The 119,342-nt window shown below is 38.2% G+C and overlaps 1 protein-coding gene across 1 annotated transcript; it reads right to left on the bottom strand.

Moving 5' to 3' along the window:
• Positions 1–3,872: 3,872 nt before the first annotated feature.
• MEGF9 (multiple EGF like domains 9) lies at positions 3,873–118,884 on the bottom strand. The gene is made up of 6 exons (XM_024252791.3): positions 118,097–118,884; positions 63,467–63,668; positions 27,656–27,795; positions 16,915–17,058; positions 12,387–12,656; positions 3,873–10,293 (listed from the first exon to the last, which is right to left on the bottom strand). Exons 1-6 carry the CDS (start codon positions 118,704–118,706, stop codon positions 9,842–9,844), a joined length of 1,818 nt encoding a protein of 605 aa, XP_024108559.3. The 5' UTR covers positions 118,707–118,884; the 3' UTR covers positions 3,873–9,841.
• Between the last annotated feature and the right edge of the window lie 458 nt (positions 118,885–119,342).

Genomic DNA, 119,342 nt, shown 5'->3' on the forward strand with positions numbered 1-119,342 from the left:
GCTTCTTTAGCTTTTCTGGAAGAGTTTGTGTAGAATTGGTAATATTTCTTTAAATATTTCTCGAGTTCACCAGTGAAGCTATCCGGACCTGGAGTTTTCTTTGTGAAAGGTTTATTTTTTGTTTATTCAGAGACAGGGTCTCACTCTGTTGCCCAGGATAGAGTGCAGTGGTGCAGTCACGGCTCACTGCAGCCTCAAAATGCTGGGCTCAAGTGATCCTCCCACCTCAGCTTCCCAAATAGCTGGGACTACAGGCATATACCAGCACACATGGCTAATTTTTCTTTTTTCTTTTTTTTCTTTTTCTTTTTTTTTTTTTGTAGAGACGGGGTCTCATTTTGTTGCCCAGGCTGGCCTCAAACTCTTGGGCTCAAGCAGTCCTCTTGCCTTGGCCTCTCAATGTGCTGGTATTACAGTGTGAGCCATCATATATGGCCTGTGAAAGGTTTTTAACTACAGGCCAGGCACGGTGTGGCTCATGACTGTAATCCCAACACTTCGGTAGGCCAAGGCGGGCAGATTACAAGGTCAGGAGTTTGAGACCAATCTGGCAAGCATGGTGAAACCCCGTCTCTACTACAAAAAATACAAAAATTAGCCAGGCATTGTGGCGTGCACCTGTAATCCTACTACTTGGGAGGCTGAGGCAGGAGAATTGCTTGAACCCAGGAGGCAGAGGTTGCAGGGAGCTGAGATCACACCATTGCACTCCAGCCTGGGCGACAGAGCAAGACTCCATCTCAAAAATAAATAAATAAATAAACAAACAAATAGTTTTTAACTACAAATTAAATTAAATAAAGGTAACATGGCTACTTAGGTTATCTATTTCTTTTTGAGTGAGCATGGTTTGTGTCTTTGAAGGAATATGTACATTTCACGTAAGTCATCAAATTTGTTGGCATAAACTTCCTTTATTATCCTTTTTTTTAGACGGGGTCTTGCTCTGTTCTGTCACCCAGACTGGAGTGAAGTGGAGCAATCTCGGCTCACTGCAATCTCGGCCACCCAGGTTCAAGCGAATTCTCATTCCTCAGCCTCTCGTGTAGCTGGGACTACAGGTGCTACGCCTGGCTAATTTTTGTATTTTTTTAGGAGAGTCGGAGTTTCACCATGTTGGCCAGGCTGGTCTCTCAAACTGCTGACCTCAAGTGATCCCCCCACCTCGGTCACCCAAAGTGCTGGGATTACAGGCATGAGCCACCACGCCTGGCCCCTTTATTATCCTTTTAATATTTATGGGATGTATAGTGATTTCCCCTCTCTCATTCCTGGTACTGTTTTTGTGTGTGTGTTTTCTCCCTCTCTTAATTTTTCTGATCATCTATCTGTCTGGAAGTCTACAAACTGTATTGAATTTCTCAAAGATCTAGCTTTTTAGCTCCATTTTTTATGTTTTCTATTTTATTTTTGCTCTTGTCTTTGTTATTTCCTAACTGCATACTTCGGGTTTATTTTGCTCTTCGTTTTCTAGCTTTTTAAGATAGAAGCTTACGTCATTAATTTGAAGTCTTTTTTCTAATATAAACATTTAGTACTCTGAGCTTTTCTCTACTGCTTTAGCTGCATTCCACAACTTTGAAATGTTGTTTCATTTTCATTCAGTACAAAATGCTAATTTTTCTTTTTTTTTTTTTCAGACAGAGTCTCGCTCTGTCACCCAGGCTGGAGTGCAGTGGCATGATCTCGGCTCACTGCAACCTCCGCCTTCCAGGTTCAAGCGATTCTCCTGCCTCAGCCTCCTGAGTAGCCGGGATTACAGGTGCCTGCCACCACGCCTGGCTAATTTTGGTATTTTTAGTAGAGATGGGGTTTCACCATGTTGGCCAGGCTGGTCTTGAACTCCTTACCTCAAGTGATCTGCCCACCTCGGCCTCCCAAAGTGCTGGGATTACATACCTGGCCTCTATGACTTACTTTTTTTTGCTCAACATTGTTTTTGTGATTTATCCACATTGATGTATATAGCTGTAATTCATTCATTTTCCACGACTGCATACAATTCTGTTCAAAGTATATGGATAGGCCACAATTCTTCTACTGACAGACATTTGGACTGTTTCCAATTATTTTGCTATAATAAATAATGCTGCAATGGAGAATTTCAAATGCAGCTTCTGGTGCACATATATGAGTTTCTCTAAACTATATACCATGAGTGAAATTACATGCACATCTTCAAAACATATCATTTTTCTTCATTTAACTTTGATTCAGTTTTTAATAATTCTCCCTAATCCCTCTTAGTGACTGCATGTTATCTCATCAAGTATATGCACTAAACTACATCTCTATTCTTTTTTTTTTTTTTTTTTTTTTTGAGAAGGAGTCTCACTCTGTCTCCCAGGCTGGAGTACAATGGCACGATCTCGGCTCACTGCAACCTCCGCCTCTCAGGTTCAAGCCATTCTCCTGCCTCAGCCTCCCAAGTAGCTGAGATTATAAGCATGCACCACCAGACCCGACTAATTTTTGTATTTTTAGTAGAGACGGGGTTTCGCCATGTTGGTCAGGCTAGTCTCGAACTCCTGACCTCAAGTGATCCACCCGCCTCAGCCTCCTAAAGTACTGGGATTACAGGTGTGAGCCACCGTGCCAGCCTACATCTCTGTTCTTGAACATCTAGAATTTATTCCCAATTTTTGAAACTTTATACACCAGTCTGAAAAAAAATTTTGTGAAGTCTCTGCTTTTTAGGTCATTTCCTTATGAAGATTTCCTAGAAGTGGACTTCCTGAAATAAAGACCAATTTACCAGTTGTGCCAATTTACATTCAGTGGGAGGATTTTGATTGCTGAAAAACGAAGTAATAATCCTTCAATTAGTTGTTTATCCTTTGGGGATCATGTATCTTTTTTTTTTTTTTTTTTTTTTGAGACAGAGTCTCGCTCTGTCACCCAAGCTGGAGTGCACTGGCACAAACTCGGCTCACTGCAAACTCCGCCTCCCAGGTTCAAGCAATTCTCCTGCCTCAGCCCCCTGAGTAAGTGAGATCACAGGCGCCTGCCACCATGCCTGGCTTAATTTTGTATTTTAGTAGAGATGGGGTTTCCCCATGTTGGCCAGGCTGGTCTCTAACTCCTGACCGCAGGTGATCCACCCACCTCGGTCTCCCAAAATGCTGGGATTACAGGCGTGAGCCACTGCGCCGGGCCGATCATGGATCCTTTTGAGACAATGATTAAAGTATGGGTCTTCTCTCCAGAAAAAAAGAAACACAATTGCAACAATAAACAAAACAGCATGAAATTTCAAGGGTTTCTGAGAACCTCTGAAGCCTATGTAAAATTGACACCTCTCTTGAATAAGAAATATTATCCTATCCACTGAATAGAAGTTTTCTTGCCATACTTCAACAAATAAGTTCACATACCAACTCTTGTATTGTCAACTACCTTTTGTACATAAACCATCACTTACTGAGCACCCACAATGTACCAGCAACATGCCAGATGCCAGAGGCAGAAGAATAAACGCTCCTGATTTCAAGGAATACAGAGTTCACTGGGGAAGGCACAAACTAACAAGTATTTATAATAAAATATGTGCAGTAGTAGAAGTATTCATTAGGCAAAATGGAGGTACAAATTTAAGAATTGATCAACTTGCCTTTATCAAAGGTTTGCAAAGAATGAGCATTCTCAAGGATATTATAGGTAGGGGAAGCAGTCACCAGCAAAGGGAGGAAGACATCATATAACCTGGCATATGTAGGAAATTGTATGAGTTTAACATGGTTGAATTGGAATAGTAATTAACATGGGAAGAGCTGAGACTTTTCCTTCTTTGGGTCAAAGATTGAAAGAACCAATACTGACATATACAATTTCAGCAGTTTGTCTGACAACACAAAGGAAACCACAAAAGAAGATTTCCTCCCAAATACTTTTTTTATTACCCAAACCTACTCTTATTACATACAAAGAAAACATTTTGCCTGTTTTCTTTTGCAACTGTTTGAAGTGCAGTGTTCCATTCAACAGACAAGGTTTAAAATCTACTTATTGTTAATACAAACAAGCAGCACATTGTAAATTTAACATTGTCTGATGGCTTTCATTTTGTACAGAGAAGTACTAGAAAGCCTGTACAATTACTACAATAATTCCTCATAAAATTGCCTTGAAAGACTAACTTAATAGGTAAAACTACAATTTTAACATTGATTTAGATAGAATGTTGATTTTCAGCCTGTCAACACTCCTAATGCTATCATCTCATGAAAAACGTTTTTAATTCAGCTTAACTTTTAAAATATAAGTAAGCACACTGTTACTTTGAAGTTACTGACTTAATTATAATGGAGCATGTGGAATTTTTTTAAAACATAGATGTCTTATACTCCTATGGAAAATGAATACAACCAGTTTTGATAATGCAACCTCGCAAATGTCCTTACTTGTTTGTATATATATACTTTCTCTTGAAACTGTAATTTGTTTAGATTTCTGCCATGCTTATTCTTTTCCCTTAATACCCAATTCATATACATCACAGAACCACATGTATAAACATAAGGTGTTATTATAAAGTGATAAAACCTGTTTTCTTGTGTGGCTAGAAAAGAAAGAAAAAATAGAGTTTAAAAATTTAAATGTTAACCAACTGAAGTTGAATAAAACAGTTTAAGTTTATAAAGCTCTCAGCACAAAGAAATGCCTGACTTTTTCTTTTCTTTTTTTTCAAATAAAGGAATCTCTCAGATGGCATCCCATTAATACCATCTAGCTTTGTTAAAATACAGGTTCTTCAAGAGTAGCTTAAAATATTAAAAAGATGTACTCTCATTACAAGTTACCTAATAAACAGGTAGAATATGGTTTCTCTTCAGATTTCTACCAAAGAAAGGAAATTCTTTATATGTGTGACAAAGAAATCCAAAGCGAGCAAGTTTTCTCTATAAAATCCGATGGATGTCAGAGGGAATAGGCAAAAGCACAAACAAAAATATATGTTAATATATTTTCTTCTCAGGTTTTGTTTTCCTCTAAGAGAGGGAATCTTCTTCATGGATTTTTTCCCCCCAAGAAAGTAGAAAACATTCTTTAAATGAACTTAAACAAAATACATGGCCAATAAATGAAGAGTTCAAAGATTTTTATGAAGTGGGCTGAAAATAAATGATCCTTGGCATGTATTTGAAGACATCAAACAACTCTGACCACATAAAAAAGTAAACAACAAATCTACAATAGGTACAAATTATATACATTTATTTTTAATAATTTTAAATAACACTCTTGTATAAATTCTTTCATATATTCAAATCATACACAAATTTAGAAATGCATGATGAAGCCTAGTACAGCATATGTATGAGACACGTTTTTTAAAGTTTGTGTTAGAATTTTAGTGACATAAATACAAGTTTAATGTTTCAGAAACATTCCCTAATTGCTTGGGCTATAATTTAATGTATTATAGAGTGCTTATGCCTAGCATTACAACTTGACTTTAAATCATTTAGCTTTTGGACTAACTTAGATCTGAAGCCCTGGGCTTACTTTCTAGGGCTGCTGCTGCAGTTATTGCGTATGCATAAGTAACAAGAAAGATTCCCAAATTGCCTTTGAGCAAACATCATTCAACCACTGACATTTTAATGATCTATAACCTTTAGGCCGTTTGATATTATTTGACTTCTTCAGATGTATGCGTGTATTCTTCCTGCCTTTCCCTTTGGCATAGACACTGGCTCAGGGTTAAACAGAAAAATGCAATAACCTTCCCTTACTCCCCCGCACACGCCAAATTTATTTTAGCTCCCAAACTCCTCACTATCAAGAAGAGTGTAACAGACCAAAGGTTCTTTGTGGATGAAGCCAGAAATGCTTTTCTTGCTGTAGTAGGTTACACTGGGTTGCTTTTTACTTCTCTGAACTTTTTGTCAGAGAGCTTGCCTTGAGATGTGGAAATTCAATTCCTACCCACATAGCCCAAAATATAGGAACCAGGGATGTTCATTATAAGTGGTGTTATGTTCACCAAGCATCCTAAAAAGTGTAGGACCGAGGTCAATGATCTAATAACGCCGTTCCAATCAAAGCTGTCAAGAGGAAGTATTGTTGCTTTAGTTTTCTCCTCCCAAAACAGCACTTAAAGGGCTAAATATCCTGATGGCACTCAGCTGACCAAAATAAACTAGTAGGTCAGTAAATATTGCTTTAATGGTCAATTTACCTGGGAATATTGGCGCTAGAAAATAGTGATATAATTTGAGGTGTCTACAAATGTTGTCTAAAAAGCCTCTCTCCTCTCATCCCATGTTTCCTCTGTTCTCTACTCTTAAAATCTAGGTATCACTGGGAAGAGTAACGCACTAGGCCCACAGGACCTTAGTATTAATATAAATGAGCTTTAGTTTTCAAATGTCATTTTTTTCTCTATAACTGGAGAAATTCCATTAATAAAAGAACCCTAGGGGATAGAGGGCAGAGGGAGCGAGAGGGGAGTAAGGGAGGACACGGACATACTTAACACTACCTAGGGCACCTAACCATCAGAAATGCATAGGCGCTTACTAAAATAAATTAATGAAGATAAAAGCATCGCTTAATGGCAGTATCTGTAATTTCCAAATAAGATTCACATCAGTGCTATCTTATTCAAAAATAAACACATTTCCAATCCTTACACAAACATTCTCCCAATATTAGGCTTTTTTTTTCCTTTTTTTTGAGACAGAGTCTTGCTCTGTCGCCCAGGCTGCAGTGAAATGGCGCCATCTTGGCTCACTGTAACCTCTGCCTCCCGGGTTCAAGTGATTCTCCTGCCTCAGCCTCCCAAGTAGCTGAGACTACAGGCACGTACACTTAGCTAATTTTTGTGTTTTTAGTAGAGACGGGGTTTCGCCATGTTGACCAGGCTGGTCTCGAACACCTGACCTTGTGATCCACCCGCCTCGGCCTCCCAAAGTGCTGGGATTACAGGCGTGAGCCACCGCACCCGGCCCAAAATTAGGCTTTCTAAAGGACTGATGGCATCCTGCTGCCAGATGCCACAGTTTATGGGGCTCATGCCTTTAGAGGAAAGAACATTGTGCAGTGCATCCCATACTAGTTTCCTAGAATGATTTCAGTGGTAGATTACTTCCTGATTGATTTATATTTTAAAGCAAATTATTTCCAGAATCAAAAAGCTAGAGACATTAGAGGATATTATTTAAAACAAATTTTAAGACTTTTTTTCCCATTGAGAAAAATTATAACCATGATCTAGGAGCCATTAACAAGTATTTAAAGGTAAACTTTCTTTGTGATTCAATTTTTCAATACCTTTTAAGGTCTGTTTCAAGGAATTTCTACATGGTTAAAATCCTCTTAGACTCCAACAAACCTCCTTTCTCTATTGGTTTAACTTCTGTTTAATAAATGTTCACTTCTCACCACCTTTAATCCTGACCTTTTTTTGGGGGGTGGGGGGCGGTTATCTGGGAGAAAGACAGGTATGCCATTTTGCACAATTTCTTAGAATTGTGCAGTCTGTACACACATATGCAGCAACTGCTAGGGAAAGCAAATTTTCCCTCCCTGCTTGGAGAGATGAGTTCACCTTAATGAAGCACAAACTGGCAGTTTTGTTTTCTAATCACTAATACTAGCTTCAGATAGTAAATCTTCTTGTGTTCTTTTCACTAAGTGCTTCATAGCTGTATGGCCCTGTATTGCTCCTGATATTTAAAAAAAATTAAAAACATCCACAAGTAGAACTCTTCCTCCCAGCTTTCTTGTGTCCATGGCTAGGCAATTTCTGCATATAGTTGAAAAAACATGTGCTTTAGAGTTAGGAGCCCTGATTCCAAGCCTAATAATCACACACATTGTATAGCCTTGAACAAGATATTTAGCTCCTCTGTGCCTCAGTCTTTTCATCTATAAAATGGGGACAACAATTACTTCCTCAGGGGGCTATGGTGTGGAAGAGAGGACACACATATGGAAAAGTGCTTTGCAAACTACAAAGGGCTATAGAAAAACTAAGTAATTTTCATATAATGTAATATAATGTAACCTCTATTCTTCTGAGCAATGGCCAAATATGCAAAGCACCCTCAGATTACCAGAAGTAGATTATTTGCTTGTACTCCCTCCAGAACATCATCTCCAAACCCTGAGAACAACTTAGGGGTCTCCTATAAAGGGATGACCAAGTTCTAGGTTTTTCTCTAGGGAAGTTAGGCAAAGGGGTCAGCTTGGATTTCCTAGGTCTAATCTAATAAGAAGTTTTTATTTTTTTTCTAACCACTTCACAGTTCACTGTTCCTCCTAATAAGTTATATTTAACATCTGACCACCTTTCCCACCCACCTTGCTTAACCCAAAATGTCAATATCATAATAAACGAGAGCAACAGTAGTTGGCCTCTAGGAAAAAACTGCATCAAAAAGCAAGAACTAACTATACACACCCATCTACAAAGCTACTCATTAACCAGACAGGAAGACAATGGAAGAACTATAGCACTGCAGGGAGATGGCACATACCTCATGGCAAATGAGTGACAGGCTATGTTCACATGTAGGAGATTTTTTATTTGGGGGGAGGGAGGATTATAAATATTTCACAGGCATGAAAACTACAGATCCCAAGTAATATGATGGCTTTTCTCTTGGAACTAAAATATTTCTATCCTTTGGAAGACTATCTTTTACATTCAAGAAAAACATTTTTTAATGAGGATATGTTTTATATTAATCTATGTAAAATATATAGGGTGGCTAGTGTCTAATTAGATTAATGTTTTTTAAGAATGCATCCTATGTCCCAGCTTAACGATTATTGACTTCAAAATCTATTGCTTGAATCATAGTAAGTCAAAGAGCATATAACTCTACTTTTAGACTGAGAAAGGAAAGAAAGATTAGAAACATTCGACCTCTTATAAATTTCAGCAATGTCCTCAAGAAGGACTAAAAATGACTGATGCTCACCAGAGTCCCAGCTCTAGCAATATTGCCATCTATTTTACAGTATTTTAAGCAATCCCCATATTTTTCTTTTTACAACACCATTAACTGCTGTACAAATAAATTCCCGATGATAAAATATGACATGATTTTTTTTTTACAAATAGATACAAATACAATGTCGACCAGATATGCTACATTAACTATGTACACCTTATTTCTCTAGAGGCAGGAATATTCCTTATTTTTAGACAATTTATCATTTACACTGAGACCCTGAGGAGGACCATCAGCCTCCTGCTCCCCAATGCTGCCTTCCTCCCTTAGAAGCTTATCCTGTGCTTTCAACTCATCACTGAGCAAGAATCCTGGGAGGAAAAAACCAAGCCCTTCTGAAGATCTTGGGACTTTTCTACCCCTGTTCTAGAAACAATCAAGATTATTTATTGTGATACAGCCTAGAAACAAGCTTTTCCTCAATGATGTCCTTTTGTATAGTAAAATGAATATAATCCCTGACCCTGTTTTAAAAAAAATGTTTCAGGAATGGAGATGAAGTCTTCCAGCTGTCTTTTCCCCCTCCACATCCATCATCTTGTTACTACTGGCTTGGTGAACACTTCCCCAGGAGTCTATCTGGAGGTCAAAGTGGTTTTGGGCTGCACTATGGGGTTCAGCTTTTCCATACTCCCACGTGGTTTGGTACAAAAATATACTTTACTTCAAGTCCTAATGACAGTGAACGCTTCAGATCTTCATGGGAAAACTAAGAGCAATAGATAGGCTAAGCGCATTACAAATTTGTACCTGAAAATTTCAGATGCACTATTTGCCTTTGCTTTCTCAGCAAACTCTAGCCAGGCTTTGTCTGGCCCAGGGGCTGATGCTGTCTTAGTAAGCACTGTGGTTTAACAATTCAGAACAGTTCTAGCTCCTTAGGCTTTGTAGTTATGTATGGGTGTCGTCAGGGTCAGCTGCCCATTGGGAGCCACTTCATTGCCATCATCTTCCAACAATCCCGAAACATCTGCATTGGGAATGCTGTCATGGTAGCTGCTGAAACTGATATTGTCTTCTTTCAGCTCGATGGTCCAAAAGGGGGCATTGAGTTTCCGGTTTTGGTACTCGCGGTACATATATACAGCCCCCACAAATCCCATTAGCAGCACCACAACAATGATGATGACTGTCAAAATGATGATGTTAAATTGGGTCCATGATACATCAGCTAAAGCTGAAGTGCTGTTTTCAGAAGTGCTTACTGAAAAGATAGTCTGCAGGGTTGTAGGGGTAAAAGTACTATTTATAACAGGGGTGGGCACTGATGTGGTCAAAGAGGCATTGGAAACCAAAATGGTAGAACCTTCAGGTGTTGGAACAATAACTTCTGAAAATAAAAACAGAGAATGAAATGTAAAAGACAAAATTATCTAGTTTTGAGAAACAATAAAAGAAATACGCATGGGAGTGAATGTTGATGTAGGATGTTGACATGATATTCTGCTTTAAGGTAATGCAAGTTAAAAATAATGTTTAAAGAAATATAGTGATAAGGGTAAGAATCAGGGTCTAGAAAGCCAGATTATTACATCTATGGCTGTTTTCCAATACGTATAGTATCTACATTAAAATCTTTGTGCCGGGCCTGGTGGCTCACACCTGTAATCCCAGCACTTTGGGAGGCCGAGGGGGGTGGATCACGAAGTCAGGAGTTCAAGACCAGCCTGGCCAAGATGGTGAAACTCTGTCTCTACTGAAAATACAAAAATTTAGCTGGGCGTGGTGGCAGGTGCCTGTAATCCCAGCTACTCGAGAGGCTGAAGCAGAGAACTGTTTGAACCTGGGAGGCGGAGGTTGCAGTGAGCTGAGATCATGCTACTGCACTCCAGCCTGGGTGACACAGCAAGACTCTGTCTCAAAAAAAAAAAAATCTTTGGGAAAATACCAGTGTTGGAGTTTTCCATTCTTATTTACTCTTAGATAAAATCATACAAATTCCTGCAAAGGCAGTAAATTTGTCACTACTGAGCTCTAAATCACATAGTTAAAAGTAACAGGGATATATGGCAATCATTTGAACAAAAATAAGTCTAACAAGTCTGATGGCATTTCATAAAGGTAAAATAATTATCTGCAAAGGAGGTGTAGGGAAAACTATACCTCTAGTTATGTCTGAGAAACAAATTTTAAATGTCTGAGGCTGACGTCAGCCAAGAGAGAAAACAGCTTTCCTTAATTCCATGTGTAGGAATTCTTCCTTTGTGTAGATTACAGCTACTTTATAATTTAGGTATTATACTTTGTATTTCTAATGGCAGCATAGTTTGGTGGAAGGACTAAAGGCTTTGGAATCAAACAGAAGTGTGTGGCTATAGATAAGTAAATTTTTTTAAAGCTCAGTTTCCTTATCTGTAAAATGTGAATAATAACATCAACTTTGCAGAGTTCTTGGGAAGGATTAAATGAAATAATATACTACACAGCATTATCACATTTAATGCTTACAGTGCTTGGCATATAGTAGGTACTCAATAAAAGTATTACTATTATTATTATAATTCTTCACCATGAAAGCCATATCAATTTATTCTAAAAAGAGGCAAAGTTTATATATATTACCTAATAGCTAATAAGAAAAATCATCAGTTCTGTCAGCTAACTATGGACAAAGTGTGCCTCCCAAATAGGTAAGAGAACTGAGTAGCAGCATCTCTAGCTAGTAATAGGGTTCAATCTGAATCTTTCTGCCTTGATCACAACAGTATAAAGATATCAAGAAAATGGCAGAAAGATGACACTTGCCACAGACCAACTGTTTATCAGCCTCATGTTCAGCACGTTAGAATATCAAAGAGTGGTTTGTAGAACAGCATGGTCCAATCTCTCTGTGACCTAATAAACCCTCAATATCCGAACTCATCCTGAATTCATAATCATTAATTTTTAATTACTGAGCTTTCCTATAAGAAATATTTTGCCATGTGAATAACTTTTGCTTTTAAAAATCAAAAGGAATATTATTATTTCCTCCATTGTACGTGGGGAAACTTAGGCCCAAAGTTAGGACAGATGCTAGAATGAACTCCAGCTTCTCAGCTGGAACTTCTAACCAGATTAGATGTCCCTACTTCAAAAGACCTTTGATGATCCCTCAAAGTGATGAGAATAAAGGAAGCAAAGAATAAAAGAAATGATAGGATTCTTAAATTATTCACATAAAAATAAAAATAGATGAAGAGAAAAATGTGAGAACATTTTGTCTCACTGTCGCAATGACTTTGTCTTGGTCCTCAAATTTCTGGAGTTGACTGTGGAGTGTCAGAAGAGCAGCAGGAATGGAAGGAAACCTCTTTAGGCAAATATCTATCAAAATCTATTTCCAGAAACTCCTCTGGTAGGGTTGGAAGGTTTTACAAAGCCTTCCATTTTTCACTGCTAGGTTTAGATATTAAATTTACAATCACTTAGGTGAAGTTTTACCTTTCTTGATGCAATTTCCCTCGAGGTCTTGAACATAACCTTCTAGGCAGTTCTCACACCAAAACCCAGTGGTGTTATGGAGGCAGTTGATGCACTCACCACTCTCGGGCTTACAAATCTTTGGAGTTTTAACTGGGTCCACATGGCCGTGACATTGGCACTTTCTACAGATGCTGTCAAAATTGTAATAGCCATTTTCACATTTATTGCAGTTCGGGCCTATGTAACCATCTTTACACTGGTCACATTCAGGTTCCAATTCACTCGATTCTAAAAGAGAGAATGCCAAAAGTTTAGTACAGTCTGAAGCTACAATTAAAAATGCAAAACAACTACTAGTCCTTAAAAAGATTTATAATCCCAGAACTTTGGAGGCCAAGGTGGAAGGATCGCTTGAGCCCAGGAGTTTGAGACCAGCCTGGGCAACATGATGAGACTCTGTCTATAATTTGTTTTTTATAAACCTTCCCTACGGTCTCCTCTCTAGAGACATATAATAATCTCTATTAATTAATTAAACTAATAATCTATAATCTATTTACTAATTTTCCAGCTTATTGTAGGAATGATGGGGCCATCCAGAGAACCTATTCAGGTAGAGAGCAAAATAAGTGGCTTACATAAGGAGTCTGAATGATTATGATGGGTTGGCACTCTCATAATTGTGTTATTCCCTTCTTTTTATAGATGACAGATTGGATAAAATATTGTTTTAACAAAAACTTCCTCCATCCCTCCCATACTTAAATGTTGGTACTCCGCAGACTTCTATTCTTGGTTTCTTTCTCTTCTCTGCTCATTTTCCATGGGTGGCCTCATCCACTGACATCATCAACAATTCCAACATGTGTATCTCTAGTCTACATCTCTGTCCTAAATTCCAAACTATATACTAACTTCCTGTACACCTGGATCCACAAACATCTCAAACTTAACATGTACAACACTGTCCTCAGTATCTTCCCTTCCTGAGTCCTGTCTTCCTTCAATGTTCCCTAGATCTCAGTGAATGGTACCAACATCTACCCACTTGCATAAGCCAAAACACTGAGAATCATCTCTCAGTCCTCCTTCTCCCTGTCCCTTCTAAGCAGTTATCAATTCATATCAATTGTACCTGATTAAAGTCTTTCCAATCCACAGATGTCTCTTTCCATTCCCACTGGAGTGATCTCAGATTAAGCCTTCATCATTTCTCACCTAGATTATTGTAGCTACTTCCTCATGGTTCTTTTGATCACAATGCACCCCTACATTCACTTTGAACTTCAAAGTAAATAAGAATATGTTACTTCTCTAGAGAAATCTCTTCAATGGTTCCCTAACTCCTTCAGGATTAAGTGAAAATGTAATAGAATTTTTAGCACTTTTCATAATCTGACCTCTGCCTACTTCTCTCAACTTTTCTCTCTTCACTTCACACTCCACCACCTGCTAAGGTTCAGGCACATTAAATGGCTTAAAAGAACTCCCAAATACTGCCTGCTTTCTTCTCTCTGAGGTTTTGTACATACTACTTTCTCTGCATGTGACATCCTCTTGTCTCTCTCTTTCTAGTTCAGTTAGCAAATTCAATCTGTAGGAATTAACTCAGGTATCACTTCTTCTCAGAAGCACAAAAGTTTTCCTTGATTCCCTCAGTTTGGGATAGGGTTAGTCTATGCTTAACTGTAACACATGTCATTTGAAATTGTAATTACCTAGTTACTTGTGTGTTTCTCCCATTAAACTATGAGCTATTTGACATTTTTCTGTCTTTATCGCCAATGTTTAGCACAGTGCCTAAAACATAGCATGTATTCAATATATATCTACTGAGTAATTTCACTTTAGGCAGTAGGAACATAACAACTCATACGTATCTGTTTCTTTTTTTATTCTTCATAGAATTTCAATTCTGGATTCTTAATTATATTTAATAAATAATTTTTAATAATCAACAAATCATCTTTTAAATCTGCTAGATAGATTAGTTCTTTTCTTAGAATTTACTATTATAATTACACTAACAGGATCACTCTGTTATCTAAACACAGACTAATGTTATTATAGCAGGAATACTTTACAGTGGTCATGAAACTTGTGGCAATGAATCATATTTCTGATGCTCTTCAAGACAAATGAATTCCTTTCATCTTTCGCTTTTACTTTTTAAAGTGGCTTTGAGATATAATTTACATACCATAACATTCAACCATTAAAAGTATACAATTCAATGGTTTTAGTATATTCCCAGAGTGTGCAACTGATAAAGAATTCTAACTTACCACTTACAATCCTAGTGGGTAGTGTGATCTCAAGTAAGTTACTAAACTCTGGGCCTCAGCTTTCCATATTTCAAATAAGGGAATTAAACCAGAAATACTTAGGTTACTTTTAGCAATAAAGGTGGCAGCTGAATTATTCATAACCCATGCAAACAATAATATGCAGGAAAAAAATTCTTAGTGAAAAGGCATATATTCCTTGTTCTCAATGAAGTTACAGCTTACAACAGTACCATATTTTACAGCATTTTTGTACTTCAACAACTATAGCAACAATAATGTAAAGAATTCCTGATGAAATAGACTGAAGGACTGAAATTAAGGTTTGTGAAAGCCTTTCATGCCTGTCATGGGCAGACCAACTGGACCTCAAATATGACATTCAATGTGCCTGCCTGATGTTTCACTCCTTCTGCCTTATACTTTGTTTCTGCCATTCTTAAGTAGTTTCTTGATCAAATAAGCTGTTTTAAGATTTCTGCACCATTGTTCCTATTGATATTTTTATCTGAAATGTCTTTCCTTCTCCTGTCTACCTGCTAAATGCAGACTCCCCAAGACTCAGCTTTTAGGTCACATCCTCTCTGAAGCCATTGCTGATATTCCCCCACTCCAGGTAAAGTAATTATTCCCTCTTGGTGCATCCACTATACATAAATACATGATACTGCACTGCAGTACGAGAGCTTGAGGGACAGGATAATTTCCTACTGGGAGGTATAGAAAAGTCTTTATGAAGCAGGTAACACTTGAACTGGGCCTTGCTGAGAAGGTCACCAACAGGAAAGCAAAAAATTAAACCACAAAATAGAAAAAATATTTATAAATCATATATCTGTTAAGGGACTTGTATCTAGAATATATAAAGAATTATTTCAACTCAATGACAACAAGATAAATGATCCAAATTTTAAATGGGCAAAGGATCTGAATAGATACTTCTCTAAATATATGAATGACCAATAAGCACATAACTAGCCATCAGGAACATGCAACTTAAAACCACAGTGGAATACCACTTCATATCTACTAGGATGGCTATAATTATATAAAGGCAGATAGTAAGTGTTGGTGAAGCTGTGGAAAATTTGGAACCTACATACAGGGTTGGTGAGAATGAGAATGCAAAATGGTGTACTCATTTTGGAAAACAGTCTGACAGTTCCTCAAGAGGATAAACATAGTTACTACAGGACCCAGGAATCCCACTCCTAGGTATACACTGAAGATAAATGAAAACATATGTACATAAAAAAACATGTATACAAATGTTCACAGCAGCATTATTTGTAATAGCTAAAAAGTGGAAACAACACAAATGTCTATCAATTGATGAAGAGAGCAATGAAATGGGGTATAACACAATAATATATTATTTAGTAACAGAAAGGAATGAAGTATTGAGAAATGTTATAACATGAATGAACCGAAAATACTATGCTAAGTGAAAAAAGCCAGACACACAAGGCCAATATTGTATGACTTCATTTATATGAAATGTTCAGAATGGGCAAATCCACAGAGCAGAAAAAGTAGGTTAGTGGTTGCCTAAGGCCAGAGGAAAAGGGAGTAATTGCTAATGATTATAGGATTGTTTTTTAGGTCCTTTTGTTGGGGGAGGTGATGAAAATTTCTAAAATTGATTGTGGTCATGGTTGCAAAACTTTAAGACTATGTACTAAAAAAACTGAATTTTGCATCTTAAATAAATTGTATGAAATGTGAATTATAGCTCAACAAAGCTATTACTTAAACAGACAGGGAGAAAGAAAGAAAGGGAGGAAAAAATTCAAAACAGCACCACCCAGCTAAGCTGCTTCGAAAGTCCTGGTAGAAAATATGTGAAATAATGAATGCTTATTGTTTTAAGCCACTAAATTTTAGTTATTTAGCAATAGATAACTAATATTACATCAGGATTAAATGAGTCAACTACATGTATTAGATTGCAATTAGTCAACATTATTTGGTATCTAGGAGGAACTAATTAGTAAATGTTACCTTGAAATAGGTGAGCAAAAGTTGCTCAGTCTTGAAGTTCCTGTATTAACTCATTATGCAGGTTTTTAGACACTTTAAGTCTCATTCACATATATATATATTTGGATTAGATTATAAATTCCTGGAAAGGAAAACTTTTGCTGTTTTTATAACTCCCTTTCACCTATAGCATCCAGAACTTTATTCATCAATGCAACTTATATCTATTGATAACTGATTTTTTTTTTCCTCTAAAATGAAGAGTTAGAGAAAGGCCTTACTTATAGAGCAGCTGCCTGTAGATGTCACTGCTGAACAAGGGCAGCGAAGACATTCTTTAGTGGCATCAGGACTCTGATAAAATCCTTCTTTACATTCTTCACAGTGATTTCCTTTGCTATTTTCCTGGCAGTTTAAACAAGCACCTAAAAGAAGCAAATTATTTTTAAAAGTTAAAGATTTACCTTGAAAGCCAAGTAACTTTCAAAAATCATGCCTGCAACAAAAAGATCATAAGAAAAAGAAAAACTAATAAAGATTGGATAGAGTTAATTTCTACCCTACCTGATTTCTATACTGCCCATGTCTATGAATTGTGTCCCCTACCAGATTGTAAGCTCCTTAAGGAAAGGTGGGATACAGAATTAGTGGCTCAATAAACCCTTGCTGGTTGATCTGATTACATACCAAAAGTAGCAACTATATGCCAAGGAGAAAATAAAAACAATCCAAATACATATTAACAGAAGAATAGATAAATTGTAGCATTTTCATAAGTGAACTAATCATACATGCATGAACATGCATAAACCTTTTTTTTTTTTTTTTTTAAGAGATGGGGCCTCCCAAGTGGCTGGGACTACAGGAGCATGCCATTACACCCGGCTAATTTTTAAATTATTTTATGAGACAGGATTTCACTGTGTTGTCCAGGTTGATATTGAACTCTCAGCCTCCAGCGATTCTCCTGCGTCGGCCTCCCAAAGTTTTGGGATTACAGGGTGAGCCATTAGATTAGCCACCCAGCCTAAATCTTAAAAAGAATGTTGGTTGAAAAGCAAATTGGAGAATAACACATACAGAAAGAGAATACTTATTAAAATTTAAAAACCACATTAAGCGCGCTAAGCAAATGGATACAGAGTACACTAACCAGATGGATATAAATATGAGGTGAAAATTAAAATGTGGATTGCAAGGGTATAGGGGAATTTTACACTCTGCTTGTCTCTGTGGAGGGAGGGGGGTAAAACAGGACTAGGGAGGAAAAGAGGACCTCAACTTTATTGAAATTTTCTACTTCAAAGATGTAACTATATACATATATATATAAATATGAAGCAAAATGTCATAATAAATAATAAATAATAAAATAAATAATAAATAATAAAATAAATAATAAAAATCTTTATTATTAATAATTCTGGGTGTGAGTGCATGGGTATTTGCTATATTATTCTCCATAGCTTTATATATTTAAAAATTTAAAGTAAAAATAAAAACAATTAATAAAGAAAAGAAGAAAAAAGAAACAAAGTTAGGTTTTGTAATAACACTCCCTTGGCACTCTATTTGTAAGGATGTTCTACAGACATGGAAGCAGCATAACATCTGAAAATAGGAAATGAGAAAGTGTAGCATAATTTACATTCCTTCCTTATGGGGCCAGAAAGATTCAAAGGGACACTCAGAACTACTATTACGGAAATTAGTGAGTAAACTCTACATAGAAATCTAGGAAGATAATGACATTTTACAAAGTAAGCTAACTACAGTTCAATGCTAAAACTATTCATGAAAGTCTTGATTTCTTTTCCTTACTAGTAGAAATATTTTTAAAAGGAGAGAGAGAATAAGGCTGTGAAATAAAATGGTCTCACAACTGAAGCAAAACTTGAAAAAACAAAAGAATGAAAATGTCTTCAACCTACATGTTAAAAAGCTCAATTTATTTTTATTTTTATTTTATTTTGAGACGGAGATCGCTCTGTGGCTTAGGCTAGAGTGCAGTGGCATGATCTCTGCTCACCACTCACTGCAGCCTCTGTCTTCAGGTTCAAGTGATTCTCCTGCCTCAGCTTGCCGAGTACCTGGGATTACAGGCGCACGTCACCACTCACTGCAACCTCTGTCTTCAGGTTCAAGTGATTCTCCTGCCTCAGCTTCCCGAGTACCTGGGATTACAGGCGCATGTCACCACACCCGGCTAATTTTTGTATTTTAGTAGAGATAGGGTTTCACTATGTTGGCCAGGCCGGTCTCAAACTTCTGACCTCAAGTGATGCGCCCATGTAGGCCTCCCTAAGTGTAAATCTCAATTCTTAACTGACAACAGCAAAATTCCCCCAAACTTCATGAATTTATTGTGAAAGATATCTTCAAAAGTTTGTTATATGAACACTTAACATTAAATCAAACTTGTATGTAAATATCATCGTTTTCAATCATGTAATTGTAAAGGCCTGATAGTATTAATGATCTCTTTCCCACATATAACAAAGTAGTATATACTCATGCTGTGGTAGACACTAGGTACTGGCTTCTTTCAGATCTTCTTGTATCATGATCTCTCTTTAGCTATGTATCTTTGTGACAATAAAAAACAGCTGAAAAATACATACTAGGAAACTGGAGTTTTGCTCTAAAAATAAAACAATTTTAAAAGTTAAATTGTTCCTCAGGTTGGACACGTCAAAACCTGCGTTATGTGTGAAATCTGTCTACCTACTCTCCCTCTATTAAAAATGTTCAATACAAAGAATTTTTAAGAGAAAAAGTTCTGATAAAGTGCTAAGCTTTAATATAAAAAATACCTGAAACAAAAAAAAGCTAACAGTTCCACAATAAAATTTGGATGTTCAGGGTAAGATGCAGTCCAATAATAACTCCTTTGTGCATAACTGATGTGACAAGAAAAGGTCATGTTGCTACCCTTTACATACATATATATGCCGGGCACGGTGGCTCACGCCTGTAATCCCAGCACTTTGGGAGGCCAAGGCAGGCGGATCACCTGAGGTCAGGAGTTAGAGACCAGCCTGACCAACACGGTGAAACCCTATCTCTATTAAAAATACAAAATTAGTCAGGTGTGGTGGTGCATGCCTGTAATCCCAGCTACTCAGAAGGATGAGACAGGAGAATCACTTGAACCTGGAAAGCAGAGGTTGTGGTGAGCCAAGATCACACAATTGCACTCCAGGCTGGGCAACAAGAGTGAAACTCCTTTTCAAAAATAATAATAATAATAATAAATAAATAAATATATGTAAACACACACACACACACACACACACACACACACACGTAATCCTTTACTCCTACAGGGCTACTGGGCTTACCTGCTTATTATTTTGGGGCTTTTTACTATTCTAAATAAGACTCCACATGTTTGTCACTACCATAATATAATTCTACTCTCTTAAGCCATTTATACCAGAATATTTTTTCCAGAAGAATTTTTTATTTCTGTTTGTTTTTTGGCTATACCCTGCAATGAGAAATCAATGAGTAGAAAAAAATAACCTTACATGGTAAACAATGCTATCCCAAAAGTAAAAATGAAAGGAAGTTTAAGTATAAAATGTAGCCCAACACAGTGGCGCAAACCTGTAATCCCAGCACTTTGGGAGGTCAATGCAGGCGGATTGCTTGAGCCCCAGAGTTTGAGACCAGCCTGGGCAACAGGGCAAAACCCTGTCTCTACAAAAAACACAAAAATTAGCTGGGTGTGGTGGTGCATGCCTGAGTCCCAGCTATTCGGGGGGCTGAGGTGGGAGGATCGCTTGAGTCTGGAAGGTTGAGGCTGTAGTGAGCTATGATCATGCCACTGCACTCCAGCCGGGGAAACAGAGCGAGACCCTGTCTCAGAAGAAAAAAAAATAAATTAAAAAAAGAATAAAATTCATTGATTCTTAAATATTCATCACTGTTTACATTGCTTTAAGGTGCATATACCTAAAGTACAACTATAGAGAAAGAAAACAAATAAATTAAAGATAGGCCAGACATAAATAACCAAAGTGTTAACAACACTCGTGAGAGGCAACAGCCCTTTCAGAGTTTTTCTCCCTCTAGTCTTCAAATTATCTCTAGTATACATGCATCACTTTTATTTTTTATTATCTTGATTTTTTCTTATTGTAAAATAACACACTAAAATATATCACATACACATTGTAAAATATTTCAAGAACTCAAGCAATTTGAAACACTTCATATATAAATTTAATAATTATTTATTTTTACAATAAAAATAAAGACCGTAAGGTTTAAAACCTATATACGGTAGAAACTAATGATGTGAATTTGCTTTTTTAATAGCTTACAACTCCTCTGTGAGAGGCAACATAGCATTAAAAAAATGGTATGGGGCCGGGCGCGGTGGCTCACGCCTGTAATCCCAGCACTCTGGGAGGCCGAGGCGGTCGGATCACGAGGTCAAGAGATCAAGACCATCCTGGCTAACACGGTGAAACCCCGTCTCTACTAAAAATATAAAAAATTAGCCAGGCATGGTGGCGGGTGCCTGTAGTCCCAGCTACTCGGAAGGCTGAGGCAGGAGAATGGCGTGAACCCGGGAGGTGGAGCTTGCAGTGAGCCGAGATCATGCCACTGCACTCCAGCCTGGGCGACAGAGCGAGACTCCGTCTCAAAAAAAAAAGTAGTATGAGATTTAATGTCAAATTTGTGTTCCATTTCCAGCTGAACTTCTAATAGCTTCTCTGATTTTCACTTTTCTAATCTGTAAAATGGGACAATAATTCTTTGGCTAACTATTTAATATAATGTGAGCGTTTCAAAGGGTGAAAGACTATTCCATAGGACATAATGTTTTCTCTTTATATCTTAATTTCCTCATCTGTAAATTTTAAAAGCTGAACTAGATGAAATCTAAGGTTTCCTTTAAATCTAAAATCTAAGGATCTTTATTTTATGATAAATGATATATAAAAATAAGCTGAAGTTTAACATTGTTCATTATGCTCTGCCTGGAACCCCCCAAAATATAACAGTACTGCCCTAAAACTCACATTCTCATTGCTGAAAGATGGCCAAAGGGTGGATCAAAAGAAAAAGGAATGTTTCCTGAAGATGATTTTTTCATGCTCCTTGACTAAGCATCTCAAAAATCTTTGTAGAAATAACCAAGAAAATAACTAGTCAAAGAAAGGAATGTAGGGCTCCTTTCCAGCCGAATTCAGGGACAAAACATTGAAAACATACACTGTTACCTGCAAAAAGACCTTTCCTTATTCCTTTGTTTATTTTACCATTTCATCATTTATATATAAACCTATCTGAAATACAGTAATGTGCTTTGTTGTAGGAAGAAATGCCTTACCCTCTTTATAGAACAAAAGGCAAGCTTTAACCTGTCAAACTGAAAGAAGGCCAGTATGGAGCCCAGGTTAACAAGGGAGAGAGTAACAGGGCATAAGGTCAGAGAGAAAGGCAGGGCCCAGAAAATGTAAAACCAGATAGGCCACAGAGAGATGTTTGAATTTTATTTATTCCAAAAGGGATGAGAAGCCATTGGAGGACTTAAGCATGAAAATGACATGATCTGGTTTTACATTTTAAAAAGATTGCTCTCGTTGTTATGTGGAGACTAAATGTGGTAGGGTGGGGATGAGAGAATAGGGAGAGAAGAGAGGAGCCTGAAAGGCCAGATGAGACTGTGCCAAAGTAGTTCAAAGAGATGACAGTGGCTTGGGCAAGGGTGATGCAATAAAAGTCATGAGCAGTGGTCAGATTCAGGGTATGTTTTGAAGATAGGGCTGATGGAATATACTGATGAGCTGGATATTTGCAGTAAGAAAAAGGAGAAAAATCAAAAATGACTACTAGGCTTTGGGACTGAGTAACTTGGTGAAATGGATAAAGCAGGCTTAACTTACAAAGTTGAAAAAAAGTTGTTTGGGATGTGTTAGGTATATAACGCCAATTAAAACAAGTGGGTATTTGACTGTTGGATATTTGAGTGTGGAGATCAAGGGAGAAATGTAAATCTGATAATAAGCACATATATAGATGGCATTTAAATTAAATCCAGGGTGAAGGGGGAAAATGAGCTAAAACAAACAAACAAATACAAATTAAATCCAGGGGACTGAATGAGACCACTTAGGGAGAAAGTTTAAATGGCAAAGACAAACTTGACAAGCTCTGAGCCCTGAGGCACTCCAGTGCTTGTAGCTGAACTGAGGAAGATGTAGTAGAACTAATAAGAAGGAAAAGCTGGTTAGGAAGCACAAAAACCAGGAAAGCGTGATACTCTGAAGTAAGTATCATTGGGGAGTAGAGGACTGGTCAACTCAGTCAAGCTGCTCAGGTCAAGTTACTCATCATGGGACACTATGAATACATAAAGGTACATTGGATTTTCAAAGGAAGTATATTATATGAACATAAAGTTCCAGTTTTAAAAATAATATCCCCCCACTTCCATTTTAAGGGAAACGTGCTTAATAAAGAAAATCTAGAAAAATACAGGAGTAAAAAGAGGTAAAAAATCATCCTAGGAAATCTCTCCTTAAGATTTTTAGGCTGGGGTCCATGGCTCAAGCCTGTAATCCAAGGACTTTGGGAGGCCGAGACGAGTGGATCATCTAAGGTCAGGAGTTCAAGATCAGCCTGGCCACCATGGTGAAACCCTGTGTCTACTAAAAATACAAAAATTAGCTGGGCGGTGATGGTGGGCGCCTGTAATCCCAGCTACTTGGGAGGCTGAAGCAGGAGAATCGCTTGAACCCTCAAGGCAGAGGTTGCAGTGAGCCAAGATCGTGCCATGCACTCCAGCCTGGGTGACAGAGCAAGACTCGGTCTCAAAAAAAAAAAAAAAAAAAAAAAAAAAAAAAAAAAAAGATTTTTAGTACTTCTCTTTGTAATCTTTCCTCATTTACAGGGGTTTGGCTTTTGTTTTTTAACTAGTCTAATTATATGGCATATGTCATTTTATACCTTGCTTCTTTCACTTTCTCATATTGCTATATATCATTCTTTAAAACATTTTATCAGCCAGGCACAGTCGCTCACATCTGTAAGCCCACCACTTTAGGAGGCCGAGGCAGGCGGATCACCTGAGGTTAGGAGTTTGAGACCAGCCTGCCCAACATGGCAAAACCCCGTCTCTACTAAAAATACAAAAAATTAGCCGGGCGTGGTGGTGGGCACCTGTAATCCCAGCTACTTGGGAGGCTGAGGCAGGAGAATCGCTTGAACCCAGGAGGCGGAGGTTGCAGTGAGCCGAGATCGCTTCATCATACTCCAGCCTGGGCAACAAGAGTGAAACTCCGTCTCAGAAAAAACAAAACAAAACAAAACATTTTATCGAGAACGTAATAACAGTTACCATTTACTGATTACTTGTGATGGACCAAGCACTATATGAAGGCTGTACAAATGTATTGCATTTAATCTTCATGACAACCCATTAGGCAGTTACTGCTATTATACCAAATTTATAGATGAAGAAACAGATTAAGCAACTTGCTCAAGGTAAGGTCAACATTTGGTTTTCTGTGTTTTTAATAATATACTGCCTAGATAACAGTATTTACTTAATACCCTATTGTGAGAAATTGGGTTGCCTAACTTTTTAAAATTGTAACTACCATTTTGGTGAGCATCTTTGAACATAAGCTTCTTAAGAATTTAGAATTCTCGTCCCTACAAAGGACATGAACTCATCATTTTTTATGGCTGTATAGTATTCCATGGTGTATATGTGTCACATTTTCTTAATCCAGTCTATCACTGTTGGACATGGATGAAATTGGAAATCATCATTCTCAGTAAACTATCACAAGGACAAAAAACCAAACACTGCATGTTCTCACTCATAGATGGGAATTGAACAATGAGAACACATGGATACAGGAAGGGGAACATCACACTCTGGGGACTGTTGTGGGGTGGGGAGAGGGGGAGGGATAGCATTAGGAGATATACCTAATGCTAAATGGCGAGTTAATGGGTGCAGCACACCAGCATGGCACATGTATACATATGTAACTAACCTGCACATTGTGCACATGTACCCTAAAACTTAAAGTATAATAATAATAATAAAAAAAAAAGAATTTAGAATTCTTTCCTTAGAATAGATTCCTGGAAATAGAATTACCAGATCAAAGAACAATTTTTAAGATTTCTAATACTTACTGTCAAATTGCTTTCCAAAATGTTTATCCAAATATATCTTACCACAAAAAAAGAGTACTTTGAAAATCTACTTCAATCTAAAACACAAGGTATAGAAAAACAGTAGAAGGGATGAAAATAGGACTGTGAAAACATAGTAAGTGGCCACCAGAGGGCAACCTTATCACAGCACTGTTGAAAATAAAGTCACTTGACAAGAGTGGTTTTATATAAAGCTTGTAATTTTAAATAAAGTATTTGCACTCCTTCACGCTGGATTCCACTTTTATTATAATTCCAAACAAAGAAACCATTTATTTCTCTCACTACTAGCTGCTTTTAGAAACCATAACCATGAAAAAGAATTATTTTGCCTTAAATTATCTCCAGAGAAAGGACAGGTCAGCACTTACATGACAGTAAAGAGAGTAGCCTCATTGCCTTAAGAAAAATTAAAACTGAGACTCAGCAATGTAGACTGCTTTTCAGTACTGTAAAAGATCTAGGGAGTAATTTGAATCGACTCAGTATAATGAAGTATTCCTGTTGTTACTCAGTATTGAAAATAACCTTTCCTCTGTATGTCTTTCCATTCATTTGTTCATTTATTTGATAAAAATTTAGTGGGCAGTTACTATATGCTAAAGCTCCATGCTAGAGATTGTGTATACAATGGTGAAAAAAAAAGTTCTTGCCCTCATGAGTGAGCCATATGTGACTCAGAATCACAAATAAATATACAATTACAAACTGTGAAAAGTGTTATGAAAAAATACAAGTATATGTGAGAGCATATAATAGGGAAATTACCATTAAGCCTAGAGCATCAGGAAATGCTTTCTAATGAAGTGGCTTTTAATTGACGACCTGAGGGAAGAATATGATTTAATAAGGCAGAGGGGTCAAGGATGGAGGTAGAGGTGGATTAGAAAAACCATTCTTGGCAGAGGAAAGATCATATATGAGAACCCTGGGACCAGGGAACATGCATTGTTTTAGAAATAAAAGCCAGTATGACTGGATCACAGATGTAAAGAAAAAGAATGTCACAAGATAAAACTGGCAAATAGGCAGGGACAAGATCACATAAAAGAAAAAAAATACAATCTCTTCTAAATCAATTTGTTTCACTATAGAGTATTTGAATGAAGAATAAACTTTCAACCGATTTTTCCAGGGTACTTTTGACTTCAAATATTTTGCCACCCTGTTCTCATAAAAACACTTGTACTTGTCAGACTAGTATGTCCTGATTTTTTTGTTTGTTTGTTTGGGGAAAAAAAATGTTTCCAAGGAAGGATACTTAATTCTTACATTTAGGAAAACTAAGATCAGAAGTTAATTGGCTTTAGTTTTTAACGGTTTGACTTAAGTTTGCCTAAATGTGGTTTTCTTTGTTTTTATATAGCTTAGGGTTTGCTGAACTTTCTGAATCTGTCGGTTGATGCCTTTAATCAATTTGGAAAATTCATGGCCATTTTCTCTTCAGATATTACTGGGATCCAGTATCACTTTCCTCTCTTTTTAGATCTCCAATTACATTTATGCTAAACCTTTTGGCTGTGTCCCACATCTTCCCTGCTCTGTTCTTCCCATTATATTTTCTCGAAATGCTTCAGTTTGGATATTTTTAATTGCACTGTATTCAAGTCTTCTAACTTTGTCTTCACTGTGTACAATCTACTGTTAGATTAATGCAATGAGTTATTAATTCACATGTTGTATTTTTCACTTCCAGTTTGTTCATTTGATTTTTTAGAGATTCCAATTTCTATTGAAATTTTGCCTCTCTTCACCTATTTTGTCTGATTTTCCCTCTATTGTATGAAAATACTAACTTTAGTCAAGTCATTCTAAGCTGACTCTAACATTAAATCACCTAAGGGTCTGCTTCCATTGTTCATTTTTTTTCTCTTTGGTATTGGTCACATTTTTCTGTCTTTGCATTGTCCAGTATTTTTTATTGTACGCCGGACAAAGTATATAAAAGAACCAGAGAGGGCTCCCCTTTCATCTGTTAGGCAGATATAATGAGAGAATTACTTCAATCCAATCAGAAGGTGAGGCGGCTTGAGGGTGGACTGTAATTTTAGTATGAGTTAATCAACTTCTGGTTCCTTACAATTTCTTGGTCATGGCCCTCTAAAGCTTTTGCTTGAGAGCCTAACAAGCCTGTGTCTCCTTAGCCCTAAAAGGCAGTGAGAGATTTGTATTGGCCTTTGGTAATTTGAGCCTAGGTCCCACTGCATGCACCTTCAGAGTCTGAGAACATCTTGAGGGGGAGATAATTGAATGTCATAGCAGGCACTCTCTTTCTAAAGGGATTTTGCCTCCTCAGCACAAGACTGAAAGAGAAAGAGATTTTTTTCTACCTTTCTGGCCCAGCCTTCCATCTTTTGCATAGTCAGCTAATATCCTGTGGGAAAGCTGGCCTTGTGTTTGGGGATCCTCTTGTTTCCAACCATCATGCAAGCCTCAAATGACTGCCAAAAACATTTCTTGTATCTCCTTCCTAAAGAAGAATTCCTTTGCTTGGGTCTGGCTCATTCTTTGCCTATGCTCAGAATCAGCAAATGTCCCCTGAAAAGACAATGGCTGGTGATCATCAGTTTACCTAGGAAGAGTTCCAACCTTTCTGGAATTTTAGTTCCTATAGTTCTCCTTGCCTCCATAGGTATATGATTTTTTTTTTTTTTAATTTACGTACTTTTTCAAGTTTGTTGTAGCAGGAGTTTGGCTTGCTGTGATCTATCACATCCTACTTAGAAGATAAATGCCCTTCCAAACTATTTCAGAAGAATCAACTTACAGCTGAAAGATTTCCAAATTAAAAGAACAGTGGAATAATTACATGTCAAAGTTAAGGAAAGTACGTACCTGTGAGGGCATCGCAACTGGCAGACCGATTATTGCACTGGCAGGGCAAGCAGCCATTCTTACTAAAACCATAATATCCATCTTGGCATCGGTCACATGTAGAGCCAATGACACCCACTTTGCACTGGCATTTCCCAGAACTGCAAATAAAAGCAAAGACAATGAATAAAAGTAAATCAGTTTAAAAGTTGTGTTGTGTAACACCCCAGAAGGGAAAGAAAGCCCAGCTCATGTAAATCATATATACTTACCATATCTCAAAGCCTTGTGTCCAAAGAAATCACCTATCAAATTCTGTATTGCTATTAAAAGGTGTCTAGTGTATTGCATAATGCAATTTCTTAGCTAACAAATAATTTTGCAGAAAATTAAAAATGGAGGCATTTGAAAGCAGGAGTAATAATGATGATGATGATGACGTAATGAGCTATCATTTATTGAGGGCTTATGTCAATAAATATATTTTTTCTCTAATCCTCAAGGTAGTTCTACCTGGTGAGGGTAATAATACTTATTTTACTACTGAGAAAATTCAGATAAAGTTATTGTCCTCAGCTAGTAAGTCAAGTCTATTCATACAAAGCCCCACCACACTATCTACTCCTAAGATACTTTTCCCCACCATACTATCTACTCCTAAGATTGACTCTAAATTGGTGCAAGAAATTTGTCTGCCAAATAACTTGATATCCACTTAGGTATCAAGCTTCATTCTGCAGATCCAAAGCATTACAATTCACCATCTATATAGGTCCTGACTACAGTGATGGTGTTTATGCCCTGCCCAGAATAAATCTTGGTCTCTCTTCTCACCGCAGGTAAATTTCAGGTCTTTAACGAAGGCTGAGAAATCTTATTGCTTCAAGAGAAGCTGCAGCCTAACAAAGTCAAAGGTTCTCAGATATATAAGCCCAAATATTTTGATGTTTAAAGCTTAAATAAAATTTGTACTGATCACAGTATAGGAGATGTTTTTAAAAATGCAACAAAAATTCACATTATCTAATTTATACTATCAAGCATGTATCTATGAATCTTAAGTAATTTAGTAAAGAAAAAAGAAAAGAAGCCACACACATATACAATCTTACACAAGAATATCCCAAGGTACTTAAAGATCTAGCAAAGAAAACCTGTATTCATAAAAAATAAAATTCAGGAATATTTTATGACTCAATAAGAGGGAAACAGTCAATCAAAGCCCCTCTATACTATCAGAAAATTATAAAGAACATAATGTACCTTTCAAAGAATGGCGTACAACACTTCATCAGCTTATTTCCAAGGCTTTTAAAATGTTAATCAAAATATGCTTACTCCTCATTCCTCTAAATACATTATTCAATACACAAAAGGATAAGCAGTTACTTTCAATGATGGTGTTTGCCTAACCCACAACCTACAAGAAGAAGGTATTAGTTTCGAACACAAAATCACTTAATAATATTGTGTAACCATAATATAGCCAATGTTCCCAAAGTAGTTGCTATTCCTAAAGTGGGTTTTCCCTTAATAATTCTTGGGGCACTAAAAGACTTTCTATCTGGAGGATCTGCTCCTTAATTGTTGATTTAAAGTGACTTAATGAATCTTGATAAAGTAGTTGTCTGAGTGTACATACCATGCTTCATTTTTTCCTGGGTGATTTTTGTTTGTTTTTGTTTTTGTTTTTTGAGAAAGGGTCTCATTTAGTCCCCTAGGCTGCAGTGGTGCGATTTCGGCTCACGGCAGCCTCAACTTCCTGGGTTCAGGTGGTCCTTCTGCCTCAGCTCCCCATGTAGCTGGGACTACAGGTATGTGCCACCACATCTGGCTAATTTTTGTATTTTTTGTGGAGACAGGGTTTTCCACTGTTGCCCAGGCTGGTCTCAAACTCCTGAGCTCAAGCAATCCGCCTGCCTCGGCCTCCCAAAGTGCTAGCATTACAGGTATGAGACACCATGCATGGCCAGATTTTAAAACAACAAGAAAAAAAAAAGATGCTTTTCTCTCTTTTAAAAGAAAAATATAGGCGGGGTGCGGTGGCTCACACCTTTATCCCAGCACTTTGGGAGGCTGAGGTGGGTGGAACACTTGAGGTCAGGAGTTCAAGACCAGTGACCAGCCTGGCCTACATGGTGAAACCCTGTCCCTACCGAAAATACAAAAATTAGTCAGAGTGGTGGTGTGTGCCTGTAGTTCCAGCTACCCCGGAGGCTGAAGCAGGAGAACTGCTTGAACCCGGAAGATGGAGGGTGCAGTGAGCCAAGTTCATATCACTGCATTCCAGCTTGGGTGACAGAGTGAGACTCCATCTCAAAAGAAAAAAAAAAAATGAAGTGAGGAATTTTGGTTGTGAGGCTGCACTACTAGTGCTTTTGCATCATGTTATTCATGGCCCAAGGCCAATTTCTGCATGTATAAGAATTAAATTTATCAGGCATGGTGGCACATGCCTGTAGTCCCAGCTCCTCAGGAGGCTGAGGCAGCAAGCTGAGGCAGGAAGATCACTTGAGCCCAGGAGTTCTAGGCTGCATGAACTACTCCAACTGCAGTTAAACAGGAATAAACAGCTGGGTCCACTTATCTCAAATTAAACCTGTCTCTCATAAAGTCCCACAGACCAAGAAACACAGGAGACTAATCAATCCTGCAACCACCCAATGGGTTCACCTTGCCCACTGCCTAGGCAGAGCTGATTTATCAAGATGGGGGAATTGCAATACAGAACGAGTAATTCATGCAGAGCCAGCTGTGCAGGAGACCAGACCTTTATTATTACTCAAATCAGTTTCCCTAAGTATTCAGGGATTAGAGTTTTTAAGGACAACTTGGTAGGTGGGGTGAAACCAGGGAGCCAGAAGTGCTGACTGGTTAGGCAGGAAATGACATCACAGGGAACTGAAGCCATCCTCTTGAGCTGAGTGTGCCATGATCAGGCCTGTGAATAGCCACTGTACTCCAGCCTGGGCAACACAGGGAGACGCTGTCTCTTAAAAAAAGATTTAAATCGGCCAGGTGCAGTGGCTCATGCCTGTAATACTAGCACTTTGGGAGGCTGAGGCAAGTGGATCTCGAGGTCAGGAGTTCGAGACCAGCCTGGCCAACATAGTGAAACCTCGTCTCTACTAAAAATACAAAAATTATCAGGGCATGGTGGCACACACCTGTAGTCCCAGCTACTTGGGAGGCTGAGGCAGGAGAATCGCTTGAACCTGTGAGGTGGAGGTTGTGGTGAGCCAAGATTGCGCCGCTGCACTCCAGCCTGGGTGACAACGAGACTCTGTCTCACAAAAAAAAAAAAAAAAAAAAGAAAGAAAAGAAATCACTCAGCAAATATAAAGCTTTGCCTGTGTGACTTCTTTCATAGAATAAAGACTTTACAACACTCCCTTTCACGGTCTCTCTCTGTTAAAGACTTGAATGCTTTCTGAAGCAAAGGTCAAAGAGATAAATGCAATGAAACCAAAAAAGAAGAAAAAAGGCTGTTAACAGACCACTTACGCTTATCCATAGATTTGAAATGAAAGAACCAAATCCCACAGCTTCATAACTGGAGAATAAAGGTGTAGAACTGGATTTTAAATAGAAATCAGACATCTATACTATTGAGATCAGCTAACAATTTAAGATAAAATTTGCTAATCTGGTCTTAATGACATGTTGCTAGTAAAGTACCAAGATAGCACAAAAATTATATCAGAAAAAAAGAATATAGAATTATTCATAAAGGAAGCATAAGCATTGTGGAGCTACGCTGCATTAAGTGTAACTATGCATATACTACACATTTCTTAAATTATCCCAAAAGGGATTCTCAGATTTTCATGTGGTAGTAATGCTCAGTTATAGGATTTACATACTCATGGGTGTGAACAACTCCTGCAAGGTTTTAACACTTTAGAAAAAAGCATTTTTAAGTGTATATAAATAATAACATATTTTACAACACTAATAGTCATTACTTTTTCAAAAGAAAATTCACTGGTGTATCATCTCAAGATATGGTACATATCTATGTCACATGAATACAAGCCAAATTATCTTTTTAAAGATTCTGTTTAAGATGAGTGGGTGGAGAAGCTTCAGAATTTCCATTATTTTACAGTCACATTGATTAGGTGGGATGGGTATAATACAGGAAAGGAGTATCAGAGTTTACGGAAAAAACCAGCCCAAGGAAACAGAGTTTGGTTCGTATTCCAGCTCTACTAGTGACTAGCTGGCACAAAGTATTCATTCTGTCTTGGCCTCTGTATTCTCATTTGTTAAGTGAAGACAATTATACCAACCTTTGTAGTATATTAAATATTGCATACACAATGCATTTAGCACTGTGTCTGGCACATACTCAGTACTCAAAAATGAAAGCAACTATGAACATGATGACAGTGATCCTAGATCTTAAATATTTTCTGAGAATTCTAAGGAAAGTAGGTTAGAATTCTCAGCTGGCAAAGACAGGGAAGACTAAGTTACTTACTTTTAAAATTTAAAATTTATAAGTAATTTAAAATTTTAAAATTCTGTTAATAAAACTAAAAAAAAGCAAAAAATTAAAGGATAATTACTAGTTTGTAGCAAAAATATGGCTAGAAAAAGAGAGCACATTATAAACACATGGTAGAAACAGTTTTGGGGAAAAAAAATTTAATCGAGAAGAGAAAGGATCTGCAAAATCCTACATTAGGTGGGATCAAAGCCAGCTGGACCTGATTTGCTTTTCTACCAACTAGTTAATGATTTATTTCTAAATTGTTAAATGTCTTGGCATGTTTTTTGTTATCAAGAAAGTCTACTTTCTTCCTAAGATTTACAAGATATAAAGTACGTGTGTATGTATATTTTTAGGTATCACATTATCAATTTTAACTCAAGCAGTTACAGAATAACTTAAAAATTATACATAGTTCTTTCCTTTTTCTTTTTTTTTAAGATGGAGTCTTGCTCTGTCGCCCAGGCTGGAGTGGTGCAGTGGCACAATCTCGGCTTACTGCAACCTCCGCCTCCCGGGTTCAAGCGATTTTCCTGCCTCAGCCTCCCAAGTAGCTGGGACTACAGGCATGCACTACCACACCCGGCTGATTTTTGTATTTTTAGTAGAAACAGAGTTTCATCATGTTGGCCAGGCTGGTCTCGAACTCCTGACCTCAAGTGATCCACCCGCCTGGGCTTCCCAAAGTGCTAGGATTACAGACGTGAGCCACTGCGCCCAGCCCATAGTTCTAATTAGAGAAAATTAATTCATTTGTGGTCATTTGGGAACTTTGCTTTTCCCCTTTCCTTCTTCCTCAGACAGTATACATGTTGACACTCTGACATGAAGACAATAAGAAACACGATAAAGAGATAATGAAATGTATCAATTTTCTTCTTCCTCCACTTTTAAAAATGAACTTAAAAATAACATTTTAAGCTATTTTTAAATAACTAAAAAACAATTTACTTTGGGAAGAGACTGAAACTAGTAATTAAAATAGTCTGAAATTAGTAATAGCAAACTGCTGATTATAAACTCGCTCAATATATTAAAATCAAACTTTAAAAGGTAGCTAGAAAAAGTTTTTCCAACTAGAAAAAGGTTTTATATGGAAAAATAAAATAAAAAGTTATTAAAAGTTCCTAATTTCATGTCTGGGTCATGGTTTTGTAGAGGTAAGAAAATAATAGTTTCTCCTCTTTTGTTAAAAGAAACTTAATAATTGGACTTTCTGGCAAAAGATTATCTGAATTTAGTGTTCCTCTGTCTTTCCACAGTTATGGAAAAGATCATTATGCAATAAGCGAGGCTTCTGGAGGAAAAAAAGGATAGCTTTATTGTTGAAAACATTGGGCTATTATGCTAAACATTCCTTGTATTTTTGAGGGCAAATAGTCTAAAATATGTTTAGAGGAAATCCATATTCAGACAGAAATTCTTGTGGGTTTTTTTTGTTTTTTTTTTTTTTCAGAGACAGAGGACAGTTTATTCCTCCAAACAAAAGCAGTAGCTAGAGTAGAGTATCAGCATTTGCACCATGTCCCCAAACCTCAATTCCCAATGGTCATGCAACGAGGGCCAGTGATGCCTGCATATGAGGTGGGTTGTTACAGAAGAACCCCAAACTCAGAGAATCCAAAACTTTTATAATGGACAGTGAGCTTACCTGATCTTTGCCCAGGAGGGAGACTTTATTTTTATTATATTGGATGGTGGCAAATCTGTTCTTTACTCCAGAGGAAGATATTAGCTCTATTTTCCAAGGCAGTTTGCTATGCAAATATCCTTGAATAAATAGTCCAGAACAAGGCAGTGCCTCTGCTTGCAAAAGCACAAGAGACCTTTAGAGAATTGTCTTGAAACAATAACCACCTCTCAATGATACAATCTCTTAGCCTCTGACAACTTTTCTCATGAGTACAACACTCCAGTCATGATGACTTTGTTTTGTTTTTTGTTTTTTGAGACAGGGTCTCACTGTGTTGCCCAGGCTGGAGTGTAGTGGTGCGATCACAGCTCACTGCAGCCTCAACCTCCCTGGCTCAAGAAATCCTCCCACCTCAATCTCTTCAGTGTGGAACTACAGGCATGTGCCACCATGCCTGGATAACTTTTTGAAATTTATTTTTTGTAGAGACAGGTTCTCATTATATTGTCCATGCTGGTCTCAAACTCCTGGGCTCAAGCAATCCTTCAGCCTCATTCTCCCGAAGTGCTGGGATTACAGGTGTGAGCCACTGTGCCTGGCCCAGTCATGATGATTAATCTGAACAACAGAGCCAAATCCTGCCTGTGACACATTTTAAATAAAGTTTTATTGGAACACAGGCTGGGTGCAGTGGCTCATGCCTGTAATCCCAGCACTTTGAAAGGCCAAGGAAGGCGGATCACTTGAAGCCAGGAGTTCGAGACCAGCCTGACTAACATGGCGAAACACCATCTCTACTAAAAATACAAAAATTAACAGCATGGTGGCACACGGCTGTAATTCCAGCTACTCGGGAGGCTGAGGCACGAGACTTGCTTGAATCTGGGAGGCGGAGGTTGTTGCAGTGAGGCGAGATTGTGCCACTGCACTCAAGCCTGGGTGACAGAGTGAGACTCTGTCTCAAAAAAAATTTTTGGCTGGGTGCAGTGGCTCACACCTATAATCCCAGCACTTTGGGAGGCCAAGGAGGAGGGACCACCTGAGGTCAGGAGTTCAAGACCATCCTGGACAATATGGTGAAACCCGTCTCTACTAAAAATACAAAAATTAGCTGGGCATGGTGGCATACACCTGTAGTCCCAGCTACTCAGGAGGCTGAGGCAGGCAAATCGCTTGAACCTGGGAGGTGGAGGTTGCAGTGAGCTGAGATCGCATCACTGCACTCCAGCCTGGGCAACAGAGTGAGACTCCGTCTCAAAAAAAAAAAAAAAAAAAGTTTTATTGGAACACAGCCATTAATTTATGTATTGTCTATGGCTATTTTCACTCTTTAATGGTACAGTTCAGTATACCTTGACTATCTGCCCATTGCTGAGTGGCCTTTTTTGCTATTATTTTTAATTGACAAATAACAATTGTACGTATTTATGTGGTACAGTGTGGTATGTCAATACAAAGCCTATATGTATACTTTCGTATCTGTTAACCAACCTTTGGCTATCCTCACCTCCCCGCTTTTCTACCTTTAATAACCACTATTCTACTTTATACTTCTATGAGATCAACATTTTTAGTTCCCACCTAAGTAAGAACATGCAGTATTTCTGCATCTGTCTGACTTCACTTAAGATAATGTTCTTCAAGTTCATCCATGGTGCCGTGAATGATAGAATTTCATTCTTTTTTATGGCTAACTAGTGTTCCATTGCACACATTTTCTTTATCCACTCTTCTGGTGATGGACACGGAAGTTGATTCTGCATCTTGGCTATTGTGAAGTGCTGCAATAAACATGGGCATGCAAATATCCCTTTGGCAGACTAATTTCCTTTCCTATAGATATACACCCAGTAGAGGGATTGTTGGATCATATGATAGTTCTATTTTTAGTTTTCTGAGGAACTTCCATACTGTTTTTCATAATGGCTGTGCTAATTTACATTTCCACTAGAACAGTGTATAAGAGTCCCCTTTTCTCTGCATCTTTCCCAGCATTTATTGTCTTTTTGATAACAGACATTCTAATGGGGGTGAGATGACATCTCATTGTAGTTTTGATTTGTACTTCTCTGATGATTAGTGATGTTAAGTACTTTTCATTTGTATGTTTTTGTTTGAGAAATGTTAATTCAGCTCCTTTGCCCATTTTTAAAATTATTTGTTTACTGGTTGTTGAGGTGTTTGAAGATATCTGGATATTAGTCTCTTTCAGATGAATAGTTTGCAAATATCTTCTCCCATTCTGCATATTGTCTTTTCACGCTGTTGATTGTTGCCTTTTCTGTGCAAAAGTTTTTTAACCGGATCCGATCCCATTTGTCTATTTTTGCTTTTATTGTCTGTGCTGATGAGGTCTTCACAAAATCTCTGCCCAGACCACTGCCCTGAAACATTTCTTCTATGTTTTCTGCCAGTAGTTTCATAGTTTTCGGTCTTGCATTTAGTTCTTTAGTCAATTTGGAAATGATTTTTGGATACGGTGAGAGTTAAAGGTCTAGTTTCATTTTTCTGCATATGGATATCCAGTTTCCTCAGCACCACTTATTGAAGAGACTGTCCCATTCCCAATGAATGTTTTTGGCACCTCTGAGAATCAAGTTGGCTGTAAATATGTGGATTCATTTCTAAATTCTTTATTCCATTTCATTAGTCTATGTGTCTGTTTTTATGCCAGTACCATGTTGTTTTGGTTACTAAAGTTTTGTAGTATATTTTGAAGTCCAGCAGTGTGTTGCCTCCAGCTTTGTTCTTTTTGCCCAGAATTTGACTATTTGAGGTCCTCTGTGGTTCCATATGAATTTGATTGTATTTTTTTTTTCTGAGATGGAGTCTTGCTCTGTCACCCGGGCTGGAGTGCAGTGGTGCAATCTCAGCTCACTGCAACCTCCACCTCCCAGGTTCAAGCAATTGTCCTGCCTCAGCCTCCTGAGTAGCTGGGATTACAGGTGTGCACCACCATGCCTGGGTAATTTTTGTATTTTTAGTAGAAATGGGGTTTTGCCATGTTGGCCAGGCTGGTTGAACTCCTGACCTTAAGTGATCTGCCAGTCTCAGCCTCCCAAAGTGCTGGGATTACAGGTATGAGCCACTGTGCCCGGCCCTGTATTTTCTATTTCTGTGAAGAATGCCATAGATATTTTGATAAGGATAGCATTAAATCTGTAGATCACTTTTGGTAGTATGGTTATTTTCACAATATTAATTCTTCTTCTTCTTCTCCTTCCTCACCTTCTCCTCCTTCTCCTCCTCCTCCTTCTTTTTTTTTTGAGATGGAGTCTCACTCTGTCGCCAGGCTGGAGTGCATGATGTGATCTCAGCTCACTGCAACCTCCACCTCCCAGGTTCAAGCGATTCGCCTGCCTCAGCCTCCTGAATAGCTGGGACTATAGGTGCGTGCTACCACGCCCAGCTAATTTTTGTATTTTTAGTAGAGATGGGTTTCACCATATTGGCCAAGATGGTCTTGATCTCTTTACTTGGTGATCCACCCACCTTGGCCTCCCAAGAACCCAGCCCACAGTATGAATTCTTCCAACCCATAAACATAGAATATCTTTCAATTTTTTAAATGTCCTAATCAATTTCCTTTCATCAGTGTTTTATAGTTTTCCTTGTAGAAATTTTTCATATTCTTGGATAAATTTATTCTTAACTGTTTTTTTTTGGAGCTATTTTAAATAGGATTGGTTTTTTAAATTTCTTTTTCCACTATTTCATTGTTGCTGTGTAAAAACAGCACTGATTTTTTACGTTGATTTTGTATCCTCCAACTTTACTGAATTCATTTATCAGTTCTAAGAGCTTTTTGATGGAGCTTTTAGGGTTTTCTATATAAAAGATCATGTCATCTGCAAACAGACAATTTGACTTCCTCCTTTCCAATTTGGATGCCCTTTATTTCTTTCTCTTGCCTAATTGCTCTGGCTAGGACTTCTGGTATTAGGTTGAATAGGAGTGGTGAAAGTGGGCATCCTTGTCTTTTTCCAGTTCTTAGGGGAAAGGCATTCACCTTTTCCCCACTCTGTATGATGCTGGCTGTTGGTTTGTCATATTGGCCTTTATTATTCTGAGGTATGTTTCTTCTATGTCTATTTTTTGAGTGTTTTTATCACAAAGGAATGTTGAATTTTATCAAATGCTTTTTCTGCATCCACTGAGATGATCATATGGTTACTGTCCTTCATTCTGTTGATTGATGTATCACGTTTATGGATTTGCATGTGTTGAACCACCCTTGCATCCCTAGTATAAATCCCACTTGATCATGGTGTATTTTCTTTTTAATATGTTGTTGGATTTGGTTTGCAAGTATTCTGTTGGGGATTTTTGAGCCTATGTTCTTCAGGGATATTGGCCTGTAGTTTTTTGTGTTGTGTCCTTGTCTGGTTTTGGTATCAGGGTGATGCTAGCCTTACAGAATGAGTTAGGGTGAATTCCCTTCTCTTTGATTTTTTGGAATAGTTTCAGGAGGATTAGTATTAGTTCTTCTTCATATGTTTGGTAGAATTTGGTTATGAATGCAACCAGTGGGCTTTTCTTTATTGGGAGGCTTTTTATTGCTGATTCAATCTCATTACCTGTTACTGGGCTGTTCAGGTTTTCCATTTCTTCCTGATTCACTCTTGGTAGCTTGCATGTTTCCATACAAGCAGAATTTATCCATTGCCACTAGGTTTTCAGATTTCTTGGCATACAGTTGTTTGTAATAGCTTCTAATGATCCTTTGTATTTCTGTGGCATCAGTTGTAATGTCCTCTTTTTCATTTCTGATTTTATTTATTTAGGTTTTTTCTCTTTTTTTTCTTGGTTAGTCCAACTGATGGTTTCTCAATTTTGTTTATCTTTTCAAAGCCAACTTTTTATTTAGTCGATTTTTTGTATTGCTTTTTAGTCTCAATTTTAAAATTTTTGCCCTAATCTTTATTATGTCTTTCCTTCTGCTAATTTTGAGTTTTGTTTGTTCTGGCTTTTCTAGTTCCTTAAGCTGGATCATTAGGTTGTTTATTTGAAATTTTGCTAGTTTTTTAATACAAGTGTTTATTGCTATAAAGTTTCCTTTTGATACTGCGTTTGCTCTATCCCATAGCATGGTATGGGATGTTGCGTTTCTATTTTCATTTGCTCCAAGAAATTTTAAAATTTCCTCATTAATCCAGTGGTCATTTAGGAGTATATTAATTTTTGTGTATTTGTATAGCTTTCCAAAGTTCCTCTAATTGTTGATTTCTAGTTTGACTCCATTACAGTCAGAAAACATATCTGATATAATTTTAATTCTTTTAAATTTGTTAAGACTTGTGTTGTAGTCTAACATGTGGTCTATCCTGGAGAATGTTCTATGTGCTATTGAAAAGAAAGGATGTACATTTTGTAGCTTTTGGATTAAATGTTCTGTCAACGTCTGTTAGGTCCATTTGGTCTCAAGTGCAGTTTAAATCAAATGTTTCCTTGTTGATTTTCTGTCTAGATGATCTGTCCAATGTTGAGACGTTAGATATTGGGTGTTGAAATCTCCAACTATTATTGTATTGGAGCCTAACTCTCACTTTAGATCTAATAATATGTGTGTATGTGGGTGCTCCAGTGTTGGGTGCATATATATTTACAATTATTATATCCTCTTGCTAAATTAATTCCTTTATCACTATATAATGACCTTTTTTGTCTCTTTTTACAGTTTTTGACTTAAAGTTTGTTTTATCTGACTTAGGCATAGCTATTTCTGCTCACTTTTGGTTTCCATATGTGTGGAATATCTTTTTCCATAACTTTACTTTCAGTCTGTGTATGTCCTTACAAGTGAAGACAATTTCTTGTAGGCAGCATATAGTTAGGCCATATCTTTTTATCCATTCAGCCAGTCCATATCTTTTAAGTGGGGGATTTAATCTGTTTATACTCAAGGTTATTACTGATAGGTAAGGACTTACTGCTGACATTTTGTTAATTGTTTTCTGGTTGTTTTGTATATCCTTATTTCCTTTCTTCCGCCTTTATTGTTTATCATTGATGTTTGGTGGTTTTTTTGTAGTGATAAGGTTTGATTCTTTTCTCTTTCTCCTTTGTCCATTTTTTTTTATACCAGTGAATGTTACACTTTTGTGTTTTTTCATAATAGTGATTATTGTCCTTTCACTTACAGATGTGGGACTCCCTTGAGCATTTCATGTAAGGCTGTTCTAGTGGTGATGAATTCCCTCAGTTTTTGCTTGTCTGGGAAAGACTTTATTCCTCCCTTATTTCTGAAGGATAGCTTTTCTAGGTATAGTATTCTTGGTTCACTTTTTTTTCCTTTTAGCAACCTGAATATATCAACCCATTCTTTCCTGGCCTGTAAGATTTCTGCAGAGAAATCTGCTGTTAGGTTAATGAAGATTCCCTTATACATGACTTGACACTTTTCTCTTGTTGTGTTTAGAATTCTCTGTTTGTATATGACTTTTAATAATCTGACTATTAAGTACCTCGGATGGGACCTTTTTGTGTTAAATCTATTTGGGGACCACTGAGCTTCCTGAAACTGGATTTCCATATTTCTCCACAGGCTTGGGAATTTTTTTAGCTATTATTTCATTAAATAGGTTTTCTATGCCTTTTCCCTTCTCTAGAACTCTCACAATACAAATACTTGTTCACTTAATGGTGCCCCATAAGTCTTGTAAGCTTTCTTTACTCTTTTTCATTCATATTTCTCTCTTTTTTTTTTTTCCTCTGACTGGGTAATTTCAAATGACCTGTCTTCAAGTTCAGGGATTCTTTTGCTGGATTCTTTCTTTTGTTGAATCTCTCTGTTGTATTTTTTAATTTAATTCACTGAATTCTTCAGTTGCAGGATTTCTGGTTGGTTCTTTTTTTTATGATTTCTATCTCTGTTGAATTTGTCATTGACATCATAAATTCTTTCTGATTGACTGAACTATCTGTCTTTCCTTGTATATCATTGAATTTCTTAAAAATCACAATTTTGAATTCCTTTTCTGGCAATTAGTTGATTTCTTCTTCATGGGGGTCTGCCACTAGAAAGTGACATTCCTTTGGTGGCATCCTATTTCCATGCTCTTTCATGTTTCTGGTGTCCCTGTGTTGATGTCTGTGCACCTGGTGGAACAATCACCTCTTCCTTTTTTTTGAGATGGGGTCTCCATCTGTCACCTGCTGGAGTACAGTGGCATGATCTTGGCTCACTGCAACCTCTGTCTCCCAAGTTCAAGTGATTCTCTTGCCTCAGCCTCATGAGTAGCTGGAATTACAGGTGTGTGTCACCACGCCTGGCTAATTTTTTTGGTATTTTTGTAGAGATGGGGTTTCGCCATATTGGCCAGGCCGGTCTTGAACTCCTGACCTCAAGTAATCCACCCATCTTGGCCTCCCAAAGTGCTGGGATTACAGGCTTGAGCCACCGCGTCCAGCCTACCTCTTCCTAACTTTCTAGAGTGGCTTCCATAGATAAGGACTTTCATCTGCAGTTGGGTTTTAGTTTGCTGGTTGAAAAGGTGGTGGTGACTCTGTTTCCAATTGGGTGCAGTGGTATAGTCTTCATGAAGATTCTTCATCTTTATTCAATGTCAGCAATAACTGTAAGCATCTCAGTGGCATAGGCTGTACACATTTGTGGCAGTGGTGGCCAGAAATTCATAATCCTCAAGAAGAGTACTGCTTAAGTGCAAAAATATTTTGTGATAACTGATCTTATCAAAATAAAATTCAAAAATTTAAAAACTCAGAAGTAAAACTTAAAGGCATAAAAATCAAATGTGACACATTTCCAGAGCCACAACTTGCAACAGTTAATTCAACTAGGACAGTGATTTTTCACTTCCTTCACTGTTTTTTTTTAAAACAGAAAAAATACAAGCATAAAAATGGTGCTCCAGGCTGGGCGTGGTGGCTCATGCCTGTAATCCCAGCACTTTGGGAGGCCGAGGCGGGTGGATCATGAGGTCAGGAGTTCAAGACCAGCTTGGCCAAGATGGTGTTATCCCGTCTCTACTAAAAATACAAAAATTAGTTGGGCATGGTGGTGGGCGCCTGTAATCCCAGCTACTCAGGAGGCTGAGGCAGAGAATTGCTTGAACCTGGGAGGCAGAAGTTGCAGTGAGCCGAGATCGTACCACTGCATTCCAGCCAGGGCAACAGGGCAAGACTCTGTCTCAAAAAAAAAAAAAAAAAGTACTACATTATTTGATAGAGTTTCTGCATTTCAAAAGTCATTTTGAAAAAAAGAAAATGTAGAGACAAAATATAGGGTCTAGGTATCTTGCAAAGAAGTTGCTTCTCAAATATGTTAATATTTGTATTCTTTTGTAACCACTATAAAAGAGATGTTTAGTGAAAGGGTAAATTTTTTTTAACCTTTTTCTTTTTTTGAGATAGGGTCTCGCTCTGTCACCCAGACTGAAGTGCAGTGATGCGATCACAGCTCACTGCAGCCTTGACCTACTGAGCTCAAATAATCATCCTGCCTCAGCCCCTCTGAGTTGCTAGGACTATAGGTGCACGCTGCCACACCTGGCTAATTTTTTGATTTTGTAGAAACAGGGTCTCACTATGTTACCCAAGTTGGTCTTTCACTCCTGGCTTCAAGTGATTCTCCCACACTGGCCTCCCAAAGTGCTAGGATCACAGGCGTGGGCCACCACACCCAGCTGAAAAAGTAATTATTAATATCTAATTTTTGTATTTGCTGTATTCCAAAAATTAACTCGTAGTGCCTATAATTTAGAACTCATTTTCTCAGAGAAACAACTGCATAAATGGTGGCTTAGTTTCCAGATCAGCAAACAAAAACCTGCTTAACTTGAAACATTAGTGACAGGGTTGAAGCCTAAGTCCTTTATACCCAAGTTCTAAGTCTTTGAGTTTTGAACCCTATAGCGGGTAGAGTAGTCAGTAGGCAATATTTGGGCATGATCAATTTTACTGGGCAATGCCTATTTTCCAACAGGGTGGTAACAATTTATACTCCCATCAGCAATGGAATAATGGTCTCACTGCTCTATATCCTCGCCAATACTTGACACTATCAGCTTTTACATTTTTGCCAATCTGGCAGCTTGAAGTGGCATCACAACATGGTTTTAAATTGCATTCTTCTGATTAGTAATGAGATGGAACATCTTTTCACCCTTATTGGCCATTTGAGTTTCCTCTTTTATGAGGAATCTGCCCAAGTATTTTTGTTTGTTTTTAGAGATGGGGTCTCACTGTGTCATCCAAGCTGGAATGCAGTGGCACAATCATAGCTCTCTGCAGCCTTGAACTCCTGGGCTCAAGCAAGCCTTCTGCCTCAGTATCCTGAGTAGCTTGGGCTTAGGTGTGCACCACCATGCCCAGCTTGTCCAAGTATTTTTGACATTGACTTGTAAAAATTCTTTATATACTTCTGTAAAAGTAATCATCTGTCAGTTTCATGTGCTGTAATTATCTTCTCTCAGTTTGTGGCTTGTCTTTTCATTTCATTTATAAAGTCTCTTGACAAACAGAAGTTTTCACTTTTAATCCAGTTGAATGTATAAATATTTCTCATATGTTTTTTATATTTTGGAGAGTATTTTGGTGAAACAGTTAAGAGTAGGAACTCTGGGCAGGGCACGGTGCTCATGCCTGTAATCCCAGCACTTTGGGAGGCCGAGGTGGGTGGATAATTTGAGGTCAGGAGTTTGAGACTAGCTTGGTCAACATGGTGAGGCCCTGTCTCCACTAAAAATACCAAAATGAGCCGGACATGGTGGCATGCGCTTGTAATCCCAGTACTTGGGAGGCTGAGGTAGGAGAATCACTTGAATCTGGGAGGCAGAGGTTGCAGTGAGCCGAGATTGTGCCACTGCACTCCAGCCTGGGTGACAGAGTGAGACTCTGTCTTTAAAACAAAACAAAACAAAACAAAAAAAGTAGGAACTCTGGAGCTAGAATACCTGGATTAAAATCCTGGCCACTAGTCATATGTAGGAACTCTGTAGCTAGAACACCTGGATTAAAATCCTGGCCACTAGTCATATGACCTTAAATAAATTACTTAATCTCTTTATGCCTCAGCTCCTCATTTGTCAAACAGAGGACCTATCTCACAGGTTTGTTAAAATTAACTTAGTTAATATGTGTTAAGCACATATATAGAACAGTGCCTGACTCAGAGTAAAAACCACCTAAGTGTTGCTATTATTAGTATTATTGTTGAAGAAATCCCTCTCCACCCCAATATCATTAAGTTTTACATTTTGTCTTTCACATTTAGGTCTTTGATCTACCTGAAATTTATTTTTGCATAACATATAAGTGAAAGGTTCAAACTCATTTCCTTCCTAATAGATAGCCAAAACTCTAGTACGATTCATTGGTAAGTCCACCCTTTATGCCCCTAAGCTTTGGTACCTCCTCTGCCATATATCAAATGTCTTTATACATATGATTTACTTCTGGGCTTTCTTTTTTATCTATTTGTTTATCCCGAACCAATACCACCCTGTCTAGATTACTATAGCTTTACCTCTCTCCAATGTTTCTGTATAAAAACTTTTGAAAATATAGATAAATCAAAAGAATGGTATTCTGGATATCTGTGTATATATTTTGCTTTACATACTACCCCCCAACTCCTGTTCCCAATTTATACCATTTCAGCCACAATGACTTTGCTGTTGCTCAAATACATCAGGCATCTTCCTGCATCAGGGACTCTACTTGCTGTTCTCTCTATTGGCAATACTTTTCCACAGGGGATCCGCATGGCATGCTCTATTACTTCTTTTTGTTCCTTATTCTAATGTCATATTCTCAACATACCTTGCCTAGCCACACTATCTGAAATTGTAATATTTCTATTTAATATACTATAATTTTTTTTCTTGTTTATTATCTCTCTTCCCATCTAGAATGTCAGTTCTGTGAAATCAGGGGGGTTTTATGTGTTTTTTCCACTGCTATATTCCCAGTGCCTAGCACAGTGCCTGGCAAACTTTGTTTAATGATTGCATAATCTGGCTCCAAAGTCTATGTGTACTTTCTTCATTAACTCTTGATGACTTCTAAGTGCAATATTTGTTTTCATTTCAGTCCATTTAATATTTTCCATGTACTTAATCTTTTTAAAAATTTTATTATTATTCTTTCGACTTTTATCAACTTTTTTCAGGGGCTACATATGCAGGTTTGTTACATGAGTAAACTGTGTTGCTGAGGTCTGGTGTATGAATGATCCCATCACCCAGGTAGTTTTTCAACCCTTTACCCCCGCCCACCCTCCCCCTTCTAGTAGTCCCCAGTGTCTACTGTTCCCGTCTTTATGTCCACGTGTACTCAATGTTTAGATCCCACTTATAAGTGAGAACATGTGGTATTTGGTTTTCTGTTCCTGCATTAACTTGCCGAGGATAATGGCCTGCATCTGTATCCATGTTGCTGCAAAGGATATGATTTTGTTCTTTTTTTTACAGCTGCATAGTATTCCATGGTGTATATGTACCACATTTTCTTTATCCATTCTACAATTTATGGACATCAGGATTAATTCCATGTCTTTGCTATTGTGAATAGCATGCACTTAATCTTGACACTTTATGTCACATTTAAATAAACCTCTTAGAATCTTGGAAATAGAATATTCATTCTAGATGAGCAAAATGAGACATTTAATGACTAGCCCATGATAGGCCAATCAACCTTGTAAGACAGTGATCCCTCAGGTTTGTTCATTAAAGTAAGACAAAGAAGAGCAGACAGAAAAAAAAAGTCCTAGCCCTCAAAGAAAAATCCATTTTGCTCAACCCCAATATTCCATCATGACCCTACTGAATAGGGCCTCTTTAGCTTATACAATTCTCATATAAACAAAGAATAGAGGTTGAAATGCCTCAAACAAACCCCTTCTTTCTTAGTTCTAGTTTGCATCTGCATAAGTTGACCTTAGGTTTTGGGGACAACATACTCAGAGCCACCAACACAGATCAGTGGTTCTGAAACTTTAGCATGCTGATTCTTGGGCCCTATCCCAGACTTTTTTATTCAATAGGTCTGGTGTTGGGCCTAGGAATTTGCATTTCTAAGCAATTTCCAGGTTATACTGATATTGCTGGTCTGGGGACCATAATTGGAGAACTACTCTACTAAATTAACTGTACTTATTTCACTCTATTTTTTATATCCCTATCCCTGACTGGTAAAGCTACTTAATTTCCACTTCCAGGCATAGTGATGAACCCTGAATTTGGTATCAATTCTAACCTAAGAAGAGGGTACTTAAGGCAATCAACCTCAGCGGTCTGTCAAGTCCCATTTGCTACTGGTTCCTTTGTCCTCAGTCCCCTATATTCCTAATGATTAATTACAACTATTGTCCCTAGTTTCTCAATGCCTGGCTCCTGGTCTCAGTGGCCCTGCCTCTCCACTTTCCACCACAATGACTAGGTCCATGACACTTGCTTTCAGACTTCTCACATATCAAATGCCTGCCTTTTAACTTAAACCCAAGCAAGTCAGATGTTCTGACACCCAAACCACAGACCTAGCTTTAAATATTTCTAATGCCCTAATTCCTGCCTTTTCCTTTCAAATGATTCTGTATGTGTACTCTCAACAGTTTTTATTGTTGCCTTCCGTTCAGTATTTATTTTCATTGTAGCCCAGGTCTGATTTCTAGATTTATATTTCCATAGGCCAGTACCTAAACTGATGAGTCATACCCACAGCTAGCCTTGCACTTACACTGAGACGCTCACACTGCCATATCTAATTTTGCCTATTCTATTTCAGGGTACAGTGGGAAGAGACTTGGAACCGGAGAGATCTGGGCTCAAATCTAAGTTCTGCCATTTATTAGTTATGCCATGTCGCAAAGTAATTTAGCTGCTAAGAACAAAATGGATGAGTTGTCTGAGAAGTCAGAGAGGTTTTATGTGTAAAACATCAAGAATGGAGGTTTAAAGTGTTCAATGAATGTTAGTTTCCTTCTGTTCCTCCTGCTGCCTCTCCTGGATTATGCAGCTTCTTTAGGTGAACATGTTAGTCAAGAAAGCTAATATATTTCTCTGTAAAAATGTTTCCTTCAAATATCCACAATATCTGTTTTATTGGACATTCTATTCAATTGCAGAACCCTTTGAAAATCAATTCAAGGCCAGCAAAAGTAAAACTTAATTAAAGAAATGGTCATGGTATATGTGTTGGAAACTGGCAGAAGAGAAGGAAGAGATTTTGTTATTGACAATATAAGCCATATTTGCATTACTGCTTTTGGCAATGTGAGAAACACGCCTATGTTCCTTCTGTAGTGTATGTAGAAAACCCCAAACTGAAAAACTAAATTGAAAACCCCAAATTGTTGAAACACACAAAATATATCACACCAGAATATTCATTTAATCTACACAAAGCCATAATAATGGAATTCATAATGTTTAAACTAGTCCTATATACTATGTCAAAATAATCATGGCTGAAGCATTTGTGTCCCTTTTTATGGAAAATCTAAAGAAACTTCAAGTCCAAGTCTCCCTCTAGGATTGACAAATTTAAGTATTTTGAGAAGAAATCACATCCAGGGAGGAAAAAAAAGCTGAACAGTCCCATATTTATCTCCATCCTCTAGGAAACATGTTTCTTGCTACGAAAAAAAAAAAATCTGAGATGGAAAAAGTCATGCTGATTTAATTTTCTTTCAGGGAATAGAGAGGAAGACAAAGACTTCTCTGTGGGAACAAGAGGCCTTCTATTTTAGCCTAAGTCTACTAACATGAGTCTTAGAAGCTATTCATTTTAAACTGCAGAAAAAAAAGAACATTAAAATACGCTATGAATTTGATTGTATGTTCTAACCACAATGTCATACATCTAAAATGGCAGGTCAACAAAGTAAGTTTATTTCCTTATCCTAATTTCTCTTCCGTACTTAAGGTTAAGAATTACCATAAGGACCAACTTTGCCCTCAAATAAATAATACTATCTATACTCCCTTGAATGACTGCTTCAAATAACAATTTTATTAACTTTCTATTTTGAAATAATATTAAAGAGGAGTTGCAAAGATAGTACAGGAAGTTCTAATATACCATTCACCCAGCTTCCACTAATGTTTCTTTCTTTTTTTTTTTTTTTGAGACAGGATTTAGCTCTGTTGCCCAGGCTGGAGTGCAGTGGTGCCATCATGGGCACTTGACCTCCTGGGCTCAAGTGATCCTCCTACTTCATTCAGCCTCCCAAGTAGCTGGGACTACATGCATGCACCACCAAGTAGCTGGGACTACACGCATGCTTGACTAATTGTGTAATCTGTTGTAGAGATGGGGTCTCCTTATGTTGCCCAGGCTAGTCTCAAACTCATGGGCTCAAGCGATCCTCCTGCCTTGGCCTCCCAAAGTGCTGGGATAAGAGGTGTGAGGCACCATGAGGCTCGGCCTGTTTAACTTCGTATGTAACCAGGACATATTTATCAAAAAGGAGAAATTAACAATGGCACAATACTATTAACTACTCAGATTTCCCTAATTTTTCTACCAGTATCCATTTTTTCGGTTCCAGAATCCAATCTAGGATATTGTCTTGCATTTACTCATCATGTCTCTGTAGCCTCTTCCAATCTGTTTCTCAGTCTTTTGTTGTCTCTTATGACCTTGAAGCTTTTAAGGGAACTTGACAAGTATTTTGTGAAATTTCTCTCAATTTGGGTTTGTCTGATCTCTTGTCACAATTAGAATGAGGTTATGAATTTTGAGGAAGACTATCACAGATGTAATGTATCTTTCTCATCTCATCACATTAGGGATACATAATATTCATGACATATTGCTAATGATGTTACCTTGATCACACACAGGATAATTTTTAATGCTGGGCATCTGTTTGTATGATAGCTAAACTTAAAGGATGGCTATCAGGCTTACTGAAAATAAGCAGTTGTTCGGCCAACCAATTAACAAACACTAGGACCTACTGAAGTCAGGATAGTCAGACAGATGTTAATTTGAGCCAGTTTCTGCCACTTATTAGTTGCCTGTTTTGGGGCAAATTAAGTCTCAGTTTCTTCATCTGTAAAACAGAATATACCACCTTCAATTAATTGTTATTTTATCCTTACAAGACAGTAAATATAAAGCACTTACCCTGGCACATAGTAAACAGTCAGTAAATGTTAGTGCTGTTCATTCTGGAGTTGATAGTGGTAGTAATAATGTTAGAAGCATTTGTCAAGTTGTGTGGTATTTTTGTCTCAGAAGGAAGTCAAACTACAGACAGGAAAACACTACATGTTCGTAAGGTTTTAAAACATATTAAGTACAGTAAAATGCCCTATAAGAGAGATGTTTATAAAGATTAAATTTGTAGTTCCTTTCTTCTTTAGCAAGAGAAGTGTGCAATTGCTTTGCCATTTGGGTAGAGGTAGGAAAATAACCTTGAAGCAGATCCTCCTGACTGTGAAAAATCATTTAAGTTGGGTTTCCTTTAGTTACATAAGTATAGCGTGAACAGGCCCTACTGTCCTGAGAGAAGGGTTTAACAAGACTCTTTATATTTTGAGTGACTAAAGAAAGGTGCTTAAGCCCTGGGGAGGGAAGAAAGTTTGGGTTTGTTAGTGAAAAGATTCTACAAAATGTCCTCAAAAAGTCCTCTTGGGACTGGCTTACACAATGAGATGTGGCTGCACATATAAACTGAAGGAGCTGATTGTTAAGATCTAGAACCTAGGAGACCCAATTTAGAGCATCCTTGAAAGAATGTGGCATTAAGGGATTGGGTTCATCCTCCCTTAAAGAATCAATCACTGCTGCCTCTGCAAGGATCTGGACCAGTTAAAGCATCATCACAGTTGTGAGCAAGCATCATCCATCCATCAGGTTGTTCAGGGACCAGGCTTCACCCCAACAATTCCATGTAGCAGTGAGAAACAGTAGGATTAGCGAACTGATCAGAATCACATTCCTTTTATACCTAGCATCACAGGATGACTGACCCCTAGAGTTATTGAACAATTAGTTACCTGTTGGATAATGTGTTGCATCAAGAGGAGAGAGTACTTGACTTTATGCTATTTAGGCATATGAGGGCCAGAGCAATTAATTGGAAAAATAAAAGAAGTAAAGTTTGTCAATTATATAGGCTTCCAACTTTCCAATATCTATTGTTTGCTACCCTCAAAGCCCTCCTTATAAAGATTAACAGTTTTAAAAACTCTTAAAAGGTAAAGGGCCTTTGGATTTCTTTTCAGTAATGCAGAAAGAATGTGGATATGGGGACACTGCTTGACACTCAGCAGCAAGGCTTATGCAGGAATAAAAATCCCATGGCATACAGTGGGTGGTAGCAACTGCTGGAGCATAGGAAAGCAGATTCAATTCCTGCAGCCTGCAACAAAGGAAGAATGGTAAGCACAGGGAGAAGGTGTAGGCCTGAGAAGGAACCTTGTGCCTAAGCATTTCCATAAGTTCAACTTAGAAATACAAACTACCTTTAGATTTGTATGTATTAATGCAAAAATTACAAAATTTCCACAGAATTATGCATAGAAACATGGCTATCATGGCGTATCACCCTTCTGACTACTCTCCATATTTTAAATATTCTCCCCATTCTCACTAATATTATCCTAATTTTGGCCCTTGTTAGTTTTTACTCTGCCTCTAATCTCTCCCTACTTACATCTACTCATTCTCATACTGCTACAATCCAGTGTTGATCTTTCTCCTGCTTAAAAATTGCTTTGTGAATAAAACCCAAATCATCCGCCTGGCCCTAAAGGCTCCCTGTGACCTGACCCCAACAGGACTTACCAGACTCATCTCCTGCCCCCACTCCTCTTCCACTTGACATCTTCAGTAAGCCCATCTCTGAGACTTTAATCTTGCTGTTTCCTGTCTGTAAAGTCCTTTCTCATCTTTTTTCACTTCTGTATGTCTAAATTCTTTCCTTCCTTCAAAGCTGGGATCAAAAGCTACCTCCTCAATGAATTCAGCTCTGAGTTTTCCAGCTATAAGTGATGTCTTCCAGCTTCTTAATCCACTTAACATTTTATCTTTATACTGTATTTTGTGATGTGGGTCAATTTTTACTTTGTATTGTAACTATTTACATATATTTAATAGTGTCCTTATTAGACCAGAAGCTCCTTTTGAATGAGACCCATTATCTTATTTATCTTTTATCTCTCACAAGGCTTATTAAATTACCTGCAGATAAATGCGGTATTTAGTATAAGGTATTTATTTTATTCAACAGAAACCATAATACCAAATACTGCATTTATAGAAACTTAATTATTTATACTATTAGCATATATTCAACTACAGATTTAGAGGGGAGCTTCTCACAAAAATGAAATAAATGATCTAATACTATAAATAACAAAATTTTAAGATATTCCTTTAAAAAATTATAAACTGGCCTAAAACTAGCTTAATAAAATGAAATAAGTAGAGGAGTCTGCAACATGGTTTAGGGACAGTAACATGTTTAATCAACGGCAATATCAACACACTGTGACATGTTAATGTTCACAAAGGTCACCGAGACCTGGAAAAAAGTTGTTGTTTTTTTTTTTCATTCATTTGACTACAGCTGATATCTAGTTCTAGTTAATAATTAGACTAGGAGGGCAGATTATGCCCTGTATTGAATGGAAACTTTAAGACAAAAATCCACTGAAAAAAACATAGAGCTTTCCAGAATGTATTAGATACGCATTATTTACACTTAAATCCCAATGCACTCAGTGCCTTTTTCTGAACAAGCTCCTCTCTGACCATTTATTAACATGCAAACTTTAATTTGTTTTTCCATGAACTTAACATACTTGATATCTTCTAAGACGTAAACCATTTGGTCCTGTACAAGCATTTATTGAATCAAATGAATCACAATAAGATAAAGGCTAAAAGCAGTTACCTACTTTTGATCAAGATGGCTACCTTTAAAAAGTCTACTTTCAAGGAAAAAAATATTCGAGTGTACCAAAAAGGCAATTTAAACTAGAGATTGGTATAATTGCAGGAATAATTGGGGTACAGAGTAAAGTTATCTTAAAATAAAAAAAGAATGAAGTATTGTTCTGCTTTCCTACAAAATAGCATAAGAATACGCTAGATTAGATTTTGAGTTTGACACACAACGAATATGCAAATGTTTACTTTCAAGTGTCTACCAGACATCTCTACCTGAATATCCCATAGTCACTTCAAAATCAACATTTTTGAAACCTAACATCATCTCCCTCCAACTTGCTTATCTATCTGTACTCTTTACTTAGTTATTAATAATAGAATAGCTCTTCACTTATGTGCTCAAGCCAGAAACATGGGAGTCATCTCTCTCTCTTTCTCTTTCTTTCTCTTTCTCTCTCTCTCCATAGACAAGCAACCATTTAGTACTGTATATTTTATCTTCCAAATATCTCTTAAATTCTCTCATTTGCAGCACTATTGTCAATGCCAATATTAATATCTTAAGTCAGTCCTTTAAGTTCTCTTGCTTAGATTGTTACAACAGCTTTCTCAATCTGGTTTCCTTGCCTAAGCCCACTCTCTCTAACCACCAGACTTCTGGCAGAGTAATTTTTCCAAAAAACAAGTCTGATGTCACCTCTTGTTAAATATTCTTCAATGGATAAATGTATTTACAAGGCACATCAGGGCCTTCATGGTTTGACCCCGTTTATTCTTCATTCATTCATTTTGTTCATTCATCAAGTATTTACTGAATATCTAGTACGTGCCAATCACTGTTCTAGGTGTCAGAAATATAACAGTAGACAAATAGACAAAAATGTCATCCTGTCATTGCCTACTTCCTTTCAACCCTTCTTCCCCACTACTACCAAGCTTTGTCTTCAAGAAACAGTGAACCACTTGCAATCAGTGAAGACGTCTTTTTCTTTATACAAATTTCTATTCACTCTTCAATATCAATTCAAATGTAACTGCCTCTCTTAAGACCTCCCTGAATGTTTGCAAGTCTATCTTTGCAAGTCCACTAGCCAGTAAGTTCCTTGAGAACAGAGGTAATATCTTTTGACGTATAGTTAGCAAATGCAATGTCTTTTGAAAATAAAACATGAATGAAATGACAGTTTTTCTAAATTGTTAATTGTTTCTAGTGATCAAATAACCTTTTTCTCTATCTTCCAGAAGTACAGGCAAAGTAGTAAATAAGAGTTTGCAAAAGCAGCTGTTACTGTCTAGTATTACACAAGAGATGATCTTCAGAGCCCTATATGAATGTAAGCCTCCGAGGTGTTTTGTCATCTTTCCATTTGAAATTTATTTTGGCATCAGTTTACTTCATAAGTTTGCCTTCTAACCTGAGGCACATTCCCACAATTAAAATGCAAAATAGTAAATACAGTTGTCCCTGAGCATGGGATGGGGGTTGGCTCCAGGACCTTCCTACCATACTGAAGTCTTCAGATGCTCAAGTCCTTTCCATAAAATGGCACAGTATTTGCATATGCACGTCCTCCCAGATACTTTAAGGTTACTTATAATACCTAATACAATGTAAATGCTATGTAAATAATTATTGTTTTATATTGTTTTCTTAAATTTTCATTTTTTATTGTTGTACTGTTATTTTTAATTGGTTTTTAAAAAATATTTTCAACCTGCATTGCTTGAATATGCAGATGTGGAACTCACAGATAAGGAAAGCTGACTATAAATTTTAAGATACACTGTAGAGCTAGTCCTCAAATAATGTAGTTTCAGTACCACATTGTTGAAGAAAAATGATTCCCAGTGGAAGCTACTATCTGTGTGGGGTTTGCATGTTCTCCCCATGTCAGTCTAGGTTTTCTCTGGGTACTCTGGTTTCCTCTCACATCCAAAAGATGTGCATGTCAGGCTAACTGGCAGTTCAAAATCATCCCAGAATGACTGAGTGTGGCGGGGTGTGTGAATGCACCCTATGATGGAATGGTGTCCTGTCCAGGGTTGGTTCTGCCTTGCACCTTGAGCTGCTGGGACAGGCTGCAGCCACCCATGACCCTAAACTGGAATAACTAGGTAAATAATTTTCTTACTTGTTATTAATTTTTCTTACATATATGTATAGCTCACATTTATTTCAATGTTTATTATTAGAAGTGTCTTTGGTCTTTTTTTTGGTAGTTTGGTGATGTTTCTGTGACCAGAAATATGCCATATGAACTTGAACTCTTGTTTATATCCATTAGCCTACAGTAAAATTGGTTTTGTTGTACCTTGTTTTCCTCAAAGTCGCAGTTTCCAAGAACCTATGATGATTAAGAGGACTTACTGTGTAGCAGCAATGACAGATTTTATGGAAAAGAATATTATTCAATACAGAATTTCTTTGTTATCTAAGACAGTCTAAAATGATGCACCTTGTACTCTAACCTACCGTGAATACATTAAAAAATCTCAAATCAGGCCAGGCACGATGGCTCACACCTGTAATTCCAGCACTTTGGGAGGCCGAGCCGGGTGGAACACGAGGTCAGGAGTTCAAGACCAGCCTGGCCAAGATGGTGAAATCCCGTCTCTACTAAAAATACAAAAAAATGTTAGCCAGGCGTGGTGGCAGGTGCCCGTAATCCCAGCTACTTGGGAGGCTGAGGCAGAGAATCGCTTGAACCCGGGAGGCGGAGGTTGTAGTGGAAAAAAAGCCTCAAATCAATATGCAATTGTCTACATATAAAGGCATCCCTGATAACATTTTAAGAACTATATTGAGATTCACGCTTTCACTAAGCATACTGCTTTTTGAGATAAAATGCTACCTGATTTCTCTATTCATTTATTAAGCACATGTCAAAATTTAAATCAGGAAAAACATTTGAAATGTGTTCCAAAAGCAAAACTGAAAAGTTCAGATACTGTAGACCAACTCCTTCCAATTAAACAGGTTGGAACACCAATGGTGATGTGAGGGGGTGGACATCTGTCAGTACATAAAGAACTTTGTGTTTGCACACAAAGACATTGCTCAACCCACATCTGGCTCCTGCAGCCAAAATCTACCCTCACTGGGGTGACTCCCACTGAAATATATGGGCATAAAGAATAGGGAAATGAATTTTTTAAAAGCCAATTGTTAGTTCCATAGACTTTCAATATATGAGGGAATCAGGATAGAATTGAATCCACTTTTCTACTCTTATTTTTTAAAAGAGAACAGAGAGGTCACAACAGAAGAGAATTTGGTGTTAGGATATCAGATTTCTTATGTCATTGTATAATCAGGAAATTAACTGGAATTTTCATGGTTTTTTTTTTTCTCCTGATAGGTCTTCTCATCTCTCTGCCACTCTAAATCATAACCTGTAAGACCTCCACCTCCTGTGGAAAGCCTTTCCTATTACACTTCAATTTACTTACTCCTGTTCTTTTTCTACTCTAAACTACTATACTTACAAATTAAGCAGATATTCATAAACTATTTTGTATTGTATGTGTTTCATAGTTTTGCACAGATTAAATTATAAATTTCTTGACAAGAGCAAAAGCAAAATTCCAAAGTGCCTAATAAGAAGGAAGGGCAATATAACAGATATTGCAATTGGTATTTGTTCATCAAAGGGCTGGTCCTTTCATGCTCTAATTTCTACTAAGCCAAAAGTAGGATTAGTCCTTACAAAGAAGAGTTATTATTTACATAACATGAGCTACATCACACCAGGGTCAGTGTCTGACTACCAAAAGACAACTAGAAGAAATTTCTAGAAAATATCAAGAAGTCTGCACCACAGCATCGAATTTCTTACAATACTCACTCTCTTTGCTCAATATCTGAGATTTTGAGAAAGGCTGTACCAACATAGTGGATAGGAGTATATACTCTAGATCCAGACTGAAAATTGTTTTAATTCCAACTCTTTTACTTACTGGCTGTTATGCAGCAAATTAGGCAAATTACCTAACTTGCATTTTTTTTCCTGTACAAATGAGAATAATAATAGTGCCTACATTATATGGTTGCTATGAGAATTACATAAATTAATAACTGCAAAGGGCTTAGGATAATGCCTAGCAAGTATTCAGTTTAAGCTATTATTATTCTAAAATATATAGCATTCAATTTTGAAAGGTATAATAGGATTTTTTTTTTTTTTTTTTTTTTTTTTGAGACAGAGTCTTGCTCTGTGGCCCAGGCTGGAGTGCAATGGCACGATCTCGGCTCACTGCAACCTCCGCCTCCCGGGTTCAAGCGATTCTCCTGTCTCAGCCTCCTGCGTAGCTGGGATTACAGACGCCCGCCAGCATGCCCGGCTAATTTTTGTATTTTTAGTAGAGATGGGGTTTCACCACGTTGGTCAGGATGGTCTCGAACCCCTGACCTCGTGATCCGCCCGCCTCGGCCTCCCAAAGTGCTGGGATTACAGGCATGAGCCATTGCGCCCGGCCTGTATTATAGGTTTTTAAATAAAAATTGAAGAAAATAAGAGAATTTCTTCTGTTATAATGAACAATTTCTTCTCTAGCATACCAACAAAAAACAAATACCCCAAAATCTACTCATACTCAAGGGTGGTTGATTTAATCCTCCTTTTTGGTATAACACTAATTCTATTCCTCACTTAAAACAAACAAGCAAAAAAAAAAAAAAAAAACAGGTCAGGCATGGTGGCTCTTGCCTGTAATCCCAGAACTTTGGGAGGCCAAGGCAGGTGGATCACTTGAGCCCAGGAGTCAAAGACCAACCTGGGCAACATGGTAAAACCCTGTCTCTACAAAAAATACAAAAATTAGGCAGGCGTGGTGGTGCATGCCTGTGGTCCCAGCTACTTGGGAGGCTGAGGTGGAAGGATCCATTGAGCCCAGGAGGTTGAGGCTGCTGCGAGCCATGATTGAGCCACATTGCACTCCAGCCTGGGTGACAGAGCGAGATCTTGTCTTAAAAAAAAAAAAAAAAAAAAAAAAAAAAACCAGAAACAAAACCAAAAAACCAAAAAGAGATTCAACTAGTAGAGAGTTATTGAGCTGAATCTATGTGCCAGTCTAAATGGATACACACACACACACACACACACACACACACGTATGTGCACAATTTAGTTTTCTTCTTTTAAACTTTTTTTAATTTTTAATTTTTATGGATATATAATAGTCATATATATTTATAGGGGACATGTGGTTTTTATATAAGCATACAATGGGTAATGACCTTTGTGTTGGAAATATTCCAAATCTACTCTTCTAGCTTTTTGAAATATACAAAAGATATTGTTAACTATAGTCACCTTATTGTGTTACCGAGCACTAGATCTTTATTCTTCTATCTAACTGTATTTTTGTACTAATTATCAGAAAAATCCTTCATGTTAGATATATTAATCGTATTTTACAGATAAAAGCACTGAGGTTCAGAGAGGTCAAACAGCTTAATTAAGGTCACACAGTTAGCCACTGGCTGAACCAAGAATAGAATCCAAGTCTACCAATTTCAAATTCTGCTCCCTTTCTACTACACATCATCACACTACTTGTCTACAATTTCCTTTCTCCCTTAACCCACTCACATATAATTTCTAGCAGAGCAGAACACAGAGCTGTTTCCTCATAGTTCATCCACATCTTCTCGCAAAGTACACAGTCCTGCAACTTTCCATTTCTGTTCTAGTTTCATGTCAATTTAACTTCCTACTAAGAAATTCAGTGCTTAGGGCTGTGTGGATTTAGAGCTCCTAAGCCTTCCTTATAAAGACTTCCTTTAAGTACAGGCTTTTAAACTACTTTTGTGATACACTACTTGTTCCGAAAAATTGCCTGACATTCTGAAATAATATTTTATTTATTTTGTTTTATTTTTTTGAGACAGGGTCTCACTCTGTTGCCCAGGCTGGAGTGCAATAGTGCTATCTCAGCTCACTGCAACTTCTACCTCCCAGGTTCAAGCAATTCTCCCACCTCAGCCTCCCAAGCAGCTGGGATTACAGGTGCATGCCACCACATCCAGGTAATTTTTATATTTTTAGTAGAGACACGGTTTCACCATGTTGGCTAGGCTGGTCTTGAACTCCTGACCTCAGGTGATCCACCCACCTCAGCTTCCCAAAGTGCTGGGATTACAGGCATGGGCCACTGCGCCCAGCCTTTATTTTTTAATAATATTTTTTAAAACTAAAACAATTACTCTGTTGTGACCAATAGAAGTATAAATTTATCTCAGAAGTTTAATATGCCAAAGACAAACAAGAAATACGGCAAGTAAAGAAACAAAGACTGGAAGGAGCATGGAGGAAAACTTACTGGAAGAGAGGTCATCTTGTTAGGCTCATCTATAGATACTGCAATCATCTAAAATTATGGCAAGTATAGTGCCAGAGATAACAGTGAGCCAAGTGTAAGAAATAAAGGCTGGTGCCCAGGAGTAGAAACAGCAACAAGGAGGTGTGACAGTATAGTCTGCTGCCATGAGCTTCAAAGGAGTTTTTAGGAAGGAGGCTGGGAAGAGCACTCTGAGAGCAGCAATGAAGAGCAAGAGAGATATCTATTGCAACTCCAGGTCCAGAAGTAAGAGTGTGAGACAGAAAACAACCATTACTTGCATGAGCTGCAGGGGAAGCAAGATCCTTCCAGATTTCACTTAGAAGAAAATGATAAAGGATTTTAGAAATCAACACACTTTGATGCTATGAGGATAATATAAAATCATGTGTTACCTCATTAAAAAAAGGAAACCTACTAAGGATAACAGAAGCTATCAGGTAGGTACACATAGAAAATAGTCCATATAAAACAGGGAAAAATAATACAGTCAGGTGCCACATGATGACATTTCCGTCAATGATGTATGGAATATATCATGATGGTCCCTTAAGATTATAATGAAGCTGAAAAATTCTGATCACCTAGTGAGATCATAGCTGTGGTAACACACTGCAACATATTACTCATGTGTTCATGGTGATGTTGGTGTAAACAAACCTACTGCACTGCCAATCATATAAAAGTATAGCATGTACAATTATACACAGTACATAATACTTAATAATGAAAATAAATGACTGTTACTGGTTCATGTATTTACTATACTACAGTTTTTATTGTTATGTTAGAGTGTACATCTACGATTTTCAAAAAGTTAACTAGAACAGCCTCAGGCAGTTTCTTCAGGAGGTATCCCAAAAGAAGACACTGTTATCATAGATGACAGCTCCATGCATGTTATTCCCCCGAAGACCTACTAGTGGGATGAGATGTGGAGGTGGAATACAGTACTATTGGTTCTGACTTTGTGTAGGCCTAGGCTAATGGGTATGTTTACGTCTTAGTTTTTAACACAAAAGTTCAATAAGTAAAACATAAAATTTTAAAATAGAAAAAGGCTTACAGAATAAGGATATAAAAAAGAAAATATTTTTGTACAACTGTACAATGGACTTATGTTTAAGCTAAGTGTTATCAAAAAGAGTCAAAAAGTTTAAAACATCAGAGATCATAATGTTAAAAAGCTAGAGTAAGCTAAGATTAATTTACTATTGAAGAAAACTTTTTAAAAATAAATTTAGTGTAGCCTAAGTGTGCAGACTTTATAAATTCTACAGTAGTGTACAATAATATCCTAGGCCTTCACTTTCACTCATGACTCAATCACTGACTCACCCAGACCAACCATCAGTCCGCAAACTCCATTCATAGTAAGTACCCTAGACAGGTGTGCCGTTTTTATCTTTTATATGTTTGCTGTATCTTTTCTATGTTTAGATACAAAAATATTTACCATTGTACTAAAATTGCCTACAGTATTCAGTTCAGAAACATGCTGTACAGGTTTGTAGCCTAGGAGCAGCAGGCCATACTATATAGTCTAGGTATACAGCAGGCTATACCATCTAGGTTTGTGTAAGTACATTCTACGATGCTGCGTGACAATGAAATTGCCTAATAACACATTTCTCACAACATATCTCCACCATTAAGTAACGTAGTAATAATATTATAGGTCTCTTCCACCTCTTGCATGAATCATCCATCACTGAATATCAGATATTCCACATGAGATACTAACAAAAAACCTATTTATCAATTTTAAGTGAAAAAAATTACAATTCATTTCATGTCAACCCCAAACAACTAACCAAGTTCCTAAAGTGTAACTAAAACACAGTAAAGCACCTATACAAAAGTAACAAACTCCCATGTTAGGATATAAAATGCTGAAAACATCACTTCCTGAGCAAAAACCATTCCTAAGGTTAACAGTGGCTACAAGTAGTTACATGCTACATATCCTCTTTGTTGATATTTGGTGCACCTTTCAAATTGCTGACATGTAATTCTGACAGTCTACCAATTATATCTGGAATTTAACACAGACTTCTCACACATTATTTTGTTTAAAATGCAGTATTTGGCCTTATTTCTGGGACATAAATGTAAATATGTATCTTATAATCATCTGCCAAAACACGCTGAATTGAGAGATAATGAATTCTAGGACATTTGGGTGTTAAATACCAAGAGGCTTTCTACTAGGAAAAACACGAACTGTGAAGTCATTTGGTGGACTCTGCTTACATATTACATTTGTTCAAATGGTTGAATGGCAGCTTTAGTGTATAAAATTAGTCAAGTTAACTATACCCTTTAAACATCAAAATTCTCAGTCAAAATGGGAAAATAATAATGTTCTCCTCAAGGGAGTTTTTGTAAAAATTAAATGAGATGGCCGGGCACGGTGGCTCACACCTGTAATCCCAGCACTTTGGGAGGCTAAGGCAAGCGGATCACGAGGTCAGGAGATCCAGACCATCCTGGCTAACATGGTGAAACCCCGCCTCTACTAAAAATACAAAAAATTAGCCAGGCGTGGTGGCGGGTGCCTGTAGTCCCAGCTACTCGGGAGCCTCAGGCAGGAGAATGGCATGAACCCAGGAGGCAGAGCTTGCAGTGAGCCGAGATCACGCCACTGCACTCCAGACTGAGAGACAGAGCGAGACTCTGTCTCAAAAAAAAAAAAAGATTAAATGAGATAATGCACATCAAGTTAGTAGAGTGCCCTAGCATACAGCATATGCTCAATAATGGTTCCCATAATTATTTGTATTATCTGTCTAGCAATTGCAGCTTAGAAGATTTATGCATGCATTATCTTGCTTGATTCTTAAGACAAAACAACTTTATGCAGGAGAGGGACAGGACATGGATTATTATCTCCACTTCACAAATAAAAAGACAAACACTTAAAAGAATTCAGCCAGGCATGGTGGCTTATGCCTATAATCCCAGCACTTTGGGAGGCCGACGCAGGAGGATCGCTTGAGCCCAGGAGTTCAAGACCAGCCTGGGTATACAGTGAGACTCTGTCTCAAAATAAAATAAAATAAAGGTTAAAGTGAACTGCCTAAAGTCACATGATTACCTAGAAATACCCACCATGATTGGATATAAACCACCATATAAACCAGGGGTGGGTAAACTTTTTCCAAAAAGGCCAAATAGTAAATATTTTAGGTTTGCAGCCCATACAGTCTCTATCACAACTAGTCAATGCTGCCACTATAGCACAAAAGCAGCCATAGACAATACATAAATAAATGCGTGGAACTACGTTCCAATAAAACCTTACAAAAACAGGCAGTGAGGTGGATTAGGTTCATAGGCCATACTCTGCAGACCCCTGCCCTAGGCTTTTAGATTACTAGTCTAGTGTACTTTTCCATTACTTTATGGTTACCACCTATTTTCAGGATAGGGTTTCAGCATTAAACTTAGTAGCATTAACTGTCAGAGAAAAGTTAAATCAGGAATAATTTGCAGAAGAATTATGAATACAGTAAGATAGTACACAAATATTAGTATTACGGTTTTTTCCTCTTTTACAGCTTCTATTATAAAACTCTCTCTTAATCCTTCCTTTATTTCTTTCTCTTCTAATAAAGCACTGGGCCTAGAAGTAAACACTTTTCTATTTCTCCAAAAGTACTCAAAGCAAATATGTTTGCAGAATATTATTCCAAAGAAAGTAGTGGACACTCCATGAGACACCAGAATGAACAAACTTAACAATATCTTATCTTTTAAAACGGTAAGCAATGTGAAACTTCTGAATCTAACTTGTATGAGCATGTTTTGGGGGGAGTGGCGGGAACAGCGTTAAGCTACCACTCTATTCTCAATCTCAAAGAATGGAGTGATTATCAGTTTTCTCATTATAGAATCTATATGCTATGGTATGCTATGGTGGTAAAGACACTGGACTTGGAATTGAAAGACCTAATTTGGAATTCTTTCTCTGGCACTTACTATCTTTGTGACCTAGTAACCTATATATAAGGAGTTGCTGTGAAAATTAAGACAAATAACTATTTTAAAATACTAAGCATCAGAAGCATTGATTATTGCTGCATTTGAAATTATAAACTTCTTAATGAAGTTCTCTTCTACTTTTTTTTTTTGAGACAGTCTCCCTCTGTCGCCAGGCTGGAGTGCAGTGGCGCGATCTCAGCTCACTGCAACCTCCACCTCCCGGGTTCAACCGATTCTCCTGCCTCAGCCTCCCGAGTAGCTGGGACTACAGGCGTGCGCCACCACGCCCAGCTAATTTGTTTGTATTTTTAGTAGAGACGGGGTTTCACTGTGCTGGCCAGGCTCATCTGGAACTCCTGGCCTCAAGTGATCCACCCGCTTTGGCCTCCCGAAGTGTTAGGATTACAGGCGTGGCCACCACGCCCAGCCTCTCCTACATTTTTAATAAACTACAATATGATACAATATTCCATAACAGTATAATATCATTTATAAAGCATTTAAAATATTTATTGCTAAAGTATAAAGCACTTCTTTGTCAAGAAGCTAAAAGTTCTTAAAACATGTTCTCTCATTTCAGCCCATAATATTCCTTTGAAATTAAAACCAACCAGAATTTATTGAGTGACATGTGCTAGGCATTTTATATATATCAACTCATTTAATCTTCACAACAACCTTGAGAAGAAACAAGCTCAGTGAAACAAAATTACTTGCCCAAGGAACACAGCTCGTAAGTGGCAGTAGATCTTGGGTTATACCCAGGTTACACTGAGTATAACCTGTCATGATTTTTTTCATTAATTAATACTGTCTCTTCAGTTTTTTGACTTGGGGTCCACAAAAAGCCAAGTGCCTCACATAAGGTCAAAGAATAATTACTTTCAGTGCAGTACAAGGCAAATGCTTAGATAACAGTACATTATTCCACTAGATTAAATCACCTCCAAATAACATAATATTTTAAAGATAATTCCTGCTTAATCTACTTTTGGTCTCAAAAATGTACTGGTAAATAGAGTAAAACCAGTCTACTTACCACTAGTTAAATAAATTAGGGTATCCCCAGGTTAAGCTTTAGATGTCCAAAGAAACAAATGTAGAATTTTGATTAGAGAGAAAAATAAACCAAAGAACAAATTTCCTCAAACTCCAATGGTATATTAATAAACATAAGAACATTTCTAAACCTCCTAGCAGGTTTCATGCCTGAAAGCCCTTCCAGAAAGCAGATTTCTTCTTCAAAAATTTTTTCCCATGAAATTTACAGAAATTATCCCAGAGAAAAATTGGCGACTCTAGTGCTTTTGAAGAACTAAATCAGTAAATTAGAAGTTTTTAAATCCTGACATTAAATATAACATATAAAGTAAGGGAATAAAAGTATATAAAATATTTAGTAAATCTATGACCCTCAACCCCCTTTGTTTAAACCAGTATGGTCCTTGAGAGTAGGAGCCTTTTTTTTTCCCTTGCTAAAATAAAATAAACTTCAGTTCCACCCTCTGTTGCTTACCTGTTGCACAGTATGCCGAGAGCTCCATGTGGACTACAGTCACATGGCTGACAGAGCCCAGAAGTGTAATTTAGGTAAAAGCCCTCTTTGCAGGTTTCACAGTGAAGCCCCTGATAACCTGGCCGACACTCACACTGCCCTATGGTCTGGTTGCAGCGATTCACATCCAGGCTTCCAACCACAGAGCAGTTACATACATACTCTGCAAAGCAAAGAAGGAAAGAGACATTACCAACTAAGATTTAATGCCCTCTTAATAAAATGAACTCTATTTTATTTTTCTTAATAAATTTTCATGACAACTTTGTAAGGATAGATAAAATTAACTCTAGTTCAAATTTACTTTCTATGCCGTTTAGTTTACTTAAATCAGGAAACATATAGAGTATATAAATTACGTAGTGTGTGTGTGTGAGTGTCTATGTGTGTGTGTGTATTATTAGTTTTTCTGAATAAGAAGCCACCAAAGGCAGGCTTATCTACATGGCACTAAGGGCACATGTTGGAAATGACAACACGTTAAATAATAAATAATCCCATTGTATAGCAGCAAAAGCCTAAGGCTCAGATGATTAACTTTGGTAACCTATTCAAGGTCATACTAGATTGTGCCATAGCTAGAATCATAAGCTAATGTGTTCTGCCCAGGAAGAAATTAATGAAGAACAGAAACTTTAAAGTAAGGAAATGATGAACAATAAAACCAGAGGAGAAAGTTTACAGGTTCATCCTGATCTGTGAGTTAAAACCAATCCCAATTTGAATGTCTTTCCCAAATTAAAATATTTGGAAAATAAACATTTCTTTTAAGTATATTTCAAACAGTTCTTTGTTGTTTGCTTGTTGGTTTCACTTTTTTCACTTTTCAAAAGAAATATTTTAATTTTTAATTGTTGTGAGTACATAGGTGTATAAGGTGTGTGTATTTATGGGGTACCTGAGGTATTCTGACACAGGCATGCAATGTGTAATAATCATATCAGGGTAAAAGGTGTGTCCATCACCTTAAGCATTTATCCTTTGTGTAACAAACAATCCAATTATACTCCTTTAGTTATTTTAACATGTACAATTACTGTCCATAAATTACTAAATTATTGACCACAGTCACTCTGTTGTGCTATCAAATACTAGGTCTTATTCATTCTTTCTATTTTTTTTGTACCCATTAACCATCCCCACTTCCTCCCCACCACACCCCTGTCCACTATTCTTCGCAGTCAGACAGTTCTTTGGATAAAAATATCGAGAAACCCTTAGTTTTAGCCTTCTAATGCAAAGACTCATTTAAAGGTCAGTTAGGATTCATTTTTTGCTACTGCCTCTATTCATTTTATCAAAAGGAAAGTGTTTACAACACAGCTTGACAACAGTAGTAACAGAGGACTTTGTACTAACACATGTATCCTAGGAATAGGTCCCATTCCAAAATAGCTATGATCCTACCCTTAAAGGGTCCTGAGAAATCTATGGTACAAATTACAGTTCTAAATAGGTAAGGCACTATATAAAATGGCACTGTACCAACACAGTTTAGCTCGGAAAAAATAATCTTTGATATTATTTTTTATTACTTCAAAAAGCTACTAGACAACTACAAATCCAGAGTCTTAAATAGAGAGTTGTAAAGGAGTTTGCTTCTCCATTCTAGAAAAGGAAATTAAGCTTCAAAATTCTTTACGTAATCACAAGCAGCTTATTTATCCACACAAGTCAAAACAAAAGATTTCTCAAAGAAATTCCCACTTGGCCAACTCTATACCTCCCACAGTTCTGCAGTTCCTAACCTTTGGTGTTACTTTATTTCCCTGCTCTTCACAGCTCTTCTAGTTTGTAAAGATAACAAATAACAAATAAATAGGCCAGGCGCAGTGGCTCATGCCTGTAATCCTAGCACTTTGGGAGGCCGAGGTGGGCAGATCACTTGAGCTCAGGAATTTGAGACCAGCCTGGGCAACATAGTGAAACCACATCTCTACAAAAAAAAAAAATACAAAAAGTAGCCGGGCATCCTGGCATGTGCCTGTAGTGCTGGTGTGCACCTGTAGTCCTGGCTACTCGGGAGGCTGAGGTGGGAGGATCGCTTGAGCCTGGGAGGCTGAGGTTACAGTGAGCCAAGATCTTGCCACTGCACCCCCACCTGGGTGACAGAGTGAGACCTGTCTCAAAAAAAATAATTAAAATAAAATAAATAAATAAATATTGGCAGCTTATTTGTTTATTTTATGTCTATTTCAAACTTGGGTGGTTCACAAAACCCAAAGGAAAGTTCAGATTTCTTCAGCCTCAAGCTTAGGAAAGGAACCAGCTTCCCATTACAATCAAGATTCTTATTTTCACTAGGCTACATAAACATGACATTTCTTTAACAGAGTTACATGTTTTCACATGATATCTACTTTCTGCGTATGTGTGTTGTGGTTTTTGTAAATAACAAAGCCACGTTCAGTGGTCTGTAAACCTGCCAATGACAACTTCATGACAAGACCTTCACTCCACCAGAAATGACCAGAACACTTAACATTTTTCTTCTGAAATCGGGCAGAAATTCAACTTACATCCAACTTCTCCTGCTGGACCTATTTTATCACAAGTTAAACTAATCAAAGCATGTTGGTGTCAGTAGAACTAGCTCAAGAAAAAATGAAAATACTAAACAAAATTTTTCTATAATAAAAACTATGAATTTTATTTCATTATTTCTTTACTAATATATTTCCATCTGAAAACTGAGTCAATGTTCCCAATGGGTAAGATTAGCAGTATTTTCAAAAGAATCCAATTGAATTTAAGAACTCAGATATAAACACTCAATATTTTTTCCAGTGAAGTTCTAATGGATAAACTTTCAATACTAACCAAGTTCACTGGTTATTTATTATTTCTATAGTCAGTCTAATATCTTCATTATTCCCTGAACATACTCTGGTTAGTCCTGTCTCTGAACCTTTGCTTATTCTGTGCATCTTGGAATGCTCTTTTTCACATATTCAAACCTATTCTCTATTTTAAGAATCAGCTGAAACTCACTTCTCCACAAACTCTAACTGTACTGCCCCTATTATGAATCCATAACAATATCTACTACCTAAACCTCTCAAATGACAATAATTTGAAGAGGCAGTAAAGCAAAGAGTTATGAGCGCAGATTGTAGACGTAGACGGCTAAGATTAAATCCAGCTCTCTCACTAACTTTATAACCTTAGGCAAGTTAATTAAGCTCTGTGTGCCTTCATTTTTTCTCCTGTAAACAGGGCATAATAATAGTAGCTATACCACTCAGTCGCAATACTTAAGCTGGAAGTGCTTTGGAGTACTGCAATAATTAATACAACAGCTGGAAAAAAGTAGAAAGTGTTATCAGATAAAATAATAAATGCAATTCAGATGTTAGATTCACAGGCTATAGCTTCGTTATACCCTGCGGATAAGATCTAAAAGCCTGACAATGGGTTTAGTACTATAGCAGCTTTGAATAATGTCTGAGAAACAGAATTAGTGTCCTGTTACACAGAAATCCATGTTGTGGTTCATCTAGGTAGAGAATAAGACAATATTCTACTTATACTAGGCTCCACTCATTAACAATATGTGTGCCTTAAAATACATTGGTAAAAACAGAAGGATTTAGGATGTGGCTTCAGAGAAGATGAAAAATAAGCATTTATTTATTATATATCCTTGGTACTAATTAGTTTAACAGTAGCAGGGTGAATGGCAAATGTTTCAGCAGGAGACCACCTCAGGGATAAGAAGGGGGCTGACACATTAAGACAAAAAGGCACTATAATGTTAATACTTCTCCCCAAAAAAACCAAAGGAAAGGAAGAGAATACAAAGTAAACCAAGTGCCAGGGAGCATGGGCATCTTTTCTGTTTGTAACTCAGAACTTAAGGCCCGTCCCAGTGACTGACCTTAAATGAAATGATGCAAGTTAAATGAATAGTATAAGCAACAGTAATAAATGTAAAACACTCTGGGTATTCATTAAATTGTACCAGGAAAATTTGTTAGCTTTTAAGTAGAGTAAAATCTCAGACCCTTCACACGTCTAGACATTTGTGCGGAACCAGATAGGAGTTAATGCAGAAATAATGCAATCTCCTTAGTAAAAAGGTGGCAATATGAAAAAGAAGGAAGGAAGTTTCAATTGATAGAAGCAATGAGAAGGACCAAAGACAAGAGGAAGTGCTGACTTTTTAATGAGTTAGAATCTTAGACACCAGAGCAGCACAAAGGAGTCTGCAACATGATTAACGGCAAGTCACCAGTGTGGATGTTAATGGGAATGAAACAATATGAAGAGGACACCTAAAGCTAATTGCAGACAAGTATGAATAAGATGCTGAACAGCTCATTCAATTGCCTAAAAGCAAATATGGAATAAACTCTTTATCATATGAGTAGCAGGTTTCCTTTCAGCCCTTTAATTCTTTGGAAAACTCTATAGAGAAATAATTAGAGAAGGGTAATGTAAATGTTCTCAGAGAGAGCAAAATCTTGGCAACATTATTTCTTTTTATTGTCTGGCTTCTGAAGAACAATAAAATATAGTGATTTTCACACTGAAGAAGAATAAGAAACTAAAATCTTTGCCAAACTTCTTTAAGTATTTGAAAATAGTCACATAAAGTCCCAGAGAAAATCAAATCCTGCACTTTTTCAAACATTCCAAAAGCCAAGAGATGAAAATTTTTTAGCTCTAAAAAAAAGAGAGTATTTTGTTTACAAGTCCCATAAGTTCCCCTGCCACCTACCCCCACCTTCCCTCCCTTTGTGCACAAACATTTTGCCTGGTAAGAGATTATCTACTTGAACATACTGAAGACCTTTTCTAGGCCTTTCATATACCTGGTAGGCTCTCTCTTCATCCAATTTTTAACCATCTCATAGAGAATATTTGGTGTATTCTGGTATTCAGCTTGTTTGCATTAATGATGGGAGTTTTTGGAAAACACTAATTGTGATTGTATGTCCTAATGAATGTGTCCTCTCTGTGTCTCTTTTTGAAGTCATTTCTAAGTGCTAAAATTAACTGTAATGCTCAAGCAGTTTGGTACAATTGTGTGTTAAACCTTTGCAGATAAAAAACCACAAAAACAATAAATGAAAAATTTGCATAGCAAAATAAAAAAAAACCATGTCCTCAATCATGACGGAAATCTCCTAGAACAAAAAAATGTTACCCTGACAACAATACTGTTGGTAAACTAATATGATTACAAAATTATTGCATTTAAGCATAGATACTAGAAGACTACTTGTAGCTATAACTAATACAGAGCACTCACAGGAATCTGGTTTACAAAGACAGCCTGAAATTCTATCTACAAAATTATTGCACTTAAGCATAGATACTAGAAGACTACTGGTGGCTATAACTAATAGAGAGCACTCACCGGAATCTGGTTCAGGAAGACAGCCTGAAATTCAATCTACAGCCTTTTGCAAAACTGCATAAATACCTTTGCAAAACTCAATTTCTGACTCCTTTTCATTCATTCAACAACAATTTCACTCCTTTTATTGTTAGTTGACGCGCAATAATAATACCTATTTATGCAATGTGGAATGATATTTCAATACATGCATACAATGTGTAATGATCAGACTAAATAGCATATCCATTACCTCAAACATTGATCATTTCATTGTACTATGAACATTCAAAATTCTCTCTTCTAGCTTTTTGAAAATATAAAGTAAATTACAGTTAACTATATTTACCCTATTGTGCTACAGAACACCAGTACTCATTTAGTACTATCCAGCTATAATTTTGTATCCATTAACCAATCTCTTCCCATCCTTCCTTTTCACCTACCCTTCATAGCTTCTAATACCTCCAATTCTACTCTTTTTTTTTTTTTTTTTTTTTGAGACGGAGTCTCACTCTGTAGCCTAGGCTGGAGTGTGGTGGCACAATCTCGGCTCACTGCAACCTCTGCCTCCAAGGTTCAAGCGATTCTCCTGCCTCAGCCTCCCAAGTAGCTGGGATTACAGGTGCACACCACCACACCCGGCTAATTTTTGTATTTTTAGTAGAGACAGTGTTTCACCATGTTGTTAAGGCTGGTCTTGAACTCCTGACCTCATGATCCGCCTGCCTCAGCCTCCCAAAGTGCTGGGATTACAGGCGTGAGCCACCACGCCCAGTTCCAATTCTACTCTTTACTTTCATGAGCTCGAATTTTTTTTTTATCTCCCACATATGAGTGAGAACATGCAGTATTTATCGTTCTGTGCCTTATTTTACTTGGCATAATAACCTCCAGCTTCATGTGTGTTTCCACAAATAGCAGGATTTCATTATTTTTCATGGCTGTACAGTACCAATATTCTAAAGCAGTTCCCTTGTGTTTTCTTCTAGCAGTTTTATAGTTTCAGATCTTACTTTTAAGTCTTTAATCCATTTTAATTTTTTTATAAGATGAAAGATGGGAAGTCTAGTTTTATTCTTCTGCATATAGATATCCAGTTTTCCCAGCATCATTTATTGAAGAATATATCCTTTCCCCCAATGTGTGTTCTGGGCACCTTTATTGAAAATCAATTGGCTATAAATACATGGATTTATTTCCGGATTCTCTGTTCTGTTCCACTGACTTATGTGTCTGTTTTTATACCTGTGCCATGTTGTTTTGGTTACTATAGTTTTGTAGTATATTTTGAAGTCAGGTAGTGTGATGCCTCCAGCTTTGTTCTTTTTGCTCAGGATTGCTTTGTCTTCCGTGATTCCATATGAATTTTAGGGATTTTTTTTTTATTTCTGTGAAGAATATCTTTGATATTTTGATAGGGATTGCATTAAATCAATAAATTGCTTTAGGCAGTATATTCCTGCTTTTTAATATCTTCAAATACTGTTATCTATTAAGAATACAAAAAACCTGTATTAAGCTATTCCTAAACTTACAATATTTATCAGAGCACTGGCCATTCAAGTTCTAAGTCCAAAAGATATATCATAGTTTTAGACAGTTGGAACTACAGTCTGACTTGCAAAAGTAGATGGAAATAGTTCTATTCTCAGCACACACAATGCAAACATTATACGAACATCCACTCAATGGAAGTCAAAAGCAAAACTGTACTTTGAAAGTCAATGAGTATCCATCTATTTGAATGGCTAAAATACACAAACAAAAAAACTGACAATACTAATTGCTGGCAAGCATGCAGGACTTTCAAAAATTACTGGTGTAAGTACAAAATAGTAGAGACACTTTGGAAAACAGTTTGACAGTTTCTTATAAAGTTCATTATACCTTTACTATATGACCCAGCAATTCCACCCCTAGGTATTTATCTGAGGGAAATGAAAAGTTATAATCACACAAAAACTTGTACAGAAATATTTATGATAAGTGATATTAATAATCACCAAAACCTGGAAATCACCCAAATGTCCTTCAACTAGTGAATGGATACACTATGGTACATTCTCATAATGGAATACCATTCATCAATAAAAAGGAATAAACCACTGACATCCAAGAACATGGATGAATCTTAAATGCATTATGCTAATTGAAAGGAGCCAGGGGCAGAGAACAGATCAGGGGTTTGCCAGGAGCTGGGGGCAGGAGGGAAGGGCTGACTACAAAGGAGCAATACAGGGGAATTTTGAGGGGGTAATAAAACCATTTTGCATCTTGATTATGCACATATCAAAACTAATAGAACTACTGTACATCAAATGAGTAAATTTCATTGGATATAAATTTTAAAATATGCAAAAAAATTTTTTAAGCAATGAGGTCTTACTAGATTCAATTTTTAAAATGTTGCTGGAAGGATGCCTTGGTGTCCCACAAGCAACTATTTCAACTGAACTGTGGCACTAATGTCCACAGGGGACCCAACTAATGATTGAGGCTTTTTCAAAGTGACTGTTATATTTAAGATAGCAGGAAGTTATTAATGCTTCAGCTGATTATTGCATAAGGAGTTGTGGAACATTTTAGTATTTAAAATGCTATTTCACTAAAAGGAGTACAATCTTTTCTTTTCCCTTTGGCTCCAACTTAAGTCTTAGGCTGCAACTGCTCCCATGTACAATGAGGGAGAAGAGGAAAAAAATGAAAGATAAAGATGTATAGGATTACTATCCTTTTTTCATATGCAATTGTTTGTTTCCTTTTGAGAGTCATCATTAAAAACCCTACTCTGTTTAAACAAAGACCAGGAAAATGCATGTAAATATAACTTTCAATCTATCTAATCCATCCAACAAAGAACTTCACCCATTTTCACAAGCCTAGGACTGGATCCACAAAAATTACATCATTCCTGATTTTCGAATTGAAAAGAAAAGGAAAAATACTGTCAAAATCAAGAGTAGGAATACACAATTCAAACCTCTTCATGTACATCATACGATTCTTTAAAAAAACCAACAAACTGGCTGGGTGTGGTGGCTCACACCTGTAATCCCAGCAGTTTGGGAGGCCGAGGTGGGCAGATCACTGGAGGTCAGGAGTTCAAGACCAACCTGGCCAATATGGTAAAACCCCATCTCCACTAAAATACAAAAATTAGTCAGGCATGGTGGCACGTGCCTGTAATCCCATCTACTCTGGAGGCTGAGGCAGGAGAATCCCTTGAACCCAGGAGGCAGAAGTTGCAGTGAGACGAGATCGTGCCACTGCACTCCAGCCTGGGTGACAAAGCAAGACCCTGTCTCAAAACAAACAAACAAACAAAAAAACCAACAAAACTATATTATCTTGACTATAGGCCTGATTTCCTAAGTATATGGTGTATTTCAAAATGTACTTTTTATTGGACCATATTTTATGCTTTAGGTCTGAAGAAAAGGAATCTCAGAAAAGCCTCATTCTAGGGAAAAGGAATTATAAACAAAAGAGTTTTCGTTTGCAGAGTCTTACTCTAGAGTAACATTAATACTCAAATTACATTACACATTTATGTTATGCCAAGGTATTGCCACAAATCTTTGAAAACTTGGGAAACTTAATATTAAAGCTGATGAATTTCTTTAAACTAGACTTTGTAGAGATGTGTAGTATTAAAGCCACTACTTTTAAAGAAAAGCTTTAAGCTCTGCTTGAAAATAAAAATGCATCAATTAAAATTCTCAGTCACAATTTACTAGAGCAAAACATTTCTTCAACTTTATGGTAGACATATGAAATAAATGGGGCAACATAACCCAGGTTTTGTAGAAAATTTTCTGTCTCACATTTAAAAATCATGTTGTTAGTGCTTGTCTCTGGCTCACTGCCAGTTTTCCACAATTCGGAGATAATTCATCTAATTAATGAGACAAGATGACAAGTTCTGGAAAAGGTTGTAAAGGCTAGTTTTTACTACTAAGAACAATGATGATATTACCAGCTATAAGCATATACTACACATATATCAGACATCACAAAAGAAACTGGACACAAACGGCCTCCTTTAGTGTTCACCATAATCCTGTGATGCAGGTACCTCAAGCAAGGAATCTGAGTGTCAGATAAATGAAACAAATCATACAACTAATCACTACCAAAGAAGAGATTAAAGCCCAAAATGAGTAACTCCAAAGTCCATGTCTTTTCACTCTAAGAAGCCAACAATCAGACAGACCCAGAACACTTTAAAATCAAACTTTGCTGCTAATTAGCCAGCTCTAGTACCGTTAGTGAGTCTAACTGCTCTGAGTTTCAGTGTCTCCATGTACAAAATGTGGCTAATTCTTTTCATCTATCATGAAAAATAATTAAAGGTCAAATTATATATGGCCATGTATATTGTTTTTAGTTTATAAAAACCTTTTTTTAATTGAGCCACTGGTGTATCTAATAATCCGAATAAGTAAATCAGAAGGCAATTTCCTCTGAAAATTTTGAATGTATATACTATGTTTTAAGGGAAAATCATAGGTTTTAAATTGCTCAATTATGGCAAATTTTCTCATATTTCTCCACATTTCTTATAGTGGCTTAGCACAGTAGTGATCAACAAATAGCTATAAATGTCTGTTCAAATCAGATTCCATTTTATAAAATAAAATTAGAGCTGGTCAATTTAAAAGACAAAGACCTTCAAGATTCAATGAAAACCCACCAAATCCAGCTACAAACAGGTTACAAAAGACATAAAACAGGATTATACATAAAGGTTAAAAGTAACTGAATGGAAAAAGATGAAACACATAAATACTAACCAAAAGAAAACTAGTATAGATAGCTACATTAATTAATATAAGACAAAATAGATGTTTAGGCAAAAAAAAAAAAAAAAAGCAATATAAGCGGACAAGAGGTCTGGTCACTATATAAAAAAAAGTACAATTCATTAAAAATATGTAGTTCTAAATTAGATATATATCTAATACCATAGTCTCAAAATACATAAGGCAAAAGGACAGCAAATACATTTAATATGGTTATTTCTGAGGATGAAACGAGATAAAAATGTGACAGTATCAGAATAGGATATTTACTGTTTTATCTCCCCAGATGTCCTACTTTTCTTGAAATGTAGAAAATGCTCTCAGAAATTGATATCAGGAAAGAGATATGACAATAAATGCTCTAAAATAAGGGATTGGGGAAGATTAGGAATTAGAGTTGGTTAAACTACAGCTTTTTACAATTTTCTGGCAGAAGGGACCTTCTTTTAATCCAGAATTGGAATAATTCAACAAGTTTCCTGAAGTCATAAAAAAGGTAGAAGAAAGAGAGAAGTCTAGTCTAGATTATAGAAAAATATTTACTATACAGGATCATGTACTCAAATACTTTCCTCATTAGCATTCTAAACACCCTTATTCTCTAAATCTCACTCTGTCACCCAGGCTAGAGTGCCATGGCACACTCTCAGCTCACTGCAACCTCCACTTCCTGGATTCAAGGGATTCTCCTGTCTCAGCCTCCCGAGTAGCTGGGACTACAGGCATATGCCACTATGCCCGGCTAATTTTTGTATTTTTAGTAGAGACGGGGTTTCACCATGTTGGTCAGGCTGGTCTCAAACTCCTGACCTCAAATGATCCGCCCACCTCAGCCTCCTAAAGTGCTGGGATTACATGAGCCACCGTGCCCGGCCTCTAAAAGTTCTTTGTACCTTCCACTATGTATCCTCTACCGTGTTCCTAGAGCATTGTTAGAGAAAGTTACAATATAAAGACTTGGTCTGTTAAAGGTTTTACTTTCACTAAGTCCCTAGAACTGCTTCTAAATCCTTAGATTTATCTTATTGTTTCCATATCCATTGCCGGCTCTGGCTATTCCAAGCTTCTCTTTAAGTCTTCCATCCCACTGTACAACCAGCAAATGGTTGCAACTTCATGGAAACTGAGACCTTCTTTCTTTTTCTCTCTTCCTCCTTTTTCCCACCAACTTAACCTTCCCTCCAGTTTCAGGCTAGCCAGCTCCTTCCAAGACCAAACAATCCCTCCAACTGTGCTCTTTATCGCATCCTCTCCCAGAGCTCTTTCCAGGACTCTACTCTGCCCACTCCCATTGTCCCCCTCCTTGAGCCTTTTCAAGCTTTCACTTTTTACAGAATTTACCTTCAAATATGCATTGGGTTTCTCACAATTCTCTGTTTAGTCTCCTGTTCCATTTAACTAGCATTTATTTTCTAAATAAAATTTCTCAAACAAAAATACAGACTGCCTCCTTTTCTTCACCACGTTTTCTTCTTAATGCTCTGCAATCTTTTCTAAACTCTACTAAAAATGCTTTCTCAAAAGTTACTAACCCAAAACAAAACAATAGCCTTCTCAGGCCGTATTCTGCTTAACCATTTTGCAGCATGTGACATACTGATACCCCTTCCTTTTTGAAACTCTTTCTTTGGTCTCCATGTCATTGGATAAATCCATGAGCATTTATTGAGGATTTTACTATGATCAAGTCCTCTCCTTATGCTTCCACTTCCACATGGCAGATCATTTTGGTTCCCAATGAATCCAGGGAGAAACAAGTCTCAGCTACTCCAGTCATCCCCGTCAAGGCCCCAAACATATGGGTGAGGCCATTTTAGATCCTCCAGCTGTAGCCAATCTACCAACACAGCCAGAGTAAGCCCAAGAGAGACCAGGAGAAGAACCAGCAGAATGAGAAATAAATCATTGTTATTGTTTTCAGACACTAATATGAAGAATGAAGGAGAAGACATCACTACAGGGAATATTAAACCCAACTCTATGCACATAAATTCAACAACTTTGATGAAATGGACCAATCTCTTGGAAACCAAGCTATCAAAACCTAATTCAGATTACCTAAATGGTCCTATAAAAGAAATAGATATAAAAGAAATAAAAGAAATAAAATGAAATAAAAGAAATAAAATGAAATAAAATAAGAAATAAAAGAAATAAAATGGTCTATTAAAGAAATAGAATTTATAGTTTAAAACCTTCCAAAAGAGAAATCTCCAGGCCCAGATGGCGTCACTGGAGAATTCTACTAAGCATTTTAATAAGAAATAACATAAATTCTATAAAATGTCTTCCAGATAACAGAAGAGGTAGGAATCTTTTCCAATTAATTCTATAAGGACAGCATTATTTTGATATCAAAACCAGATAAAAACATTACAAGAAAACTACAAAACAATATTCCTTGTGAACATCTTGGATCAAAAGCCTCTCAACAAAATAACCAGTAATATATAAACAACAAATTGAACCCAGCAATATATAAAAAGATTAAGTGAGATTTATCCCAGAAATACTGGTTCAACACTTGAAAATTAATCAGTGCAATCCATCCTGTTAGCAGACTAAAGAAAAATGCCATCTCATCTCAATTGATGCAAAAAAAGATTTTAAAAAATTAACATCCATTCATGGGAGAAGTGCCCAGAAAACTATGAATAGAAGGAAACTTTCTCAGCCTAATAAAGGGTATCTATGAAGAAACTACATTTAACATTATACTTCATAGTGAGAGACTAATTACTTTCTCCCAAGATCAGGAACAAGGCAAGAATGTCCTCTCTTGCCACTCCTGTTCAAAATCATATTAGAAGTCCTAGATAGTGGAATAAGGCAAGGAAAAGAAAGAAATGGTCTTCAGATCAAAAAAGAAACAAAACTGGGCCAGGGGTAGTAGCTGGACACGTATAAAATCCCAGCACTTTGGAAGGCCAAGGTGGGAGGATTACATGAATCCAGGAGTTCAAGACCAGCCTAGGCAACATAGTGAGACCCCATCTCTACAGAAAAATAGACAAACAAACAAACAAACAAATAAATAAATAAATAAAAAGCCAGGAATGGTGGCACATGCCTGTAGTCTCAGCTATTCCTGGGGCTGAGATGGAAGGATCACTTGAGCCCAGGAGGTCAAGGCAGTAGTGAGCCATGATCACACCACTCTACTCCAGCCTGTGTAACAGAATGAGACCCTGTCTCAATAAATACATAAATAAATAAATACTGTCTCTATTCACAGATAACATGAAAGCTTATGTAGAAAAAAATGTTTAATCTATTACAAAAATTCCTAGAACTAATAAATGACATTAATAAGATTGCAAGGGCTGGGCCCGGTGGCTTATGCCTGTAATCCCAGCATTTTGAGAGGCTGAGGCAGGCGGATCACCTGAGGTCAGGAGTTCGAGACCAGCCTGACCAACATGGAGAAACCCTGTCTCTACTAAAAATACAAAATTAGCCGGGCGTGGTGGTGCATGCCTGTAATCCCAGCTACTCGGGAGACTGAGGCAGGAGAATCGCTTGAACCCAGGAGGCAGAGGTTGCCGTGAACCGAGATCACGCCATTGCATTCCAGCCTGGGCAACAAGAGCGAAACTCCGTCTCAAAAAAATAAAAAATAAGGTTGCAAGATACAAAATTAACAAACAAAAATCAACTGTATTTCTATGTGTTATGAATGAACAGATGGAATTTTTAAAATTTTAATACCACTTAGAATAGCTCCAAAAATATGAAATACTTACATACAAAATTAACGTGTATGACCTTTATGCTAAAAACTACAAAATATGAAAAAAGAAACAAAAAGACCTAAAAATATAGAAGACATAATGTAAACAATTAGATCTATAGATTTAATAAATCCCAATCAAAATCCCAGAAAGATTTTTTATAGATATTAACAAATTGATTCTAAAATATATGTGAAAAAGCAAAGAAACCTCAATAGCCAAATAACAACAAAGCTGGAGGACTCACAATAATTGATTTCAAGACTTAGTATAAAGCTGTAGTAATCAAGACATGGTGTTATTGGTAAAAAGAAAAAAGAAAAAAACCTACACAAAAGCCAATGGAATAGAGAGCCCAGAAATAAACCCTCAGAAATATCTAACAAATTTAATTTTTGACAAGATGAAAAGGCAATTCAATGGAGAAAGGATGCTTTTTTTTTTTTAAGAAATGGTGTTGGTACAGTTGGACACCCATAAACAAAAGATTAAAACTCAACATAAACTCACACCTTATATAAAAATTAACTCAATAGGCTGGGCGTGGTGGCTCACGCCTGTAATCCCAGCACTTTGGGAGGCTGAGGTAGGTGGATCATGAGGTCAGGAGTTCAAGACCAGCCTGGCCAAGATGGTGAAGTCTCATCTCTACTAAAAAAAAAATACAAAAAATTAGCCGGGCGCGGTGGCAGGCGCCTGGAATCCCAGCTACTGGGGAGGCTGAGACGGGAGAATCACTTGAACTGGGAGGGCGGAGCTTGTAGTGAGCCAAGATCGCACCACTGCACTCCAGCCTGGGCAACAGAGTGAGACTCTGTCTCAAAAAAAAAAAAAAAAAAAAATTAACTCAACATGGATCATAGCCCTAAATGTAAAATCTAAAACTATAACACTTCTAGAAGAAAACACAGAAGAAAATATGATTGACCTTGCATTAGGCAAAGAGCTTACAAATAAAACACCAAAAGTAAAATCCATAAAAGAAAAATTCATAAGTTGGACTTTATTAAAATGAAATACTTTGTTCTTCAAAAGACTGCTAAGAAAAAAAAAACACACCCATAGACTGGGAGAAAATACTTGCAAATCACATTTCTGTCAAAGCACTTGCATCAAGAATATATAAAGAAACCTGAAAACTCAACAATAAGGAAATAATGCAATTTAAAAATGGAGAAAAGATCTAGAAACTTTACCAAAGAAGATATATGTATGACAAATAAGCACTTGAAAAGGTACCCAGTAGCTTTCATTAGTAAAATACAAATTAAAACCAAAATGACATACTACTACACATCTAAGAGAATGGCAAATTTCAAAAAACTGTCAATACCAAATACCACAATGCTGAGGAAGTAGAACTCTAGTACAATGTTGATGGAAATGCTTGAAAAATAATTTGACAGTTTCTTTTCTTCTTCTCTTTTTTTTTTTTTTAAGAGACAGGATCTCACTTTGTCACCTAGGCTGGAGTGCAGTGGCATGACCATAGCTCACTGTAACCTCAAACACCTGAGTTCAAGGGACCCTCCTGCCTCAGCCTCCTAAGAAGCTAGGGCTACAAGCACACACCATCATGCTTGCCTAATTTTTAACAGGGGTCTTGCTATGTTGGCCAGGCTGGTCTCAAACTCCTGGCCTCAAGTGATCCTCCCTCTTCAGCCTCTCAAAGTGCTAGGATTACAGGTGTGAGCTACCACACCGGGCCAGCAGTTTCTTTTTTTTTTTTTTTTTTTTTTTGAGACGGAGTCTCACTCTGTCACCCAGGCTGGAGTGCAGTGGCGTGATCTCGGCTCACTGCAAGCTCCGCCTTCCGGATTCACGCCATTTTCCTGCCTCAGCCTCCCTAGTAGCTGGGACTACAGGCGCCAGCCATCACATCCGGCTAATTTTTATAAAGTTAAATATATACCTACCATATGACCCAATAACTCTGCTCCCAGGTATCTACCCAAGAGAAATGAAAACTGAGTTCACACATAGGTGTAACTGAATGTTTATAGCAGCTTTATTCGTAATCACCAAACATTGGAAATAACCCAAATGTCCTTCGACTGCTGAATGGCTAAACCAACTGTGGTCCTTTTTATATTATGTATGAGAATATTTTTACACGTCAGAATCTATGTCTGATCTATTAAGTGGACCTAGTCTAGCTAGGTGCAGTGGGTCATACCTGTAATCCCGGCACTTGGGTGGCTGAGGCAGAAGGATCCCTGAGCCCAGGAGTTCAATACCAGCCTGGGCAACATAGTGAAACCCCATCTTTACAATATAAGAAATTAAAAAAAATTACTCCAGCATGGTGGCTCAGACCTGTGGTTCCAGCTATAGAGGAGGCTAAAGTGAGAGGATGGCTTAAGCCTGGGAGGTCAAGTTTGCAGTGAGCTGTGATCATGCCACTGTACTCCAGCCTGGGCAACAGAGTGACACCCTGTCTCAAAAAAAAAAAAAAAAAAAATGACCGGCCGGGCGCAGTGGCTCACGCCTGTAATCCCAGCATTTTGGGAGGCCAAGGTGGGTGGATCACAAGGTCAGGAGTTCAAGACCAGCCTGGCCAACATAGTAAAACCCTGTCTCTACTAAAAATACAAAAAATTAGCTGGGCGTGGTGGTGGGCGCCTGTAATCCCAGCTACTCTGGAGGCTGAGGCAGGAGAATCGCTTGAACCTGGGAGGCGGAAGTTGCAGTGAGCCGAGATCGCGCCATTGCACTCCAGCCTGGCCGACAGAGCGAGACTCCATCTCAAAAAGCAAAAACAAAAACAAAAAAACAACCTATTCTTATATCAGCACATAAAAAAGTTTTAATAACTGCAGCTTTATAATGTGTTTCACTAACGTATTATCCTTCTTTATATTTTTTTAGTTGTTCATAGTTACTAATGTTTCCACCTAAACTTTATTGCCACATTCCCTCCAAAAATATTCCTATCGTAATTTCCCCAGTAATTCCACTTATCCTAAAAATTAATGCATCAAAAACTGGCAGCTTTACAATATTCAATTTTCAGCCAGGCACAGTGGCTCTGGCCTGCATTCCCAGCACTTTGGGAGGCCAAGGCAAACAGATCACTTGAGTCCACAAGTTCAGCCTGGGCAACATGGCAAAACCGGTTCCATCTCTACAAAAAAAATTTCAATTTTCCCATCTATGAGCACTAACATGTGTCTCCACTTATTCAGTCTTCTTTTATATCTGTGAAATTTTATAACTTAAAAAATATGTATATGAGTTTCATACATATCTTGTTATGATGATTTCTAAACTTTTTATCACTAGTGGTGGTGATGGCAGTAGTAGTTAAAACTGTGATTTTTTTTTCCATTGTATCTTCTAATCAATATTAGTAATAATCATTCAATTAGATTTTTTGAGATATCCATACAGGCATTTTGATGAACTCTCTTATTGTTTCTAATGGTATTCCCCTTGATTTTCTTGAGTAAGATTTCTGTTTTTAAGTTACATGATATGAGATCTTCCATTAAAGGTCATATCTTATCTGGCTAACAATAGATATAATTCTGGGTTTCCTCCACAACAGCTTGTGATAAAATACAGCAAATTATTTCACACAACTGCTTATCTTAATCCCTAAGTAAGCCTTATTACTATTAATTATAATAAAAATAATTGTCATTTACTACGATCTACAATGTCGCAGACTTTGTTGTACATTTTACTTGCATGAACACTTAACTTTACAACAACCTTGCAACTGTAGAGACTGCAAGTCCCAGTTTATTAAGAGGAAAACTAAAACTTAGAGAAGCTAAGTGCTTGCCCAAGACCAGAGTTAGCGGGTAAGTGGGTTGAGACAACATTCACATCCAGGTTTATCTTAGTCAATACCCTTCCTCATTTCACTTCACTTCACCACTTCTTCCTTTAAAAGAAGGGGAGGAGATAAGGAGCAAAAAGAAGAAGAAATTCTACCTAATACTATTAAATGCAGTTGTGTTTTCTTTTCTTTTCGTGTGTGTGAGTGTGTGTGTGTGACCGGATCTCCCTCGGTCGCCCAGGATGGAATGCAGTGGCGCGATCACAGCTCACTGCAGCCTCAACCTCCCTGCCTCAGGTTATCCTCCCACCTCAGCTTCCCAAGTAGTTGGGACTACAGGCATGCACCACCACGCCAGCCTAATTAAAAAAAAAATTTTTTTATAGAGATGGGGTATCATCAAGTTGCCCAGGCTGGTTTCGAACTCCTGTGCTCAAGCAATCCGCCCACCTCAGCCCCCAAAGTGCTGGTTCACAGGCCAGAGCCACTGCGTCTGGCATTTTTTTCCCAATCTGTTCTTCTGTAAGCAAGTGACATCAAATCAAATGATTACCTAATGGTGTGGGGTAGGAGGGAAGCAGTTGCTCAAGCTACAAAATAAATTATCAATTGGCAACACCTTGCATTTGTTTTCAGCTGGTACACCTTAAATACTGTTCAAAGCCAAAGACACAATCATGAGTTAGTATTTGTCATCCGTTTATTTTATTCAAATGCACTCTCATAACTAAAACAATACAAGTATCTCTCTAAAAGAAATGTGCTAATTTGGGATCAAGAGTTCTGGATACGGACTATACTAAGCTATCAAACTTCTATTTGAACCTAAGCAAAACACTTATCTTTTTGTGCCATCACTTTTCCATTAGTATACATTTTTCAAAGTTTTGAAAAAACTAATTTTACCACTGAGTAAGAGTTAATTGTTTATGTTTTGAGAGTATATTTTATTTTTTGTACCCATTAACCATCCCCACCTCCCTTCCACGCAACCCCCGACTACTCTTCCCAGACTCTAGTAAGTATCTTTCTATTCTCTATCGCCATGAGTTCAATTGCTTTAATTTTTAGGTCCCACAAATAAGTGAGAACATGCAATATTTAACTTTCTGTGCCTGCCTTATTTCACTTAACATAATTACCTCTAGTTGTTGTTGTTGCAAATCCATGTTGTTGCAAATGACAGGATCTTATTCTGTTTTATGGATGAATAGTACTCCATTGTGTATATGCACCACATTTACTTTATCCATTAGTCTGTTGATGGATACTTGGATTGCTTCCAAATCTTGGCTATTATGAACAGTGCTGCAACTAACATGGGAACACAAATATTCTTCGATATACAGATTTCCTTTCTTTTGAGTACATATCCAGCAGTGAGATTGATGGATTGTATTGTAGCTCTAATTTTAGTTTACTGAGGAACCTCTAAACTGTTCTCCATAGTGGTTGTACTAATTTACCCTCCCACCAACACTATACAAGATTTCTCTTTCTCCACATCCTCACCAGCATTTATTACTGTCTGACTTTTGTGGGGGATTTTTCTGTTTGTTTTTCTGAGACAGTCTCGCTGTGTCGCCTAGGGTGGAATGCAGTGGCATGATCTTGGCACACTGCAACCTCTGCCTCCCGGGTTCAAGGAATTCTCATGCCTCAGCCTCCTCAACAGCTGGGATTACAGGTGTGCACCACCATACCTGGCTAATTTTTTTGTATTTCAGTAGAGATGGGGTTTTGCCATGTTGGCCATGCTGGTCTTGAACTCCTGGCCTGAAGTGATCCACCTGCCTTGGCCTCCCAAAGTGCTGGGATTACAGGTGTAAGCCACCGCATTCAGCCTGACTTTGTATTTTTAAATAGCCTGTCTTCATGTTCACTAGTCTTCTGCTTAATCAATTCTACTATTAAGAGACTCTGGCTGAGCAGACACATGAAAAAATGCTCATCATCACTGGCCATCAGAGAAATGCAAATCAAAACCACAATGAGATACCATCTCACACCAGTTAGAATGGCGATCATTAAAAAGTCAGGAAACAACAGGTGCTGGAGAGGATGTGGAGAAATAGGAACACTTTTACACTGTTGGTGGGACTGTAAACTAGTTCAACCATTTTAGAAGACAGTGTGGCAATTCCTCCAGGATCTAGAACTAGAAATACCATTTGACCCAGCCATCCCATTACTGGGTGTATAACCAAAGGATTATAAATCATGCTGCTATAAAGATACATGCACACGTTTATTTTTGCAGCACTATTCACAATAGCAAAGACTTGGAACAAACCTAAATGTCCATCAATGATAGACTGGATTAAGAAAATGTGGCACATATACACCATGGAATACTATGCAGCCATAAAAAAGGATGAGTTCATGTCCTTTGTAGGGACATGGATGAAGCTACAAACCATCATTCTGAGCAAACTATCACAAGGACAGAAAACCAAACACCGCATGTTCTCACTCGTAGGTAGGAATTGAACAATAATAACACTTGGACACAGGATGGGGAACATCACACACTGGGGCCTGTTGGGGGTGGGGGGAGGGGGGAGGGATTGCATTAGGAGATATACCTAATGTAAATGATGAGTTAATGGGTACAGCACACCAACATGGCACAGGTATACATACGTGACAAACCTGCATGTTGTACACATGTGCCCTAGAACTTAAAGTATAATTTAAAAAAAAAAAAAAAGAGAGAGAGAGACTCTGGCCAGAGCAGTGGCTCATGTCTGTAATCCCAGCACTTTGGGAGGCTGAGGCGGGCAGATCACCTGAGGCCAGGAGTTTGAGACCAGCCTGGCCAACATGGTGAAACCCCGTCTCTACTAAAAATACAAAAATTAGCCAGGTGTGGTGGCAAGCACTCGTAATCCCAGCTACGCAGGAGGCTGAGGCGGGAGAATCACCTGAACCCGGCAGGCAGAGGTTGCAGTGAGCCAAGATTGTGCCACTGCACTCCAGCCTGGGTGACAGAGTGAGACTCCGTCTCAAAAAAAAAAAAAAAAGAGACTCTGATGCATTCTTCAGCATGTCCGTTGCATTTCCAACTCTAGAATTTCTGTTGATTATTTTTACTTATTTCAATTTCTGTTAAACGTCATTTCTGTTAAACGTCTCTAATAGAATTCTGACTTCCTGCTCTGTTTTATCTTGAATTTCTTTGAGTTTCCTCAAAACAGCTATTTTGAATTCTCGGTTTGAAAGTTCATATATTTCTGTTTCTCCAGGATTGGTCCCTGGTGCCCTATTTAGTTCATCTGATGAGGTCATGTTTTCCTGGATGGTGTTGATACGTGTAGATATTCACCGGTGTCTAGGCATTGAAGAGTTAGGTATTTATTGTAGTCTTCACAGTCTGGGCTTGTGTGTGCATCTCCTTCTTGGGAAGGCTTTCCAGGTATTCGAAGGGACCTGGGCCCCAAATGCAGTAACACTGGTTTTTGCAGACTTATACAGGTACCGCCTTGGTCATCCTGGATAAGATCTGGAAGAATTCTGTGGATTACCAGGCAGAAACTCTTATTCTTTACCCTTACCATCTCCCAAATAAATGAAGTCTCTCTCCCTGTGCTGAGCCACCTGAAACTGGGGGTGTGGTAACACATGCACCCCTGTGGCCACCACCACTGGGACTGCACTGGGTCAGACCTGAAGCCACCACAGCACTGGATCTCTCCCAAGGCCCTTCCCTTCAGGGCGGCAAGCTCCCCTAGACCCTGGATGTATCCAGAGATGTTGTCTGGGAGCCAGGGATAGAAGTAAAAAGTCTTAGCAGTTTACCTGATGTTCTATTCTACTGTGGCTAAGCTGGCACTCGCACCACAATACAAAGTCCTTCTCACTCTTCCCCCCTCTTTCCACAGGCACAGGAGCCTCTTCCTGTGGCCACCACCACCACTGGTTCTGCCAGGCCACTGTCGATGTTCATTTAAAGCCCAAGGGCTCTTCCACCAGCTTGTGGTGAATGCTGCCAGGCCTGGGACTCTGTTTTCTGGGCAGCAGGCTCCCCTGTGGCCAAGGGCAGGTCCAGAAATGCTGCCTAAGAGCCTAGGCCTAGGCTCCCTAGAGTCAGGGACCTCAAGAGCCCATTTATTGCTCTATCCTACCATAGATGAGCTGGTACTTAAGGTGCCAAAGTCCCCTTTACTTTTCTCTCTGCTTTTCTCAAACAGAAGGAGTCTTTCACCATAACCACCACAGCTGGGAATGTGCTGGGTCGCCTCTGAAGCCAGCACATCTCAGAGCCCACGGCCCCACAGTGTCCTCCCTGGCTACTGCTGCTGGTTATTCAGGGCCTAAGGGCTCTTTAGTCAGTAGGTGATGAATGCTGCCACGACTGGGTCCTTCCCTTGAAGGCGGCAGATTCCCTTTTGGCACAGGGTGTGTCTAGAAATGTTGTCTGGGAGCTAGGTCCTGGAATGGGGGCCTCACAGCTCTGCTTGATGCCCTATACTACTATGGCTGAGCTGGTATCCAAGATGGAAGACAAAGTCCTCTTTACTCTTTGCCTCCTCCCCTTAAACAAAAGGAAGGAGTCACTTTTGTTGCTGCGAGATGCACTGCCTGAGGTTGGGGGAGAGATGGCACAAGACAAGTTTACTTATATGTGCATTTCTTTTTATAATAAAAATGGATTATGTGCCTAATGGAAAAAAAAAAAGAATGCATTTGACTCTATCAGGCCACTATCAAATTTAGAATGTGTAATACTAAAATAATTAACCAAGTACTGCCTAAAAGGCTTAAGAGTATTCTATCCTAATTACCATATACCTATTAATATAGAGTAGCTATTATGTTGGTAACTATTCTTGAATTTATATGGGCTTTTTGATTTACAGCATTACCACAATATCCCGAGTCCAAGGGGAGGTAGAGAAAGGGAGAGCAAACACGGAAACTGAATTTGAATAACCTGAAATCCGGCTCCAGGCCACAGTAGAGGAAGATTAGTTTATGAAGTAAAGGGACTTGGGTGCAAACCTGAATCCATTGTTTATAGCTCTGCAATCTCAAATGTCATGTCCTCTTTGTAAAGACTTTTCTTAAAATTAGAGTAATGAACCTTACAAGGATGTTTTCAGAATTAGAAGATACAAGGCAAAACAACAACAAGCAACAACAACAAAAAAAACACCTATGACAGTGGCCTTTCTCTACCCTACATTTTTATTATAAGCAATCTGTTTGGCAAAGTAGCATCCTTAGATGTTACTACAGATTGCAAAAATTAAAAACTAAAAGGGATCATCAGAGGCCTATTAATGAATTCAAAATACCCAAAAAAATTCATTAATGCCTGATTAAGGCTTAATCTTATAGGCAATATAACAGAAAGCATAAGAAGAAAATAACTTCAATTTCAAGTACTGCCAATTGCTTCTGAGGCTGGGACCAGATTTGCCTTACTGTCTCTGTTTACAGAGAGGCCAGCTGAGCAACTTAAAGGCTACAACTATTTGCTCATTGTAATGCCTGGAAAATTCATTCAGAGAAAAGTAGTACAAAGAGAACAAGAGGAAAGGTCAATTTAAAAATGCTATCCTAAGGTGTGCAGTGGTATAACCTAGGAACTGTTTACCAATATTCAAAAAAGGGAAGGTTGGTTCCACATTTTGTAGTTTCACATTCATCCCCAACCAGTCCTTACACACACACACACACGCACACACATATATTTGAAACAGGGTCTTCTCTGCCACCCAAGCTGGAGTGCAGTGGCATGATTATGGTCCACTGTAGATCACCCAGGCTCAGGCCATCCTCCTACCTCAGCGTCCCGAGTAGCTGGGACTACAGGAGCAAGCCACCATGCCCAGCTAATGTTTTTATTTTTTGTAGAGACAGGATCTTGCTATGTTAACCAGGCTGGTCTCAAACTCCTGGGCCCAAGTGATCCTCCCACCTCAGCTTCCAAAGTGCTGGGATTACAGCCATGAGCCACCACACCCAGCCCTTACACATAGTATTAAATGAATATTTTGTAGATTACTAGGAATAAATATATATTTGCTTACAAAGTTATGCCATATTATCTTGGGAAAATACATGGGGCATATGGAGAAGAGTGAGTAGAGAAAATGTACTTGTTATGGTTGCAGCAAAGACTAATAGGGAGGAATAGGGGAATACACATATTAGAAAGGTATATGAGGGCCCTGAACTGCAGTTTAAAGAGTCTGCATTTCATCCAACGTGGAATGATTCCCCAAAGAAGGTTCCAGTACCACCAGCCTCAAAATCACCTGGAGAGTACAGTAACACACTGATTTCCTGGGCCCCATCCTAGGCCGACTGAATAGAAATCTCTGGTGGGGGTACTAAGGAATATGCATTTTTACATAGTTCAAAATTCATTCTGATTTACCCAAAAAGTTGGCCATAAGCCAAAGGGAACGACATGGTTTGGCTCTGTGAACCCACCCAAATCTCATCTCGAATTGTAATCCTCGTAATCTCCATGTGTTGAGGGAGGGACCAGATGGGAGGTGATTGGATCACAGGGGCAGTTTCCCTCATGCTGTTCTAGTGATAGTGAGTGAGTTCTCACAAGATCTGATGGTTTTATAAGGCAGTTTTCCCTGCTCTTGCTAGCTCTCTTTCCTGCTGCCATGTGAAGAAGGTCTTTGCTTCTCCTTCAGCTTCTGCCATGACTGTAAGTTTCCTGAAGCCTCCCCAGGCATGTGGAACTGTGAGTCAATTAAACCTCATTTCTTTATAAATTACCCAGTCTCAAGCAGTTCTTTATAGCAGTGTGAAAACTGGCAGTGTGAAGCCTGGGCAACATGGTAAAACCCTGTCTCTACTTAAAATACAAAAAATTAGCCAGGTGTGGTGGCACACACCTATAGTCCCAGCTACTCGGGAGGCTGAGGTAAAAGGATCATCTAAGCCTGGGAAGTTGAGGCTGCAGTGAGCCATGATCATATCACTGCACTCCAACATGGGCAACAGGAGTGAGACCCTGCTTCAAAAAAACCCCCAAAACAAACAAAAAACTTACAAGGAAAAAAAATTAAAAATAAAATAAAATCCAGGTACGAATACAAATAAAAATGTACAAGGAACCTATAAGATAGTTACAACCTTTACCATAGAGAGTATAAAACAAGAAAATAGAGGCACAGAGAAATTAATTTTCCCAAGGTCAGATGGTCATGACCATCTTTAAGAGCAGTGTGAAGGAAGGACTAGAGAACGGAGACTAGGGCAACAGGTTTATTGACGAACTATTGTAGCAATTTGACAGGAGAACCTGAATTTGGGCAGTCACTAGTAAAGGCTGCTTCTTCAAACATACAGATGGCACAGTAAGTAGGGTCTATCCGTATATTATACACTGAAATTAAGTCTACTTGCTTTCTGAATAAACACTCCAAGGTCGAAAATATACCTGTCTGCAGTTGTCTACGGTGCTAGAAGTTTAATAGATTTGCAGTTTTCTAGAAGCAAGTAAAATAGCTGAGCCTTGAGTCATTCCAAAGGACATTTTAAAACAACTACTTTTTTCTTTCGGAAGTCAAAGGGGGTTATCTTACTTTGTGTTCCCTATCTAATCCTCTTAATCCTCAAAACTTGTTGACAAATTCTTCCCACTCTCCTGCCACACTTCACTATTATCAAACACTTATACAGTATAAACACTGTTCCACACTGCAAGCTGTGAAGTTCTTTGCTTTATCATCATGACTAAGCATTTGAGTAACATTTCATATTCAAAAAGAAGGGCACAGTAGAGAAGAAATCCCTCTTCCAACACCACTGATCATTCCTGCTCTTGCACACGCCATTAGTGGAACTCAACCACCTCCCTGCCAACACATATACTTCATGTATACACTAAGATCCTCAAAAGAAAACTGATGTTGAGAAGTCACAATACTAAAACAGATTGAGAGGCTTCATTTTTTTTTTTTTTTTTTGAGATGGAGTCTCGCTCTCTCTCCCAGTCTGGAGTGCAGTGGCACGATCTCGGCTCACTGCAAGCTCCACCTCCAGGGTTCACGCCATTCTCCTGCCTCAGCTTCCCGAGTAGCTGGGACTACAGGTGCCCGCCACCACGCCCAGCTAATTTTTTGTATTTTTAGTAGAGACAGGGTTTCACCGTGTTAGCCAGGATGGTTTCGATCTCCTGACCTTGTGATCCACCCGCCTTGGCCTCCCAAAGTGCTGGGATTACAGGCGTAAGCCACCACGCCTGGCCGGGAGGCCTCATTTTTTAAATGCAATTTTGGAAGCATCAAGATGTTGAAGATTTTGTTCAAGGCTGCAAGCAATACAGACATAGAATTGCATTCCACGTTCCTGACATACTCCTAACCTGCTAATCACAATGTTTACATCAACATCATACTCCTGCACACTCCTTCAGAGAAAAATACAAAACACAACTATCAAACTTCCTCTAATCATTGCCAAGGCACTATTAGATGTTAACAATCTCGGATATTCTCAGAGACCAATGGTCAATTAATATATCAAAAAAGAAATAATTTGGCTCCCTCCTCCCCTCCTGAAGTAATAGTCTTGGAGAAGGAGGCAATGTTAGATAAAATATCTAAGGGAAACAGACTATGGCTAAGTGATATCTATTTCCATACTAGCATAATTTGCCAATTCTTTCTACTTCACTTCTGATTTCATACATCCCATTCATTACTTTCTGTACCATTAAAAGCTATCACCACAGTCTTGGTGGAACTGTAAAATGGTACAGCCACTATGAAAAACAGCATGGCAGTTTCCCAAAAAATTAAAACTAGAATTACCATATATGATCCAACAATCTCATTAATGGGTTTATATCCAAAAGAACTAAAAGCAATGCCTCAAAGAGATACTTGTACAACCACATTCATAGCAGCACTATTCACAATACTCAAGAGGTGGAAGCAACCCATATGTCTACTGATAGATAAAGAAAGAAAATGTGGCATCTATATACAATGGAATATTATTCAGCCCTAAAAATGAAGGAAATCCTGTCACATGCTACAACATGGAGAAACCTTGAGGTCACTGTGTTAAGTGAAATAAACTAGTCACAAAACAACAAATACTCCATGATTCCACTTATGAAGTATCTAAAGTAGTCAAATTCACAGAAACAGAATGGAATGATAGTTGCCAAGGGCTTGTGGGAAGGAGAAAAGGGAGTTGAGGGAATTTTTTTTTTTTTTTTTTTTGAGACGGAGTCTTGCTCTGTCGCCTAGGCTGGAGTGCAGCGGCATGATCTCAGCTCACTGCAAGCTCCACCTCTCAGGTTCATGCCATTCTCCCGCCTCAGCCTCTCCGAGTAGCTGGGACTATAGGTGCCCGCCACCACGCCCGGCTAATTTTTTGTATTTTTAGTAGAGACGGGGTTTCACTGTGGTCTCGATCTCCTAACCTCGTGATCCGCCTGCCTCAGCCTCCCAAAGTGCTGGGATTACAAGCGTGAGCCACCAGGCCCAGCCGAGGGAATTCTTATTTAATGGATACAGAGTTTCAAATTTGCAAGATGAAAAAGTTCTGGAAATCTGTTTCACAACAAGGTGAATATACTTAACAAACTGTACACTTAAAAATGGTTACAGTGGTCAGCTTTATATGTTTTTTAACCCATAATTTGAAAAGGAGAGAGGGCGCTATCATGTTACAGTATGCTGGTAGGCATATTCCTTACTTCCCTAACTAGAAGCTAGTGAGTCTTAAAGTGCTGGAAGTTACAGATCTGATTATCTGCTCTCCCACTACCTCCTTTTTACAGATAACTGAAGCTAGGAGTAGTACACCAATCTTTAAAGTCAGGTGGACGAGAATCCAAACACTGGCTCTAACACTTTGCTGTGAGCCTCAGCTCCCTCCCATGTACAAATGTGGGTATTAAATGAAACAATATAGCATAGTACTTGGCACACAGTCTTCTTTCCCTTTCAACTCTCTGGGATGGTCATTTTGTAGTCAAAGCCCTGTCTTGGTTGGCAATGGTAAACAGTAACTATTTGAACAAAAAGGAAACAGGTGAATTTTTAATAAAATTGTGTGTGTGTGTGTGTATATATATATGTGTGTGTATATATATATATATTTAGATCAATTCCTGAGAAACGCTGAAATTAAGCCAACTACCCACTGAAGCGATTCTGCTGTATGTTTTAATGCTTTCCCTCCAAAAAAACTATCTAATTTTAAGGAGAGAATGGTTACACATAAAATTTATATAATCATCTAAAAGAGGCTACTCCTGGAACAGCCAAATCTCTCATACATTCCTGGTTGAAATATAAACTTGTATAACCTCTTCAGAGAAGAATGTGCATATTCTAGAACCTAGCAGTGCCTTGCAACTCCAAGTATGGTCCATGGATCTGCATCACCTGGGAACTTGTGAGAAATATAGATTCTCAGGCCCCCCTGAGAACAACTGAATCAGGACCTGAATCAGAACCTGCAGTATCATAAGGTACTCAGGTGATTCCTATGCACATTAATTGAGACGTATTGCTCTAGAGGAACTCAGCTACATGTGAAGAAAACATGTGCAATGTTGTTCATTGCAGCATTACTTGAAAAAGTAAAAAATGTAGAATCAGCTCAAATGATTATCAATAAGAAAAATGAGATATTGTGGACTATTCATACAGTAGGAGACTATACAGCAAACTTGATAAAGTAGAATTACATGGAACAATATAGATAAATCTCAATAAAATGGTGAGTTTTTAAAAAGCATGGTAAGAGTCCATTATACAAAATTTGAAACATGAACACAACACTGTGTGTGTGTGTGTGCGTGTGTGTGTAAACATTTTTAAATGCATGGCACCAAATTCAGGATAGTGGTTACATCTGAGTAGGGAAGAAAGAAAAAGAGATAAAAAAAAAAAAGAACACCAGGAGGCTATGATCATATTTAATATTTTATCTCAAAAATGAAAACAATCCAAAGCAAATACAGGAGAAAATTCAGATATTACAAAGCTGGGAGGCAGGTATACAGGGGATGTTCACTATATTACTTTTTATACTTTTCAGAAAACTTAATATATTTCATAATTTTTAAAATGAAGAATAAGTTTCTCCCCGTTGGTTAGCATTTCTCATAAACAAATATCATCATACTCAAACTTGTACTATAGAAATAATCATCTATTTGTTCTATCTAGGTTTTAAAAGAACAAGTTTTGCATCTGACTTATCTCTGAATGCATCATCTCCTCTCCGCAACACACACACACACACACACGCACACACATACAACTTCTCTTTGGGCTTCAGAGATCAAGTTAGGAGATGTGAAGGTCAGATTCAAGTGAAGATACGGTTACCTGAGCCAATCAACATGGAAAAACAGAATCTCTGCCTGGGGTAGCCAAGATTATGGCACCAAATAGGACTAACTGTAAAGTCTGCAAAATAAGTTAGGAAAAGAAACAGTAGTGCTAACAGCAGGGCTGTATCAGGCGCACCAAAATCAAGTGAAAAAGAAAAAGACATACATCCAAGGGCATGAATATATTCATTCATTCAGCAAATATATATTGCCTCATATATACCTGCTAAACATTATTTCAGATGCTAGGGATGTGGCAGTAAACAAAACAGGCCAAAATTAACGCCCTCATGGACCTTACATCTTAGAAATGGACACATGATTAGTTACTTAAATAAGTTATATATTTAGTATGTTAGAAGGTAGTTAAATCCTAAGGAGGAAAAACAGCAGGAAAGGGAGACAGGGGAGATAGGGGTGGGGAGTAACTACATGTGTGTTGTGGGAGTGCAATTTTAGATAGGATGGACATAGGAAGCGTATGGTAAGTATATGCAGGAGTTTTTCATTTTACATATTCTTTACAAGTGCTTCTGGGCAAGGTATAGAGGTTTAAAAGGTTTCATAGCAATGTTCTGTTGATAACTGAATTAATATGAATAGAAGACAGAAAAATATGAAGAGCACAAAACCAGAGAACTGTAATTCTTCTCTGAGGTTTCTAGAGAAAAGATTCCTGGCAAAGCACATTAATCACTGGTTCAATCATCAACAAACTAGTGTTGTGCCAGAAATACAGACTACAATTTCTAGGTGCTGGAGATACAACAATGAGAAAGACAGACGTGGTCATTGTTCTCATATAGCTTAATGTCTTATAGCAGAGAGAAAAACAAAGAAGCAATATCGTGTGATAAGTACTGAAACAGAAATATGAATAGAACATTATGGTACATGTGTTTGCACATGGAGAACCACCTAATCCAGACTTTCTAGAGGAAGAAATATCAAAGCTTGGACGTGAAGAATGAGGAGGTATAGCTAAGCTAAGGGTAGAGGAGAGGAGTATCCCCAAGGCAAGGAGCAGCATGTGTAACAACATCGAGGCAAAAGAGTGCATAGTACTACAGAGAACTGGAAAAAGTGCATTGTGGCTGGGACATAGAATGGGGTCAGAAGTGGTGACAGGTGAAGGACTTTCCTAAGAGCAACTGGATAGCCATGGAAGAATTTTATACAAGAGAGGAAGAATAATCAGATCTACATCTTAGAAACATAATTCTGGCTACAGTGTGAAAATGGACCACGGAAAGAATGAATGCAAAGAGACTTTTTAGCAGCCTGCTAAAAAAAATCCAATTGAGAGATGAAGATAGCCAGAAAAATGAATGCCAAGAGCATGTGTATGTTATTATGACCACAGGATATTTATCATTACCTGTGCACCAGATGGTAGGCTCATATCCTAAAAACCTAGTTTTTCCCCTATTGTAGTAAAAATGAGTCATGTGTGCCAATGAATTATCATTGTCTCTTACTCAGAAGGTAGGAAAATTGCATAAAAATCAAAGACCCTAATAAATTAGGCCCATAAAAATGTTGTCAGAGTTGTGCTTTATAACCACCTAAAATCATTATGCTCTTCTCTAAGACAGCACGTTTACTTGCACATTATGTCAATACCTGATAACAATTTTCATCCTCTCCCTTCCTATAACAATTTTTCTACCCATTTTAACAGCTTCTGAGACTCTAAGATTCATGACTGGCTGTATAAGAGGCAAGTACTTGCTTTTCAGCTGAATAAACAAGGACAGACAATGAGCGTAATGTGGCAAATGGGTCTGCCCACTCAGATATTTTCCAAAGTAGGAGTTCACGCTGGGCTCCCTCAGTTGGAAAGCCCAGGGGAATAAACATTCCAGATATATAACTAAACTAATATCAAAGTCATACTTCATCAAGCACTATTACTTCTGCTGTTGAGGGAATGGCATATAAAACTTTGGGGAAATTACGAGGTCCAGGGACATAAAAATTAAAGAATGGGAATAAAGAAGGCAGGTACACTGGGGTATTTTGTTGACAAAACCAAACCTGACATATTAAAACAACTTTACTCACCCAGAGACCAAGAAAGCAATGAACTTTCATCAATGCCCTGGAGTCAGTGTGTGTGTGTATATATATTAAAGGATATGTGGCTATAGTCAAAGACGGCAACATTCAAAATGAAAACGATTTGTATTTTAGGGTATACTCTAAAAGACTAATGTTTTGTATCAATGATACATCAGATGTAGAATGTTTGGCAATGCTTGGGGCAGCTTCTCTATCCTTTTTATTTATTTCATTCAAAATGAGCAGTACATTCCTAACCAGGTCTGCTCAGACACCCAGGGTGCTACTGAATGGTAGTACAGACTCTTCAGTGACCAAGCAACCAATATCCTGGAATTTGAAAAGAACTTTTTATAATGAAAAGTTCCACTATCAATAGACCATTTGCCTGAGTTGTTTTCATAGTTGCAACTGACCCTCTGCTGGAGACCAAAATTTCCTCTGTATTATCCCTAAAGTCACTCCACTAGCTAAAAATTAGGATAGGACAGAGGAGGAGGGAAATACTTTAAATTCTAACATAACAAAAGAAGAAATTAGGTGATCAAAATAAAAATGCCCTTGTTATAAAAATAATGTTGGCCATAGACATTTAAAAAGAAATACAAATATTTTATTGAACTCAATAAATATTTATGGAATGAGCATGGTTTCAATGACAAATTTTAGCACAAGTTGTTTGCAGCTAATATGACCATTGATAAGCATTTCTTTGAGTCATAGTTTCTTCACATGTAGAAACTGGGTAATAATCTGTATCCTACCCTACCCAAACAATTCCAGGAGTACTTATGTTGCCAGTTTTCATCCTCAGTTGAGTTACTACGTATTTAACAATGCCAGAAATAACAACAAAAAAGCCACCATTTTTCATTACTTCTCTCAAAAAATGATCAATCAATCAATCAATCGAGTCTCTAGATTTAGCTTTAGCAACATAAATGGATAGGGGTGTGGATGAGGCAGGACTGGCCATGGAGTGACAGTTGGTTGTGCAGGTGGGTGAGAGATATGAGAAAGGTCATAACCCTACTGTTAATTTTGGCATATATTCAAAATTTTCCACAGTACAAAAGTTTTTAAGTATCTTTACATTACTCTCACAGGCATATTTTCCTAGATACTTTTGGGGCATCTTTGCCACAGGTCACTGATGCCCTGAACAAGAAGTCAGATTTCAAATATGCACACTAGGCAAAAGCTCTTCACCAAGATTAACTTCAATAAAGTTGGATAGTTTAAATGCATTTTATCAAAATTTCCTGAATGTTTGGAAAGTAGATGAATTGCTATTCCAATGACAATTTTAAGTAACATCACTTGAATTCTTTCCCTGTTTTAAGTGCTTTACCAACATCATCTCATAATTCTATGATGTAGGCTGACAGACAGGGAGTAAGTGATGGAGCTGGTATTAGAATCCAGACAATCTGACTTCAGAGCCTGCACTTTTAACCAACAATGACTGGATACTTCAAGGCTGAACATTACTGGTTTGGGTAGCATTAGAAAGAATTAAGAGAGGAAGAAAACTACTTCAGGCTCAGAAGTATATACGCATTGCCTTGTCAAGAGAAGCAGTATAATATGGTACGGAATAAATTGAGTTAGGTACTTTGAATACTGAATTGTGGCTATTTACCACTCATTACTACATGACCTTGAGTAAGTTAAATACTTCTTATCTTCGGTTTCCTCATCCATACTTAAGTTTAAGGTAAAGACTGAAAGTGAAAATGTACATTAAGGAACCTAATACGTAAGTATTCTAGAGCACTTGCATTTGTGTATGAATCTGTCTCTCCACTAGATTGTGAATGCCTAAGTCATTCACCATTCTCTCTTCAGTTCCTAGCACACTGCCTGGCACACAGAAGGCACTTGTGTTTGTTTAACCTAACATCAGATCCATCAAGAGGTCCAGCACCAATTGGTAGCTTTGTCAAGTCTCTAATTTTAATTATCTAAGTCTATGTGTTATACCAACAAGTAACAGAAGACAGGAAACTAATTCATAAACCCTCTATTATTATGTTATGTTATCTAGCATTTAATCCAAAATTAATGATGGAAAAGATTTAAAGAGACAGTAAGTACCCTCTAATTATCTTCGCTGATGATCATTTACACTTATAGAAGTATGTTGCAGTTTCTAGACTGATCTTTCCAAACACAAATCTCACCATGTCACTTCCTGGCTTATACTTCTTCATAGCTCTTAGAATCAATTTCTGAGCATGACATGGAAAGCACGTCATGATTTGACAACTTTGGACCATCCCAGCCTCAAATCTCTTCATTCCCTGTTCCACCTTCATGTACCTTTTCCTCCCCTACTCGAGCCACTCAGGACTTCGGTTCCCTAAATGGGCCATGTATGTGCTCTCTTACTTCTGTACTTTTTCAACATGCTGCTGTTCCTTTTTCCTAGAGTGTCCTTCCCCTCTTCTACCTGAATAATTCCTATTTGTTCTCAAGACTCAGCTCAGACAAAACCTCCCTCAGAAAGCCTTTCCTGACATTGTCCTTCATCCCCTAAAAGTCTGGGTAAGGAGCCCTCTCTTTGCTTCTGTAGCACATACCACTATGATAGAACTTACCATTCTGTAGTCTAATTTTCCATATCCTTCGCTATGTTCTCAATGACAGAAACCAGGTCTTATTTGTCTTTCCAGTATCTATCTAGCCCAGTTAGGTGCACAGTGGATGATTAACAAAGATCTGATGAATGCAAAAGAACCTTATTTTGTATAACAGAAAGCCCAGTGTAAACTTATTGACAAAAGCACACCCTTTTCTTTATTACTTAAATAAAAGTGAATGTAAAGTCAAACAGAAGCATCTTAGCGAAGCATTGTTAAAGACCAATTTGAGCATGGCAAGAAAAAATAAAGAGGATCTGAAATTTTGTCTGGTTAACCAAAAAAAAAAAAAAAAAAAAAAAAAAAGAAGAAGAAGAAAAAGGAAAAAGAGGATGATACCATTGCGGATTGGTTAAGCAATAAGGAAACAGAAAGCAACAGCATCCTGCTGCTTGTGGCTTTAGTCCCTGAAGACCATTTAATCACGGATTTTAAGTGTGTGTATTTCTGAATGAGTGCTCTATTACATAAGATCATCAACTAAAAGAAGTATAGCAAAGAGAAATGCTTACATTCTAATAAACTGTTAAAAGGCTTGCTATTAACAAGAAAGACCATATGCTAAGAAAAATAATTCTCTAAAACAGCAAGTTTAAGTAAACTTTTTTGTTGGCAATACATGTCTGGAATCCATTGGGAATTTTTCAGTATTATGCACAAGTTAAAAATAATTGATACATATAAAAGTACATTACTAGATTGCAAAGCGTTTGTAGCAACTCAGTACCATTATTTGCTATTGTCTCTATTTCTGACCAACTTGTGTTTCATGTTTTACACTGGCTAAAATGACTGTTAGTTTGGGGATGTATGCTATTAGCCCTTAAATGTCATCCTGGCTAATGTATAAGTTTACTCATCTGACTCATAACAGGTATCCAAGTCTTCTCCTCTGGAAACCAATCCACTGTACAAATCAATTAGGCTAACAAAAAAATAAAGGTAAAAGTAAAATGGACAGAGCAGTATGTGAGGATGTGCTTTTTCTTTTGGGTAAAATGCATACTTTCTACTCCAAAGAATCAGGAGAAAAACTGAAGAGAGTAGTAAACAGATTTATGATATGGACAGTAAAATAATGAGTACAAATCAGAAAAGGGAAGCAAAGGTGGCAGGACAAAAGATGCATTAAAACTAACAGTGGTTAGAAGGATATAATAGAACACATTAAACTCAACCTACATTTAGCATGTTATTTTGCCATCCTAGAAAGAGCTTAAAAAATAATATAGATCTGGGTTTGAATCTCAGCTAACTAGCACTTAGCTGTGTGACCTTTGGGCAAACAACTTAACCTCATCTTAGATTCAGGTTCTTTATTTGTAAAGTAGGGTAACACTGCTTATCAACAGAATTGAGAGGATTAGAGGTAATGAAGAATTTAAAAGGATTGGAAGCAGTGAAGTAAAAAGTCTGAAGGACTAAGTTTTCAATATGCAATAAAAAGTACAGCTAATATTTAGAAGGCCAATTTATGCCAGGAATTCTAAGTGTTTTACATTTATACGAATCATTTCACAATTATGGACCTCCACGTCTTCATTTCTTCAAAGTGAGATGCTACTGCCCTAGGTTATTCTACTTTTTTAAACCTAAGTACAAGACAGTTTGCCCAACAGCCTTTTCTTCCCAGAGTAGATGCAATCTCAGGATACAGCTGGTTACACAAAACGAGACCAAAAAGAAAGTTTCATGTTTAGCAGGTATGGTAGGTACTTCACGCAATTTTTGTGGCTAGTGAGTATCACGGTAGGTCTAGGAAAGAATTTCAAATTGCCCTTTTCTGGTTATGTTTCTAGATAGGAAGAAGAGGTAACCAAAGATGAATAAGGCAGTTTCTGTTCTCACTGTTTGTGGTCTAGTTGTATATTATAATATGGTGCTTTGAATTTCCCATTCACATTCAAAGGCCTTTTTGACAGTATCACCCCCAGAGATAAATAATTTACTATTTAGGGGTATTCACTTATTTAACAAATATTTACCACACACCTACCACATGCTAGGAATTAATCTAGGTGCTGGCCATACAGTGGTTTTAAAAAAAAAAAAGGGAGAGAGAGAGACAAAGACAAAAACCCCTGCCTCTTATGGACCTTACATTCTAGTGCTGGTGGTGAGCAGGGACAATTTATGCACCAATGCTGTTCAATCATTTATTTAGTATTTACTACATGCTGAACACTATCCTATGTACATGTTAGGGAGTGCCAACATCAATAAGACATAGCCTATAGGCTACTTGAGAAAAGGTATAGAGAAGTCAGTTACATAGACAAGTAATACTTAAAATAAGAGTCCTTAAAAAGCAAGTAATCAGAAGGCCAGGCGCGGAGGCGTGGTAGCTCACGCCTGTAATCCCAGCACTTTGGGAAGCCGAGGCGGGCAAATCATGAGGTCAGGAGTTCAAGAGCAGCCTGGCCAAAATGGTGAAACCCTGTCTCTACTAAAAATACAAAAAATTAGCTGGGAGTGGTGGCAGATGCCTGTAATCCAGCTACTTGGGAGGCTAAGGCAGGAGAATCGCTTGAATCTGGGAGGCAGAGGTTGCAGTGAGCCAAGATCACACTACTGCACTCCAGCCTGGGTGACAGTGTGAGACTCCATCTCAAAAAAAAAAGCAAGTAATCAAAAACTATGTAATGTTAGAAAGTGTAAGTTATAATAGGAGGCTGTAAGGATGTTTTTAAAGGACAAATAAGTTTGCAGGTAGCCAAAGAAAGGGTGTGGATAGACATGTGTCATTCTTTTTGTCAGTCTAGTATCATCGTATAATTTCCCACCATTCTCAGAATCCCTTCCTATTTGGAGGAATTCTCCATATTTTAAGCCTTGATACCCCATCACGTAGGTTCATAATGTCAGATTCTTGTTTTCCTGGCCTCCCCTGCAGCCAGGGCATGGGCCAGTCATTGAGGTTCCAACAATCAGATGCACCTTTACCTGGCTTGGAATTAGAAACTAATGATTCAAAGGAATGAACAGGAGGCCCTCTCTGTGGTGGCAAACAGGGAGATGGATGGAGTATGACAAGTGGCAGTAGCACTTGTTCTTATATCCAGTACCCAAGGTTAGCAGTGTGAGTGGTGATGTCAGTGGCATATATTCAATGGACACAATTGACTATTACCTCTAACTCTATGGCCTGAATTTGGTACCTCTGGAGATTCTGTGAACTCCTCAATATCCTTTTAATAAATTTCAATCCTGATTGAATCAATAAATGATTTCTGTTGCTTAGAATTAAGACCCCTATTGAAACTGAAGAGTAGAGCATCCCACGTAGAGGGAACAGCACATGCAAAATAAGGAGAATCTAGTTACCTTAGTGATTAGGAGAGGCAGCTCTAAAGCTAAAAAGATGTGAATTTGAATCAAGGTTCTACATTGTACTAGCTATGAAACCCTGCTTTGTGTATTTAAACTCTCGAAACCTCAATTCCTGCTTGGTAGAGTGGGGATAATAATATAAATTTTTTATTAGGTTCTTTTGATAATTAAATCAGGTCATGGAAATTCATTTAACGTTCTTAGTATCTGATAAAGAGTAAGACCTTCACAGATGATTGCTTTATTAATAATGATAATGAAAATAAGCATAGTATTTGAAGGAAAATATAAGCTATTTGAGTCTGCTAGAGTTTAAAGCACAAGGGGAAGAGTACAAGAAATGAGGATGGCAGACATCTTGGAGTTTTAAATCATACCAAAGAACTTGAGCTCTATGGGCTGGGCTCACTTTAATAGTGAGTAATTGGAGAATTATAGTGAAACATAAATAGTGTATTAAATGATTAACTAGGCAAATATGATTAGGTTTTATTTTATATATGTATTTTCCACATCTATAGTTGTATAGTATGATCTGACCACTGTACTTATGTACCTGTAGGATGTAATATTGTCATTGTTCAGTACAGATACCATACAAACTGAAGCTATTTCATTCTTTCTAATAATACACATAAATCTACCAAAATTTTGCATATCATCTGTCAATATGTTTTCCAACCAGATTAGAATCTAGTTGGAAAACATATTAGAACCTAGCTGGATCTATAGTTGAATAACAGCTGCTCCTTTGTCTGATCTGAGAGATAACTAACCTTTAAGTAAGGAGGGAAGTTTACAAAATAAGGAAGGGGAATGCACCCTGAAATGACTGGCAGAGTATGAATCACATTTGCAAGTCTGATATTCTATGACCTTTCTTTCCTTTTTTGGAGACAGGGTCTCACTCTGTCGCCCAGGCTGGAGTACAGTGGGATGATCTTGGCTCACTGCAACCTCTGCCTCTTGGGCACAAGCAATCCTCCCACCTCAGCTTCCAAAGTAGCTGGGAATACAGGCACAAGCCACTACACCCAGCTAGTCTTTGCATTTTTTGTAGAGAAGGGTTTTCATCATGTTGCCCAGGTGGGTCTCAAACTCCTGGGCTCAAGTGATCTGGCCCTCTCAGCCTCCCAAAGTGCTGGAATTACAGGCACGAGCTACCATGCCCAGCCTATTCTATGACTTTTATATAATCAAATGTCACCTGCTATTTTTTTTTTTTTTACAAAATATTGTTATGCATTAGCATCTTGGTCTAGAGTCCATATTAAGTTCAAGATGAAAGGTTTTATTGTCGAGTCAAAAACAATCAATACTACCATTTCACAGTATGTGGTATTACTTGCTAAATGCTAATAAGCATTACATTGTCTCTTGTTAGCACCGATCCTCTTTGTGCTGAATAGACAATCACATAGTTACTATTCAGTTCTGCTTTACATTTGCCATGCTTTTCTACCTGCTTACCCTCATTTAATTTCCACCATTATCTCCTCTCCCAACCTCCACTCCACACCCATATCTGCCTTCAAGAAACACTCTTTGATCTAATTTTGATTTTCACAGTAGCTACTGAAAGCAAACCTGGATCACTGTGTACATCTCAGAACCAGTGCTGAGACAGAAAATGTATGAGTTTGCTGGGGGAGGATAGGGGAGGTGAAAAAAAACAGAACCCAAAATGTGCTCTGTAACTACTAAATGCTTTATTTCATTTTCTGCTACTCCCATCTGCTTTGGCAATGCAGCACAGTTTAATCAAAGGAAAAAAGGGGCACAGATTTGAGTCAGAGGGCTACTTTTGAATTCCAGGCCCAACACCCAAGAACCCTATTTGGTAGGTTACTATTATACTCATGTTACAGAAGATAGTATAGAAGCCCAGGAAGATTATGTGACTTGCACCTGAATGCAACTATGTAATGTTAGAAAGTATAAGTTATAATAGGTTATAATAGGTGTATATCAATGTGCTACCAACATAAAATAGAGTGGTCACATCTTTCTATGAACCCAATTTTATTTTTACTTTACTAGGTCATTTGTAGCTACGGCCTACAAATCCCAAGGAGTATATACCCACCAGAACTGGACAATGGCTGTTGCGGGGATTTCCACCTTTGCATTTGCCTTTTTAAAATGTCTTCTATTTAGTCCAGTTCTGAGCAGTACCATTACTGTTGTATCTGGCAACATGACACAGGATAATTCTAGCTTGACCTGGGCCATTCTGGAAGGATAGGAGGTAGCCTTTGCCTCAAGCATATTGTTCCTACCCTGCACCTTAGAACCACCTATTAGAGAGTTGATCTGTGACAATATACAAGTCTTTCTGATTACCAATGTGTTACCAGCCTACAGATTATATGACGGAAGTTGGTAAATTAATTAATCCAGAATTAACAGACAAAGTTCTCACTGCTTTGAAAAATCCGTTTTTCAAAAAATGCTTTGAGTGTTTACTATGTGCTGATTATTAATGTATGTGCTGACTGTTAAGCACTGCTGAATTAAGGGTTTTACATGTATTGATCAATCTTATCCCCTCTCAATAACACTATGATTCATTACTGCTCGGATTTCAAGGTTCAAAATTCAGAGAAGAGTAATCATTACCAGCTTCCTAAAGGCCAGAGTCATTCTCTGGCATATTCTTTAGGGTAGCACCTAGGCCTTTTGGCAATGTACAAGCCAGGCAGATGGGCACCTTGTCTTCTCTCACCACAGTATTGAAAAATACCAAATGCCTGGCTTTGTTCCAGGCTGCTTTGGGCTTTCAGGGGCCACGTGAACCAAAGACAAATCATGTTTGTGCTGGAGCAGACACAAGAAAAACAGTCACTGACTTGATTCTGCCAAGGAGTACCAAGTCTTAAGTAAAGCATCATATGGGGTCTTAGATCAAAATAGATTTACGTTCTTTTTGGTGACATGACAAATAATTTAAATGTGGTGAATTTTTTCACATTTTGATCTGTCTTATATGGGTCTTCAGAAGAGTGTTAAATCTTACTTGCACCTCTGTTTTCATAACAAGCAAGTGATCTCATTTATTATCATGAGAAATGAAGCAATATATGCAGTAATAAAATATTAAACTCAATCAGTGTTTTTAAAAAAGCTTTATGGGACAGCTCTTTTTTCTATTTTTCATTTTCTACAGTGTTTGTTGTAGAAAATATTTTCTACAACAAACACTGTAGAAAATGAACATAGATTATTTTTATAATTGTAAAAAAACTGGCCAGGTGCAGTGGCTCACACCTGTAATGCCAACATTTTGTGAGGCTGCGGTAGGAAGATTGCTTGAAGCCAGGAGTTTAATATCAGCCTGGGCAATATAGCGAGACCCCGTGTCTACAATTTTTTTTTTTAATTAGCTGAGCATGGTGGCACATGCCTGTAGTCCCAACTACTCAGGAGGCTGATATGGGAGGATCACCTGAGCCCAGGAGTTCGAGGCTGCAGTGAGCTACAATCACACTACAGCACTCCAACCCAGGTGAAAAAGTGAGACCTTGTTTCTTAAAAAAAAAAAAAAAAAAAAGTCAGTAGAATCCATTCTAAACAGATCAACCAAAAATAATATTACATAAAGAACAACTTATGTATGTTGTGAGTTTAATATGAGATAAAGATTATTTTGTTTTCTCAAGGTAGTGGGGAAGAAAAATAATACTAAAGGACCCCAAACCTTTGGAAAATACCATAATTGTTAAATTATACAAATAGGTCAACTACAAAATAGCATAAAAATAAATTTTGTGTAAAGAAGCCATATATAAATGCATGTGTTTATTTCTTTGTTGTGTTTAATCAAAGCTATCTTGATCACATTACATTATAAGCTAATATAAACCATGTAATTTGGAAAGAATATTAAAGCCTTCATGTCTGAGAAAGCCCAAAGTAGTTTACACGTGTTACTTCTCAAAAACCTTTGGTAACTGGAAGTTTCATTTTATAGTCTGGGAAACTAAGTCATAGAGTCATCAAAAAATGTACTCAATAACTCAAAAAGTGAATAGAAAGACTAGAATTTAGTTCTTCTGACTTCGATTCCACTGATTAGCTGGACCATCCAGCCCTGCCTTTGTGGACAAGTTGAAGCAACAAACTAACTTAAAAACTAAAACCAGTTGAACAGGATAGGTTTGCAGGCAATACACCAACAATTCAGTATAATAATACCCAACAACTAGATTGCTTTGGGTTTTTGGTACACTTTATAACTATTCAATAACTCACACAACATCAATAGATGGTGGGACTATACTGTTAGCGCTAGTCATATAGAACTGATAAAACACACTGTAGGATTACAATAAATATAAAATCACATGAAAAATCTACAGCAGAAAAAGCCCAATGCCTTCCTCTCATCAAGACTCAATAAACAAACACAACAGGATAAATATATTGGAATGCAAGTCCTTTCCCCCCATTATTTCCAATAACCCTTCCCAATCCCTATAATGATTAACAGGACTTAAGAGAATCTAAAAACCTATTCAAGTTATCCAATTTCCTTCAGAGTGAATAACATCTAAACTTTTCCTAGAATATTTTTAAAGAAATTTTATCTTTAAAGACCATTTCCAGGCCAGGCACGATGGCTCACGCCTGTAAACTCAACACTTGGGAGGCTGAGATGGGCAGATGGTTTGAGACCAGCCTGGGCAACGTGGTGAAACCCTGTCTCTACAAAAAAAAAAAAAAAAAAATTAATGTTTAAAAAAAATTAGCCGGGCATGGTGGTGCACGCCTGTAGTCTCAGCTACTTGGGAGGCTGAGGTGAGAGGATCATTTGAACCTGGGAGGTCGAGGCTACAGTGAGCCACAATCACGCCACTGCACTCCAGGCTGGGTGACAGAGTGTGACCCTGTCTCAAAAAAAAGAAAAAAAAAAAACAATTTCCAAAATTAAAAAGGAGTAGGAAATATGATATCCTCCTTGTAGTTAACAATGCTACTACTTCTCATCTCTTCTTTTTGCTCACATATATCAAGTAAAAGCACTAGATTATTAAAAATAAATGATAAAAATCTAATAAGATCTGTGATAATATGCCAGTTTCTTGGAAGCATGTAAGACTGAAATAAGTTTTCAGACTCAGTTATCTAAAGGGTCTAAAATTTAGTAAATAAAGGTTATTTAACATTCTCCAGCCAGGTTGACAACATTCCTACTCCTTATCTTTTTCCCTCTGACTAGCCAGAATGTATTCCTTTTTCCAGATGAATAAATTTTCCCTTCCCTTAATGCTTAGCTGTCTCCCTGGCAAGGTATCATATAGAACAGCTGTTATATTACCAGTATAACAGCAATCCTGTCTGATCTAATTGGAAAACATATGGACAGACAGAAACCAAACTTTTGGGGGCTCAGTAACTTTAAAGAAGAAATAATCAAATATATTGATAAAGACTATGAATAATGCCATGAATTCAAATTTTGCACAATCTAAACAAGATCTATTTCAATAAGCTACTTTAAGTAATGTTCAAGTGAATGCTTTAAATTACCTAGACAAGGTGGGGAGCAGTGGCTCACACCTGTAATCCTAGCACTTTGGGAGGCCGAGGCGGGTGGATCACGAGGTCAGCAGATCGAGACCATCCTGGCTAATACGCTGAAACCCCATCTCTACTAAAAATACAAAAATTAGCCGGGTGTGGTGGCGGGCGCCTGTAGTCCCAGCTACTCGGGAGGCTGAGGCAGGAGAATAGCATGAACCCGGGAGGCGGAGCTTGCAGTGAGCCGAGACCACACCACTGCACTCCAGCCTAGGCGACAGAGCAAGACTGTCTCTAAAAAAAAAAAAAAAATTAATTAATTTAAAAAAAAATTACCTAGACAAAATGAAATGGAGAAAGAGCCAGCTCTCAATTTTCAGTCTCTGCTGAAGATCTCAGTTAAATTATGCCTAAAGGTACCAAATCTTAGATATGTCATTCCTACTGTATGTTCAAGATTTGTCAGGTCGCAGGAATAGTCTCCTTTATTCAAAACCCTGACTCACTTAGACTAAACAAATACCCTGACATAGATCAAACTTGCTTAGTCAATGACAGAAATTATAGTTAAGTGGGCCTGGGTAATATCATCTGACTTGATCTTATATAAGTAAAGACTTACCAAGCTTATCAGAACTTTTTATTCATTTTTAAATGTTATTCATTTATTTTTAAGACTATAAAATTAGAATTGGATATAGTCATGAAAAAACTTTAAAAATCCAGAAAAACACAAAGAAGTTACGTAATTAAAATTACCCATAATCCCATTACTTAGGTTTAACCAATTAATATTTTGGTATATTTCTCTCCTCATATGTATATTGCTGCTTAATATAATGTAAACATTTTAATGTAAGTTCATAAATTACCAAATTTCTTTATCATAAAATGTTAGAGTAGGAGAATTCCTCTTTCAAAAATCTTTACTGAAAGGACAAATCCAAAATATAAGCCAAATGAAAGAAAAGCTTATGTAAGTGGGGGTGGTGATGTGGAGGTGAGAGGTGAGAGTTGGGTGTGAAAGGTCCAGAAGTAGACCTGTTGGCCTCTCCAGTCCCTATAATGGCTCCCAAACACATCTGAGGAACCCTGGGTCCCCAAATAATACTGTTTAAAAATCACAAATCTAGTCTAACTCATTTAACAGATAAAACTACTTGCTTTTACTAGACAGATAACTAGTAAAAGAACTAATGAAAGAACTTAGGATCCTACATCTTACAGACAAGTGCTCAGCTTCTGCAACTTAGCTACCCTTTCTACAAAAGTCATCAAATGTTCATTTGTCCATTGTTGTTCTTCCTTTAAGAAAAATACAAGGGAAAATGTTACAAACAAAAAATGAATCATCAATATAATAAGCTAGATCTCAAGGAGTTCCACTTGTCCTAAGCAGGTTCTCAAACTATTCCTCATATTACTATGAGTGAGAGAAACGTTCATTTCTAAACTAAAGAGAAAGGCATGATTACATTATTTTCCTCAAGAATACACTGCGTGTCTAGTATACCTACAAACTGTTCCTTCTTTTTCACTAATTCAATCACTAAATATTTATTAAGAATCTATCTGGGCTGGACAGCAGAGGTATAACTGTGAACAAAACAAATGGAAGTCCTGCCCTCATGGAGTCTGTAAGCCTGGCAGGCTTGAGCAAACTACTTTAACTTTCTGAATCCCAGTGTTTGCCAGTCATAAAGTAAGGTTAATAAGATTTAACTACTGCATTGTTTAAGAATTAAATGACATGATGTAAGTGAAAAAATCCTTACAGGTAATCAGGCATATAATATGTGCTCAGTTAATATTAGTTACCTTCCCTGCCAAAGTGTTAAATATCAGATTAAAAATGAGAGGTGAGAGTGTAAGTCTCTTTGCTATTAAAACAGTGATTTGAAGCAGTACAACTGAAATAGCAGGTTAAGATAATTCCAAAGAGATTCTGGGCCAGGCGCAGTGGCTCATGCCTGTAATCCCAGCACTTTGGGAGGCTAAGACGGGTGGATCACCTAAGGTCAGGAGTTTGAGACCAGCCTAACCAATATGGTGAAACCCCGTCTCTACTAAAAATACAAAAATTAGCTGGGTGTGATGGTGGGTGCCTGTAATCTCAGCTACTTGGGAGGCTGAGGCAGGAGAATCACTTCAACCTAAGAGGCAGAGGTTGTAGTGAGCCGAGATGGCACCACTGCACTCCAGTCTGGGAGACAGAGTGAGACTCTATCTCAAAAAAAAAAAAAAAAAGATAAGATAATTCCAAAGAGATTCTTACACTAGGAAAGAAGTAAATACTTCAATATGAAGAAATGAAATTCAGGTCGGGCGTGGTGGCTCACACCTGTAATCCCAGCACTTTGGGAAGCCAAGGCGGGCGGATCACTTGAGGTCAGAAGTTCAAGACCAACCTGGCCAACATGGCAAAACCCCACCTCTTCTAAAAATACAAAAATTAGCTGGGCATGGTGGCAGGCACCTGTAATCCCAGCTACTCGGGAGGCTGAGGCAGGAGAATTGCTAGAACCTATGAGGCAGAGGTTGCAGTGAGCTGAGAATCCGCCACTGCATCCCAGCCTGGGGGACAGAGCGAGACTGTATCTCAAAAAAAAAAAGAAATGAAATTCACATGAGCCCTCACAGTCAAGTTCTCTAATTCACCTTGCTATCTCCATGACCATTTACTTTCAGTTACTTCTGGGCTCTTTCCACAACATTCAGCCCTGTATAGTGTCTAGGAAAGAAAATATAAAGCAAGCAGTCCTCTTCTCCAAATACCATTTATTCATCATATAAATATGGGCAGCTAAACAAGACAAGATTTACACTTAACAAAATAAACTTAAAAGACAATGGTTTAAAATACAAAATATCAAATCTGAAACCCAACAAAACCTATAAAGGTTTGATCAATATTCACCAATAAAAGTACAGAGGACATAAGCCTTTTTCATTCATATAATATGCAGAAATCAACAAAATGTGAATTGCAAGGTCTTAGACATTCTACGAGCACCTTGTAAGCCATGATGCACTGCACACTTGTTAATTGTTAATATTAAAAGCACTCTGTTCACTATTAACTTTAATTATATTTCTAATGGGGAAGTTCTGTCATTCAAAAGATCAAACATTTGTTTCTTAACCAAATTAATTATACTGGTATGCATCTCAAAACCATCTATCAACAAAAACAGCTCATGTTATTCATAAATAGGAAAATAAATTTGCTACTTATTCAAAGTTCTTGATTTTTTTTTAGAGCCAGATAACTTCTGTTATGAAAGTTTTTTCTTTATTGTTCCTCAGAAGAAGGTGGCAGGGGGTAGGTGGGGCGTAAGTTGGACAATAAAGAAGACCCCAGCGGAAAAAGGAAATCTTTTCTCCATTTTTTTTCAAAAAGAGAGAATACCATGTTCTGTATATTGTATAAAGGATGACATTTTCATATTAAGAAGGCTTCATAATCTAAATTAAATAGACCACAAACAAATCAATAGGAAAAAAGTGAAAGTCACAGAGAAAGACAGATTTTGTTCTCGGTGCAAACTGTTCAACGCCATGCATGCTGACACTAACACATCTTTAAGGACTTTTTGTTCATCTAGAAAGACGTCTTGGAAGAATTAAGCTTTGAGGAAGAACTGAAGGAGGACAAAGTGGTAAATTGTTAAACAGAAAGGGTAATTTGGTTCCTTAAAGATCATGGAAAGAATGGTTGGGGCTAAAAATAAAAGATATGAGTGAGAGGAACACATAGAAGGCTTTAAATTGAAAAAAAATTAGCAAGGAGAATGGAAGAAAGGTTTTTTTTTTTTCAATGAAGACAAAATAATAGGGAAAGATTTTTCTGACCATAATTATCTGTAGAACAGTGGCATTATTAGAGAGATTATTTTGATACAAATTTATCACATGTACTCACATAGATACATCTAAAAGGATAAATATTTTTAGTAAACCTTTACTATGATTCAAACCTAGGTATCCAGACACAATCTTTATCTTCTTCATCACGTTTTTAGAAATCCTCCTTTAAAGTTACCAGGGCAGTCAGGGTAGTCATTTCTAGTGAAAAACAGATAAATCAAAATGTATACCTGAAAAAAAGACTAAGTGACCACAGAAGAGGTCCCTGTAATATAATGTCAACATCACTAATAAGGATTTTTATATCACACCTAAAAAAAAACCACACAAAAATCAAGATAAAGGAAAAAGCAAGGATTAAAGCTATTTATAACTTAAAATATCATCTAACACTGTCTTTCAGCTAAACAAGGTCTTACATTTTTATTTTCTTCTGCTCTATTAAGTACCCTAGAGCAGAATTCTCTCCACCCATAATTTACTCATCAGTAAAAACAGCACTGCAATACTTTTCTTCTATTCTTTTTATAAGGGTGCCAGAATGTCTGAAAGTTAATATACATGTTTAGAAATGCTAAGATGAAAAGTTATGCACACTTAAATTTCAGGGGTCTTTTTTAAAAATCAAGATAAAAAGACCTAGATTATTTCAATGTGTAAATTTTCAACTAGCCAGGAGGCTTCCTGGGGACATAATTCAGAAGATTTGAAACTAATGTTCTGGAGTTTATGCTGCTCCAGAAACTAATCAGACTAATGAATTTCTACAGAAACCTAGGCACTTAGGCCAGGCATAAGGTATGATAAATTTAGAAGTCCCTGGGCCTGGTCCCACAAAAAATATGAACAAATCTCTCCATCACAGATAAACTTAGAACCTAATTAATGAAACAATAAGAGCTATAATTTAATATAACAACTGTAAAACGTTGTCAAACAGAAAATTCAGGGAGGTGGCTGGGCGTGGTGGCTCACACCTGTAATCCCAGTACTTTGGAAGGCCAAGGTGGGTGGATTACTTGAGTTCAGGAGTTCGAGACTAGCCTGGACAACATGGCAAAATCCCAACTCTACTAAAAATACAAAAACTAGCTAGGCATGGTGGTGCACACCTGTAGTCCCAGCTACTCTGGAGATTGAGGTGAGAGAATCATTTGAACCCAGGAGGCTGAGGCTGCAGTGAGCCATGATTGTGCCGCCGCACTCCAGTCCGGGACACAGAGTAAGACCCTGTCTCAAAAAAAAAAAAAACCAGAAAGAAGAAAAGAAAATTCGGGGAGATGAATGAATAGCACACAGTGGAATGAAGACAGTAAACGCCAAGGAAGAGTAGAAGTTTTCCCAGATTAATATCCAAGGACCAATTATTTTTAGCAAAATGGTTTCCTACTCTTCTAGGTAGCTGTATTTCTTTAAATGCCAATAATATGGATTCTGGAGCCAGACCCACTAGGTTTGAATGTAGGTTCTGCCAGAGCTGGGCTTCTATGGAACTCAATTTCCTTATCTATAAAATGAGGATAATAATAGTAACTAACTTAGTAGTTCCTGTTTTGGAGATTAAATGACTTAATATATATAAGGCACATAGAACAGTGCCAGGAACATAGTAAGTGTGTTTGTAATTACTATTATAGTAGTCCACAATCCCTCAAATCTGATGCTCAATACCAGAAGCTGTGAAACTACAAATTTTCCTGTAACTCATTTGGTGGCAAATATCTGACCTACCCTGAATACATTTGGCAACAAAACCCGACCTGAGCAAATGCAAATAAAACCTGACCTGAGCAAAGGCTACTGAAAGTCTTTATTTATCACTCACTGTAAAGATAAGTGCATTTTGCTGCAGATATCTTAATGTGTTTGATTACAGGATGCTGCTCCCAATTCACTGGAATGTATTTATGAAAAAATGAAAAAATCTAAATTCTGAAACACATCCAACCCAGAGGTTTTAGATAAAAGACTGTGGGGTCTATATTAACTTTGAAGCCTAGACAGTTTGTATTTCCTTAAAATAAATGGCATCTTCTTAAAGAAACACGAGTAAGTAAGATCCTGAATCTAGTATTAGAGAATATTAGGATGACGAAAACATTTTCCAGTACAGTTAGGAGGGTCCTATATTCCCAGGATGTTCTTTTCAAATATAATCCATCTTGGCTGGGCGTTGTGGCTCACACCTGTAATCTCATTCACACCTGTAAATGGAAGCTGAGGCAGGCAGATCATTTGAGGTCAGGAGTTCAAGACCAGCCTGACCAACATGGTGAAACCCCATCTCTACTAAAAATACAAGAAAGTTAGCTGGGTATGGTGGCGCATGCCTGTAGTCCCAGCTACTCGGGAGGCTGAAGCAGGAGAACTGCTTGAACCTGGGAGGCAGAGGTTGCAGTGAGCCAAGATGGTGCCACTGCACTCCAGCCTGGGCAACTAAGTGAGACTCCATCTCAAAAAAAAACAGGCTGGGCGTGGTAGCTCATGCCTGTAATCCTAGCACTTTGGGAGGCCGAGGTGGGCGGATTGCCTGAGGTTGGGAGTTCGAGACTAGCCTGGGCAACATGGTGAAACTCTGTTTCTACTAAAATACAAAAAAAAATAAATTAGCTGGGCGTGGCGGCGTGCGCCTGTAGTCCCAGTTACTCGGGAGGCTGAGGCAGGAGAATCACTTGAACCGGGGAGGTGGAGGTTGTAGTGATCTGAGATGGCACCACTGCACTCCAGCCTGGCGACAGAGCAAAACTCCGTCTCCAAGAACAAAACAAAACAAAACAAACAAACAAAAATATATAATCCATCTGTAATATTTTGTTTACACATCATGGTAGTCAGAGTTTTCAAGTTCTAAATTCTAGGGCTTGCTTAAACAAAGTCTATTCTCATCACTTAGATAACAAATAAATAATTAAGGTTCTTTGGGGGACATAAATTGCCTTGAATCATGCAGACCAAATCATCACATAACTTTAGAGCTGAAAGAGACCCTTTAAAACTAATCTAAATTATTATCCTTTACCTTCCAAATTGTTTTATCATCTGTAAATTTACTCTGCCCTATGAGGTAAGAATAATCTGCCCTAACTTGTCCATAGACTCTGTCTATAGGAACACACCATAGGTAAATGCAAATAAACTGGGTGGAGTACACTGACAAACTTGGGATCTAAAAGGATAATTGAATTTAACACAATCAATCTTATAAATTTAGTAAATGTCTCAGATTATACTTTAGAAAATTATAAGAATTTCCAAGTCCAGAATGAAAGAAGACTCACCTAGCACATATTTAAAAATAAATAAATTTTAATAGAGCTTAGCAATCTTAATGGGCTCAATGAGTCAACAACATAATGCGGCTGCCAAAAAGCTACTGTGATTAGGAACTAACCGCATCAACATCAGTACCCCATCCAGAAGGAATGAGGCAACTGCCCTCTCTGCTACAAGCTGGTTAGAGCACATCTGGAGTATTATGTTCAGCTCTGTTTCACATTTTGGTAGAAACACAGAAAGACTGAAAAAGACTAGAAGAGGGCCAGGCACAGTGGCTCATGCTTGTAATCCCAGCACTTTCAGAGGCTGAAGCGGGGAGATCAGGAGTTCGAGAACAGCCTGGCCAACATGGTGAAACCCCGTCTCTACTAAAAATACAAAAAGTAGCAGGGTGTGGTGGCATGCACCATAATTCCAGCTAGGCAGGAGGCTGAGGCAGAATTGCCTGAAACCATGAGGCGGAGGTTGCAGTGGGCTGAGATGGTGCCACTGCATTCCAGCCTGGGCAACAGAGTGGAACTCCATCTCAAAAAAAAAAAACAAAAAACAAAAAAAAACTAGAAGAGAAGTAACCAAGATAGTAAGAAAATTTGAAACCATGTCACATAAAGATCAGTTGAAGGAGCTGAAGTTATTTAGCCGAGACAGACAGGGATCACGATCCCTGTCCCCTAACCTGTAAGAGCTGACATGGCACAGAGACAGCCAACTTTTTCTGCATGGCCCCAACGGGCAGAGCCAGATCAATCAGTTAACTAAAATAAGAAATTTCAGCTAAGCCTATGGAAATATTTCTTCAAATGTAGAGCCACATTAGGAGGTAGTGGCATTTAAAGTCCTGTCTACCCCTAAGGGTCCATACTTTTTAACATTTGGGCCAGCGTGCGGCGTCTCACGCCTATAATCCCAGCACTTTGGGAGGCCGCGGTGGGCGGATTACCTGAGGTCAGAAGTTCGAGACCTGCCTGGCCAACGTGGTGAAACCCCATCTCTACTAAAAATACAAAAATTAGCCAGGCATGGTGGTGCACACCTGTAATCCCAGCTACTCGGGAAGCTGAGGCAAGAGAATCGCTTGAATCCGGGAGGCGGAGGTTGCAGTGAGCCGATCTAGCCTGGGCAACAAGAGCGAAACTCGATCTCAAAAAAAAAAAAAAAAAAAATCAAACATTTGTCATTACCTTAGTGTCTTACTGATTATTATCACTTCTGGTATCACAGCATCTCTCTTCACCCTGCTTAAAATGTCCTACCCAGGGCCAGGCACGGTGGCTCACACCTGTAATTACAGTACTTTGGGAGGCCAAGGTGGACAGATCACCTGGGGTCGGGAGTCCGAGACCAGCCTGACCAACATGAAGAAACACTGTCTCTACTAAAAACACAAAATTAGCTGGGCATGGTGGCGCATGCCTGTAATCCCAGCTACTCGGAAGACTGAGGAGAATCGCTTGAACCCGGGAGGTGGAGGTTGTGGTGAGCCGAGGTAGCGCCATTGCACTCCAGCCTGGGCAACAAGAGCGAAACTCCGTCTCAAAAAAAAAAGAAAAATCCTACCCAGCCAACCAATCAGTGAATGTTTTGCTGGGTTTGTGGGAGAAAAAGTGCCTGCTTGCTGGGCAATTAGTTTCAGTTTGCAGATCAGTGTCCTTGTAAACAAAAAAGGGCCCTAATTGAGGGACAGGCAAGAGCTCTCAGCTAGATCTCCATGAAAGAAATTATTATTAATTCAAAAAGCATCTACAAGACCTATTCAATCAAATAATATATTATCAATGGCACTTAGTTCTTACAGGAACGTTGAAATTAAAAAATACTGTACAACCATCTTCTCAAATGCCAGGGAATCCAACTTTGCAAGCCAAACCAGTTGTCTCAAATTCAATTATAAGTTTTCCTTCTGCCAAAGAGATATGTTTTCTGTTTAAAGTAGACTGGAGCCCATGCTCCATACTTGATCACATCACTGTAAAGTCAGTTTAGCTGCTGAGAACTAGATACTGGCAATCTAGAGTGAATTCACAGAGAAGTACAAACTACCTAATATTTAAAACACAGGAAAGTTATCAAAATTGGACATCCTTCCAAAATTTTTTCACCCAAAGACCACCACAGACATAAGTATAATGTTAGTTCATGAAAATTACTAAAAGCCTTGAACAACAGTTCAGATGACAAATATTATTCAATCCAGCTTTACTGCAGTGTATATTGAATTGGATTCTAAGCAACTCCAATGGAAGTATTAGAGAATATAGTAAATAGATGATGGACTTAGAAAAAATACTCTGTGCTGCTTCCTCTCTGCTTTATAAAGTGAAGCCTAGAAGCAATCTAAGTGTCCATAAATAAGGGCTTGGTTAAATAAATTATGACACATTCTTACCCTGGAAAATGCAACTATTGAAAAGAATAAAGTAGACCCTAGATACTGACATTTTTTTTTAAAGTCCATGATACATAGTTAAGTGAATACCACAAGTTGCAAAACATGCATAGAATTATTCCATTTTGATTTTTTAAAATCTATTTTTAAATACCCTGTGTGTATGTTCATACATGCCCAGCAAAAACAGCTGAAAAAAGATCTGACAAATTGCTAACACTAGTAACCTCTAGGGACTGACTGAAACTAGGAGGCAGTGAAGGAGTGACTTTCCCTTTTTCCTTTGTGGACTTCTGGTTGTTTACATTTTTTTGCCAGTAGGGGTTACCTTTGTGGTTGAAAAATAACAACACAAAAATAGTAAAAGTAAAATAACATGAATTACACAGATTTATTTATCAGATACTAACCAAAGTAAGTGATCTTTCTACTTAAATGCTACTGTGTGCTTAAAACTCCAGAGAATCTAATTCATTATTTTTCTATTATATTTTACTAAAAGAAATAAAAATCACCACAAGTCCCTACTAGTTTTCTCAAATGCTTTCTATACACACACACACACACACACACACACACACACACACACACACACACACACACACACACACACACACCCACCCCAGGCCTGGTCATAAGCATAGCTAACACACAGGGTGCTTATTCTACACTAGGAACTGTTGTAAGCACAGTAAGTGTTAACTTATTTAATCTTCCCAGCAGGCCTGGTGCAGTGAATCATGCCTGAAATCCTAGCACTTTGGGAGGCCGAGGCAGGAGGACTGCTTGAGTTCAGGAATTCAAGACTAGCCTGGGCAATACAGTGAGCCCTCATCTCTACAAAAAATACAAAAAATTAGCTGGGTGTGGTGACCCATGCCTGTAGTCTCAGCTGCTCAGGAAGCTGAGGTGGGAGGATCACTTGAGCCTGGGAGGCAGAGGTTGCAGTGAGCCAAGATTGCACCACTGCACTTCAGCCTGGGCAACAGAGCCAGACCCTGTCTCAAAAAACAAAAACAAAAACAAAAACAAAAAAAGTCTTCACAGCAACCTTATGAGGTAAGTACTACTATAATATTATCTTCATTTCACAATCAAAGAAACAGAGTCCAAAGAGCTTCAGTGAGCCGCCTAAGCTTACACAGCTAACAAGGGGAAGAGCTAGGATTCAAACCTAAGAATAAACTCCAGAGTCCATACTCTCAACCGCTATGCTTCCTGTCTCTCAGTAATATGTCAATCTCTCTATATGAAAGCCAAAAGGGGTTACAGGTAAAACCCAGCTAGCTAACGCATTCCTTGAAGCTGGAAGAGATGCCCATTTGGCTTTTTATGGGTGAATAATACTACTTATGTCATTGCCAAGCTCCGACCCAAGGCTCAAGACTGTATGAAGGCTCATAACCATGTGGGAAAATTCTCTACACACTCAATTATAGTCCAAAGTCCATACCTGACTCCACAGTAAATCACTAAGCCTAAGATTTAGGTCAGAGACCCAGCTAGACAAAGGATTTGGACAAATCTCCACCCCAACTCAAAGCAAGACAATTCAGAAACTTTTGTCCAAACGTTTTGACAAGGTAGGCTTTTGTTTTGTTTTGTTTTGTTTTAGTCCTAGGCCCACTTAAGATTTAAACGGGGAAAGAATACGAGTTGTTTCTAACTTTGCTTGAAGACTTCAGCAAGAAAAGCCTTTTCTACGTGGGCTCAAACACAAATTGGTATATATCAGCATCAGCAAAGTTGAACATCCTGGCTTAAGGAGACAAAAATAGGCATCCTTGCTTAAATTGTGTATTTGTCCAAACATGTTGACCTTATAATTGTGGAAGAAAAAAATGGTTTGAGGAAGAGATTTAACCTAATTTGTAAATGTGCTCAGCCTAGATACACACCTGTCCCAAATGACCTACTGAATCCACTTATTTGCAGGGACAACATGGATTACAATGCCTTTTTTGTTTTTATTTTTTGCCCTCAAGTGGTCCATACTACTGTTTGTAAACAAAATCCTCTCACTACCTCTCTTCCACCTGTCATACACACACATCTGATATTTACATAAACAAGAAGAAATGAACAGGGAAACTGGAGCTTTGGGAGGAATTCCCTACCCTCAGCTTTTGACCCAGTGGTTGAAGGAGGTACTATGCGGGCTTTCAAACTTCCCCAAATAACCCAGGCAGAGAGGCTGGGTGCGCGAACCCAACCCAAAAGTTTGCGCCCATTCTGGGTCTCTGAAAAAGGCCAGAAAGCCCTGTTGGGAAGAAGATGAGATGCCTTCCACCCAGCAGCCACCCCCTCCCAAGGGAGCACAGCCCACGGGGGACAAAAGACTTTCCAGATTGATCGGGGGCGGGAGGGGGACTAGCTGGACCTGGGATACCCCCTCGGGAGCCGGAACCTGGGGAGTCTTTGAGGCAACAAACGATAAATTATAGGCAAGAGCCCAACCCTAGATGCCGGGGCTGAGGTGAGGACGGGTCCTGCCCGAGAGGGAGCACCGGACTCACCTGGAGGAGGCGAAAAGGGGGCCTCGGTGGCAGGTGGGGTGGGGAGGACGCTGCTGCTGCTGCTGCTGCTGCTGCTGGGGAGATCGGGGGTCGGGGTCCGGGGAGTCGTGGGCGCCGGTACGGTGGTCGCTACAGGGGTGGTCGGCGCCGGGCCAGTGGTCGTCAAAAGGGTGGTCGGCGCGGGTCTGGTCAGCGCCTGAGAGGTGGTCGAAGTGCGTTCCGCCGCCCGAGGGGCGGTCGGCGAGGGGCCGAGCGGCGCCTGAAAGGTGGTGGAAGCGGGTCCAGCAGTCGCCCGAGAAGGGGTGGTCTCCGGGGACTGGGCTGGAGAAGTCGCAGCCAGGGGTCGGTGGACGGTGGCGCGCGGGGGCCCGGTCCTCGGGGCCTGGGCCGTGGGAGCCGTCGCCCTAGGGAAGGGGTGGCTAGGCTCGCCCCGCAACCCGAGGCCCGGCGACGCGTCCACCTGCCCCGCGGCCCCGCCGCCACCGGTGACATTCCCCGCCGAGGCGGCTGAGGCGACCGCGGCGGCGGCGGCGGCGGCGGCGCAGCACAACAGGGCGAGGCCGCCCAGGCTCGGCAGGCTCCTCATGGCGCGCTCGGCTCCGCCATTCATTCATTCAGCCAGTCGGTTGGTCAGTCATCTTCTCCTCGTTGCAATCCGACCAAGGAAGCCTCTGCAACCGCCGCCGCCACCGGGCGCACCATCGCCACCTCCCTCTGACAGGCGGCCGGCCCCGCGGGCGGGCCCCAGCGCGGAGGGAGCGACCGGACCGAGCGCGGACGGCCCGCCCTCCTCGATTGGCAGCCGCGCCTAACCAATGGAAGGCCAGGGTCGCCCACGTGATCCGCCCGCTTCCCGGCCTCTTTGTAGCCCCGTGGGCCAATCAGAGGACGCCCAGGAGAGGGGGCGGTCCGTGAGGCGGGAGAAGGGTGGTGCGAGCCCAGCTCTAGCCCGCCGGGCTCGCGGCGGCCCCGGCTTTGTCTGCCCAAAGAGTGGGGCGCGGGCCTCGGGCACCGGGCGCCGCGGAGCAGACAAAGGATGCGCCCCGCGCGGCAGACGCCGGGCCTAGTCATCTGCTCCACCGGGCTGCGAGCACGAGCGGGGGGTGGAATCAGTGCTCGGGAGCATCCCCGCCCTCCTGAACAATGGGGCGCCGGCGCCGCACCCCGGCTCGGGCGGGGACCGCGCGGGAACCCCGCGATGGGAGAGGGCGGCGGCAGCGACGATGTAGAGTTTGGCATGCCCTCT

The sequence above is a fragment of the Pongo abelii genome, chromosome 13, assembly GCF_028885655.2.
Source record: "Pongo abelii isolate AG06213 chromosome 13, NHGRI_mPonAbe1-v2.0_pri, whole genome shotgun sequence".
Classification (NCBI taxonomy): Eukaryota; Metazoa; Chordata; class Mammalia; order Primates; family Hominidae; genus Pongo; species Pongo abelii.

What these genes read in the sequence shown, in the direction of transcription:
- MEGF9 (XM_024252791.3), bottom strand. Translation starts at nt 118,706, where the DNA reads ATGAATGGCGGAGCCGAGCGCGCCATGAGGAGCCTGCCGAGCCTGGGC. An exon ending in CTCGGCATACTGTGCAACAG is followed by an intron (nt 27,796 to 63,466) that starts GTAAGCAACAGA and finishes TTTTATTTGCAG; the next exon opens with TTCTGGGAAATGCCAGTGCA. An exon ending in CAGTTGCGATGCCCTCACAG is followed by an intron (nt 17,059 to 27,655) that starts GTACGTACTTTC and finishes TGCTTCTTTTAG; the next exon opens with GTGCTTGTTTAAACTGCCAG.